This window comes from Hemitrygon akajei, chromosome 12 (assembly GCF_048418815.1).
Source record: "Hemitrygon akajei chromosome 12, sHemAka1.3, whole genome shotgun sequence".
Lineage (NCBI taxonomy): Eukaryota > Metazoa > Chordata > Chondrichthyes > Myliobatiformes > Dasyatidae > Hemitrygon > Hemitrygon akajei.
Window position 1 is genome coordinate 26,077,348 of NC_133135.1, and position 144,179 is coordinate 26,221,526.

Genomic DNA, 144,179 nt, shown 5'->3' on the forward strand with positions numbered 1-144,179 from the left:
CACAGATGCTGCCTGGCCTGCTGATCTCCTCCAGCTTTGTGTGTGTTGCTCAGTCTAAATGAGAAGCTAAATAAGTGAATGGAAGAATTTATCGAGCTGAAGGAAAGGGCAGCAGCAATAGACGAACTGGATTGCTTTAACTTGGACACCCCAGGCCGGATGGCCCTTCTCAGTCTTGATACAAAAAACAAGTAATAGATTCTTGGATGGGAAGCACAGAATTAGGGTTTTCTACATGCCCAGCTGAAATTAGTAGTAGGTTGACCTTGATTTTTTTTAACAAGATTCCTGCCAGATAGTAATCAGATTGATAAATCTGTCATCTGTTAACAGTTACTTTCCATAAGCAGTAAGACTGATCAGCACCTCCAATCTCTTACCCATCCCATCACAGCCCCACTCTGCTTTCAAGATGTCGGCTCATCCAGTCACAGCGGCCACTCTGGCTCCAATGAATGGTGTAATTGCTTCCCTTTATTCCTTTATGCTTTCTTATGATCACGAGGCACTGCTGGATATTAAGAACACCAGTTACTGTAGGCCTACCTCACTAGTGTGTTGTTGGATTGACGATGAGCCCCACAGCACAAGTTTTTGCGCACTGTGTTGTCGTCTGCTGCAGCCACCCAGGGAAGACGCTGCTGGAAGTGCGGCACAAGGAAACAGAAATGCAGAAAGCACGCTAGTATTTGTGCGAGGCCAAAGGTGGAACACTGCGGGGAACTCTCCCATTGACTCTGCTTTCAAATACAGGATCTCTAAAAAACAAACTAGATTAGCTGCGTTTGAAACCGAAGCAGTGTGAGATGATGGACTGCTACATGCTCATTCTGATGGAAACATGGCTCCAGCATACCACCCCTGAAGTGGCCATCCAGCTAGAGGGCTTCATCTCTATCGGGCCGACAGAATTCCTGATATCTCTGGCAACACCTGGGGTGGAGTTGTACGTACGGTATCTACATTAATAAGAGCTGGTGTGTAAATGTTTCAGTAGTGACGACCCACTGTTCACCTCTGGTAGAGTTCTTAATGGTGAAGTGTAGGCCCTTCTACTTATTGAGGGAGATCACTGCTAGTGTGATTGTGGCTGTATACATCCCACCCTGAGCTAATGCCGGGGAAGCTCTGTGTGAGCTCTACGGCATAGACAGTGACCTTCCAACCAAATACACCAATGGCTTTCTTTATTGTTTCTGACAACTTCAACCATGCTGACTTCAAAATAGTCCCGCCTAAATTCAATCAGCATGGTGACTTGCTACCAATGGTGAGAATACATTAGACCTGGTATGCACCAAAATCCCTGGTACTCACCACCCTCACCTCAGATTCTCTGACCACCACTGATTAAATGAGTCAAACCAGTTCAAATGGAGGTAAAGAGCTGGCTGGAAGGAGCAACCTCAGCATTGCAGGACTGTTTTGAAAACACAGACTGGAATATGTTCAGGGAGGTAGCCACCGGCGTCCACCACATTAACATTGATGAAAATGCAGGATCTGTGATTGGATGCATAGAGAATGCATTGACAACATCTATTTGAGGGTAAATCAGAAGCCACGGCTGTAAGCAGTGGTCTAGACACAGCTGAGAGATCTGGATGGGGTCTGTGACACCAGAGACGTGAAACATGTATGGCAGGCCATTCAGACCATAACAGACTACATAACTGGATATATTTTAAGCTCTGTTTGATGCATGGAATGATGCTCCTTCCCCCAGAGGAGAACATATTCTATTTGATTGCAGGTAACGTGAGGAAGACCCTAGCCAGGGTCAACCTATATAGAACTGCGGAGCCTGATAATGTACCTGGTTGAGTTCTAAGGGACTGTGCAGCTTGTAGCCTCTGCATTTTACTCTTTCCTGTCCCACCTGGAAAACGATGCCTCCATATGCCAGGATGCTGTTTATTGTCTTCTCCTTGGCATTTAATATGATCATCCCTCAGAAGTTGGTGGGTACATGTCCTCATTGGGTCTCAACAACTCTCTCTGTTTCTGGATGCTGAACTTCTTGACAGGAATGCCACAGTCAGTCCTTGTTGCCAGAAACATCTCTAGCATCATCATGCTGAGAACTAGCTCTTCCCAGGGCTATGTGCTCAGCCTGTTGCTATGCACACTGTTGATGCACGACTGCACTGCAAGATTCCGTTCAAACCGAATCATTATGTTCTCTAATGATTTGGTTTGACAACAGTGGTTGGCCTCATCAACATTAACAAGGAGACAACATACAAAGAGGAGGTAGAGTGGCTAGTTTAATAGTGAGAACACAACAACCTGAGACTCAATGTGGACAAGACCAAAGAGATAACTGTGGACGTTAGGAAGGTGCAGGCTGATCAATTCTCACTGCACATACACGGGTCCTCTGTAGAGAGGGTTGTGAGCACCAATTTTATGGAGTTCACATAATGGCCAATCTCATCTGGTCCCTCAGTACCAACTCTTTGGTCATGGATGATAGTGTCTCTCTTCCACCCATTAGAGAAACTTATCAGTAGCTGTGTTCACATGGCCATTAGTGTCATCGATGATCCTTCCCATCCAATCTCCTTGACCCACTATCATCAGGCAGGAGATACTGCAGGGCATTTGAATAAGGGTAAGAACAGTTAGGAAGGGAAACAACTTCTTCTCCCAGGCCAAAAAAGATACTGAACTCCCTGCCACTACCTAGGTCTCATCACGAATGAAGCACCAGGACCATTAGACTATTTACTTTTTAACTTGTTTGTGAAAGTACCTTTTTGTTTGTTAGTTTATTTGTGGTAATATTACTTTATGTGTTTGTGTCAGTTATATGTACTCTGTTGTGCACCTAGGTCTGGAGGACCATTGTTCAATTTGGCGGTATACATGTGTATGGTTGAATTTCAATCTGAACTGAACTTGAACTTGAACACTCCAACTGGATGGTTGTCAAAGGAGTTGGATGAATCAAAAACGGCAATCAGGGGTGCATGTTATGAAGGGGGGGTGGAAAATAGCGTATGGGGCACACAGTAGGGTAGAAGTTGGTGTAATGCTACTACAGCACCAGCCGTAAGATCAGGGTTCAGTTCCCTCTGCTGTCTGTAAGAAGTTTGTACGTTAATCCCGTGATTGTGTTTGTTTCCTCTGGGGGCTCCAGTTTCCTCCCACATGCCAAAGATAGAGTTAGTGAGTTATGGACATGTTATATTGGCACCAGAAGTCCAGCACAATCCTCGCTGATTTGATTTGATTCAAGAAGAGGTACAGTGGCATGCAAGAGTTTGGGCACCCCTAGTCAAAATTTCTGTTACTGTGAATAGTTAAGTGAGTAGAAGATGAACTGATCTCCAAAAGTCATAAAGTTAAAGATGAAATATTCTTTTTAACATTTTAAGCAAGAGTAGTGTATCATTTTTGTTTTGTACAATTTTAGAGTGAAAAAAAGGAAAGGAGCACCATGCAAAAGTTTGGGCAACCCAAGAGATTTGAGGTCTCAGATAATTTTTGCCAAGATCTCAGATCTTAATTAGCTTGTTAGGGTTATGATTGTTCACAGTCATCGTTAGGGAAGGCCAGGTGATGCAAATTTCAAAGCTTTATAAATACCCTGACGCCTCAAACATTGTCCCAACAATCAGCAGTGATCGGCTCCTCTAAGCAGCTGCCTAGCACTCTGAAAATTAAAATAAATTTTAATATAATTTATTTATTAATTTTATATTTATTTATCTAATCTGGAAGACCAACAAAACTTTCCAAGAGAACTGCTCATAGGATTGCTAGAAAGGCAAATCAAAACCCCTGTTTGACTGCAAAAGACCCTCAGGAAGATTTAGCAGACTCTGGAGTGGTGGTACACTGTTCTACTGTGCAGCGATACCTGCACAAATATGACCTTCGTGGAAGAGTCATCAGAAGAAAACCTCTCCTGCATCCTCCTCACAAAATTTAGTGTCTGAAGTTTGCAAAGAAACATCTAAACAAGCCTAATGCGTTTTGGAAACAAGTCCTGTGGACTGATGAAGTTAAAATAGAAGTTTTTGTCCGCAATGAGCAAAGTATGCTTGGAGAAAAAAGGGTGCAGAATTTCATGAAAAGAACACCTCTCCAACTGTTAAGCATAGGGGTGGATCGATCATGCTTTGAGCTTGTGTTACAGCCAGTGGCATGGGAACATTTCACTAGTAGAGGGAAGAATGAATTCAATTAAATACCAGCAAATTCTGAAAGCAAATATCACACCGTCTGTGAAAAAGCTGAAGATGAAAATAGGATGGCTTCTACAACAGGATAATGATCCCAAACACACCTTAAAATCCACAATGGACTACCTCAAGAGGCACAAGCTGAAGGTTTTGCCATGGCCGTCACAGTCCCCCTGACCTAAACATCATCGAAAATCTGTGAATGGACTTCAAAAGAGCAGTGAATGCAAGACAACCCAAGAATCTCACAGAACTAGAAGCTTTTTGCAAGGAAAAATGGGCAAAAATCCCCCAAACAAGAATTGAAAGACTCTTAGCTGGCTACAGAAAGCGTTTACAAGCTGTGATACTTGCCAAAAGGGGGTGTTACTAAGTACTGACAATGCAGGGTGCCCAAACTTTTGCTTTGGACCCTTTTCCTTTTTTGTTATTTTGAAACTCTAAAAGATGGAAATAAAAAAAGTAATCTTGCTTAAAATATTAAAGAAATGTGTCATCTTTAACTTTATGCCTTTTGGAAATCAGGTCACCCTATACTCGCTTAGCTATTCACAGTAACAGAAATTTTGACCAGAAGTGCCCAAACTTTTGCATGCCACTGTATGTCACCAATTGTTTTGATGTATGTATGACAAATGAAGCTAATCTCTATCTATCTTTATTTGAAACTGGGAGTGCGAATAAGTTTTCACTGTATTAAAGTTGGTGTGGACTTCATTCCCACAAAAAAAGAGTATGTGTGTGAGCTTTCTTCACATATATGCAATATAGCCACTAGGAATTTGGTTTATTGAAAAGATTTCCTTGTGATTTCCTTGTCACCTTGTTGCTTTTTTACTGGTCACTGACACTGAATGAATACCTTGAACTAAAGAATGTGCAAACTACAACCTTTTCAACAGTTGTTGATTCTATGTGCTGATACTGTATCATTTTAGTGTCTTCAGTATATCTCTTGTTCTAATCATCTGATTGATGATTGACTTGGATGGTTTTGACTTGAGTCCCAATGTATACTAAAGTGCGTTTTGCACTATAAACTTGGACAACTTCATCATGTCCATCTTTCTGTGACTACTCACCTCCTCAACTGACTTGTGGGTCTAATTCTTCCACTTCATCTAAAAAGTTTTTCTTTGCCTTGAAACATCATGTTTTACTTTAATAATAGTCTTTTCAACTTTTTCCTCTGAGTTAGGCTATACTAAACATAATCACATAAAATGAGAGAATGTGCTAATTGTTTTGCTCGAGTGGAACCAGCAAAAGATGATAATATTTTACAGTATTTATACAAGTGACTGACCCATCAGCAATACCTTGTGAACATTAGTTTCCTTTGGGCTTTTTTAAAAAAGAATCACAGATCTCTCTGATGGTCCTTTGGAAGCAGAGTGTTATGCAGGAATAAATAAATGCTCAATGCCACTTCATAACAAAAAGTCTCTCAACTTGGGTATTTCATGCAGAGCGTAGATCCACTTCAGCTATCATTGAAGTACCGACACATCTCCCTCCGAATCACTTGTTATGGTGCATTTATGAGAACAAAAACTTAACAGTTCCCTTCTGGTCAACGTTAATACTGACTCATTGGAATGCTGAGATCATCATTTCCTAGCCCTTAATGGTATTCTCCAGGCCTTGTTTGGTATTCTCTGCATTGCTACTAAACCAAACATTATCCAAAATCCTTATTGATTTTTGAACAAAATGCAAAACAATATGCTGTGGTTTTCATATTCAGAACATCCATCTAATATGCCCAAGATCTGAACAGGATAATAAAATAATGTAGCAAGATAAAACAACTTGATAGGTTGGTAATTTAAGCTTTCTACTCTAAAATAATGCCAATCTGCATTTGGACACAAGACACCCTGGAGTGTGTGTGCAAAATCACTACAAAAATACATTCTGCTAAAATATAGAATTTTCAGTATAGTCAGCTACAATTATTGGTAATGTGAGACTTCTAAGAGCAGGAAAATGAACTGTTGTTCATTGGTCTCCTTATCCTTAATGAAGCAATTTTTGACTGTGTCAAGCTCAGACATGAAGGTAAGTTAAATTTCTTACTGGTTATGGTTGTATCACTTAACTTGTTGACATAATCCATGTGTATTGACTACATCAGCCAGTATCCTGTAGCAGGTTTAGTTAACCCAATTTCTTCTCATATAACTGCCCTGCCTTCACAGAAATCAGTCTGGCGAATGCTTGCTGCACCCTCTCCATGGATCTTATTGAAATGTACAGAAATCTGACAGAGTTAGACAGACTATGTGGGCAAAGTTGCTTCCCCTGGCTGGGAGATTTAGAGTTGTAGAATCATTGAGTACTACAGCAAGGAAACAGGCTCATCTAGTCTATGCCAACTTGATTTACCGCTTAGTCCCAATGACCTGCCCATGTACCATGGCAATCCATGCCCATCTCAACTTAACTGAATCTGCATCCACCTCTTCTGCTGGCAGCTCATTCTATACTTGCACCACCTCTGAGTGTGGATGTTCCTTTAAATATTTTGTCTTTCACCTTAAAATTATGATGTTTAGCTCTGGTCTCAGCCATCCTCAAGGGAAAAGAGCCTGCATGTGTTTACCCTTTCAGCTCACAAAGTGTGCGCTGGACACAATGCTAAGCTAAATCACCTCAGCCTGTATACGATCCATATCCCTCCACTCCCTGCACATTTGGAGTTCCTGATTGTTTATAATTACTATGGTAATTAGAATTTATGAGCATTCCCAGCCTTGGCAACAGTTCAGCCTCACGTACAGAACAATTGGTGACACGGATCGTATCAGATCCTAACACAATTAGCACAATTAGTTCCTAACCATAACAGCCTCTAAAATACCACTATTGCATCTGGTCCCACCACACTCTGGCAGCTTGTTTCAGGCACTTACCACTCTCTGCGTACCATTCTCCTCCTTGGCCACTTGTTCACTTGCAGGTTTGCATTTGGTGACAGGTGTACAAGGAAACCCAGCTCAGTATCAACATTTCACTATCTATCAATATTTAAATAATAATTTGCCTTTCTGATCTTCCTACCAAAGTGGATACTTACACTCCGATCCAATTTTTAATGCATCAGCCATATGTTCGCTCATTCAGTCATCTTGTCCAGATTAGCCCATTTTCACCACTAATGAAACTACATCGCCAATGACTCAATCCAGTGACTCATGCTCCAGTGTGGAGTTCTGACAATTGGAGTCATTTCTGCTAATTCTGCCTCGTAATCTGAAAGTGATCTCAGAGTCCTGCAAGTGTTTCAAACAGGTGGCAATCATGTGGAGCATTATTTTATTTTTCACCATGAACTTACCCCGCCAGTGCTAATTGTGATAGGATCTGATACGATCCGTGTCACCAATTGTTCTGTACGTGAGGCTGAACTGTTGCCAAGGCTGGGAATGCTCGTAATTTTTAATTACCATAGTAATTATAAACAATCAGGAACTCCAAATCAAGGATATACACTTTAAACTGTCTAAGTAGCAGCAACGGAAATGTACTTGTATTTTATGCATCTTTAGTTCTAATATACATGATTCTTTTAAATGCCCTTTTATTCATATTTCAGGGTCTGGCATCACAGGCCATTTCTAATCATCTTTGAATTGGGTACTCCATTTTAGAGTGAGCCCCACTGATAAACCTAGTGCTGAGCACAGACTAAAGCAGCTGTTGATGCACATTTCCCTTCTGGGGGACATCGCTGAACCAGATGTGTTTCTTTTCCTGACTATCCCATATTTTTGCAATCATCACGTCTGTTGATCACTTTCAAGGGCTCTACAACTCAGCATCAGAATCAGAATCAGGTTACCGTGCCCATGGTCTGTTTTTTTTAAATCAAGTTATGCTATTGTTTGCACTGTTGTAACTATGTGGTTTTGTGCAGGTCTTGTAGCTTTAGTTTTTGGTCTTGTTTTTGTCTGGTGGAGTTGGAGCTCCTTTCTGGGGACGCGCTTAGACGGCAGTGCGATATTAATATGCAGCAGTCTCTCCGGACTCTGGATTGGGGATTGCCAAACATTATGTGGATTTTCTAGTGTAGTCTATTTTGTCATTTGCGTTTGTGATATTATTCTGGAGGAATGTTGTCTCATTTTTTAACTGCATTGCATTTGTGGTTTCTAAATGACAATAAACTGAATCTGAATCTGAATCTGAATATCGCCGGCATATGTTGTGAAATTTATTAACTTCGTGGCAGCAGTACAATGCAATATGTAATAATACAGAAAAATCTGTGGATTACAGTAAATATATATAGTTAAATTAAACAAGTAGTGCAAAAAATAGATATAGACATTCAGAGATTGGATGGCAGAAGGGAAGAAGCAGTTGCAGAATCATTAAGTGTGTGTCTCCTTGATGGTAACAATGAGAAGAGGGCACGTCTGAGAATTATTTATTTGTTTGTTTCTGTTTGTTTGTTTATTTTTTCTCAGCTCAAGCTGGTAAATCCTGACATAAGGGCATGACCAAGTACATTCATTTCTCAATTACTAGCAACTTTTGGACTATTCTAGTGGTATTTAGTACTGAGGCTTTCTGGAGATTTACACAGATATTGCTGGCTGTGCAGGCTTCATTGTTTAATGCTATTGTCTAGTGACTTGGGATGATGCCAGTTGTAGATATTACTGTTGGGACAATGTATACCCTGTTTACGTTCCATTTCCTTTCAATTTCCTCTTTTAATAAACCAGATTTCTATTGTTTGTAGTGTTTTTCTCTTATTGATTTCTGACTGTTATGTGTGGATTGGTGATATCTATTAACTAAGATGTTCTTTCTTTATCCTAATATCCTGGATATTATATCCAGCTGGTTATTACAAATTGTCCTATCTGTAATAATGGACCTGTCATAGCATAATTTGTGGGACTCTGACTCTAAAACTGGATCAGGCTTGTATTTATAGCATGACACAGTCTCTTTTACGAGTTCTTATTTTGCTGAATGATGTTTGCCACTTGATTGGGCCTGTGTACGTAATCAGATTGAGTTAAACTCTGCAGGGTCCTGTAATGCATTGGACTGTTTTTCTTGGCATTTTCTGAATTTATCATCTTAATTTTTTTGGTATTTGATTGAGTATTTTCTGATATTTTTGTGTTAAACACCTGGTACTGCATTGCCACAGGAACCCCTCTGTTTCTGGGAAGAGGTCTGAGCCAAGCGTTCAATGCTTCCTTTTTAACAAATAGTCTGCTCAGATTGTGGGGATGTCTTCCTTGGAGGGTCATGCTCTTCCATTGGTTAACTTTTTCTTCTGTAGTGATAATTTCTTCATTTTTCTGAGTTGTGCTTTTATTTAAGTTTAGTGGTAGGTACTTCTTATCAGAATTGCATATTTTTGGGTGAAGTGCTGAATCCTGTTTTTGGTGATGAAAGTATATCCGTAGAAATTTTTTCAGACTGTTGTGTAATTTTTTTTTCCTCAATTCAAAATGGTAAAGCCTGAGGTATGAGCATAGTCAAGCATGCTCATTTGTCAATTGTTAGGAACTTTCGGACTACTCTTGTGGTGTTTTGTATTGAAGCTTTCTGATGATTTATGTAGCTATTGCTGTGTAGACTTAATTGTTTAATGCTATTGTGTAGTGACTTTGGGATGATACCAGTTGTAGTTATTGCTATTGGGACAATATACACTCTGTTCATGTTCTAAGGTCTTTCAATTTCCTCTTTTAATTCAGCATACTTCTAGCTTTTTTCTTTATTGATTTCTTTAAGTTATGTGTGTTTGGAATGGCTATATCTATTAAGTAAGTTGTTCTTGCTTGTTTATTCTGTACTATTATATCCAGACTTATCATTATTATTGTTGGTGTATTTCAAAAGTTTGTCTTCTTTAGAAGATCGTTCGTTAGTTGTAGTTTTTTGTTGATTCCGTTAATTTTCTTTGTTTTACTGTGAATGCCTGCAAGAAAACAAACCTCAAGTAGTATATAGTAATGTGAAAAAGTCTTAGGCATATATACATATACATAGCAAGGGAGTCTAAGACTATAATGACAATACACCAATTGTTTGGTATCAAATGATTTTGCCTGATGACTCAGGGCTAAATATATCTACACCCACACCACCCCTCAACCCTGGCACGCTTTCTTGCCACCTGCCCAACACCCCTCCTGCAGCACTCTACCCTCACCATTCCCAAAATCCTTTATTCCCACCAGATTTACAAACTCGCTCTCTGCTCCATGTTGACAAATACAGTCCTGTACAAAGGTCTCCGGCACTCTAGCTATATAAATGTGCTTAAGACCTTTGCACAGGACTGACTGTACTTTGACAACAAACTTACTTTGAACTTTCAAACTCTTGACTAGTAGTAGGCAGCCGTCAATCCCAGGGGATGATGGGTTTGTGCTTCTGGTGGACTGTGTCCTCTTCAGGGCACAAGCCTGGGTGGGAAGATTTGAAGAGCCAGTGGGTTCCCCCTTTCCAGGTCACTGATGTAGTCCAAGGGAAGGGCAAGCGCCGATACAGCTTGGCACCAGTGTCATTGGAGAGGTTGCCAGACTGAAGCTGTAAACAGCATCAAACTGCCTTAGGGACCCCGGCTCCAGATTTCTTCCTCGAGGTTTACTCCTGAAGCCTTTCTCATGGGTAGGTATGGCAGCAAGGCAGCAGAGGTTTAAAATCAGAGTTTTCCTTCTCCGAGGTGGGCTGCTGTCCAAGGCTGACAAGCCCCACCTGCCCGAAGCAATTGGTTTTGAGGTGCCAGTCATCTGCCTTTCCCCCTTCTCTTGTCAGTAGAAACAATTCCACTGGGCCTAGTAGGTAAGCCACATGTGAAGGCCAAGAGTTGGACTTGGTTGTCAGAGGCTGTTAGAGACTTCAGGAGCTTATCCCCACTACCACCCCTGGCTATGACAACCTTAGGAACTGAAATCCTGACTACTGATGCTAATACAAGATAGACCGTTGATGCTGGAAGTCTGCAGCAACACAGAAAATGCTGTTGTTAGGACTGACTATAGATCCTCCCCAGGTTTCTGTACAGTACCAAGAACTAAATTTCCTAGATATATTACCATATTACCAGATTTCCAAGCACATATTCCTATTTATGGACCATATATCAGTTAGATGTTCGTAAGCTGGGCAGGACTTGTAGATTTTTAGATTCTAGATAATTAAATTTTTATTTTTTATTATTGATTTAAATTTAAATTGAATTCCAGGCCATGAGAGGAGTTGAACTATTTTAGTATATTTAACTTGGAAGTAGGTACAGAGGAGATATCCGGGGTAAGTTTTTTACTCAGACAGTGGTGAGTGCATGGAATGGACTGCCGGCAATGGTGGTGGAGGCGGATACGATAGAGTCTTTTAAGAGACTCCTGGACAGGTATATGGAGCTCAGAAATCTAGAGGTAATTTCTCATGTAAGGACATACTGTATTTGGTACAGCTTTGTGGGCCGAAGGGCCTATATTGTGCTGTAGGTTTTCTATGTTTCTATGTTAACCATGGAAAAATTGCAATACGCTGGTATATGAAAAATCATATGTAACCAGTTAATTTACGCTTGGGCATTTAAATTGTGCCCCAGATGTTGGGAAAGATGAAAATTACAGGATGTAGCTGAAATGAATGTTATAGGAAGGCAGAGGCACTGCAACACAGAATGTGAGAATGTCCTGCGGTTCCGTTGCCATGCAGGCAAACTGCTCCTTCTGATCCACAAGCTGCTTTATTATTCAGGTCCTTCTCACTTCCACTCAGCTGCTTGGATTTCCGAGGCCTAGGAATGCTGCCGTAAATAAAGTGGAGCCCAAATGATTCATAAATCCTTCGACATGGGCGGCACCTAGCGTAGCGGTTAGCACAACGCTCTACAGTGCAAGCAACCTGGGTTCAACTCCCGCCGCTGCCTGTAAGGAGTTTGTACGGTTCTCTCTGTGACAGCGCCAGTTTCCTCCAGGTACTCTGGTTTCCTCCCACAGTCCTAAGACGTACCGGTTGGTAGGTTGATTGGTCATTGTAAATTAAAGGATCAAATCTGGGGATTGGTGGGCAGCGTGGCTTGAAGGGCCATAGGGACCTATTCCACATGGTGTCTCAATATATTAAAAAAACATATATTACAGAATAGGAGCAAATTCAAGTAGCTATATTTGAATTAGCTATATTTCAAAGTTTCATATAAATCTACAACATAAATATTCCTATGGTTCTTACTCCTTTGAATAAAAAGGATGAAAAAATTTCAAACACTTGATCAGATTTGGAGTACTCCTAACATAATCTGAAAACATACACTATCCAATTTCATTTCTGTGAAAAAGGCTACTTACTAATTGAAGGAATGCAGATAGTTATTCATCCATTTCTAAATTTAGAAAAGGGGATAGAAATATTTCTGTTGGTAACTCACCCTAAGCAGACTGTTCACTGCACTCTCACACCATTCAGTTCAATTGACTTCAGGACATTCTGATGAACTCATTTTGACAGGTTGAAGCACAGTCATTAAGCTCAAATGTGATGACTATAATCAGTGAATTTGCACAAAACTTAGCTGTTGAGATTGAAGTAAACTGTGACATATCGAAGTCCAGGACTCAGCCAGATTTGGGACCTAATCTCGGATGGATTCTCTAGCGATACACTATTTTGATCCTGTGTCAGGCCAGAACTGAAAGAAGATCCTAAATCCCAGTGTTTTCATTGATTTAGGAGACAAGGGACACATTTCTGACATTACTTTGTTTAGCTCTAATATTTTTTAAATTGCTGTAAGATGTCTTATGTGCTCAAGTTAATTTTTTAATATGTGAAATCTTAATTAATGTTCTCTTTTCAGACCTCAGCTTCACCTTCTGTCAGGCTGACTGAAGAATTTCTGATTATCTTTGTACTTTTTTATCAGCTTGAAGAATTTCACCGCATTAGATGTTTACATTTCCTCAATTTGTACTAATGCAAAGATCGACTTTCTTTACTTACCTCTCTACAAGCTCCAATAAATATTTTCACTTGCTCAGTGAGAATCATACACTAAAACCAATAAATATTTAAATTCATAATATCTTTTCAAATAAGGTAGGTCCAAGGGGATACCGCTGACTGAGTGCGATTTTAACAAAAAAAGACAGAGATGTTTTTAATCAGCACTTACATTACTTTCTCACAGAGTTTTCCCTTCTTAAAATCTCTTTGAATGTAGTCCTAACATTGATGTTTTACAAGACATTCAGTGTCACATCTGCTTGAACTGGTTTGATGTTTAATGATGATGCAGAATATATCCAGGAATGTGTAAATTATCAGACAGGCAATCCTTTGTTGTTCTGTTCGGATTTTATTTGAAGTCCAGCTTTGTTTCAAGATTATTTATCTTCAGAGCTCCTGTGTTATTGAGCAGAATAAGCAATTATGCTATACTTCTAAAAGAGCTCATGAAATCGTGTTGCAAAGATATTTTGGTCACTTAACTTGTTTAGGTTTTCCCATTTTTTTACATTTGGCTGAACCCTTTCTGCATTAAATGTTTGCCATGACTGCAATGACCATAAATGGTAATGTTAAAACAACTGGGCATAAATTCTATTGCAATAAAAACTTACATAGTGCTAGGCACACAGACGGTGAATCTGTGGAATTCATCGGCACAGGTGGCCGTTGGGGCTAAGTTATAGGGTATATTTAAAGCGGATACGTTCTTGATTAGTAAGGGCATCAAGGGTTACAGGGAGAAGGCAGGAGAATGCAGTTGAGAGGGATAATAAATCAGCTACCTTGGAATGGCAGAACAGACTGAATGGGCCAAATGGCCTAACTCTGCTCCTATATCTAATGCATTATACCCTTTACGTCTAGATTAGATGTGGGTTAATATCCAGAGACTCAAGCACAAAATCTAAGTTAACATTTCTCACAGATCTGCCTTTGGAATGAGATGATAATAAAGGCCAAGTTTGTCTCCCTGGTTGAATTTGAAGGAAAGTACAAGAGGGATGTCAGAGGTAAGTTTTTTACACAGCGAGTGGTAAGTGCATGGAATATGTTGCTGGGATAGCAGGGGATGCAGACACGTTAGGGGCATTTATATATTCTTAAAGCAGGCACATGGATGATAGAAACATGGAAGGCTCTGTTGGAGGTAAGGATTAGATCAATCTTGGGGTGATTTAAAGGTTCAGCAAAACATCATGAGCCAAATGGCCTATACTGCGCTGTACTGTTTTATGTCATGTTCTACGTTCTCCTGGTGGCCATGAAGATTACCAAATCTTGCAATTCCACAACCAGGATAATCAAACCAAGATGAATATCCTCTTCTTTGCCAATATTCCCAGCATTGAGGTTTTAATGGACCGCCTGTGTTATTTTCATGCTTGACACTAGACTCTTGAGTCCCATCAATGCAATAGATTACTCAGTGGACAAAGGAATGGTTATGGAAATGTGTTACTTGAGAGAATTCCTAGCCCATGTCTGCTCAGAATGGTGGAACAGGTAAATTGACATTGAGTTCATTCATCATAAGTACACTGAAGCTCAGGATAAACTGGAATAAGAGTATATCACATCACAAGTTATCTTCTACCTGGACTCCTGTAAGTATCATACTGTCTTGAGTTGCACAGAGAAGACAATAAAAGCTAATCATTGAACACAGAGCATAAAGCATTACAGCACAGTATAGGCTCTTCAGCCCATGATGATGTACTGAACTTTAAACCTGCTCTAAGAGCAATATAACCCTTTCCTCCAACATTACACTCCAATTTTCTATCATCCATGTGCCTATCTGAGAGATTGTTAAATAACCCTAATATATCTGCCCCCATCATCACTCATTCTTACTCCAAAATGTCTATTTCATTCTTTACCTGTAGTGAGGCACACACATGTGATGCAGTGGTGTAATGACATAAGCCATTCATGCATTTTTACATACAACCCGTGATGAATTATATAAACAACAAAGAATGGTTCATCAACAATATATCTACAATATTACTCAAATGTTCCTAAAATATTAAACATGTAACACTCCTCCCTGCTTAGCTATAAACTCCAACTCTATATAGAATGCATCTGAACTTATATAAAGTATTTACAGTATGCTATAGAATATAGCTCAACATCAACTGATGAGCTTCACAGACAAACATCATTGTCAGAAACTATGCAGAGCCAACCAGCATGGAGTTCATCGACTACATAGACATCCACAGCATAGTAAATTTTAAATTGGCCCATTTAGCCTAAAGATTTAATCAGTGTGAAGGGTTTCTTCCTCTTGTGGGATAACATCTTCCCTGACAAGAAGGGGTCATTCTGCTTTGCAGGTGAGACTTGTGGCTATGAAATAATTTCAGGTTCTAGGGATTCCTCCGTGGTGACTGCAAGAATTGACTCTGGAACTGCAGGAAGTTGTCTGACAGCTCTGGACAGCTTTCTTAACATAGAACATAAACCATAGAAATTTACAGCACATTACAGGACCTTCAGCCCACAATTTTGTGCTGACCATGTCACCTACTCTAGAAACTGCCTAGAATTTCCCTAGTGCATAGTCCTCTATTCTTCTAAGCTCCATGTACCTATCTAAGAGGCTCGAAGAGGCCGTATTGTATTCTTCTCTAACAATTGGCTCTGTTCAAATGAACAATGTGTCATCTCTCAATGATATCAGATGCAATCTCCACTGTGTAGGAGAGTGGTCCAGTTTTCCTATCATTTCTGTAGTCCCTTGCCAGGACTGCTCCTCCAGGAGTGAAATATCAGACCTCCTTGTTTGAAAAGTGCTCAATTTGTCTCAGCTGTTTGTCCTGCAAACTTCTTCTGAGATTGGGTTTGAGCAGATCCAAATGTAAGTGCAAGGGATGACCCAGAAACAGCACAGCTGGTGAGATGCTGATTGTGGAGCGTGTTGAATTCAAGTCAAGTCAAGTCAAGTCAAGTCACTTTTTATTGTCATTTCGACCATTACTGCTGGTACAGTACACAGTAAAAATGAGACAACATTTTTCAGGACCATGGTGCTACATGAAACAATACAAAAGCTACACTGAACTACATAAAAACAACACAGAAAAAACTACACTAGACTACAGACCTACCCAGGTCTGCATAAAGTGCACAAAACAGTGCAGGCTTTACAATAAATAATAAACAAGACAATAGGCACAGTAGAGGGCAGTAAGTTGGTGTCAGTCCATACTCTGGGTATTGAGTCTGGGTATCTGAGTCTGATGGCTTGGGGGAAGAAACTGGTACATAGTCTGGTTGTGAGAGCCCGAATGCTTCGGAGGCTTTTCCCAGATGGCAGGAGGGAGAAGAGTTTGTATGAGGGGTGCGTGGGGTCCTTCATAATGCTGTTTGCTTTACGGATGCAGTGTGTAGTGTAAATGTCTGTAATGACAGGAAGAGAGACCCCAATGATTTTCTCAGCTGACCTCACTATCCTCTGCAGGGTCTTGCGATCCGAGATGGTACAATTTCTGAACCAGGCAGTGATGCAGCTGCTCAGGATGCTCTCAATACAATCCCTGTAGAATGTGATGAGGATGAGGGGTGGGAGATGGACTTTCCTCAGCCTTTGCAGAAAGTAGAGACGCTGCTGGGATTTCTTGGCTATGGAGCTGGTGTTGAGGGACCAGGTGAGGTTCTCCGCCAGCTGAACACCAAGAAATTTGGTACTCTTAATGATCTCTATCGAGGAATTGCAGTATGTAAGGAAAAGATTGGCGAGCTTCTGATTCAGTGTCAGTGTAGTATGTTCTTCTGACATTGCTTGTAGTGTGCTCTTTAGACTCTGGACAAACCTTTCTGCCAAGTAATATGTAGCTGGGTAGTACAGTGCAGATATAATATGTCTTATTCCTTCCATTATTTCAGGAATGACTGATACTTCTCTATAACAAATTGTGGTTTATTGTCACTGACTAAGTGTTCTGGGACACTCCTCCTTTAGAAGAGGCTTCTTAACACATCAACAAAGTGTTAGACTGTAGTGGAAGCTATTGGGAGCACTTCTAGTCACTTTGTAGCTGCATCCTATACTACCAAGAAATTTGTGTCCATGAATGGCCTGGCAAAATCCACATGGGCAATGCAGGCCCTTCCCGGGGTGGAGGGGTATTACTCTTGCATCCTCTGGATGTCTTAGCATCCCAAACAGCGCAAGGCAAAGTGCTCAATCTGCTGATTTATCCCAGACCACCAGACGAAGCTTCAAGCCAATACTTTCATTTTGACCAAACCTAGATGACTGAAATGTAGCTCCTTCAAAACTGTAGCTCTCAGCTTGGATGGTACAACAACAACCACACATAAAGCAAACTCCATCAAAGTGAAGTTCATCCTGGTGCTGGGAAAAATGGGGAAAGTGGAGTTTCTGCTACACATTCCAGCCATTTTGTGTGGCCATATAGACCCGAGCAGTGTGGGGTCTTTTTCCAGTTGCCCTTGGTTCATCTCTGCCATAATAGGGAGGCTTTTGATTTCCATTAGGGAGAACACATCAAGTGAAGTGCCCTCCTTTGTAAATATTTCAATTATTTCTTTTTCCAAGGTAAACCTGTGACATGAGATCACCTATAACATTCAGCAAAGCATCACAAGCAAGCTTCACTGGGTAGTGTGGATCATAATTGAGTGTCTGACGTCACCATTTCCTTTGTCTTTTGGAAAGCTACCTCTCACTGTGTTGTCCATTGCTATTTCCTCTCGATCTGTAGTCGTGAGCTCAAGGGCTGCAGCACAGTGGCCAGGTTTGGCAGGAACCTATAACGGTAATTGACAAATCCTAAAAAGGACCACAACTGTTACATCTCCTTTGGCCTGGGGGCATCCTCCACTGCTTGAATTTTCTCAGCACACTTGTGTAATATTTATGTTTCAATGGCACTACCAAAGTAAGAGAAGCTTGGTTTACAGAATTTACACTTGTTGCATCATACTCTGAGCCCATGATCTTCATAATATTTTTAACACAGTCTTCAGATATTGGAGATGTTCTTCGTCTTCCTTGCCGGTAACATCCAGGCAACATTGACTCCCTGAGCAGCTTTGCAGCCTCTGCTCCATAGCTTTCTGCCAGGGTGAGGGTGCAGATACTACTCCAAAAATAAGCCTATTATAGCAATAAACCCTTTATGTTTTTATGGTGAGTAACACATTGAACTCTTCTTTGATTTCCATCTATAGTCAGGCATCAGCTAAATCCACTGTGCTGCAATGTTTCCTACCAGAAAGATTTAAAAAGATATCTTTTATCCTGGGAAGAGGGTATTGATCTACTTTCAGCATTGGACTGATGTTCAACTTAAAGTCACCACTAATCCTGACGGACCCATTCTTCTTAGTAACTGAGACCACTGGTGTTGCTCATGGACTCTGCTCACCCTTGGAAAGAAAACCTTGCCATCCAGCTCACTGGCTACTTTATCACAGATGGTGTAAGAATCTGGATGGGTTTTGTAAAACTGAGGTGCAGCATTTTCATTTTGCCCTTGATATCTTTGAGCTTTCCAACGCCATCCTTGAGCACTGCTCTGGCATCATCCACTACCTTTCTTAATTTGCTTTCAGTGCAAATAGTCGATGGATCTTTAATGAAATTGTAGTTGTCTCAGCCAGTCACATCCCCACAATGCTGGTTCTCATGCCTTTAGGGCATACAATCCCAATGTGGCTTGTTGGTGGTTGTATTTCACTATAATGAATGTCATTCCCACATGAGTTTCTTTCTCCAGTATAAGTTCATAGCTGGATATCTGTAGGCCTCAGTTCAGTATCTTTGAAATGTCACTCAAACTTATTTTGTGGAATGGCTGAAACAACTGAGCCAGTGTCCACTTCCATTTTAATTAATTTGCCATTCAATTCTGATGTAAGCCATATTGCTTGTCTATTGTTAGTTTTCACATTTTAAATCTCAAGTCTGCTCAGGTCTGTGTCACTCTCATCATTATCAGAATTTTTTCACCAACAGCATGCAGATTAGTGCTCTTTCTAAACTACAACTTGACTTGATTTTTTTTTCTCTTCCCTGTGCAGCACATTTCCTTTAGCCTGCCAGACATGCTCTTTGTGTGTGTCTTACTTTTTTGCATTTTCTGTGGTTTTGCCTTTGAACCTGCATTGGTCTGGTGTATGTGAGTCCCTGCCACAGTGGTAACACAATTTGTTTGGCCAGGTAGTTTTCCGTTTAGATGTTGAAATTTTCACTTTCATTCCTGACTGCAACTCAATTGTGTCTCAGTCTACTGTTTCTGTTGATACAGCGATTTCAACTGCTCTTTTAAATGTGAGCTGTGTTTTAGTTAAGAGGCATTTTTGAATGCTTTCTTGTCAGATTCCACAACTAAATTATCTCTCAGTGCATCATAAGGCCTATCACTGAACTGGCAATGTTCAGACAATCTCTTCAATTCAGCTACGTAAACTGAAATAGACCCCCGTCCTTTTGATTCTGCCTGTCAAACCTAACGCATTCTGCAATCAACAATGATTTCAGTTCTAAATGTTCCTACATTACTTTCATGATATCAGCAATGCTCATTGTGGCTTGTTTGGTTGGAACAGACAAATTTCTAAGCAAACTGTATGCCTTTCCATCCAATGCGTTTAGCAAAACTGGTACTCGTTTTTCATCGGCTGTTCTAGTTCTTTTAAAATACTGCTCAAATTGATCAGTATACAATATCCAGTTAGCTCTTGTGCAATCAAATGCATCTATCTTTCCAACGTAGCCTGCTATTTCTACTTTTTTTAAAAATGTATGATTATTATCACCCAGTACTCACTGCTTATGTGCAAGTGAATTTCATCAGTTTTATAGCCTTTTTTTCACCACATAATTCTTCTTTTCTGAAGAAACCATGTACTACTTTTTTATTTAACTCAAACATTTTGCTGCGCTTCAACAAGTAGGTAGTTGTAATGGGTTCAATTTCCTCACCATCACTATGTTTTGTAACTCTAAAACATAAAACCAATTAAAAAAAAACACAGCTAGGAATAATGTGTCTACTTTATACTTTACTTCTAGCAGGCTCTGCATGCATGACGTGGCGGTGTAATGCCATTTGTGTACTTTTACATATAAGCCATAATGAATTATGTAAACAATGGATAATGCTAATGAAACAATATATTTACAATATTATTCAAATCTTACTGGAATATTAAATACACAACATCCACCACTCTCTGTGTAAAGAACTTACTTCTGACATGCCCCCTGTACTTGCCTCCAATTGCCTTAAAATTACGTCTCTTGTATTTGCCATTTCCACCATGAGAAATGTCAATCAAGGACAATTAAGAATTTAATCAAGAACAGATGGTCGGTGGATTTAGCATGGCAGTTCTAGTATCTTGCTAATAACCATAAATTGTGCAGATTCAATGAGTTAGAACTACCTATAGTTCAAACAACCATGGGCCCATCTCACTGAAAACAATGAACAGGGGACAGCCAATCAGACACTGTTAAACCTTGATGGCTAACATATTTGAAAATATAATTAAAATGTGGATGTTGGGAGCCTGAAACAAAAATAGAAATGCTGAAAGCACTCAACATGCCTTGCCATATTTGGGAAGAGAAAAAAACAGGGGTTAACATCTGAAATCAGAGACCATTTTTGTTTACTGCTGATGAATCTTGACCTGAAATGTTAACTCTTCTTCTCTTGCCAAAGATGCTATCTGAGCTGATGAATGTTCCCAGTATTTTCCAGAAATTAATCCTATTAATTATTTTTAAATTGTTTATCAAAATGTCATACATTACAGTTGCTACCATAAACATTGTAATCTCTTGTCTAATCTTTTAATTTTAATCATTAAAAAAAATTAAAGTTATCTGAAACTCTTGAAATTTATGTTTGCTGAAGGCAATATTGAATCTTCATTGTTATGGCAATGTAACTTCAAAACTGCTCATTCAGGTGCAGATTATTTGCTTGTGATGATGTTTTGGATTTTATATCTATTTTTCGATAAATCCTCATTGATTTTGTATTTAGATGAGACCACCACTCAATCTTCCTATGAAATGATCCAAAAATGTAATACTACACACACCAAATATGATAATGGTTTATGTTTCCAGAAACTAAACGATTCACAGTTGTATATTAACTATTGAATCAGAAACAGTTTAACAGGATGAACTCAATTCCAGGTGGATGTATCGATACCAGAATATTGAGGTCATTATGTGAATTTTGAACTGAATAAGGTTGGACAAGGAAAATTCTTTCAAGCATATAGAACAGAATTGTCATTTCAATCATACATAAATGTATTCCAGAGCTAATTCTTTTCAAACCTGGTATATTGATGGAGCTTTATTAGTTAATACCTGCTATTTCAGAAACTATTCTTTTTGTCATTATGTCACCAGGATACCTGCACTGCATTTTATTACAGAGGCACAGTAAATAATTTAAGTACAAGTGCCTGTAGGAAACTTCAACAGCTGAATTGCAAGATCAGTGGCATGAAGTCTTAACTCCAAATCAAATGTGGAGTGCAGAAGTACAAGTTCTTAGCTGTGCCATTTTTAAAAAAAAATAGGGATCCAAAAAAAGAACTGTTAATTAAAAATATTAACATAAATATTTGACGTTTCGGCTTCCTGCTGCAAATAATGCTACTTTAAATACTTATGATTTGATACTTTTCATAAATTTGTTATATAACTTAAATTATATGCCAAATGTTATGCATGCATAGACATAATGTATTGTATGTGTTTGGATACATAGTGTATATACTTTCTTATGTACTTCTGAAGATTTGGTTTGTCATAGAGTCATAGGGAAATACAGCACAGAAACAGGCTCTTTGGCCCATCAGGTCCATTCCAAAAACATACAAACTGCCTACTCTATTGTCCTGCACTGGGGTCATAGCCCACCACATCCCTACTATCCATGTACCTATCCAAAGCACTCTTAAATATTGAAATAGAGCTTGCATGCACCACTTGTGTTGGCAGCTCATTCCACACTTCCATGACCCTCTAAGTGAAGAAGTTTCCTTTTCATGTTCTCCTTAAATTTCTCACCTTTCATCCTTAATCCATGACCTCTGGTTGCAGTCCCACCCAATCTCAGTGGGAAAAGCCTGCTTGCAGTTACTGCTGTAATGTCAGTATTATTAAAAGTAATTTAATACTAATCAGGAAGCTGTTGGTAACAAGAGGCGAGTTCCGGGGTTGACGGGGTTTTTACTTCTGGTGTGCATAAAGATAAAGATGTTCTTTTGGCCATGAGATTTTCCAGTGGTCCTTTTTTAAATTAGAAGTTACCACAGTTACCCTTTCTTTACACCTCATAATTTTGTATATCGCTAACAAATCTCCTCGCAATCTTCTACGTTCTAAAGCGTTCTCAATCTTTCCTTATAACTCAGGTCCTCCAGACCCGGCAACATCATTGTCAATTTTCTCTGCACTCTTTCAAACCTGTATACATCTTTCCTCTAGGTAGGTGATCAAAACAGCACACAATACTCCAAATTAGGCTTCACCAATGTTTAATACAACTTCAAATTAACATCTTATCTTCTGTACTCAATATATTGATTTATGAAGGCCAACGTGCCAAAGCTTCCTGTAGGACCCTATCTACTTGTGATGCCACTTTTAATGAATTATAGGCCTGTATTCCCAGATCTACCACACTCCTCAGTGCTCTGCCATTCACTTATAAGACCTACCCTGGCTTGTCCTATCGAAGTGCAAAACCATACACTTGTCTTTGAGGATTCTCTTAAATATCTGTAGATCTGCTACAGAAAGTACCCTGACAGGTTGCGTCTCAGACAAGTATGGTGTCTGCTTTGCTCTGTACTGTCTGAACCTGAAGAGAGTGGTAAGCAATGCTCAGTCCATCACAGACTCTTCACTTCCTTCCATTCAGTCCATCTTCACAGTGCACTGATTCTGAAAAGCTAATTGTATTATTTGACTGCCACGCTGACCATTCCCTTTGCTCTTGTCTACTCTGTTATAGAAGATACAGGGATTTGAGAGTCCAGACAACCAGCTTCAAGAGCAGCTTTCTCCCCACTGCTATCAGACTTCTGAACCAACCATCTCTTTAATGCTGCATTCCCAGTGTTGCTGCAATATTCTCAGACTCTTGTTTCTACCTCTATCATTTTTTCTGAATTTGTCACTTTAATATTTCCTTTTGTGTTTCTTCACAATGACATAATTCCGTTGTTTTATTCTATATTTATTGTTGTATTATGGTAACTATGTATACTGCTTATTCTGTGATTTTAACACGAGAAAGGAATTTCATTACACCCTGGAGGATGAGCAGGAGTTCGACACCATCTACGGACTGGGCTCTTCGGCCAAGAATGGAGCTGTCGCCTGCACTGGGCCAGCAGCACGGCCTGAACTGAACGAAACTGAATGTGACTGAACTCCTGGTTTAATGCGTGATATTCTATGAGCTGTTCACTTGCTTTTTGCCATTTGTGCTGTTTTTTCTTTTTTTCACGTGTTAGGAGTTTGATGTTTTCTTGAACGGGTTCCATGGTGTTCCTTTATTTTGTGGCTGACTGCGGGATGATGAATTTCAAAGTTACATTATGCGTATACATACTTTTATAATAAATGTACTTTGAAACTTTGACTCTTTGAATATATGACAATAAACTAATCTGACCTGATTATATGTCATGAATCATGTAGCCATTATCCTTATCTGAGTATTTGTAATGTAACTACAGCAACACGTAAGAACTTAATTGTAGTTACAGAGACAAGTAGAACTAGTAGTTCAAGATAGTTTAGGTTCCTCAGCACTGCAATATGATTGTTTACTGTATGTTATTAAATGAGTCCCCATTTGAGTTGCCTTGATAGTAATTTAAAATTGGTGTAAGAAATCTTACTTCTTGTTTATTACAAAGTTCAAACACGCATTGCATGTGTGCGGCCCATGTAGGTAGTTCTCCAGTTCTGCAGCAGAGCAATGGAAACTGTGAGCAGTTTCAAACTCCTTGGAGTGCATACCTCATACAGCCTTTGATGGTCCCAGAGCACATCCTCAACAGTCAAGAAAGCACATCAATGCCTTTACTTACTGTGAAGGCTGAAGAGAGCTGGACTATGCACATACGATAGTCATAGGAGATTTCAATATACAGGTAGATTGGGAAAATCCCGTGGTTGCTGGATCCCAAAAAGGGGGAATGTGCAGAATGCAACAAGGTGGCTTTTTAGAGCAGCTCATGTTTGAATCCACTAGGGGATCAGCTATTCTGAATTGGGTGTTGTGCAACGATTAGAGTGCTCAAGGTAAAGGAACCCTTTGGAGGTAGAATTCACTTTGCAACTTGAGTCGAAGAAGCTAAAGTCAGATGTATTAGTATTACAGTGGAGTAAAGGGAATTACAGAGGCATGAGAGAGCAGATGGCCAAAGGTGATTAGAAGGAGATGCTAGCAGGGATGATATCAGAGCAGCAATCGCTGGAATTTCTGGGAGCAATTCAGATGGTGCAGGATAGATATATCCCAAAGATGAAGTATTCTCACAAGAGGGTGAGGCAACCATGGCTGCCAAGGGAAGGCAAAGCCAACAAGAGGACATATAATAGAGCAAAAATTAGTGGGAAGTTAGAGGATTGAAAAGCTTTTAAAAGCCAACAGGAGGCAACTAAAAAAGTCATAAAGATGGAAAAGATGAAATACGAAGGTAAGTTTGCCAAAAATACCCGAGGATATCAAAAGTTTCTTCAGATATATAAAGAGTAAAAGAGAAACAAGAGCATTGGAAAGTGATGAAGTAGAGGTAGTAATGAGGGACAAGGAAATGGAAAACAAACTGAATAAGTATTTTGCGTCAGTCTTCATTACGGAGGACATTAGTAGAATGCCAGAAGTTTGAGAGTGTTGGTGACAGATGAGGGAAGCTGCCATGATTAGGGAGAAGGTGCTAGGGAAATTGAAAGCTCTGAAAGTAGATAAATCACCTGAACCAGATGGTGTATACCCCAGGGTTCTGAAAGAGGCGGCTGAAGAGATTGTGGAGGTATTAGTAATGATCTTTCAAGAATCATTAGATTCTGGCTCATGGGCCTCTGGTTTCCCTCTCCTGAAATCTACAATCAGTTCCTTGGTTTTATTGACATTGAGTGAGAGGTTGTTGTTTTTATACCTCTCAGCCAAGTTTCCAATCGCCCTCCTGTATGCTGATTCATCACCCCCTTTGATGTAGCCCACAGCAGTGGTGACATCAGCAAACTTGTATATGGTGTTGGAGCTGTACTTAGCCACATAGTCATGGGTGTAAAGCGAGTAGAGCGGAGGGCTAAGCACACATCCCAGTGGTACTCCTGTGCTGATGGAGGCTGTGGAGATGTTTTTGCCAATCCAAACTAACTGGGGTCTACAAGTGAGGAAATCCAGGATGCAATTGCACAAGAGGATATTGAAGCCCAGGCCTTAGAGTTTACAGCAACTCACACAAAGTGCTGGTGGAACACAGCAGGCCAGGCAGCATCTATAGGGAGAAGCACTGTCGACGTTTCAGGCCGAGACCCTTCATCAGGACTCATCAGTCATAGTCCTGACGGAGGGTCTCAGCCCAAAACGTCGACAGTGGTTCTCCCTATAGATGCTGCCTGGCCTGCTGTGTTCCACCGGCATTTTGTGTGTGTTGCTTGAATTTCCAGCATCTGCAGATTTCCTCGTGTTTGCTTAGAGTTTACAGATTAGTTTTGAGCGGATGATGGTGTTAAATGCTGAGCTATAATCGATAAAGAACATCCTGATATAAGCACCTTTGCTGTCTAGATGTTTGAGGGTTGTGTGAAAAGCCAATGAGATAGCAACTGCTATAGGCCTCAAAGTACACTGTAGATGCTGTGTCAAATCAAGACAAACAAAGAAGCTGGATGAGCTCAGCAGGTCGGGCAGCATCTGTTGAAAGAAGCAGTCAATGTTTCGGGTCGAGACCCTTCATCAGGACTAAAGAAGGAGGGGGCAGGGGCCCTATAAAGAAGGTGGGGGAAGGGTGGAAAACCAATCAGAGGAAAGATCAAGGGGTGGGGGAGGGGAAGCAGGGAGGGGATAGGCAGGAGAGGTGAAGAAGGAATCTAAGAGGAAAGCACTATGGGTAGTAGAAGAAGGCAGAGTCTTGAGAGGTGATATGCAGCTAGAAGAGGAGACAGAGTGAAGGTGGGATGGGGGAAGGGAGAGGGAGGGAATTACTGGAAGTTGGAGAATTCGATGTTCATACCAAGGGGCTGGAGACTACCCAGACGGTATATGAGATGTTGTTCCTCCAAACGAAGTTTGGCCTCATCATGGCAGTAGAGGAGGCCATGTATGGACATATCAGATTGGGAATGTGAACAAGAGTTGAAGTGAGTGGCAACCTGGAGATCCTGTCTGTTGTGGTGGACGGAGCGGAGGTGCTCGATGAAGCGGTCCCCCAATCTGCGTCGGGTCTCACCGATGTAGAGGAGGCTGCACCGGGAGCACCGGATGCAATAGACTCACAAGTGAAGTGTTGCCTCACCTGGAAGGACTGTTGAGATGTTGCATCACTGTGTGGTACGGAAACTGCACTGTGGCAGACACGAGGGCTCTACAACAGGTAGCTATAACAACCCAAGCACCAGCAGCCATCAAGGAATACTGTACGTATACTCAGAATGGTGCCAAATAAGAAGGCCAGCAATATCATGAAGGTTCTCGCCCTGCTTCTGGACTGTTTGTCCCACTCCCATCAGGGATGAGACTCTTGCACATCCACACCAGGACCACTAAACCCAAAAATAATTACGTCCCGCAGGCCATCAGGCTGATAAAACTTCTCCACCCATTAACACGTCTCACCACCATTACAAGCACATTTCCTGTCTGTCACCTTACGTTCAGACACTCTTGCACTTAGTATTACTTTATGTGCGTGCATAAGCTAATCTGATGTATATACAGCCACGCTCAACAGTTACTTGCACACTATGTCTATAGGATTGCTTTGATATTGAGTGGTGCAGTGGCCTCCGCACCAGACTTTGAGGTGAGTGGTCCCGGGTCTGAATCTGGCTGGCTCCTTGCACGCTTTTCACCCGTACCGCATTGAGCTTTGAGCTAGCAACCGGGCCCTGTTAAAAACAGAAACAGATGCTAAAGAAGTGGCACAGTTGCCTCCTGATGCACCACAAGCTGCGGAAAGGAATAACACATTTACATCGATATTTATTGTGTTTTTATTCTGCATCAGATCTGGAGTAACAATCATTTTGTTCTCCTTTACACTCGTGTACTGAAGAATGACAATAAACAATCTTAAATCTTGAATCTTGAATCCCCAGTGGTAGTTAAATCCACTTTCAACACTCATTTGACTCTTACCCTGTCCTACTTGATTGCTTTTATGGAAATGTACACATACGAATTTCCTAGCCTACTGTGCCCACTGATGTTTCATCAGGTTCTACATGGCTTCCTGGCCCCATGTGTTTGCAGGATTTAAACGTGGGATGACCACTTTAACAAAAAGGCCTCAGACAGCATCTGATAAATAGGGTGCTCTATGCATCCCTATTTTTTATGCTAGTTAAACTACACAGCAGTGTGTTGAACTGGCAGTTTCATTCTAAGAAATGTAGGCTTGAATACAACTGAAACAGCCTATGTTTGTTTGTTTTATAGAACACCTGCTATTACTCTGATATATGGCTTTGTATATATTATATATTTTTATATTGTGGCTTTGTTGTCAAGTTTGCAGATGATACAATGACTGGTGGAGGGACAGGTAGTGTTGAGGAAACAGGTAGGATGCAGTAGGACTTAGATTAGGAGAATGGACAAGAAAGTGGCAAATGAAACACAATGTTGGAAAATGCACCGTCATGCAGTTTAGTAGTAGAAATAAGCATGCGGACTATTTTCTAAACAGGGAGAAAATCCAGGAATCTGAGATGCAAAGGGACTTGTGAGTCCTTGTGCAGAACACCCTGAAGGTTAACTTGCAGGTTGAGTTGGTGGTGAGGAAGGCAAATGCCATGTTAACATTCATTTCAAGAGGTCTAGAACACAAGAGCAAGGATGTGATGCTGAGTTTTTATAAGGCACTGGTGAGGCCTCACCTTGAGCATTGTTCACAGTTTTGGGCCCCTCACCTTAGAAAAGATGTGCTGGCATTAGAGAGGGTTTGGAGGAGGCTCACAAGGATAATTCCAGGAATGAAAGGGTTATCATATAAGGAACGTTTGATAGCTCTGGGTCTGTACTTGCTGGAATTCAGAAGGATGAGGGGGGATATCAATGAAACATTTTGAATGTTGAAAAGCCTAGATAGGGTAGATGTGGTAAGGATGTTTCCATGGTGGGAGAGTCTAGGACAAGAGGGCACAGCCTCAGGATAGAAAGATGCCCTTTCAAAACAGAGATGCAGAGAAATTTCTTCAGCCAAAGGGTGGTAAATTTGTGGAATTTGTTGCCACATGCAGCTGTGCAGGCCAGGTCATTAGGTCTATTCAAGGCAGAGATTGATAGGTTTTTGATTGGATATGGCATCGAGGGCTATGGAGAGAAGACTGGGAACTGGGGTTGAAGAGGAGTAGAATAAAGGATCAGCCATGAATGAATGGCGGAGCAGACTCGATGGGCCAGATGGCCTAATTCTGCTCCTATGTCTTATGGTCTTATGGTCTTACATGAGCTTGCAAAGTAAAACACCATAATTGCCATTGTACTAGCATGGCCAGAGTATTGGCAAAGAGTGGGAATAAAAAGGCCTTTTCTGGTTGGTGACTAGTGGTCTCCTTCAGGAGTCAGTGTGGGGATCACTTCTTTCATGTTTTATGTCAATGATTTAGATGATGGAATTGATAGCTTTGTGGCCAAGTTTGCAGACAAGACAAAGACAGGTGGAGGAGCAGGTAGTGTTGACAAAGCAGGGTGTCTGAAGAAGGACTTGGACAGAGTAGTAGAATGGACAAAGAAGTACAGATAGAATAAATTGTAGGAAAGTGCTTGGTTAAAGGAGTAATGGTATAGACTATTTTCTAAAACAGGAATCTAATTCAGGCATCGGAGATATAAATAAACTTGGGAGCCCTAGTACAGGATTCCCTACAGGTTAACTTGCAGTTTGACTTGGTAGTAAGGAAGGCAAATGCAATGTTAGCATTCATTTTGAGAGGACTAGAATATAAGAGCAAGGGTGCAATGCTGAGGCTTTGTAATTCATTGGTCAGACCACACTTCTAGTATTGGAAGCAGTTTTGTGCCCCTATCTAAGAAAGGATGTCTTGGCTTTGGAAAGGTTTGACAGGAAGTTCACGAGAATGATGCCGATAATGAAAAGGGTAATGTATGAGGAGTGTTTGATGGCCCTGGGCCTGCACTTGCTGAGGTTTAGGAAAATGAGGTGGGGGAAACTCACTGAAACCCAACAAATATGGAAGGAATTTGAGTGAATGTGGAGAGTATTTTTTTAAAAGTGAGGGAGTCTAGGACCAGAGGGCACAACCTCAGTATAAAGTCGAGGATAATAGGTTCTTGATTAGTAAGGGCGTCAAAGGTTATGGATGAAGGCCAGTGAACAGTTTAGAGAAAGATCAACTCCTTGATCAAATGGCAGAGAAGACTTAATGGGCCATTGACCTAGTTCTGCTACTATTTCTTAACTTGTGTGAAAGGCAGTATACAGAAGATATACTTGATGTTTACCTTTCTCTCTGAATGAAAGTTTGGGAAACTCATTATTCCAGTTACTGTGGAACTCTTGGTGGTAAAGCTAATTTATGAAAATTGATCCTGTCAGACATTTTGCATTTTGATATAAGGTGATCTAGTCTCTTCCCATCTGACTGCTGTGTTCATGTTAAATGCTGCACAAGTTCACCATAATTTGAAATTTTGCAGCTATGTGCCAAATGATAGGCTGATATATTGAAGGAATGATCAAATTGGTTCTAGGTTTATTAAAAAAATCTTCTCTCTATGCATAATCTCTCTATCAGCCGTAGTACATGTCATGATTTTGACACTCTTTAAATAAGGAACAGACACTAGAGTGGACTGTCTGTTATTGCCATTATTATTTATCTCAGTATGTGAGCCTCTTGCAGTTGCCATAATGACAGATCAGGCTAGATGAGGCCTTCATTCTGCACACTAGTATGTAAGATTGTCTGCATATTGACAAAATTCAAGCAATATTTAACCTAGTATAATGTGCACATTTAGAATGTGAGTTTGAATTGTGGTTACTTAAACACCTTGATTTTTATTATGTACACATCTCTGTCAATTTGAGATCAGCACATAACTGCCTCTAACTCTGTCAATTTACATTCCAAAGAAGGCATTAGATGTAAAAAAAACTCAATAATCACAAACATTTATACGTGTGTATAAATAAAAATGATTATGATTGTTCCATTGATCTTCTCATGACCAAATAAAGTGTTGACATAAATTGAATATTATCTCTGTTCCTCTTTGCATTGCTCTGTATTTCTTCATGTGATCTCTTCTTAATACTTGAATTTCTGCCCAATCGTTTAGCTTCAATGTACCTTTTAACCAGAACTCAAGTAATTTAAATTTATTGTATGCTTGCAAGGTGCTTCAATCTTGGAAATTCCATAGGTTTCCAAGACGGTGCTGGTGAACCACGGTGATGTCCTGCAGGCTACGTACAACACTTTTAAATATATCTCTTTTGTATTACTCACGCAGAAATCTGAGTCATGTACTTTCCCTTTAAGCAATGTACTTTTAAATCAACTTAATGATTTGCGGATTTCACAAACTTATGAAGGACTCGGTGGACTTAGTTCTTATGCAAACAGGTACAGCACCTTTAAGCAGACAAAGGTTCATTGCCATGACCGGAAGTGAGGCAGGAGGAGGTGGGGACTCCAAGCCAGGCTGAAACACAGAGCAATAAAATCCCTTCAACCCAGCACCTTGTTAGCAAATGTGCAGTTGCTGGAGAACAAAATTGAGAACTTGAGGGCAAGGTTGCTGTATTGGACGGAAATGAGAGATTGTTGTGTTCAGTGTTTGAACGAGATGTGGCTAGCTGCCAGCATGCCAGATACAACGATCAGACCCGAAGCCTTTTTGATGCACAGGATGGACCAAACCGCCGATTTGGAAAAGGCAAAAGATGGAGGTGTGCATTTCATGATATACTTTCGGTGATGATCCAGTGATTTTGTTGATCTTGTGTTCCCCTGATTTTGAACACTTAATGGTCAACTTCCATCTGTTCTACTTACCTAGGGAGTTTTCCTTCATAAACCTGACTATTAGCTACATATCACTAGTGGCCGACCATAATGAAATACTTGTGATACTTCGTAATGTCTCCAAACAAGAAATAGTCCATCCCGATGCATTTCAAATCATTGTCAGGGACTTCAACCTGGCTTGTTTGCAGAAAATCCTGCAAATGATCATCAGCATATAACATGTAGCACCAGAGGTCCAAATAGACTAGACCATTTTTATACAAAGATAAGGAAAGCCTACAGTTCCATGCCCAGACTGCATTTCCATATTAGGACAACAAAAAGGTGGTCTCGGGAGGCAGAGGAATGGCTCCTTGATTGCTTTAAGTCAGTGGACTGGACCATTTTGTAGGACTCTCCTGTGGATCTAAATGAATACACCACGGTTGTCACAGACTTTATTAAAATAATTGTAGAGAAGCGTGTCCCCACAAAATCAAAGTCTTCCCCAACCAGAAGTCCTAGATGACCCATGATATCAGCGATCCACTGAGGGCCAGGTCAGAGGCATTCAAGTCTTCTGACAAGGAAGTTCCCAGCGGTCCAGGTACGATCTCCGGGAAAACATCTCATGGGTGAAGTGGAAATTCCGGACTAAACTTAAATCAACAAAGGATACTTGACAGTTGTGAAAGGGCTTGAATAATATCACCTTGTATAAAGGTAAATCAAGAACCGTAAGTAACAACAGGACTTTGCTTCCAGATGAGCTCAGTGCCTTCTATACTTGCTTTGACCATCGAGACATGGAGGAACCATCATAAATTCCCACAGCCCCCAATGATACTATGATTTCTTCTCTGAGACCAAAGTGTTCAAGAGAGTGAACTCACGAATAGCATCCAGCCCAGATGGGGTACATGACCAAGTTCTAAAGACCTGTGCTGATCAACTAGCTGCAGATCACTTAGATCTTAAACCTCTCACTTCAGCAGTCTTTAGTGATGAATTGTTTTGAGAGGTTGGTGATTGAACATATCAACTCCTGCCTGAGAAGTGACTTTGATCCTCTCAATTTCCTATCGGTGCAACAGATCCACAGCAGATGCCACCTCATTGGCTCTTCACTCAACTCTGAAACATCTGGACAGCAAAGGTGCATACATCAGGATGTTTTTTATCGACTTCAGCTCAGAATTCAATGCCATCATCCCCTCAAAAGTAATCAACACGCTTCAAGACCTTGGCCTCAATACCTCCTTTGTACAATTGAATCCTCTGTTTCCTCACTTGTAGACTTCAGTCAGTTTGGATTGGTAACAACATCTCCATGATCTCCATCAGCTCAGGTGCACCACAAGGCCGTGTGCTTTGCTCCCTGCTCTGCTTGCTTCTCACTTATGACTATGTGGCTAAGCACAGTACCAAAGCCATATTCCAGTTTGTTGATGATATCATATTTGTAGGCTGAATCAAAGGTGGTGATGATTCAGCATTTAGGAGGGAGATTGAAAATCTGCCATAGTAACAACATTTTGCTGAATGTCAGCCATACCAAAGAGCTGATTATTGACTTCAGGAGGAGGGAGCCAAAGGTCCATAAGTCAGCCCTCATTGGAGGATAAGAGGTGGCAACTTTAAATTCTTCACAGTTATTATTTCCAAGGATCTGTCCAGGCACAGCACATAAGCACAATTATGAAGAAAGCATGGCAGAGCCTCTAACTCCTTCAGAGTTTGTGAAGATTGGGCACGACATCTGAAATTTTGACAGACTTCTATGGGTGTATGGTGAAGAGTATATTGACTGGCTGCATCACAGCTTGGTATTGAAACACCGATGCCCTTGAACAGAAAATCTTATAAAAAGTAGTGGATGTGGCCCAGTCCCTCCCCATCATTGAGCCTATCTACATGCATGAAGCATTGTCGCAGGGAAACAACATCCATCATCAGGGACCCCCTCTATGCTCTCTTCTTGCTGCTGCCATCAAGAAGAAGGTATAGGAGCATCACAACTCACACCACCAAGTTCAGGAACGGTTATTACCCCTCAACCATCAGGCTCTTGAAGCAAAGGGGTAACTTCACTCAACTTCACTTGCCACATTACTGAACTGTTCCCAAAACCAATGAACTCACTTTCAAGGTTTCGTGTTCTCAATATTTATTGTTTATTTATTTATTATTATTTCTTTCTTTTTGATTTTGCAGTTGGGTGTCTTTTGCACATTGGTTGAATGCCCAAGTTGGTACGGTCTTTCATTGATTCTATTACGGTTATTATTCTATTATGCATTTATTGAGTGTCCCCACAAGAAAATATACCTTAGGGTTGTATGTGGTGACATATATGTAATTTGATAGTAAATTTACTTTGAACTTTGAACTTTAGATTGTCTACTTTTCAACCTTAGATGTTGTCTAAGAAATGTCTAATATATAAAATATGTAATATTGATGATGGCAGAACCAGATCTTGAGTGGTTGAGTGTAAATGTGTAAGGAACAGAAATGAAAAAGGGAAACGCTATGGAACAGATCACTTGTTTTCTTTTCTGCAGGTACTATTTATATTGAACTTTTGCGACCAATGATTTATTTTCAATTAGAGGTTATATTTGCACCAAAATAAATGTTACTATAAATTGATCAATATATAGGTCTAATATATTGTGAACAACAGTTCAAATAACTACAGCACCATTACAAATATGACCTGTTTCAAATTCTGAGCATATAAACATATCAAGTATTGCATTAACTTGCAAAGGATTTTAAACTACTGTAGCTGAATGGTTTGATTTCTACCCCAGGGTTATGGACTTCCATACTATATTAAATAAAACTTCAACTTATTTGACTTTTGTGAGTATGATAATCCAAATGGCACTGAATCATAGACTAAATTGGCATAGTCTCTAATTAAAAGTTTGAATCAGAAAGAAATTCTCTTGGCCAAAACATGAGTCATTCTTTCTTTGACCTCCATAACTATTTTCATGTTAAGTAGATTGTATGTCCAGTTACCTAGGGTAGTCATTATTTAGTTCTGTGGACTAAATTACCAGTACCTCTTTCTCTAAGTGCTTTACTTCCCAAGTTCAAGTCATGGTAAACAAATATGGTTAGTTCAATTTAATTTCCAGTATGTTTGTTTGTGTGAATTGGGCAATTGAGAATGGATTTCTACCCTTTTTCTCTGCCATAAAATCAGAAAATGCTGGAAATACTTGGAAATCTGTATCCATGCAGAGAAAAACTGAGCTAATGTTATGTCCAATTGAAGGTTTTTAATTCAAATGTTAATCGCCTGTTTCCCCTCACGGATGCTGCCTGACCTACTGAGTTTCCCTAGCACTTTGACCATTGCTAACTTTTAAATGCAATTACTTTTCATCAGTATTTTTATCAATAATGCCATTGTAAAGCTACTTGAAAGCAGAATGAGAAAAGTTGGGTATTCAACTCTCTACATTGTGACTCACCCAGATAAAGTTTGTTCTTAAGTTGCATTAAAATTAAAAGTCCATCATGTAGGTAATGAGAAAATTCTGAGACTTCTACAGTGCTTTTTATGTAATATTTTGGACCTTTCTTTTAAAGGAATTTTCTTTTAACTTTTAGTGCTGCAAGGTGAGATTTGGCTTGCCAAATAGTTTTAAACCCCAGAAATTCAGAAACCATTTCAAGCGTTGTATTTTTTTTTAGCTGAGTTTAAAGAAGGACTGTCAGTTGGAGTATGCAGTATCAGTTTTGAGACAGTGGAGAATCCATTCCAAAGTTGTTCATGTCCACTTTAGTCATCGTACGTGGCAGAGGCTTGGCCGAAGCAGCCACACAAGCTACCATTAGGATTCCATCAACTTGAGCTCCTGACTTTGATTGGCAGTTTGGCAAACCAAACCCTGACAGACAGAGTTGTGGGAGGGATCAAAAGGGCAGTCTTTGTTTTACTCCCTCTTCCTCTGGAGAGGCAGTCAGTGACAGTGAGTGACACATTGCAGTCTCTCTTTCTCTAGAAGGTGAAACTGGAAGATCAAGTACTGGGTGTATAACCTGTAAACCATAACAATAGGCATTAGATTAAGGAAGATATTTTTAACTGGGTGTTGCCCAGAATTTTAATTCCTGTGTCTTTATTGTGTTTATTTTACCAAAAAAAACACCAATAAAACATCCATCTATCTCATTAGAAAGTTTTATTCCATTATCATCATTCTGTTTGTAAAATAAAAAAATTTAACATGCACTATCTCATCTTTCTCATGAGAAAAAAAGAAAACAAATGCACCCACCCTATTGCAGACATTATTCTGAGCACAGTTTTGCACAGTGCTCTTAGCTGAATGATTGATGACAATAAAATAAAGTGAAGCAGATAGAGAAACCACTACTGTTCCACTTGGAAAGCACGGCTATTTGCCCAGAAACTGTTTAAGACTAGAATTCCCAGATTTACCGCATGTCCTAACTAGCTCTCACTTCAAGTAGCACCGCTACTGAAGCTCTTAAGTTTTCTAAATGGAACCATGCAGGGAAGTCACTGGCGATGTTCTCACACGTTTAGTGCCTAGCTGAGTTGATCTTTGTGCAGCCGAAAAGAAGTTTCTGGTATCTTCCATCAGCATGGCAAAAGTTGAATTCAACACAAATCAGCTCATTAGAGAAAACTTGAAGATTAGCCCCCATCACTCTGAGGTCAAATTCCTTTCCACTCAACTGTGACTAGGATATACCTGGAATTCTATGCATGACTGGATAGAGAGGCAGTTGTTGAAATTGCTATTCGCAATTGAATAGATTTAATTGGGTCTAACCAACTCAACCTGGCTTTAAAATTTGGAGAGAAAATTCCTAATACATTTAAATGTATACAGTAAATAAAGCTGACCCTTGACATAACCTGTTACTCTTCTCGTACATTAAGAATTAGCCTTGTGAGGGCAAGGACCTCACACCAACGATGCCTAAACCCTTCAGATGCAAGGAAGTCATAAACATAAGACATCCTTGTGATGCTGGAAATCCAGAGCAACAAGCATAAAATGCTGGAGGAACTCAGCAGAGCGGGCAGCATCTATGGAAATGAATAACATTTCCATATCGACATTTTTTGGCTGAGATTCTTCATCAGATATAAGGAAGTGCCTGCTTTTCTTTGGGACAAATATTTACTTTTTTTTTACGGGGCCAATAGAAGTTCTTTCTCTATTAGGTTCCACTTTAGTTTGAATTTTCTGAAACTGTCGTATATCGAATGGACAGAGTGAAATAAAGGATCAGTAAATTATCTTTGTTCATATTGTAATTTTATAGAAATAGTATGGAAGTAACAGTATGCACAGTACTAAAGCTGACACAAAAAGGTTTAAATCAAGATAGATATAAATAGTTTTCAAGGTTATAAGATTATTGGGAGATAAAAATCATGTATATTATTTTATTGAAGCAACAAGACAAAATATAGAATAATTTGAATATATATCTCATCTGTTCTTTTTATTTACTATCGTTTCAAATTATTTTCTTCTATTTTCATGTAACGGTTTGATTAATAGTTTTGGTATTTATTGATGAAGCTAATTAGAATGTGTATGCTTTATGTTGGGTTGCCTCCAGAGAATGATATTTACACATCGTTTTTTTGAAAGTATTACGTAGAAAGATGATGGCTGTGCCATCTTCAAAATTGTGGTTCCTGTCATCATCAGGCTGGTGATCAGCCCCTGAAACTGTCTCTACACATGCTACACCCAAGCCCCAATTCACAGTGCTCTGTTCAAGCAGGGGAGAAGTTTCTTACCTATTTTGCTGGGAGTTGGTCAAGTTGGAGATGGGGAAGATGGTGAGTCTGGGCTTCAAAATTCAAGGCCAAGTTCCACTTGAAGTTCATTGATAGTTTTGCCATAGGTATGTATACCGTCAAAATAAAACAACATTCCTCTGGACCGAGGTTCACTTACAATACTTGTGACTCACACACAAAATGTAAAAGTGATATTACCACAAATAAATTAACAAACAATACAGTGCATTTATGATACAAGTTAGAAAGTAAACCGTATAACGCTACTCTCGCTTCATATGTCGTGAGACCTGGTTGGAGGCAGGGAATTACCCCTGTCTCACGGCCTGGGGTAAGAAGCTGTTCCCTGTCCTAGCAGTTGCTCTCCAAATGCAATGGTGCCACCTGCCTGATGGTAGTGTGTTAAAGTGATTCCTGAACAGATTGGAGGTATCATTGACAATGCTAAGAGCCCTCAGATGGGTGGAAGAGACCCCGGTGATCCTCCCAGGAGTCTTTGCAATCCTTTGTAAGGTCTTGTGGTCAGATGCCTTGCAATTCTCGTACTGGAGGGTGATGCAGCTGGTCAGATCACACTCAATGGTGCTCCTGTAAAAATTGGCAAATTTGGTTCTGACTGTGTTGGCATTCAGTTGCGTGCAACTAAAGACCACTGTGCTTGTTAACATACTAGCAATGATACACCAGGTCCCCTCAGAGCCCAGCATGAATAACGCCAACAATCAGCTCAATATCACCAAGGCAACATCATGTTCCTTGCAAAGGTTTTCTGAGGTGCAATTCCAAGTGCTTCACTCGGTGCTGATGCTCTGAAAAATTGAGCAAAGGTCATCTTTTTGTTATGATGCTTTCTCGAGAAGAGAGTGTAAGCAAAAGAGGAAGATTGGTATTTAAAAGACATATGTAAAATTCTGGGATGTCCCAAAGCACATTATCATCAATTTAATGCTTTTACGGGGTTGTCTCTGATGTAGGAGCAGTTAATTTTCGCATACGCATTTACAAAATTGATTTTTTTTTAAAAGAAACATGTAATACCTTTCAGTTGAAAAGATATTTTGCCCAGAACACAGGAGTAATCCTCTATTTCAGATTCAGATTCAGTTTATTGTCATTTAGAAACCACAAGTGCAATGCAGTTACAAAATGAGACAACGCTCCTCCAGAATGATATCACAAAAGCAAATGACAAAACAGACTACACTAGAAAATCCACATAACATTTGGCAATCCCCAATCCAGAGTCCGGAGAGGCTGCTGCGTATTAATATCGCGCTACCGTCTTAGCGCATTCCCCGGAAAGGAGCTCCAAATCCACCAGACAAACAAGACCAAAAACTAAAGCTACAAGACCTGCACAAAACCGCATAATTACAACATATAATTACAACAGTGCAAACAATAGCATAATTGATAAAAAAAAAACAGACTATGGGCACAGTAAAGGTAGTCCAAGATGTTAAAGGGCTATAAGTTCAAAAGAAATTTGTTGTTGAATACAACCACAACGTATTTATATGTTCAACTGCACTCTTTTGAAAGATGCAAGTCCTACAGTATATCATCCTTTCAATGTTACATTGGTCTATCAGATTCATCTTTGTGCACTAATCCCCAAAGTAAGATGTGAATGCATAACCTTGTTGCTAGATAATCTAATGCAGACCTTAGAAGAGAGTTTTAAAAAAAGTAATGGCCTTTATTCTTGATGTTATTTTCAATTATCTGTCTTCTTTTTACTACCATCAGAGAGGAGGTACAGGAACCTGAAGACTCACAGTCAACATTTTAGCAACAGTTTCTTCCCCTGTGCCATCAGATTTCTGAATGAACAATGAATCAATCCGTGAACACTACCTCACTATTTTTGCCCTTTTTGCACTAATTATTTATTTAAATTTTCATATATTTCTTATTGTAATTTGTTATATTTTTATGTATTACGTTGTACTGCTGCCACAAAGCGACAAATTTCATGACATACATCAGGGATATTAAATCTGATTCTGAATTTGATTTCTGTCAAGGCTGTTACCTTATTGCGAAGCAGGTGATATTGTAGTGGTCACATTGTTCAATGTTCAAAGTTGATGGCCACATTTGCCCAGCCCCAGGACTTTCTCTAGCCCACCTCCCTCCCTATTTCCCTTTGGCCTTGAATCGCTAGTCATCATTGGCCCCATTGCAACTACAACCCTAGACATCCAGCCAACCATGCCTGTACTTCCCAACAGAGAACTAAATCCGTATTTGCCCTTTCCCCCCAGCTCAGGTTTTGTTCCTCTGATTGGCCAAACGCTCTTCTCTCCTTGGAATGCCCCAATCAGACCTCCGGTCACCGATCCTCTTTCCCTGCAAGCCTGAAGGCCATGTGATGATGAATGAATAGCACCCAACATCAGTATCCCATGAGAAAAATAGTCATTCTGGCCCATGCTTGACCACAGGCAACACTGATGATTTTATGTCATAGTTTCCAGACCACCATCTGTGTACAGCTACTGCCTAAGATGAGTTGTAACTCCAATATCACTACTTCATGTGGAATGTATATTTCAACTTCATATGTGAGTTTTGTAAGATATGACCTGCAGTAAAATTATTCTCGTTACTGTACCTCTCTCCAAGTTCGGATTCCAAATTTAATTCAAACAATAAAGCACTGAATCACATTTCAGCATTTTAAAGGACCACTTGAAATTAGTCCCTGTAGCTATTGTTGTAGACAAATGTCAGTGAATGCTTAAATTATATAATGCCAGAGAAAACTTCCCATAAATTTGTATTTTATTTAAATTCTCAAATATTATTATTAAATTATAAATAATCTTAGAAAATGGAGAAAGCAGTTTAATACACACGATTACTTCTTTTGATTTCTTTATGATACATGTATACTGTTATTATATTCATATTATGTTGGTCAAATGATTTCTTTTATAATTGGCAGAATATAAATTAGGAATTCATACGAATTACCAAATAAAAAATCAACACACATCTGCAGAATTAGCATTAGATTCCTGAGATAATTTTTATCTTGACAGTGTCATCATTGAATGTCAATCGAAGTGTTATTATAGTATGCAGACATATATTTTTATTAGCTTGTGTTTTCTGAGAGTATTATTGTTTTATATGTGTGAAATCTTTAAAGGTGATAACAAAAACTGATTTCTTTAATCTCTAGAATTTTTCTTCAATTACTCTCCCAAAGTTATCATAATTATTTAATTATACTCCAGAGATAAATACACTCCATGCCTCTTTAATTGTGTTATCATTAGCAAGCCTTCACAACTTTGTAAAATGTATTGTTCTTCTTTTTCTTCCATGAACAAACAAATGAGATGGCCTATCCCAAATGAATACAACTGAATAAATATTTTATATTAATAATTCAACAAGTTTCAATAATATATTAATAGTTTCAAAAATAAGTATGTGGAAATTTTATTAAAACATGTCATTAATAGTTTTTCATTGGTTCATCTTGAAGAATCACAGGGCAGATATTGAAAAGCAGCTGTTTAGCAAAGCAAACCTATACAACAGCACCATCTAGTGGATAGAGGATGATATGGAGGCAATGGATGATAATTAACTGGAGATATTTCAAGGCACATTAAAAGCATTCTTTCATTATATCCTGTTAAAATATTTACTATATTTACATATGCCATTGAGCTATGCCAATAAATGTGTAACCTATTAAGTTCAAACACCTGTGGAACATCAAAGGAAATTGACGTAGCGATATTTTCAAAAAAAGAAAATCATGACTGACCTGATTAGAATAAATTTAGAATAAAGTCATGTGCATGTTATATACAAATTTATTAGCTAATAAGTATAATCCCATCTATTAATATTCACACACAATTCTGGCAATGCTTATTTCCAGGTAGGTAGGAATAATTGTTAGCGTTAATATTGATGAATGTCCCCTATTAAACTATTAAGTTTACAATTTCCACACAGACCAGATGGGGCAAATGGCCTGTTTCTGCACTGTAGTGATCTATGACACTATGACTTTTAGGACATAAACCAACTTGTGTTACTTTCCATGAATATTTGTACACAATGCATATTAATCCAAGCTCTCTTCATATGTCAACTCATTCATCCCAGAAATCAGGATGCTGATTTCTTTATGGAAATCAAAACTGTGTACAGTGCCCCAGGTGTAGTTTAAGCAGCATCCTGTAAATATGCTACTATTCCCTACTTTTACTACTACAATAAAGGCTAACATACCATTAGACTTTCTGCCAACTTGCTGTACACACGCAGATCTTTTGTATTTCACACACATTTCATTTTACCTCAGTGTTTTTGTAGTCTCACTCAATTTAAATAATAATTTGCTTTTTAAACATGCGAAGTTCTGCGGTGCTGGAAATCCAAAGCAACATACACAAAATGCTGGAGGAATTCAGCAGGTCAGGAAATGAATAAACAGTTGATGATTTCTGCCGAGACCCTTCTTCAGGACTGGAAAGGAAGGGGTTAGTTGCTAGAATTTTAAAAAAATGGTGGGAGGGAGGGGAATTTACTTTTTCATTTCTTCTTTCACAAGTGGATAACCTGCAGTACATTGGGATTCCTTATCCAGGTTGTTATTAGAGATAGTAACAATTGAGGCCCAAATACCAACCCCTACAAATACTACCTTTTCCACTGGTTACTGATTGCTGACCCAAAAATGAACCATTTATCCTAGTTGTCTGTTAGCCTGTCCCCTAGTTACACCAATCTGTAACCTCAACTCCTGCGGGCTCTGCATCCTATTTCAACTTTTTTAAGGTTAATGCGTCACAAGGCAATCAGATTCTGTAGGACTATGCATTATAAGAGCAAAGAATTTAACATAAGATTTAATAAAATGCTTAATATGATATTTGAGTATAGTATTCTGATTACTGTCCTATAGGAAATACTTGTTTCCACTGGAAATGATATTTATGAGTTTGCTGCCAGGACTAGAATAAAATTATGGAAAATGTAGCCACGAGGAAAGGTTGGTCGTAGTGAAGTTGTATTTTTGGTAGAAAGGAGCTTGAAGGGAAACTTACATGAAATGTATGAAGTCATGAGACACCAGGATAAACAGGAAATTTTCTGCCCTTGGCTCAATCAACTTCAGTTCCTCTAGTGGTTCACTAATATCTCAACTTATTCAGTGTGATTTTTATTTTTTGGTAGCTCCCATGGTTGTTGTCAATCTAAGAGTGCATTATAAACTCAGGCTGCTATGCCTTAGTGGTCTTCCTTGTAATACGGGAAATGGGGGTGTTCACTGACAATTGTTTCACATTCAGATCCACTTACAATGAAGCTACCTTTTCCAAATTATTTTGTTTTCATAGTAGCAGGGTAAAATTACAATAGTTAAAAGACATTTGGACAGGTTCGTCATTAGGATATGGGCCAAAAGAAGACAAATCAGATGATTTCATAAAGCCACCTTGGTCAGCATGGTTGAGTTGGACCAAAGGGTCTGTTTTTGTGCTGTGTAACTCTAAGGCGCTGTCCTGCATAACAGGTCTGAAGAAGACTTCCAATGTATCCTGAAAGCTTTTGCCAAGGCATATAGGCTCCTGGCTCTTATCTTGAATTTCAAAAGGTCACATGTCCTATCACCCAACCAGCCAACTCCAATGGATAGATCATGTCATTTAGATGCCTAACTCATGTCTCCCCAAACAGATCTTTTACTCCCAGCTGAAAGAAGGTCAACAAGCCTCTGGGGGGCAAAAGAAATGCTACAATGATAATATCAAAATTAGTTTGAAGTTCAATATTACATCTAAAAACTGGGAAGACATTGCACTCGATAGCTGTGCCTAGAGAAAATCTGTTCAAGAGGGAGCTGTGGTGTGGGTGACCTCCACTGTGTGTTGCAGAGAGCGAGCACTGACTGTGAAAGGAGAGCCTGAGCATCCAAAAGGTCCAACCACTAACCACAGCTACAGCTTACTTCTTGTGTCCACACTGGCCCAGGATATGAGGATCCTAGATCGACCTCTACAGCCAATAGACAACCGCTTAATATCTTACTTAAGTGATTGCACTACCACGTAACCTTATAACTCTAATTGCATGTGGGTGAGCTAAATGCTTCTAACATTTTATTAATTTTTTTGACGTTTCGTTTCCAACAAATACTATTTTTATTCACTTTGGATATTTGGGTTCCAACAACCACCAGTTAAAAGAACGATTTCGATGTACACGTGATAAATGAATTAATCGGAATCTAAACAGCATGATTTGTTTTTTTGTTTTGCCTCTTGAACATGTTTTAGGAAACATGCACTGTGATTGGAGTCGCTCCGCAAAGACATCCTCCTCAACTAACATGTGGGCTGAGGATGAGCAGGTGCGCATGCGCGCTCCAGGCAGCCAGCGTGCTGCCTCAATCTCCGTCTTTTGGTGGAGGGAGAGACGTCACTTCCGGTTGAGTGGCAGCCGATCTGCGCTTGCGCAGGAGGACACGCCGAACGGGTCGCGCTCCTCCTCCCCGCGCCCCTCCCCCTCGGCGGTCGGGATGATGGACGACAGCGCGGCGAGTGTCAAAATCCCCCGGCTGGCTCCGCACTCGCTCTCCAAGGGCGTGCTGGGCTTCGCCGACGACGAGGAGGATGACGACGACCTGGAGGTGTTCAGTAAGGTGAGGTGGGTGGGGTGGAAAGCTGCTGTTACCCCCCCCCCAACCCTGGGGAGCCTCTGCCCCACAGCGGGGAGCCCTGGGCTGACCGCCGGTCCTCTCAGTCAGGTCGCCGCAGCGCCCAGGCAACCTGCCACAACTTCCCCAGGAGCGAGCAAAGTTTGCGGGGGACGCTGTTGAACTCTGATTGCCGCAATCGCTATGCTTGTTCGAACTGATTCCGGCGCTGTGGTTCATGTCGCGGTTGTTCAGATTACTTGTATCGATGCTGCTGCTTTATATTCGAAACGCAGGCGATTCTAGACGCCGGGGTCTGCTGCAGGTCGTACAGCAAGCAGTCTGTGTCGGGGTGTGCAGGAAAGGACGTGTCGATGATTTGGCTCTAAATCAGAATCACTTGCAGAGTGGCCTGACCTACGTCCTGCGGTTGTCAAGGGTGTTGCAAAGCAGAGTGAGATTGCATCTATTGTGGCGGAGGGCGAATTGCACCGGGTCCAGGTCCTGTTCGGGCAGGGGTTAATCTTAGCCATGATCAACCTCCGGAAGCACTTCATTACTGTAGTTATGAGTGCTACTGGGCAATAGTCATGGAGGCAGCTCGTCCTGTTCTTCCTGAATACGAGAACGATGCCCTTTTTGAAACGGGTGGGACTCTTGGAGTGCGGCAGTGAGAGGTTGAAGATGCCCTTGAATATTCCAGCCAGTTGATGGTCACTGGTTTCCCGTACCGAAATCTCTACAGTTTACACACACACACACCCCCTTGCCGAATTCGTTCACCAGATTATTTGTTGTACTATATATACTTGGAATTAAAAACAAACTTCTGTGTTTGTACATCTGAAATTAAAGCAAAGTATTGGAGATATTCAGAAGGCTGGCAGAATTCAGGGGAGAGAGCCCGTTATGGCTTCAACTCTGTTTCAGTAATGTTAAAATTGTTTCTGTGTTGCTTTTACTGTTTTCATGACTGATAATTTAGCCAAGTTCATTAGTTTTTCCTGGTATTCTGTTGCATATCTAGGGTGCAGTTGGTGAAGATAAAGGTGGGGACTGGAGGAAAACATTTATGAATGTTTGAAATGTCATATTAAAGTAAAACACTTAGGGATATAAGAGGATATATCTGTGTAAGGATGTAGATAGCTGGTATATTTTTCCCAACATAGAAATGTCTAATACTAGAGGATACTTGTTTAAGGTGAGAGGGAGAAAATTCAAATGAGATGTTAAGTTTTAACTTACAAAGACTAGTGGATGCCTGGAATGAGTTGCGGGGCATGGTGGTTGAGGCAGATACAATAGGGGTGTTTAATGGCTCTCAATACCTGAATGTGCAGAGAGTGGAGGAATATAGACCATGTGCTGGCAGAAAGCATTAGATATCATTAGTTCAATTGGTTCAACAAATGTAGGCTGAGAGGCCTGTGCCGTACTGTTCTACGATATACAGTATGCAGAAATTCAAACAACTACAGAGAAAGACTTAATAACTCAGTGTATTTATCACAACACTGGAGAGTTGGCCGTAAGACTTAATTCGGGGGGGGGGGGGGCGCAGTTAATTTGATATAATGCCCAGTGCTTAATTGCACTGCATTGTAGTAAAATGCCCTGATAACCTGATGTGTGCATTTTAACCACGTCTGGGAAACTGTCTCAAGGGTTGCTTTGAGTCAAAAGTTCTGAGAGAATGGAGAAGTTGTACTGAATTCATATATGGTCAGACTGCCCCTGGTCAAGTTCACAGGTTTGCCTCAGATGGCAGTAGAGGCCAATTCTCTGGATGCTTTCAAGAAAGAGTTAGCTAGAGCTCTTAAAGATAGCGGAGTCAAGGGATATGGGGAGAAGGCAGGAGCGGGGTACTGATTGTGGATGATCAACAATGATCACAGTGAAGGTGGTGCTGGCTTGAATGGCCTACTCCTGCACCTATTGTCTATTGTCAATACATATTTTGTTGAAAATATTTGCAAGTTTTTTAAGCTGTTTAAAGGGAGGGTGTGGTTGTCCATTTGTGAAATTTGTGCCGAATTCCTATGTAGTCTGCCTGCCTCTGGTGAAGTTTACCGGTTTGGTGAGTTGGTGGTATTTTAAAAGAAACATTGGAAGATACTTCAGCTGTTTCAAGGGAGGGTGTGATGGCAGAATGTAGAAAAAATGTAATTTACCTAAAGTCAGAGAATTTGCTGTTGCTGTTTGTAAACATGCTTATATTTACATTATTTGTAAAGCTGTAATAGATAAATTTCAATGTCATAGGTTTATCTTCATTCTTAATAAATTCTATGGTAAATAACTTGGGGCATATCAAGTCAAATCAAGTTTATTGTCATTTCGACTATAAACTGTTGGTACAGTACACAGTAAAAATGAAACAACGTTCCTCCAGGACCCTGGTGCTACATGAAACAACACAAAACTACACTGGACTATGTGAGACAGCACAAGGCTACACTAGACTACATAAAACAACATAAAAACTGCACTAGACTACAGACCTGCACAGGACTACATAAAGTGCACAAAACAGGGCAATGCAATAATTAATAAACAAGACAATAGGCACAGTAGAGTATAAATTACAGTATAATAAATGATGTAGACGTCAGTCTAGACTCTGAATATATGCTGATAGATGTAGCTTCACTGTGCAATCCCAGTGTGATGTGACGGCTGAAGTTTTAGTTTTCTCATCCCAGTGTTGTTATACATGCTCATGTCCCTTCAGTCTCAAATGAGTAGTCCGATTTTTAATTCTGTATAGCAGTCACCCAATTCCCATTGTACTTAAAGCTACTCTTCATATTTATTTCAAACAATTCATTACTTGTGTTTTGGCAGATAATTTTATATTCTCTGTAAAAGAGATTTAGTTAAATTGTCCTTTTTCATATATCACTAACTAATAGGAGCAATGTATTTATTGTCACCTTGCTGTGATCCTTAAATATTTGATCACTGGAGTTCTGGTCATCACAGTCCACAAAATATGTTCAAGATACATTTACTATCAAAATTTGTATACATTATACAACCTTGAGATTCATCTCCTTCCAGGCAGCCACAAAATAAAGAAACACAAAAGAACCCATTTAGAAAAAAGACTGTCAAACACCCAAAGCACAGAGGGAGAAAAAAACACAAGCCATGCAAACAATAAAAGCAAACGGTATTCCAAGCTGAAGTTTTACTAAAGGCATGAAGCCTGGCATCACTGGAGCTAGAGCAGCCTACAGCCTCAGTTCAGTGCAGAGCTGAATAAACCTTGTGGAGCAGCAGGCAAAGCCGGCACCCTGACCCGTTGGCATGCAATGTAAGTTGAGACTATGCAGGAATCGGAGTTCAAGGAGAATAATTTCACAGGATTGTATGGCTGAAAAATGTTTAAGAATGCAAATCCAGTCAGGTAGCTGACAAGTTTTACCTTCCAGATCTGGAACCAACGTTGACCAATAAGTGCGGAAAGCACCTTGATTGGAAGTAAATGGAGTTACGATATGGACAGCAATGTTTCCTTTTGAGCTTGGGTATGCATTTCATCCAGTGGGCACTACATCAGCAGTGCAGAACTTACCTAGATCTCTAAGTATCAGTATAAATTATTTATATTTTGGAATGGAGCTAGAAAGTCTGAATGTCTGATTGATAAATAAGAAAATTCTTGCCAAGGCAAACCTGTTAGAGAGAGCTGCAGAAAATCAGAAGCCAGTAAGTAAGGGATAAGTTCTTTCTGTTCATTGCAACAGTTTATTGGGTCCACTCCAGTTTTAAAATTGATTAAGTAACTGCTTGATCGAAAACTCACAAAGCTGAAATTGATTGTGCAGAGATGTGAATTTAGCAGTCATCATTTTTCTGCTTTTCTCTTGAGGTTTCTGTTTATTTTTGTAATTGCCCTTGTTTCCCTTTAGCACCCATATCCTTTAAGAGTTACTTTTCCTTTTTAAAAGTCTTGTTCCCTGTATTTCTCCTTTCAGTTTATTTCCCAAAAGTGATTTTTAATATTTACTTTTTGCACAACTTTTCAGCCAAGCTGTAGACGTTTCTTTCTAAATTATACATGAACAGTGCATATAAAAAGTGACCATTTAAGCATCATGCAAATGTTGGCTCTTTGTAAGAGTTATTCAAACCAGATGGCAGAGGAGAAGAAGCTGTTCCTAAATTGTTGATTGTGGGTCTTCAGTCTCCTGTACCTACTCCCTCATAGAGGGCATGTCCTGGATGGTGAGAGTCCTTTATAATGGATCTCACCTTCTTGAGGTACCACCTCTTCAAGATGTCCTCTGACTGTGAGGGTTGTGCTAATGATGGAGCCGGCTGAGTGCACAGCCCTCTGCAGCCTCTTGCGATCTCAGGCTCTGCATTGGAGGTTCCATACCAAACTGTGATGCAACCAGCAGAAATTTGTGAGACTCTTTGGTGACATGTCAAGTCTCATCAAATTCCTAACAAAGTAGATCCACTGGTGTGCCTGCTTCATGACTGTGTTAGTGTACTGGACCCAGGATAAATCCTCTGGTATGTTGACACGCAGGAACTTGAAGCTGCTTACCCTTTCCGCTGTTGATTCTCAATAAGAACTAGTATGTATTCTCCCGATTTCCCCTTCCTGAAATCCATAATCATTTCAGTAATCTTGCTGATCTTGAATGGGAAGTTGTTGTGACACCACTCACTCTGTTGATATATTTCACTCCTGTCAGCCTCCTCACCATAGCAGTGGTATCATCTGTAAGTTTATAATGTTCAACCTGTGTTACGATATATAGTCATGAGTGTAGTGTGAGTAGAGCAGTAGGCTTGGGGTGCATATCTGTTGATAGTCAACGAGAAGATGTTGTTACTGATTCACACTGACTGTGTTCTCCCAATAAGGAAGTGGAGAATCCATTTGGAGGAGATAGAGCCTCGGTTTTGAAACTTGGTAATAGTACTGAGGGAATGATGGTGTTGAACTCAAAACTGTAATCTGTAAACAGTAACTTGATGTGTAATTTGCAGTTGTCTGGGTGCTTCAAAGTAGTGACGAGCCAGTGAGATTGCTACGGAACTGTTGCACCAGTAGGCAAATTGCAGTGGGTCTAGGTCCTTGCAGGTGTTAATTCTAGCTATAACTTACCTCTTGAAGTACCTCATCACAGTTGAACTGAGTGCTGCTGGATGGTAGTCATTGTTTTGCTGCTCTTTTTAAAGCAAATTGGAACCTTGAATCCAGCAGTGGGAGATCGAAAATGAACATAAGAATCTCTTAACATAAGAAATAGGGACAGGAGTAGGCCATCTAGCCTGTTGAACCTGCTCCACCATTCAACAAGATCATGGCTGATTTGGCCATGGACTCATATCCACCTACCTGCCTTTTCCCCATAACCCTCAATTCCCCAACTGTGCAAAAATCTATCCAACCTTGTCTTCAATATATTTGCTAAGGTAGCCTCCACCGTTTCATTGGGCAGATAATTCCACAGATTCACTACACTCTGGGGGGAGAAACAGTTCCTCCTCATCTCCATCCTAAATCTATTTTCTTGAATCTTGAGGCTATGTCTCCTATTTCACCTGTGTCTCACCTACCAGTGAAAACAACTTCCCTGCCTCTTATCCTTTTCATAAATGTTTATGTTTTTATAAGATCTCCTCTCATTCTTCTAAATGTCCTTGAATACTTCCGCCAGTGGGTGTCACAGGCTTTCAGTACCTGGCCCGGTACACCATCAGGGCCTGATTCCTTACAAGAATTCACCCTTTTAAAGGATGTTTGAGACAAAGATTTACAGGGTTGTTGGATGCTGTGGGAATTTGCACAGATGTGGTGTTACTTTTCCTTTCAAATAGTAGTCTATGAAAGGTGTTGAGCTTGTCAGGGTGTGAAGCATCACTGCCATTTTTGCTGTTAGGTTTTGCCTTTTAGGAAGTAATGAATGGCATATGAACCCTGCCACAGCTGTCATATATCTGATTCTAACTGTACCTTTGCTCAGAATTGCCTCTAATCTCTCTCAATGGCCCAGTGAGATTCTGGCAGTATGGTAGCATAGCAGTTAGAGCACTGCTTTACAGCACCAGGGATCAACAATGGGGAATCATTTTTCTCTGCTGCCTGTAAGGTTCTACCCATGATGGCATAGGTTTCCTCCGGGTGCTCCTGTTTCCTCCCACATTTCAAGATGTATGGTTAGAGGTGTTGAGCTTTGAACGTACCATGTTGGCACCAGAAGCATGGTGACATTTGTGGGCTGCCCGACACGATCCTCGCTGATTTGATTTGTTGAAAATGATGAATTCCACTATGTTTCGATGTACATGTGACAAATTAAGGTAATTAATCTAATCACCAGTTTTGAATGTCACAAATCTAGCCCTCGGCAGCTTGTGAATCTCCTGGTTCATCCATGGCTGCTTGTTTGGGAAGGCTTACTATGTTCTTGAAATCACACAATTGTCCGCATGCATCTTGATGAAGTCAGTGACCGCCATAGCATATTCATTTAGATCAAAGATGAATCCCTGAATGTAGTCCAGTCCACTGATTCAAAGCAATCCTGGAAATGGTTTTCTACCTCCCTTGACCAAACCTTCACCCTCCTCACCACTGGTACTGCGGTTTTAGTGCAAAATAATTAATCTTGCCATGCGTAGAATAGATTTATTGGATGGAGTTAAATGACTCCTGAATGTTCAATGATTTTGCAGATACAGTAGTATTAACATTTGTGTCACTTCTAGACCACGAGGATTAGCTACAGATCATAAGACATAGGAGCAGAATTAGGCTATTCAGCACACCCAGTCTGCTCTGCCATTCTATCATAGCTGATTTATTTCCTTCTTAACCCCATTCTCCTGCCTTCTCCTCATAACCTTTGATTCCCTGACTAATCAAGGACTTTTACTTTAAATATACCCAATGCCAAGGCCTCCAAAACTGTCTGTGCCAATGAATTCAACAGATTCACCACCCTCTGGCTAAAGAAATTCCTCCTCCAAAGAGAAGTGTTTCTATTCTGCATTGTGCCCTCTGGTCCATTATGAAGGATCTCCAGCATCCAGGGCAAGCCCTTTTCTTGCTCTTGCCATCAGGTAGGAGGTACAAAAGCCTGAAGGCACACACTCAGTGATTTCAGGACCAGCTTCTTCCCTTCTGCCATCTGATTCCTAAATGGACATTGAACCCATGAACATTGCCTTAGATAGATAGATAGATAGATAACTTTATTCATCCCCATGGGGAAATTCAACTTTTTTCCAATGTCCCATACTTTTTAATACATATTATTTCTGTATTTGCACAATTTTTAATCTATTGAATATGCATATACTCTAATTGATTTATTTATTTATATATTATTTTTTCTTCCATATTTATTGCATTGAATTGCTGCTTCTAAGTTAACAAATTTCATGACACATGCTGGTGATAATAAGCCTGATTCTGATTCTGAATGCAGTCATTAATGAGGAGACCATCCTTAATTTTATGTGAAGGTGATTAGTCACCTTTTTTGAACTTCTGCAATGTTCAAGACGTTGATTCAGTTATAATGAAGAAGTGCCAATAGAGTTCCAAATCTGTGCATGAGTTAATGGTGCTTTTGTGCATTTTGCCCTTGTCCCAGTATGTAATAGTTGTAGTTTGGAAAATGTTCAAGGAATTCTGCAAGTTGATGCAGTGTAGGGTCTTGATTGTGCACGGTGCTTTAGAAATGGAGCAAATGTATATTTTGATAGTTTGACGAAAGGTTGTCGGTCAAATGAACTGCTTATTATGTGTGTTGTTGCATTGTTTCAGTATAATTGGACTTGCCCTTAAGGTGGGGAAATGGGATGAGTTATTAGCCACAAAATACCAGAAATTAGCCTCTAATTTGTTCCAGTAAATGCTGCAGTTATATAACTGGTCTGGTTTTGACAAGCTGTATTTTGATAGTTAAGTCATTAAATTATTGAGGGAAGATTATCTCATTCCATATAGTTATAGTCTGTCACTGAATGTTGTTTTTCATGTTCAAGTCTAAAATGGAATATTGACAGTCTTGCAGTATGCTGGCATACAATGCTTTGTTAGATGAGAAATTAGGAATGGAACTGATCACTGCTTTTATCAGTGAGCTTTCTCACTTTGTTTTGTATTGGAGGAAAGTTATTGCTGAATTTGCTGGAGATAGCTCAATTTGGAATGCTTTGAGGGACTGCCTGTTGTTCTGGGGATGAGGTAATTGGCATCTTTCTTTGAGTGTGAACTAACTCCAATTCATGTAGGATTCATTTGATTCCTTTGAACTTAAATTTTGAGTTCTTGATACCACAGTAAAAATCTGTGTTATGTTTATTACTTAATAAAATCACGGTTGAATATAAGTTGATCATGTGCTAATTTCTCAGTGTCTTCCCATGCTACTTGATCATGCACTTGTCTGTCCATCTCTTCATTGAATATATGCAGTGACCCTGCTCCTGCAGCATTTTGTAATAGAGCATTCCAAAGGGTCAAAACACTTTGAAGGAAGAAATCTTTAACTGACTTAAATATAAGAAACCTTATTCTGAAACTGATAAGTTCATTTTCTCTGCCTGTCAGGCCATCTGAGAGTATCACAGTTTATACTGGGGTAATCAATCATCTTGTACTGCTGTATAATTGTGCTTCTGTAATCTATCTTTGGTGTAGGCCTATCTACTGGAGTAACACCCTACAATTAGTGATAAATTTGATGAACTTTTGCTCTGCCTCTTTTACCTCTAGTGTTTCAGGGAGACCGGAACTGTACACGGGGCTGGTGCAGTCTCATAGGGCATGATAGATTTGGGCTACAATCCTGCTACAATCATGCTATATACAGCTGCAAGAAAAAATCTGTGAACCCCTTACAATTACCTGGTATTCTGCATTAATTTGACTACATTTTATGAGTATTCTTCTAATCGACAAGCATCATCTGCCTAAACTAATAACACAAACATTTGTATTTTTCATGTTTTATTGAACTCTTTGTTTAATCTTTCACAGTCCAGGCTGGAAATAGTATGTGAATAGAACCTCTTTTAGCAGGAATAACTTCCACCAAATGTTTTCCTGTAGCTGCTGATGAGACTTGCACAACGCAAGGAGGAATGTTAGACCATTCCTCCATACCAAACTGTTTCAGTTCATCATTGTCTCTGGGGTACCTTGCTTGAACAGCCCTCTTCAGGTTATGCCACAGCATCTCAATTGGGTAATGGTCTGGACTCTGATTTGGCCATTCCAAAACATGAATTTTCTTCTTTTGAAACCATTCTGTTGATTTACTCTTGTGTTTTGGATCATTATCTTGCTGTCTATTAAGCTTCAGGTGATGCACCGCTACCCGGACATTCTCCTGTAAGATGCAAGCTGTCCAGGCCCTGAAGCAGCGAAGCAGCCCCAAACCATAATGCTCCTTCCACTTCACAGTTGGGATGAGGCTTCAGAGTTGGTGTGCAGTGCCCTTTTTCCTCCAAGCATAGTACATTCCATTGTGCATTTCTGCCAAAAAAGTTCACCTTTTGTCTCATCTGTCCACAAAACATTGTCCCAAAAGTGTTGTGGAACATCCAAGTGGTCTTCTGCAAACTTGAGATGTGCAGCAATATTTTTTTGGAGAGTAGTGGTTTCCTCTGTTGTGTCCTTCTATGAACACCGTTCTTGTTTTTTATATAGTGGACATATGAACAGAGACCTTGGCAAGTTCTAGATATTTCTGCAGGTCTTTTGCTGTTACCCTTGGGCTCTTTTTCACCTTTCACAAGAGCACAGTGTGAAAGGAAAATAGCAACAACACTGAATTTCCATCATTTGTAGACATTTTCTCTTACTGTGGACTGATGAGCATTCTGGTTCCTAGAACTGCTTTTGTAGCCTTTTCTAGCTTCATGTGTCTCTACAGTTCTTAATCTAAGGTCCTCTGAAAGTTGTTTTGATTGAGGCTTGATATGCATAAATAGATTTTTCTTGAAGAGTGGGCTCTGTCAGAAAACTGACTTTTTTTTAGGATAGGGCACCTTTACAACCCACACCTCCAATCTTATCTCATTGATTGGAACACCTGACTCCAAGTAGCTTTTGTAGAAGGCATTAACCCAGAGGTTCACTGACTTTTTTGAACCTAAACCGTAATTGATAAGAAATAGTACAATTGTTCGTGTTTTATTAATTAGGCAGATTGTGTTTGTCTATGACTGTGTCTTAGTTGAAGATCAGACCACATTTTATGAATAATTTTAATGCAGAAAGCCAGGTAATTCCAAAGGGTTCGCAAACTTTTTCTTGCAACTGTATATGAATATTTCAACATTCCCTGTAACTTGTTAGACCATCTTGTTTATAGTTTACAGCTTTATGTCTACCTCCAATAAATGCATTATGTTTGTTTTCCAAGATTTTGAAAACTCTCCAGAATTCAGGGTGACTTGGTAGCAGACATTCATCTCATCCACCATCTCTTCAGGCAATTCCTTTAAAATCCTAGAATGCAGGCCATCTGATACAGGGAACTTATTGGCCTTGAAGCCAATGGTTGAGGGATAATGATAGAGTCTGGGATACTAATTGGAAATTATCATTCTGTAAACTGTTATTTGACTAGTCATTGTGACATCTTTTCCAATTTCACAATGTGACCCAAGCAAGCTCGTGATTTATTATCTTGGTGTCTGCTTGACCATTCATGCAGTTTTCCTTGCTTTCAATTGAATTTTACATGCCTTCCAGTGCACTCATAGAAAATACAGCTATGGTAGCACCCTTGTCTCAGTTTGGAACCAGAATCCTGGAGGCTCTTAAAAAACATCAATACACATTAAGGAATTCTGGTGACCATTTTGCCTTTGTTCCAAATTGGTTTACTGCACTAAGTTTCAGCCACAGTGCACATCTTTGTTAGTAGAGGAAATTAAAGCTGCTTTTATAAAATGGGAGGTAAATACAGACCAAATTATTTAACCCAGCAACCGATAGTTTAAAAAAATTAAACCCATTTCATTGACATAATACTTCAGCCTTTTTAACCCAGTTCTCTGATATGTAAATAATTTTCATTTGCTAATGATTCTTAATCAAATTATATTCTATTTTAAATCATCTCTTGTGAGATTAAGTTTTTATGTATTAAACATGTATTCAGACGTGAGTCAGGATAAATAAAAGCTTTCAGTCAGTTCTTATTGTAGGTTAAGTTATTATTTTGTGCTACTATTTTAATTCTCTTAAACTCAGTGAAATAACAGGGCTGTTTTTTAAATATAGTCTTAAACTTTACAATTTTGTCCCCTTTCCTCTAACCCCCTCCAGCTGTGGAAGCAATCGAGGCTTCTTCACTAAATATATTTAAGATACAGTTAGTTATATTTTTACATAGTAAGGGAATTAAGTGTTATGGGGAAAAGGCAGGTAGATGGAGCTGAGTTTACGGACAAATCAGCCATGATCTTATTAAATGGTGGGGCAGGCTCAATGGGCCGGATGGCTTACTTCTGCTCTTATTTCTTATGTTCTTATGTTTTCTAAACATCCATGCCCTTTCTAAACTCAAATCCACCATCTGTTTTTGGTCTTTCAGTTGTCTGGGCTTCAATTAATTATATCTCAATGCTGCAGCTTCCACCCTTCTCAAAAGAACCTCTTTTAAAAACTTGCTTCTTAGCAATGACCTGTTCAAAATTATTGGAATTTCATTACTGGATATCCCGGATATTTTTTCCTATCCTAAAGTCTAAGGTGCTATGAAAAGTAATTCATGACTGTTGTCTCAACAAAAAATTAGTTGATGATGCTGTTGTGAATTATTTTATTGTGGTTAGCATTTGTGGTTTGAATCTGGTGGTTCTTGTGTACGCAGAGCCTGGTTCAAGTGTGGACTTTGAATAAGGGGGTTAAATTTTGTTCAAATTAATTAGTTTAATTATTTTAAAGCTGGAGAACTAAGATGTAACTTTCAGCTTTTTTTTGCATTTAGTAAACAAGTTGGTGTGGATTAGAACTGTTGCTATTAGTTGACTGGTAGTCATGCTAATTAGTCAGGTGACTAATTCCTGGTCTGGTATATGGGGATTGAAGTGAAAGTGAACTTCAGTGAGATGGAGGAGCTGGTGTGATGAGGGGGTACACAAGAGTGACTCAACACTGGCATTGGCTTGAAATCGTGACACCACACTTCAAAAATGATTCTAGTGCAATGTAGATAGCTGATTATTTGGAGGTGGTGAGTATTTTCTCACTTTTCTACTTCATAAATTATTCATAAAAGTGAGCTATGGGGGGCATATGCATTCTGTCATGTGAAAAGCCACTTATGTTTCTTGAGAAAGTTATTGGAGGGGATTCTCAGTGACATGATACTTTTTTTTGAAAGGCAAGGACTGATTAGTGATATTGCCATAGCTTTGTATGTGGAAAATCATGTCTTAAAAGCATTATTCCTTTTTTGAAGAGGTGACCAAGAGGATTGTAGATGTAATTACATAAACTTCGGCAAATCGTTTAACGACCACCTGCAAGGCAGGCTGGTCCAAAAATTGGATCATATGAGATGCAGGGTGAGCTAGCTAATTGGATGCAAAGTTGGCTGGTGAAGGAAAAGCTGATAGTGAGGAGTTGTGTTGTTTTCAGGTTGGAGTAACATGACGAATGGTGTGCTGCAAGGTTCAATTCTGGGGCCACTTTGCTTGTCAGATATTAACAACTGGGATCAAAATGCAGATGGTGTAATTAGTTTGCAGATAACGCCAGTATTTGTGGTGTGATAGGCAGTTATAAAGGATTTCATACATTATAGCAAAATCTAGAACAATTGCAAAAATTGGGCTAAGAAATGGCAGGTGGAATTTAACTTGGATTAGGGTTGCATTTTTTGTAGTTAAACCGGGGCTCCACATATAATATGATTGACAGAGTCCAGCGAAATAATGTTGATCGAAAGCTAAGGGGTAAAAGTACATAGTTTCCTGAAAGTGATTATATGGAAGACACAGAGGTAAAGAGATATTTACCACATTTCTTTGGGTGGGATATTAAATACAAGTGTTGAGATGCTATATTACAGTTGAGACCACATCTAAAATATTGTGCCATTCTGGTCACATATTATAAGATGGATAGAGAGGATGTGGAAAAGATTCACAAGGATGCTGCCAGGACTGGAGGCCTTGAGTTCCATAGAGTGATGGAATAGGCTGGGACTGTTTTCCCTGGAACAAAGGAGGAACTTGGTTCAAATGTAGGTAAATTGGACTGGCTCAAAGCACCTTGATTGGCATGGGAAAATTAGTCCAGAGAACCTGTTTCCATGCTGTATAACTCTTGACTCTAAGTAGATAGATAGATCCTTTATTCATCCCCATGGGGATCTACAGGAAGCATTATCTGTTAGCAGATATGAATGCAGCAGGGTATATTGCCTCATGAGTACAGGTTTCCCCTGCTATCCGAAGGTAAAACGTTCCTATGAAACCATTTGTAAGCGGAAACGTCGTAAAGTGAAGAAGCAATTACCATTAATTTATATGGGAAAAATGTTTGAGCATCCCGAGACCCAAAAGTAACCTACCAAATACACACAAAACCTAAAATAACACGAACATTTAGTAAAAGCAGGAATGATATGATAAATATACAGCCTATATAAAGTAGAAATATTGTATGTATGGTGTAGTTTCACTTATCAAAATCGGGAAGATTTATCCAAAACCGATTTTGAAGAAAGAAAGTCAGCATGTACATGCCTGCTCACACAACTGCCCGCACAAGGCTTCACGGTCATGGTAGTCTTGGGGTAAACACACGGGCGACTTTTTTCGTAAAAGTGAAAATCCTCTTTGGTTAGCGAAAACAGGTACTTATGTAGGTCTTTAGTAACAGCGAGCTGTCGTAAAACAAACGTTCGAAAAACAGGGTATCAAAGTCAAGGTTGTCACTTGATAACATCCTTTAAGTGGATGAAGGATGAGAAGTTGTTATCCACATTGTTAGCTATGACCTTGTTAGAGTGAGGTCTTGCATGCCGATTTCTGCAGTTGAAGAAAGTGCCATTAAATTATAATGTCAGGGTTTAGGTCAGCTTTCAGAAATAGGATGGAGCTCATGGATGTGTGGTTGAGAAAACAGTGCAAGAGGGAAAGCTTTAGATTTCCGAAATGTTGTTGTCTTACTGGAGCAATTGGGATCAGTGTAAATCAGATCAGCTCAACAGCACCATCATCAAGATCCTTACACTGGTATTTGCTCAACAACACACACAAAATGCTGGTGGAACACAGCAGGCCAGGCAGCATCTATAGGGAGAAGCGCTGTTGTATTTGCTACTGCTTTTGGGGGTGGGGGGAGAGGAGTGATTTAAACTAGCTTAGTAGTTGATAGATCTGGAGGAAAGTAGCAAAGTTGGAAGTAGATGATGCAGGTTGGCAAGCAAAATAAATTGGCAATTAGCAGAAGGGGCCAAAGTCCAGATTAGAATTGCAAAAGAGCAAATATAAATGCACTCACCCTAATTGCATAATACATTCATGGCAAGTTAGGTGACCTAAAGACAAATATAGTTTTGAATGAGTATGATTTAATTCAAGGTTCAAGGGTTCATTTTATTATCAAAGTATGTATGCAGAGTACATGTCTGAGATTTGTCTTCTCCAGATACTCCAGTAGTTGAAAGAAAGACATAATCCCCCCTCCCACTCTAGTTGTAATTCTCCCCCATATGAAAAGAAACAAAAACTCCCTCCTCCCCCCCCAGTAACCCTCCCTTGCACAGTTGTAGAATACACCTTCTGTTGCTACTTGGACATGTCTTCAGTGATGAACCTGGGGTCGTAGGATGTTTCGGGTCTTTAATCATCAGACACCCTCGCCTGGGTGACCCAGCCAGGGGTGATCGGCCCCCGACTTGTGTCCAAGTGGCGCACTAATCCACGGATCCCCCCTCCGGATCCACAGTCACCGCGAGGCCTTTTCAGCAGCCTCCAGAATGTTCTTGGTGGCTCTTCTGCACTACAGTCCTTCGACTCCAAAGAGTTTAAGAGTCCACTGTAATGAATGGCCAGCAAAGCCCCATCACCCAGCTTCGACAGGCTCACAGCGAGCTCTCCAGCCATCGCTTCAACATTCTGCAACAAGATCTGTGTATTTAGCCCTCTTGCGCTCATTGGCTTCATTAATCTGGTCTTCCTAGGGCACAGTAAGTTCCAGCAGGACCATTTGCTTTGTAGACTCCAATATTAACACCATGTCTGGGCGGAGCTGAGTAGCTGCGATGATCTCCGGGAACTTGAGCTGCCTCCCTGGGTCAATTTGGAGCTGCCAGTCTCGCGCAGTGGCACGAAACCCTCCCAAGGTGCTAGGCCGATGTTGAGCCCTCTCCCCTGATCTAATAAAGGTGATGGACTGTTTGGGAGCATGCTGATCATGCTGAAAGGCAGGCTGTTCACCGCGTTCACGGACCACAAACCATTGACCTTCGTGTTCACGAAGGTGTCTGATCCCTGGTCGGCCTGCCAGCAGCGACATCTGTCCTACATCTCCGAGTACATGATGGACATCCAGCATGTCTCAGGAAAGGACAACGTTGTGGCGGGCGCAATCTCCAGACCAGCTATCCAGGCTCTTTCCCTGGGGGTGGACTATGCAGCACTGCAGAGGCGCAGCAAGCAGACGACAAGATGCCCAGCTACAGGACCGCAGTCTCAGGTTTGCAGCTGCGAGACTTCCTCGTAGGCCCAGGTGAGATGACCCTCTTGTGCGACGTGGCTACTGACCAACCTCGCCCCATCGTCCTGGCAGCCTGGTGGCGGCGAGTTTTCAACTCCATACGTGGCTTGGCACACCATCAGGACAACCGTCCGAATGGTCTCCAGCAAGTTCGTGTGGCACGGACTTCACAAACAGGTCAGTGAATGGGCCAGAACGTGCACGCGGTGCCAAACAGCCAAGGTGCAGTGGCACACTAAAGCCCTGCCGCAGCAGTTTGAACCCACCCACCAGAGGTTCGACCACATTTGTGTGGATATCTCAGGGCCCCTGCCAGTGTCACGAGGAGCGTGGTACCTCCTAACTATGTTGGACTGGTTCACGAGATGGCCAGAGGTGGTTCTGCTCACCGACATTACCGCCGATTCCTGCGCTTGAGTGCCGATTGCAACCTGGGTAGCACGCTTCGGGGGTACCGACCCACATTACCTCCGACAGAGGCGCCCAGTTCACCTCCAGCCTGTGGTCGGCTGTGGCTAGCCTGTTGGGAACGCAGCTACACCACACAACTGCCTACCACCCACAGTCGAACGGACCGGTGGAACGCTTCCACCGTCACTTGAAGTCGGCTCTCGTGGCCTGCCTGAAAGGGCCTAACTGGGTGGACGAGCTTCCCTGGGTCCTGCTCAGAATCTGCACAATGCCCAAAGAGGATCTGCACACCTTGTTGGCCGAGCTGGTGTATGGCGCGTCCTTGGTCGTCCCAGGAGAGTTCATACCAGCCCCAAGGGGGCAAGAGGAAGAACCCGCTGCAGTCCTGGACAGACTATGTGAAAGGCTTAGCAACCTGGCCTCCGTACTGACTTCACAGCACGGACAGATCCTGACCTGCATACCCAAAGACCTGCAGAACTGTAAGTTTGTATTTGTACGAAGGGGTGCACACCGGGCACCACTGCAGCAGCTGTACGAGGGGCCCTTCAAGGTGATCAGGAACAACGGGTCCACGTACGTTCTGGACATTGGGGGGAAAGAGGAAGTTTTCATGGTGGACCAACTCAAACTGGCCCATGTGGACTTGGCGCAGCCGGTCGAGGTTCAGGCACTGTAGCGCAGAGGCAGACTGCCCAAACAGAGACTGATCCAGACTGTGGACATTGGGGGGTGTATCGCCTGTTCTGAGGGGGAGGGGTTTATGTGGTGACCCACTTTCTATGCAGGCGAACCAGCTCACAAAATGGTGCGTGCATCGGCAGAGAGGCCAGCCCCACAATGGTGCTGGGCCGCCTTCTTCACCAGCAAGGGGAGAAAGCCCACGTGCGGGAAGAGACTTTTGTAATGCACCTCTGACGTCACGTCTGCCCGGAGAGGGTGGTAATGGAACTGCGTAAAAGCCAGTGCCGCGAAGTTTGAATAAACTAGTCTGGAGTGCAACTTACAGACTGTGTGTCGTTATTTCTAGCTCTGTGTGTAGCAAGTCGCTACATTACCATATTTGAGAAAAGATAATGCATTTGAAATTGTACAGAGAAACTTCATTAGACTAATAATTCGAATGCGTGAAGTGCCTTGTGAGACAGAAAGAAAGAAAGAAATTTGTATCTGTTGGAGTGTAGTTGAATCAGATTGGTCTTGTTTGAAGCATGGTTTTTTCATCGGAGGATGCTGAATGCTGAGAATCTAGAGTGGTGGTCACCAACCTTTTTAAACCGAAGATCCCCTCCCTCGGCCTTAGTGAAAGGCGAGATCGACCCCAGATCAATTAGTTACAGGCATGCGCACCGGGGCAGAAAAGACCAGAAGTAAAGCCCCACAACCCGGAAGTAGAAATAATGCATAAATACCAGGGGTACCCACGCTTCTTTTCATCACGGACCAGCTGACGGGGGGGGGGGGGGGTGTTAAACACAACCGGAATATAGCGATACTCGAAGCATGTTCCTTATGTTCAGTCTATTCCGCAGTTTAGTTTTCGCAGCTCTCAGCGCTTAGCTTCTGTCTTGCTTGCTCACATTTTTTCCGCTGGAATAAAACTCAGTGGGTTCGTCTATAAGTGCAGGGTGCTTGGACTCAAGGTACCGAAGCAGTTTTAAGGGCTTCATTGCCTCATTAGACAGCCTCCGGGCCCGAGCTCTAGCCTCCCGCCCACCCACCGCCTTGGCCAGGTACAACTGGTCGGAGAGGTCCCTGTGCCGGGGTCGCGGCGGTTGCAGTCCAGAGAGAGCGAGCGAGGAGTGCAACAGGACGCGCGCCCACCCCCCCTTGTAGGATCTATCAGCCGACAAAAGTTTGTTTCAGTAGATCGCATCGAGGTAGCTGCTCTGCTACTTACGAAACCCGAATTAGGTCATCTGCAGATATTTTAGCACTGGGTTCCCCACGAACATTTGGTGTGGTAAACATTTGGTGTCCGCGACCCAGGCCAGTAGCATTGGCACTTCCCGCTGGCCAGTTACCCGAGGCCAACCAGTGATCCCTGGCATGAGTGTGTCACTGCGTTTAGGCAGCTGATGACCTCACATGGGTTCAAGTTTAACAGTGGGTGTGATAGGGAATGAGGAAAGGTGCAGCTGACTCATATCGTTTCCTCGCAGCCCGGTGGTTGGGGACCAATGAATTACACTGTGTAGTGCAGGGGAGCTATACGCATGTGCACTGGGCAGAAAAAACGGAATGAAAAACCAGCAACCCGGAAACAATCTCCCAACAGTATTTGTGTATTTATTTTTCTTTTTTTTCGGGATCTACTGGGAAAGTCTCAAAGATCGACCAGTCGATCGTGATGGACGGGTTGGCGACCACTAATCTAGAGCAATGGGTCACTGTTTAAAACTAGTGAAAGAGTATTTAATAAAAAGTTTAAATATTTCTATAGTTTTGATTTTTAAGTAGCCAGCAATATGAACACGTACAAAGATAGGAGATTTATAATGAGGAAGAAAATGGCTGAGGAATTAAATACTGTACTTCATGGAGAAGGCATACAAAGCTCTGGGAGGTATTAGAGAACTAAGAATCCAGATAGAAGAGAGGAGTAATCATTACTAGTAAAACAAAATGCTAGATGAATTAAATGATTCTCAAACCTGCTAAATCACAAGGACTTGCTGATCTGCATCCCAGGGTTTTGAAAGATGTGGCTGATGCTCTAGTTATCACTGTATAGAATTCTATAAATTCAGAAATGGTCTCTGTTCAAAGTTCAAATTTATTATCAAAGTGTGTATATCATTTACAACCTTGAGATTCATCTTGCAGGCATACACAAAACAAGGAAACAGAATAAAATCCACAAAAAATCAAAGACTGACAAACTTCTAATATGCAAAAGAGGACAAGTCATGCAAATAGGAAAAAATAAGGAAACAACATAGCGCATAAGCTGCAGAGTCCCTGAAAGTGAATAAGCAGCAGCGAAGTCATTTCAGCACTGAGGTGAGTGAAGATGGTTCAGGAGACAAATGGCTGCAGTACAGCAACTCTCCTGCGTGACTACTGTTAAGAGGATAGCAAATGTGTCTCCACGATGTAGAAACAAGGGTGAGATTTACCTGTTAGACTTTCATCTTAATTGCAAACATATCATTGATAAAAGGATTTTCCATCACAGTTTGCTGACTCAGCTTAGATTTGCAAACAGGGAATCATATTTGACTAATCAGTCAGACATCTTAGAAGATGTACACAGGATGTTGGTGAATATATTTAGGGCACATGAATTTGGGGGTTATATGTTTGTTTGAGAATTGGTTGACAAAACAGTGGGAATAAATGGCTCCTGCTCAGGTCGACAGATTGAAAGCAGCAGAGTGTCATGATGTTCAGTACTTGGGCCCTAAGTGTTGACATTTTATTTAGAGATAAAGTGCGAAACAGGCCTACTGACCCATTGATCTGTGCTGCCCAGCAACCCGCCTATTTAACACTAGTCTAATTGCAGAACAGTTTACAATGACTGATTAACCTCCTAACTGTTACTTCTTTGGAAACTGAAGCACCAGGAGGAGATGTGTGGTAATGGGAAGAATATGCAAACTCCTTCCAAGACCAGAATTGAACTTTGAGCTATAATAGCGTCGCACTAACCGCTACACTACAGTGACACCCCTATATCGACTATTTGGCTGAGTACAGCAAATAATATTTGCAGATCTGGTGATGACTTAAGTGAGTGGGATTCTAAGTAATCCAAACGAGAAAATCTGCAGATACTGGAAATCCAAGTAACGCACACAAAATGCTAGAGGAACTCAATAGGCCAGGCAGCATCTGTGGAAAAGAATACAGTCAATGTTTTGGGCCAAGATCCTTCAGCAGGACTAGAGAAAAAAGATGAGTCTAAGTAAGAGGATGGGGCAAGAGCAGAGAGATACATGAGGTGATAGGTGAAACCTATCTGTCCTCTCCTATTAGATTCCCCCTTCTCCAGCCCTGTATCTCTTTCACCAATCAACTTCCCGACCCTTTACTTGTCTCCTTCACCGTTCCATCTATCACCTTGTGTTTTTATTCCTCCCTTCCCTCCCCCACACTTTCTCTGACTCCATCATGGCAGATGGTGTAAAGTGCTGAAAATGTGAGCTTTGACAGAAATGTTTTTAATGGTAGTGCAACAGAGCGGTTAGAAAAGCAAATGGTAGTGGGCATTTAGTGAAAGAGAATTTGACTACAGTAGAAAATTCCATACTGCAATTGAGTCAGATATTATGAAGCCATATCCGGTGATTTACATTTAAATTTGGTCTCATCACGTGTAGTTGAAGAAAGCAAAGATTCTCTAGATAGGTGTCTGGAATGGCAGAATGAGAATGAGAAGGTACTCAGTAGACTAGACCTCTATTTTCTAGAGCAGAGAGATGACAGGAGAGAATCTTCGATAATGGGATTTTAAAAAAATGCAAAGATATCTGAAATAAAATGGAAATGCTGGAAACTTAAGCATTTCAGACAGCATCTGTGAAAAACGAAAGAGTTAACTTTTTAAGTTACTGTATTCAAAAGAAAAGACATTACTCGCTTGAAAGAATAGCCTATTGATTGCATGTTGAAAAGACTTGCATTAATTCTTGGGATTTCTGAATCCAGTGCTTTCGGAATTTTGAAGAGAGAATCTTGAAGGTGTTTTAGGAGGGGGAAGAAAGAACTTGAATAGAAAGCTGTGAAAGTAATGCTAGTATTGATTCAGCACTGCCTGTGTTTAATCATAGCTCAGAAAAAAAATCTTTTCAAACTGATGATCATGCCAAGAAATTCAGAGTGGAAACCATTACAGCTTCAACTGAATTCCTGTGCTTGGCATTCTCAGCCAAGTTCTCCACATGGAATCTATTGCTAACTTTGAGACTGAAATCTTATATTTGTCCTTCTGAATCACCTGCTGAATTTGCTAAGGTTCAATCTCATTATTTAATGATTGCTGCTACAAAAGCTGGGCAACAATATTATATAGAATTTAATTTAAATCATTTGCAGAAATTAAAGGTGGTTTGCAAGTCAGAAAACTCAAAAATAGAATTGAGAGTGAAACATGCAGAAGTTTAATTGTAAAATGGTATATACGTTGAGAAGCTGCTCTGAAGAATTCTGTTTTATTTATTAATTGAGATACAGTGTGAAACAGGCTCTTCAAGCCACACCACCTAGCTATCCCTCACCTCCCGTTTAACCTTGGCCTAATCTTGGGACAATTTACAATAATCAGTTAACCTACCAACTGGTATGTCTATGAATTGTGGGAGGAAACCCACACAGTCACGGGGAGTACGTACAAACTTCTTCGAGTCAGTGCCGGGAATTGAACTCAGTCGCTGGTACTGTAAAGCGTTGTGCTAAGCACTACGCTGCCCTAAGAGATACAGCCCACGACCTCTTACTCCCTAATTACACCCATGTGACTAATTAACCGACTAACCCACATGTCTTTGGAATGTGGGGGAAACTGGATTGCCTGGAGTAAAACTCAGTCACAGGGAGAATGTACAAACTCCTTGTAAACAGCAGCAGAATCAAACCCAGGTCACTGGCACTGTAATAGTGCTATGCTACTGTCCCTTTCCTGAGTCTGCATTAGATAAAGTTTGACCTTTGCTTTGAGATGTGTCTTTGATATTTGCAGGGATAACAATTGATACAGAAGTATCAATTACTTTGGTAAAATAGAAGTTACAGACAATGCAAATAGAGTAGAAAATAATCAGACATTTTGCCTGAAGACTGACAACGTAACCCTTCAGGGTCCCGAAGGTTCAGGCACAATAGGGAATATAAAAGAGGAGGAGGTGTTCATTATTGGTTAGTGAGATCATCACTGCCATAAGGATATCTTTGAAGGTTCTACAAATGAGGCCATGTGGACGGAGCTCAGAAATGGGGGCAATTGCTTTGCATGGATTATAATACAGGCCTCCCAAGTCAGTAGGTGACGGAGAAGGCAACCTATAGAGCAGTTCAGAATAAATCTTTATAATAGCATGGAGATTTTAGCTTCTTCAGTATTTACTTTGTGAAAAAATGAGACTGGGTGGAGTTTTTATAAGACCTCCAGGAGACTTTTTTTGAGCTGGTCCTACAGGGAAGCTGACAATAATGGAATGTTTTAATTATATGTTGAGAGAAGACAGAAAGGGCTGTATTTGCTTCACTGGAGCAGAACAGGCTGAAGGGTGACCTGATCAACATGTATAATCAGAGACTCTTTTCAATGGTAGTGTTGTTTTAAGACCAGAGGGTATGGGTTTATGGTGAGTGTGCACAGGGGATCTGAGGAAGAATCTTTACAACCAAAGAATGGTTACAATCTGGAACACACTACCTGCGAGGTGATGAAAGGAAGTATTTAGTCAACGTTTAGGTAACATCTCAATGGCCAGTTGAATTGCCAAATATAGACTGAGAACCAAGTTCAGGTAAATGAGATTAGTATAAGTATTGGCATTGATGTAATGGGCCAAAAGGTCTATTTCCATGCTGTAAGACTTTATGACAGGTAGATGATTTCCTCCACGTTTTGTGAATCACCTATTGACATAATAAGCCAGCTGGTGATGTAGTGGCATCTGCACCAGACTTTGAGGCAAGTGGTCCTGGGTTCGAACCCGGCCGACTCCTTACACACTTTCCATCCGTGCTGGGTTGAACGTTGAGCTAACAATTCGGCCATGTAAAAAACCAATAAACGCTAAAGAGACAGCAAGGTTGCCTCACGATGTGCCTCAAGGTGCTGGGAGGAGCTAATTAACCATTGTGATGAAATTTTTGAGGTTCTGTACTGGAAACTGTTAAAGTTGATTAATGATACAATTTTTTTAAATGCATAGATTTCAGAAACGAGGATTTCTTTGCATTGAGCCATTTTTTGTAATGAAATGTGCCACGTGCAGCCATTTATAAGTTGAGGTATTCATATTTATTAGATACATATTTTAACCAGAAGGTGGTTGGTGAGGACCAGTAACTATGATCTTTGCTTTTAAAAATTTTGAGAAATTTTTCAGACTTTTAAGAATTCCTTTTTTTTATCATAAGCACTGTAAGTTTGCATGTTCACTGCAATTCAATACATGCTGGGTTAATAAATCCAGGAACTCCTGAGACTTGAGATTTATGTAACCAAATTCGTGGAATTTTTCACTAACATGGACTCTTACTAAAAAATCAACTGCCATATGCCTACTTTCTTCAACTATGATAGTGATGTACGTACACCCAAATAATTAGTGAGGTGATTTATTCTGCAGTTTTTAATGATACAAATAAAATAATAGTTTTAATTGAAACTTAAGAGTTTTGGAAAAGTAAGTTATCAGGATAGTCGTATGTTGTTACATATGTTATTACAAGTAAGCAAAGAATTGGGCAGGAATAAAATGGGTAATAAAACAAACCAAAAATTTCAAAACTATACTACAAGAAAATGTTTTTTTTAAACTTTGTGTACTGTTAACACCTTGACAAATAGTAGTGTTCTGGAGAGGTGGGCAAAATTGGTATTTTCTCCATAGGTAGGATTGTTCCATCTTTAGGCTTTTGCATAATCTGCAGTGCACTGATGCTTGTTTTATGTATTCAAAGGTACAGTGCAGAACAGACCCTTCTGGCCCAATGAGCCATGTCACCCAGCAACCCACCTATTTAACCTCAGTCTAATCACTGGACAGTTTATAATGACCAATTAACCTGGTAACTGGTATGTCTTTGGACTATAGGAAGAAAGCGACTTGGTCACGGGGAGAAAGTCATAAGGTCACAGGTGACACTAGAATTGAACTCTGAACTTCACCCCTAGCGGTAATAAGTTTGAGCTTACCGCTACGCTGCGATGGCGTTATGTTCCTGAATTACATCTTTTTCAAGCTGTATGTGACAATAAAGCAACTTTATCATTGTGAATAGGAAAGGGGAAGATGTTGCTGCAAGGGTTTCAAGAAGGAGCAAATTATTGCATTTATAATTCTCATCATTTTCCTAAGTTTTCTCACTTAACAGTTAATGAACTACTTTTGAAATGTAGCATTATTATAATGAGCACAGAACGGTTTGTGTACAGCAATTTCCTACAAATTACTAAAAAAAGTCCATAAGATATGGGAGCAAGATTAGGCTTTTTGGCCCATCAAGTCTACTCTGCCATTCAGTCATAGCTGATCTTTTCCTTCCCCTCCTCAGCCCCACTCCCTGCCTTCACACTGTAACCTTTGATGTCGTGTCCAATCAAGGACCGATCAAGCTTTGCCTTAAATATACCCAATGACCTAGCCTCCACAACTGCCTGTGGTAATAAAGTCCACAAATTCATTACTCTCTGGCTAAAGAAATTTATCTGTTTTAAATGGATGCCCCTTTATCCTGAGGCTGTGCCTTGTCCTAGATCCTTTCCACATCTGCTCTGTCCAGGCCTTTCAACATTCGAAAGGTTTCAATGAGATTCCCCCTCATGCTTCTAAATTTTAGCGAGTACAGAGCCATTAAACGTTCCTCGTATGATAACCCTTTTATTCCTGGAATCATCCTTGTGAATGTCCTCTGAACCCTGTCCAATGCCAGCACATCTTTTCTTAGATGAAGAGCCCAAAACTGTTCACAATACTCATGGTGAGGCCTCAGCAGTGCCCTATAAAGCCTCAGCATCACATCTCTGCTCTTGTATTCAAAACCTCTTGAAATGAATGCTAACATTGCATTTGCCTTCCTCACCACCGACTCAACCTGCAAGTTAAACTTTAGGTGTTCTGCACAAGGACTCCCAAGTCCCTTTGCATCTCAGATTTTTGGATTTTCTCCCCATTTAGAAAATAGTCTACACATTCATTTCTACTACCAAAGTGCATGACTATGCATTTTCTAGCATTGTACTTCATTTGCCACTCCCTTTCCCATTCTCTTAATTTGTTAATAAGTCCTTCTGCAGCCTACCTGTTTCCTCATTATCTATATATACAAAATGCTGGCAGAACTTAGCGGGTCAGGTAGCGTCTGTGAAGGGAATGACCAGATGATGTTTTGGGCAGAATAAAAGAGTAGGGGGGAAAAGCAAGAGCTAGTAAGTGACGGGTGAATCCAGGTGAGAAGAGAGCATACAGAAATGTGTGGCGGTTGTGGGAGGGAAGGGAATACCGTGAGAAGCTGAGAGGTTATAGGAAAGGAAGGCAGAGGGCTGAATGAAAAATCTGATAGAGGATAAGAGACCATGATCACATTCTATTGTGAAAATGAAGTACTAAAATAAATTTGTTCTTCTGAGTATAATTGGACTAAGTATCCCTCCCACAACATACATAACTTCTCAAGACATGAGTAACTGCATTGAATAATAATTAAAAAGAGAAGTTTCAGTTGTAAAACTAAATTCAAAATGCATAACCAAAAATAGCTTATTATATGAATGTTGAAGAATAATATTTGATAAGATATGACTGGATTGAAAACAGTTCTGCATGTGGCTTGGTCCATGTAAAAGCTGCTTATGTTTTTTCACGGCAATGGGTCTTTTGAAAATGCGGTAACTATTGTGATTTGTCTTCCAACAGGATCCTACTTCCAGTGATGCCAGTTCTTTCAATATCTCCATGCCCACTTCGCCTTCCTCCATGATTAATCAGCACACTTTGGAAGATGAACCAGACAACAAAGATCTTTTTGTCACAGTTGATGATCCAGAGATTCATTCCACTTCATTTGATAATTTTTATACTTACAGAGTTATTACGAAGGTAAAATTAATTACAAGTGTTTGTGGTTCCAGTATTGAATTTAGTAAACTGACAATTTACTCATGTTAATATTTTGTTCTAAAATGAAGATGCAAGGGAGAGAGAGAACCTGTGGTATGTTGAATACTGGGTGAATACGTAGTCTTTGGGGTACTGCAAGTCTGTGTCTTTGCTGTTGCTTTGCTCACCCTCGAGTGCTCGGTGGCGGGTACTGATTGTTTTTTTTGCTGGTGGGGGAAGAGGAGATTATTGCTTGCTGCCACTTAGGCATGGGAGGGAGGGGAGCTGGGGGGGCACTTTTGGGGTTCTAACATTTAAATGTCATTCATTCTTTGGGGCACTCCTGTGTTTTCGTGGATGGTTGCGAAGAAACAGCGTTTCAGGAGGTATATTGTATACATTTCTCTGACATTAAATGTACCTTTGAAACCTTTGATGTAAGTAATTTGTGAGCAATATGTTGAATGAGGAGATACCTTATAAATACAGGCAGTCCCCGGGTTATGTACGAGTTCCATTCCTGAGTCCGTCTTTAAGTCAGATTTGTACGTAAATTGGAACAAGTACATCCGGTATTATTTAGTGTCAATTAGTCAAATGTTTGTCTTAGTATATAGTATATATTTTACCTTTCTATGCATATAAAACACTTAAGGAAACGTACGTATTCCAATAATTAAGCCACTGCGTTGCTGAGTAATAATTGTAGCTTTCATTGGGGCAGGGCCATTCACACGCTCCATTATTCTCACTTTATCCTTTAAAATTGTTCTGATTGTTGACCGACTGTAGCCTAACTCTTTTCTAATGACCAATGGTGTTTCACCTCTTTCCAAACACTTTATTATTTCCAATCGCGATCGCTTCCCGTCAGTGGAGCAGAAACACTGCAGGCAGCGGGTCCCGACCTCTGCCGGCTCCCGAGGTCCGCTGGGTCCTAAGGACCACTGCACTGAGATAAGCTAAATGGGACAAGTGGGGGCTTTGCTGGGTTTGGGTATTTGATCATCCACAATATTCCGCGTGGGAATTTAAACTGGAGGTGGCAGTGTTTTTTTTTTAAACGAGGTCGAGTTGCGAACTCGACATCAACCCAGCACGGGAGCGGTTTGTCATTGGATCGAACTCGGAAACCTCCGTTCTCCAGCCCGGCGCTGATCTCACTGCACCACCAGCCGACCACAATGGGGGGTGGGGGGGGGGGGGGGTCAGGGTGAATCTTACTAAGAAAAATTTAAGCCAAATACAAAGTTAAACACTCAACACAGTGTCAACGGCAACGGCTTAAAATGGCGGATGGCGTTGCGATCCGACTTAAAATGGCGGACGGTGTCGTGATCTGTTTTATAATGGTGGACAGCGTTCTTCTTCCTCTGTTCATAAGTACGAGTTGTCCCTAAGTCGGACGTTCGTAACTCGGGGACTACCTGTAATGACAGAACATACAGTTCCAAAGCTCAGCACATGTTTCAGTATTCCATGGTGTTTTTGTTCAGGGATGTACCACTACCAAACGTGAATTCTCATAGTCAAATTTTAATTCTTCATAATTTTTGTCATGGGATGTGTTGGGCAATTTTCATAACAGCCAGTTGTTAGTGATTGTAATCAGGACTTTTCTTTAGCATGCTTTTGCTATAACCCAGGTTAGTCGTTAAGTTGTTATAACTGAACGCTTTTCATTGGTATAATTGGCCTATTAGGTACAATACTTTAGTAGATATTGAATGTGTAAAATCTCTAGGTTACTAAATCTTTACATAATGTTGCTTAAATATTTACTTAAAAATAACTTTAAATGATAGAGCAGTTTAGGAGTGATTCTGTTTAGATTCCCTGGCTCTCCATTGCTCATTGATATTAGTTTATTATTGTCACATGTGTGGAGACACAGTGACAAGCTTGTTTTGCATACTGATTAAACAGATCAAGTTCTTATAGCTTGCATTGAGCTAGAATTAAGTTTGCCAATAACAATGCAGAATGAAAAATGCAGTGCAGGTAAATGAAGTGTAAGATGTGCTTCATTTAGGTGAAATGGTATCATAAAATTGATATAAATTTAAGACTGTTGGTTAATTGGTCATTGTAAATTATCCCATGATTAGACTAGGATTAAATTGGGGGATTGTTAAACGATGCAGCCTGGAAGGGCTGACTTCATGCTGTATCTCAATAAATGAATTGTACTAATGTGCAATTTTGTTTAAAAATTATATCGTAATTTGTAAATATTTAAATTAGTAATATTTAATCTAAAAGCTAAATTAATATTTTCAACTTTTAAAATTAACTTAATCTAACAAAATTTCAGATGAAATTTTTGTGTAGCATGTATTTTAATATACCTTTTGCTATGGGGTAGGAATAGACAACTAAGTATACCAATTTGGTTCACAATCTGATGGAAGTCTATTACTTTTATGACTCCAGTCCTATTTCAATTTTTTTTTCTTGTCAAGTAGAGTATCTTAGATAGTCTGATTTATAGAAATTTATGTAATGACTCCATTATACGCATTCAATTTGCAAATTAAATTCCTCACTCCCTTTTAACTACTAAAAGATTCAGAATAATAAAACTCTAAATTTTGTCTAGTTGAGTCTTGATGAAAATTGAGCAACAGGCTGCTCTATTTGGTGTCTGAGATCAGTGTTATTAATCATAATGAAAATAGTTTTGCACAAGTAATGTATTCTTTCCTGTATTATAAGAACTTTTCATGCAATTTGCAATCAATTGAGGCTATTGGTACTTGTCTTTTTATAATGGAAGAAATCTGGCAGCATCTTGTGGTATATGCACTCATACAGCTAAGATGTAAATATTGGGTTGCTGTTGATGGTTTCCTGCTTTGCAGGGTGTGCTGTTATAATCATCTCTTGAAATTTGCAGAAATCAGTGAACTGAGGAGAACCTGAGGTATTTACAAACTAATTCACTGTTTCTGAAGCACAATCCCTGAAAATGTTATGCTTTGTTACATGAAATGTAACTGGATTTTAATGCTTGATGTTCTCTGGGAATTGAGAGATTTGAAAGATGGTATTATTAGATTGCTGACATGATGATCGAGCCAGATCTAAGTAGATGGGGAGCTACTCAATGCTGAATTTTTGAAAGAAAAGCAAAAACTGACACCTACTCAGTAGGTCAGGCAGCGTTGACGGGAAGAAAGATTTAATGTTGCAGATTACCCCTCAGCAGAACCTGTTTCTAACATTTTCTGGCTTTATTCTAAATGGGAATTTGAAAGAATTACAGATAGTTTTTTTTAAGATCCAGAGGTAGACTGGTTGGAAGAAATATATTTTGGCGATGACTATGGGTGGTGTAAAAGAATGAAAGAAAATTCTTTCAGTAATGAAAATAGCAAGCCCAAGTGGAGTGTTGATCAGGATGTTGGCTTTGAACATAGATAGACTTCATATGTAGTGTGAGGTTAGGGAGGAACTGCTGAGAGAGAGAGAGGGAAAGAGAGAAAGTCGACACCAGTTGAAATTAACCAAGGATACAAGTTACTGCACAGAGATCTTGGAACAAAATCTTAGAGGAAATTTAATTGAGAACTTGGTGTGTTGGTTGGGTGGAAAGAAAGAACAAGGATTTCAGATGACCTATCAATTTAAAGTAGGTCAGAGGCACAGAAGTAATGCAAAGGATGAAACATAGTTCAAAAACAGAATGGGGGGGGTGTAGAATGGGGAGTAAGGAGAAGATGCTTATTATGTAGCAGTAAGGTTGCTCTGAAATTTGCTATGACTTAACTCCAAAAACAGACAACAAGCTTTCAAAAGGGATTTGGATAAACATTTTAAATAGTAAAGGAAGAATGGGCTGCAGACCAAGGAGATGGTGGTGGACTTTAGGAGATCTAGGCCTCATATGGAGCCAGTGATCATTAATGGAGAATGTGTGGAGCAGGTTAAGACCTACAAGTATCTGGGAGTACAGTTAGACGAGAAGCTAGACTGGACTGCCAACACAGATGCCTTGTGCAGGAAGGCACAGAGTCGACTGTACTTCCTTAGAAGGTTGGCGTCATTCAATGTCTGTAGTGAGATGCTGAAGATGTTCTATAGGTCAGTTGTGGAGAGCGCCCTCTTCTTTGTGGTGGCGTGTTGGGGAGGAAGCATTAAGAAGAGGGACGCCTCACGTCTTAATAAGCTGGTAAGGAAGGCGGGCTCTGTCGTGGGCAAAGTACTGGAGAGTTTAACATCGGTAGCTGAGCGAAGGGTGCTGAGTAGGCTACGGTCAATTATGGATAACTCTGAACATCCTCTACATAGCACCATCCAGAGACAGAGAAGCAGTTTCAGCGACAGGTTACTATCGATGCAATGCTCCTCAGACAGGATGAAGAGGTCAATACTCCCCAATGCCATTAGGCTTTACAATTCTACCGCCAGGACTTAAGAACTTTTTAAAAGCTATTATTAATGCTTTTTGAGATAGTGATTTAGATGCATATCATATTTTTTACTGAGTTAAGTATTGTATGTAATTAGTTTTGCTACAACAAGTGTATGGGACATTGGAAAAAAGTTGAATTTCCCCATGGGGATGAATAAAGTATCTATCTATCTATCTATCTAGGATGTTAAAATGCTCTTGATGGACTTGATGTCCTATGCCATGACATTTCTACTATTCTCTCTGTCCTGGAAAACTGAATTTTACACATTATCATTCCCTTAGATTTGAATTTCATACACAATTTAAAATACTAAGTTTGTCTGGTATTTCATCTTAACATTCATTTTACTCTATTTATTTCCATATACTCATTTATGAGCAATTTTGAAAGTCTAGCAATACATCATTTTGATAAAAAGTTTGTCTCAAATACAGTTTATAAATGAACTTGTTTGGTGAATGTATGAATTTGTACACTTAAAGCTAATATAGAAACAATATCTGATTTGAGACAATAATGTCTTTAGAATAAATAATAATGTTAGGAAGAAGTACAATTACTTCTGATATGGCTACCATCAAGTTCTTTAAGCGTTTGGTAAAAAAAACTTGCTGGTTTCATATCCATATTTATTGCTTATTTATGATTTTTTTTTCTCTTTTGTACTTCGATGATTTGTTGTCTTTTGCCTATTGGTTGCTCGTCCACCTGATGGGTACAGTTTTTCAGTGATTCTGTAATGGTTTGTGGATTTACTGAGTATGCCCTCAAGAAAGTGAATCTCAGGGTTGTGTATGGTGACATGTACAATACTGTGCAAAAGTCGTGGGTGTGTGTATATATATATAGAGCTAAGGTGCCCAGGACTTTTACACAATTCTATATTTGTCAATGTGGAATGGAGAGCGAATTTGTAAATCAGGTGAGATTAAAGGATGTTTTGAAAGGTGAGGGTGGAGTGCAGGAGGGGTATGGGACAGGTGGCAAAGGAAGATTGCCAGGATGGTGTGGATGCAGACATATCCAGCCCTGAGACACAGGGCAAGGTCATTTGATTTCAAACAATTGGTTTATTGATCATTACAGAATGCCTCTCTGGTGTTTTCTCCTCCCTTCTCACTCTCAGTCCATAATAAAGACACACATCAGAATCAGGTTTATTATCACTGAGAAATGTTATGACTTTTTTTGTGGTCACATTATAGTGCAATACATAAAATTACTAAAGAACAGTGCAGAAGTCTTAGGCACCCTAGCTATATATACATTTTATGCGTGTATGTATATATATGTATGTTTGTATTTTGATAATAAATTTACTTTGAACTTTGGCTAAATGAAAATGTGTACAATTATCTTTGCAAGTTTATGTGAATAAAATTTAAGTTTAATTATTTTTACTGAAGGGATGACAAACATTGAAAAATGCCTTGTGTCAAGACCTGGAAAGATATGCAGTAACCCCACTGTTTTGGAAGTATAGAATATAAGTAATTACAGAACACTACAGGACTTTGGCCCACAATGTTGTACTGATCTTACAGCCTACTCTATGCTCAGTCGAACTCTTCCCTCCTACATAGCCCTCTATTTTTCTATCATTCATGTGCCTATCTAAGAGTTTCTTAAATGTCCCTAATGTATCTGCTACTACCACCACCCGTGGCAGGGCATTCTGCACATTCACCTCTGTGTGAAAAACTTGCATCTGACATTCCCCTATACTTTCTTCCAATCACCTTAAAATTATGGCCTCTTATATGAGCCATTTCTGCCCTAGGCAAAAGTCTCTAGCTATCCACTTGATCTACGCCACTGATATAGAATCTTCATGAAAATTCTATATTCTCAAAAGTAGATATTTTCCACTTGATAAAGAACATGAACCAACTGCATTACAGTTGAGACTCCTGAAAGCAATTAAAAGCTGTTACATGTAAATATTAAATATAGTTTGAAAATTGCTAGTAAGGTGTTGTGGAATTCAAATACTGAAATCAAACTCTGGGAAAGAATTGTCAAATAAAATAGTTATTCTAGCTAAATGATTTTATTGCATATCAAAATGGAGAGAGTATCTGTGATTTAAGTTTTTGGTCACATTGTCCTGAGCAACCCAGAGCTTTGTCTTTATAGTGAAAATCTGCAATTGAAATTTATTTTCAGAGTCTGATTGTGGAATAAAAATGAATTGAGCAATCTGGTTGAGTAAAACAATGGAATTTTAATACTGATTTTTTTTTCCTGATTTATAGGATAGAACTGTCAAAACAGTAGGCAAAATAAACAAAATGAAAGTTGTCATTGAGATATGCCAACTAGAAATTTTGATCAAAAATGGGAATTAGGTTGTAAGAATGAAGATAAATGCAAAGAGTTTAATATTTCATTGCTGAATAAAGATGAGGTAATCTGGTGCTGTTGATCTAGATGGTGGAGAAATGAGTCAGCCTGTAATGGTATTTAGAGCATGGCAATATCTTCATGGACTCTAGCTGTTCAAGAAACAGTGACTATCAACAACTTTCAAATATAGTTTCAAAGTTCAAATTTCAGTCTTAATGATGGAGTGAATGAAGTTGCTGAGGATAATTTTTTTTATTAATCTAGTTTGCTGGGGTAACTACAAGTGCAAGAATATTCTGAGAATCTTCATTGTAACAAATTATGGATTATATTTATCATTTTGAATTGAAGGATTGTTTGAGAAATAGTAAATTCATCTGAATCACCAAAAATGTTTTACTCAATTCATAATTAGATTATTACACAGCGATCTAGAAAAACATAGTAACAAAGGGCCTGCAGCTGAAATTAAGAGGGGTATACATAATAAAAGGATTTCAGTGAAGGTTCACCAGTTTGTTTACTGGGATGGAATGAAATGTTTGTTGATTATCCTGGGACAGGAGTGCCGAGCGGGTGTCCTAATTGGCAATGACTTTCTGAAACATTCTCTCACAGTCTTGGTAATTTTGAACAGAGATTATCATTAATTAATGAATTGGTAACAATAATTATGGACTTTCGAAAGAAAAGGATGAGTCCTGTTAGTTATTTATGTGTAACAGACATTGAAATAAATGAAGCATTTTAGAAATCCTGACCAAAAGTGTTTATTAATCTTTTGAAAAGACAATTGAAGATAACATCATTTATAAATAGTATTTTAATGTACCTCATAACATTTGAAATATCAATGTTTGGTGCATATTTATGAAAGATCAGGGAAAGGAAAATAAACACTTTGCCCTTCGTGAAGCTCTTGTTGTTGCACTAACGATGACAAATATTTTGTATCTGGCTTGTATTTGATTGAGAGTTATGCACATTTCATTAGTTACTCTACTCCTATAATTAGACTTGACCAAGTTCATCACTGAAAACAATGACTCACGTGAATATTCATAGAGGAGCTATACTGCATACGGTATTTACTGTTATTATCACTGAATATCCAGTGTTCACTCACAAACAACAAGAAAAAATATAAGCAGAGTGAAGCCAATGCCAACTGGCCCGACTGTTTTCTATCAAAATACTGATGCTGTATGCCAGCACTGAGGATTTCACAACATATCAACTAATGTCATGCGTTATTGCAACTGTCTAGCTGTCGATAAGCCAGCATGAGATACTTCCTGTGAAAACATCTCACTGATCTCGGGTTGTTTTAAAAAATCATTTGCTGCTTTATTTGATAGTAAACAGAATCATTACATAATTTTAAGGGGGAAAGGATCGAGAGACAGTACAGCTGTGTGCCAACAAAATTTTTGCGGGTGTCATAGGCTTGCCATTCCTGTCCTGGTAGGAGAGATTAAACGGGTTGCGTCTAGAGCTTTTTAGAGTTTAGAAGAATGAGCGGTCATATTGAAGCATAGAAATATTGATAGCGTTTCACGGGGTAGACTCAGAGGTGATATATCTCAGGTCTGGTGTTGGGCTTTGGTCCAAAAGTAAAGGATCAGCAACTTAGAGCTGTAATTATAAAAAAAACAACAAATGAATTTAAGTTTTTGCATTTATCAGCTTGAGGGCTCAGAGTTGTTGACAATGTGCAAAATGTGTTGATAATTGAATTTTGAAAGGATACGCGATTGATAAATGTTTGAGATCTTAATGAAGAGGTGTGAGAGTACTACTTTTCACCACATAATGAAGCGCCAGTAACATTATACTGTTCACTTTTTAACTTGTGATGTAACGGCATCTATTATTAATTTATTTGTAATATTACTTTGTGTTGTGTGAGTTATGCACACTGTGTTTTGCACCTTAACCTGGAGAAATGTTGTTTTATGTGGCGGTATACATGTCTGCGGTTGAAATGACAATGAATTTCAACTTGATCAAAATCAGGTTTGTTATCACCAGCATGTGTCATGAAATTTCTTAACTTAGCAGCAGTATAATATAATACATGATAATATAGAAATAAAAAATAACTAAGTTAATCAATTACATTAAGTATATATGTATATTAAATATATTAAAATAGTGCAAAATGAAATATTTTTTTTAAAGTGAGTTAGTGTTCATGGGTTCAATGTCCATTTAGGAATTGGATGGCAGAAGAGAAGAAGCTGTCCTGAATCACTGAGTGTGTGCTTTCAGGTTTCTGTACCTCCTACCTGATGGTACCAGTGAGAAAGTTGTTGAGAGCGCCCTCTTCTTTGTGGTGGCGTGTTGGGGAGGAAGCATTAAGAAGAAGGACGCCTCACGTCTTAATAAGCTGATAAGGAAGGCGGGCTCTGTCGTGGGCAAAGTACTGGAGAGTTTAACATCGGTAGCTGAGCGAAGGGCGCTGAGTAGGCTACGGTCAATTATGGAAAACCCTGAACATCCTCTACATAGCACCATCCAGAGACAGAGAAGCAGTTTCAGCGACAGGTTACTGTCGATGCAATGCTCCTCAGACAGGATGAAGAGGTCAATACTCCCCAATGCCATTAGGCTTTACAATTCAACTGCCAGGACTTAAGAACTTTTTTTTTTAAAGCTATTATTAATGCTTTTTGAGTTAGTGATTTAGATGCATATCATATTATTACTGAGTTAAGTATTGTATGTACAACAAGTGTATGGGACATTGGAAAAAATGTTGAATTTCCCCATGGGGATGAATAAAGTATCTATCTATCTATCTATCTATCTATGTCCTGCGTAATGGAGGTCCTCAATAATGGATGCTGTCCTTCTGAGGCACCACTCCTTCAAGATGTCTTGGATACTACTGAGGCTAGTACTCAAGATGGAGCTGATTCATTTTACAACTTTCTGTAGCTTCTTTCGGTCCTGTGCAGTAGGGCCCCCCCCCCCACCCCCATACTAGACAGTGATGCAGTCTGTCAGAATGTTTTCCATGTTACATCTATAGAAGTTTTCAAATGTTTTAGATGACAAACCACATCTCCACAAACTCCTAATGAAATATAGCTGCTGTCTTGATTTCTGTATGGCTGCATCAATATGTTGGAACCATGTTAGATCCTCAGAGATCTTGATACACAGGAACCTGAAATTGCTCACTCACTTCACTTCTGATTCCTCTGGGAATTAGTTCATGTTCTGTTGTCTTACCCTCCATGAAGTCTATAGTCAGCTCTTTTACCTTACTGTCACTGTGCGAGGTTGTTGCTGTGACACCACTCAACTAGCTGGTATATCTCGCTCCTGTACGCTTTCTCATCTCCAGCTGAGATCTTACCAGCAATGGTTGTATCATCAGCAAATTTAGTGATGGTATTTAATCCATACCTAGCCACACAGTCATGGGTATAGAGGGAGGAGAGTAGTTGGCTAAGCACACACTCCTGAGGTGTGCTCGAGTCAGTGAGGATGAGATATAAGCAATCCGCATGAATTGTTGTCTTCTGGTTAGGAAGTTGAGGATCCAATTGCAGAGGGAGGTACAGAGGCCCAGGTTCTGTAGTTTATCAATCAGGGCTGTGGGAATGATTGCGTTGAATGCTGAGCTATAACCAGCATCCTGACATAGGTGTTTATAATGCGGCAGTAGGCAAATTGCAGTGGATCCAGGTCCTTGCTGAGGCAAAAGTTGATTCTAGCCATAACCAACCTCTCAAATCATTACATCACCATAGATATGAGTGCTACTGGGCGATAGTCATTAAGGTACTGGTATAATTGTTGTCTTTTTGAACCAGGTGGGAACTTCCGACCCCAGCAGTTAGCATTGAAAATATCCTTGAATACTCCCATCAGTTGGTTGGCACAAGTTTTCAGAGCCTTACCAGGTACTCCATTGAGGCCTCCCGCCTTGCAAGGGTTTATCCTCCTTAAAGACAGCCTGACATCAGCCTCCGAGATAGCGATCACAGGGACACTTGGGAGCAGCAGGGATATTCAGAGCTGTAGTTATGTTTTCTCTTTCAAAGCAGGCTTAGAAGGCATTTAGCTCATCTGGTAGTGAAGCATCTCTGCAATCCATGCTAACGGGTTTAGCTTTGTAGAAAGTAATGTCCTGCAAACCCTATCATGCATCCGATGTCACCTCCAACTTCATTCGATGTTGTTTCTTTGCTGTTGAAATAGCCTTCCAAGCCATACCTGTTTTTCTTGTATAGATCTGGGTCACGAGACTTAAGTGCCACAAATCTGGCCCTCAGCAGATGGTGAACTTCCTCGTTCATCCACGGCTTTTGGTTTGAGAATGTACATCAAGATTTTGTAGGCAAACACTCATCCGCACAGGTTTTAATGAAGTTGGTAATAACTGTAGCATACTCATCCAGATTTGAAGATGAATCACTGACCAAAGTCCAGTTCACCGATTTAAAGCAGTCCTGTAAGTGCTCCAGTGCTTCCCTTGTCTATACCTCCTTGTTCCTCGCTATTGATCCTGCGGTTTTCAGTCTCTGCCGATACTCAGAGAGTAGAACTACAGCCAGATGATCAGTCTTTGTGAACTGTGGGCGTGGAATAGCATGGTAAGCACTGTTGATCTTAGTGTAACAGGAGTCCAGTGTGTTGTTCCCTCTGGTACTACAAGTGATTTGTTGATGGTAATTAGTGACTTTTTCAAACCGGACTGGTTAAACCACCCCCCCCCCCCCCCCACCAAAGCGATGATGAAGGCGTCAGGCTGTGCTGCTTCGTGCATGTTGATCCCATTGTTTAGATCATCCAGAGCCTGTATGACTTTGGCCTGAGGTGGAATGTGCACCGCTACCAAAATGATCATAGAAATCTCCCGCGGCAGGTAAAATAGATGGTACTTAATTGTGAGATATTCCAGGTCTGGTGAGCAGAAATGGGGCATCTCTGATATATTAGTGCACCAAAACGAGTTGATCATGAGGCATATACCTCCACCTCTGTTTTTGAGAGACTCGACAGTCTTATCCTGATGTTGTGTAGTAAACGTGAATCTGAATTGTTGCGTCTGGTATAGAAGTGGTTAACCAGGATTCTGTGAAACAAGGGACAAGTGGTCCTAATGTCCCTCTGATACAGCACACCCTGGCTCTGAGATCTTCAATTTTATTTACTGGAGACTGTATGTTTGTTAGTAAGATATCAGTATTGAAGTCGAAAACCCCATTTCTTAAACGTACCTGATCGGCAGCCACGTTTTCTCCAAGGAGTCTGACGAGAAATACGGCCGCATTTGACATTGTTTCTGTCGGTTTTAAACAGCAATACATTGTTCAGTTTCATTAAGACATTTTTGTTAATTGTAAAGACCTTGGAAGCAGTTGTAATTCTCAGCTGTATCAGGAGGAACCAGGAATATTTAATCGTATCCATTGAGCTGCGCTACTCAAGGTTGCCATTCCCAAGGTGCTCCTGGAAGTAGTAGGATTTTCTAGAATCACCCAGAAGTGATTTCTTAATAGCTGCTTTGCAGAAAGAAAGCGAGAAGAAAAGCTTGGTCTCCTTGGAATCTAGTTCTAAGATAAGCATTTATGCGCATATTGGCCGGCATAGATTGTTAGGGGATCTGATTACAGGAGTAAAGAAGTCAAATGAGACAACTTTATAGGTCCTTGTTGTGATATAGTATTGTGCACATTTTGGCTTCTTAGTTAAGGAAGAATGTAATCCCAGTAGAGGCACTGTAATGAAGATTCTCTAGCGAGGTACTAGCTACGTATGAACAGAGAATGGATGGACTTGATCTGCATTCCGAAGAGTTGAGAAGAATTAGAAGAGTTCTCACGGAAAATGTTAAAGGCCTTGTAACATGGTAGAGACAGCAAAGGTGGTATCCCTTTACCTAGGGAAACTAATAAGTATACGTATTCTCACTAATGCTTTGTATAATTGAATACATCTATTCATTTCCTCTAGCAATAAATAATTATATTGTTAGCTTTCTTAATTGTTTTGCCTGGACACTAGCCTTTTATAAATTAAGCAGTAGGGGCACAGATCTTGTTCCATTTCTAGGCTCAGCAATCTCTCGCCGTTAGAATAATGTATTTTGAATTTTCTGCCAAAGTGGGCAATTTTACTATTTTCCTTGGCCAGTTTAACCCATCCATATATTTGGCAGATAATAAGTTGTGAATATATAAAAAGGTTGCTAACTTTGAAATTGGCAAATACCTTTAATTCTGCCAATACTGACACCACACGCATATCCTTCATTAAATCTTGTCAACCAGAAAATAAATTCATTAATGTCTACTTTCCATTTCCTGTTAACTAAACATCTATCCACATTAAAATCTTATCCTCCAACATGGTATTTATCTTGGTATTTTAAATCCCAACTGGAATTCACACTGAATTCCATGCACATGCTTAATTTACATTTCATTTCACAGGATACTCTAAACTCTTCTCTGTAGTTGGTACAACCTACAAAAACAACAGGGATAGGCCAGCCAGTTCATGAAGATTTTGGTTGGTCATTCACTTCAGCACTATCACCACCTTCCTTGATTCTATTAGCATGTTGAATGAATGGCGTATCTATGCCAAGGTAGAGAATATCAATAAATGTTTGCATTTATTGCCCTCTAACTTAGGAAGTCAGTTCCACCATTTATCCTGAAAACAATGCATCCTTCAATCTTATCTTACTCTTCATCTGGTTCATTGATTTAATGACACCAGTAGATACTATCTCATTAGTATTAACAAGAATCCTAGTCATATATTGTATATCATATATCTAAAATGAAATATATAACGATTTTGAGTCAGTAGAGTTCTAAGCTAAAGCGACTTTAATGGAATTTCCTGATTTATCATTCATTTTTGGGTGCTTAGCATTTTGATAGGCATGATGTTATTATCTTAGACCATGACTGTCCCTTCACAATAGATGCACCTGTTAAAACTAAAATAAATGTGGATATCTGTTATATCACCCAACAATTATATTCTACAATGTATAGTGTTTGTATTTTACTGCTTCAAGATGACCTGTACTGATGCTCTATGTATTTAACCCTGTTTGTTTATAGACCACACGCAGTGAATTTGACTCCAGTGAGTATGAGGTTCGTAGACGTTACCAAGATTTCTTTTGGCTAAAAGACCAACTTGAACAAGCACATTCGACTTTGATTCTTCCTGTAAGTGAATCATTTTTGAGAACTTTTCTGTAGTATTTTAGTCTATATTTAAATGACTTCCAAAATATTTCCTTAATATTAAAGTCTTACCTTTGAATACATGTTGGTATGGTTTATTTTTTGTCTATATCAGTTGAGCTATGTGTATTGAACATGAGAGCAATTGGATTGATTTACAGCCTAGTTTCTTCAATCAGATCCATGGAGTCACTTCCATATTTACAATAGGTATGCTTTGTTGTGGTTATGTCCTAGAATCAAATCTCTGGTGTCAAATTTGATCTATACAAATTCTTTGGCATATGATCATGGAACTTTTTTTTTAAAGGTAAGCTAATATCTATTACACGTGACATATTTGCCTTCCTACCTTCTAACCACCCTACAAAATCAATAACTTGGCTCCATTTTTTTTAACTCGTCTTGTAGATTGCAGTGCATTATATAGATCCCTGTACTCAAAGATATAACCTAAACTTGCAATGAGTTTGAGGATCAATGTGGACATGCACATCTGTCATGTGCTGGCACTTCCCATGACTGCTTTAGTTTATATCTGTGTTGCACTGCTGGGAGAATGTTTTTAGAGAGAAAAGAGTGAATTGCTAGAAAAACACAGTCATTAAGTGAACACAAATATAGCATGGTTATAGGTAATTATTGGTAGAAGCATAAGTAGCAAATAACTAGGCTAAAGGTAAAGGGGAATCGCAGCAAACAAATTAATGTAACACAAATAACTGAGGTGGAGTAAGATGGCAGCCAATAAAACACTAAATAGTAGAGATACTCACAGTTTCTCCAGAGCATTACTTCCCTCATAGCTCTGAAGTACACGGAGCCTTGGTTGCTATATTAATTTTGATATTTCTGCATTAACATTACATTTCATGTTTCTTCAGCAGTTAAATATAGACTATCTTGTGGATTATGTCTGTGTACAATAGAATTGTCTGTTGAGCTTTTGGTTTTTGATAATAAAACGTGCGAGAATAAGAATTACAGAATGTGCAGTTTTTGGAGCACGGTCCTTAATCCTTGTTCTGTTTTGTCAGAAGTGTAAGGCTCTTTGCATATTTGCTCTGTATTTATCTTTTTGACATTGAAATGTTTTGTGATACTTGAATACAAGCAGGAATTCTGAAGTGGAAAGCCAGCTTAATACCACAGTTGTCACCAGTGGAAGTGCCCAGCAGGTTTGTTGTTGGAAAAAAAGTGCTTAGCATGACAGTTTATTGTGTAGAGCATGAACTTTATTTCTACTCTAGTTGCTTCACTGTTTGAGTCATGTGTCATTTGCACTCCTTGCTGTGGTGGAATCCATCACAAATAACAGTTCTTAACTATGAAAAGTATAATTGTACAATTTTTATGCCTTTCAATCAAGCATAACCCTTTGGTTATTCTTGGAGTTTGCTCATTTCATGATCATGATTGCTATAATAATAATAATAATAATAATAATAATAAAAAATCTATTGGCATGTATGGCAGGTAGATTTTCAGAAAATGTACCCAAATTCTCACTTTCAGGGCATAGAATTAGCTGGTTGTGGTTTATGGAGAATGGTTTAATGGGTGAAAGTGGCCATCATTCATTTGTGCCTTGACAGTCATTATCAGTATGCTATTTGAAATTGGAGTTGAGATCATTGATAATATAAAATGAATAACAGAAATGTCCAGTTATTAATTTTAGAGCTTTTCTGTAGTAAATATACTGTATTTCAGCTCTTTTTATTATTAAGATAGCAGTCATTTCCATAAATTAAAATCATTTACAGAGGTGCTTTTAGTTGTAAGGTTTGCATCAATATTTTAAATTGTTCTATTAGTATGGAGTTAAGTGTTAAAATAGAACTCTTACGGTGTAGCAATTTATTTTTGTTGGGTACTGTTACGCTAATCTAACCATTTTTAATTTTCTCTTTCTACTTAGACATTGCCAGAGAAATTTGCAGTAAGGGGGATGGTGGAACGATTTAATGAAGATTTCATAGCGATGCGCCGGAAGGCACTACATAAGTTTTTAAATAGAATTGCTGACCATCCTACACTGTCTTTTAATGAAGACTTCAAATTATTTCTAACTGTTCAGGCAGGTGCAAAATCTATTCAGTTATCCATTATAATAGCAAAACTAGGAAATGTCCTGTGTGCTTCAACAGATTTATTTATGGATGTAGATTTTTATAAGTTATTATAAATGCAGTTAAGGGCATTTTTTCATCGTGTATTTTGACATATATTTGAATTATAACCTACCAAATGCAATTGTTTCTAAAAATCATTAATTTATTTTTGAGGTCTGTTTGGAATTCATAAATTTCTCTTCTGCAATTAATTTCTCTTCAATGAAATGTTAATAGTTTTTGGATTAGTAAGATGTCCAGTTATACCAGCAACACAACTTAGAATATGAATCTAAAACTTGGAAATTTTTCTGCTCCCTATGAATTCTCAAATAGTTCAGAAAACTGCGGCACTGCTCTTTAGGAATGCACTATGCCACTTTCATCCGAAGTGATTCTGCCATACTCGGTAATTGTTTCTGCTTTCATTTACAGCAGGTATTTGGAAGTCAGAGTTCACTGTACAATCAGTGTGCCTGTCTTCCACATGCACAACTGTGGGTACAGAAACTCTTTAGAAATCTGAACTATTCCCCCAACACCCCCCCACACAATGATCCACATATATAACTTCAGGTTCCCTTCGTGTACAACTGCACTAGTCTTCACTGCCATCATCTAATGCTTTGGTATTTTATAATACTTTGAATAACCACAACATTGCCTAGATTTTCACCTTTGGACCTATTTTAGTAACTGAGATTTATTAAGTGAAATTCATTTCTGGCTTTCCTGTGATCCTTTCAAATGCTAGAGTTGTCATCTGAGGTAGACACGTTGACACATTGCTCTAAGGCTAAAGTTCTTCTGCATGGTCAAAAATGGTAAAAATGATTTGCCTTATAGTTTAATATCCCACATGGTTCAGGTGCCCTTAATTTTTCTGTTGCTTTATTTATTCTTTACATATTGAGTATATAATTATTTCCTGTTGGTTTATTCAATTGTTTTTATTTTTTTTAATGCAGGACCTGGCCTCTGAAAAGAAGATTAGTTCAGCATTCATCAGTAAAATGGAAGAAACATTTCGGGCTGTTGCTAGCTCAGTTAAGAGTATTAAGAATAGACCTGATGAATTCACTGCAATGTATGAGTATGCTGACGTTTTCCATCAGAAAATAGGAAGATTGGATAGAATCAACCAAAGAATTGTAAAGGAATTGAAAGGTAAGTTCATTGCCGTTTCCTGGAAATTAAATGAAGAAAATTAATTATATCACAGAACTTTAATACTTCCTCCTTATTAGTATGACATAATTACCTGCATAGATCAGGTTGACTATGTACTTTTTCATGCAAGTTACATTTTTTGCATGATCAGCCCAAATAAGCCATCAAGCACCCATTGACACTAATACCACTTTTGTTCTTCTCCATTCCCATTAACTCCCCTTAAATTACACTGTGTGGCCTCCGTCGGTCGTGGTCGACCATGGGTACTGCGCCTCTGGTAGTCACTGGGAGTGGCTTCTCCGGAGCGCAAGCCAGGACAGAGTTGATATGGAGATCCATCTGTTGCCCCCCTCTCCATGCCGATGACAGGTCCAAAGGAACGATGAAAGTCGATACAGTTTGGTGCCAGCAGCAACACAGGAGTTGCCGTGCCCGTGCTGGGTACAGCAGTCAGCTGCCTTCGGGACTCCAACTCTGGATTTTTCCTCAGGGTTTGCTTCCAAAGCCTTTCCCGTGAAAGGCAGCGGAGGTTTGAAATCGGAGTTTTCCCTCTCCTAGATGAGCTACTATCCGTGGTTAACAAGCCCCATCTGCCCGGAGCAACTGGTTTTAAGGTACCAGTAGCCTGCCTTTGCCCTTCTCCGGTCAGTGAGAAGAGCTCTGCCGGGCATAAGAACTCTGCCACACATGAAGGCCAGGAGTTGGACTTGGTTGTCAGAGGTTGTTTGAGATGCATGCCGTGAAGAGCATTTGTTTAGCAGTGGGAGCTTGTCCCCACTACCACCCTTCAGCTTGACTACCCTTGGAGCCAAATGCTATGTATCAGGTGCAGTTTCAATGGACAATTATCAATCCACACGTCTTGGGTGTAAATTGATTTATCATTGTCACATTTGCCAAGGTACAGTGAAAATATCATTTATACAGATTAATTAATTACAGCAATGCATTGAGGTAGTTCTAATGAAAACAGCAGAATAATGTGTGACAGTGACAGAGAAAGGCAGTGCAGATTTATAGTAAGGTACAAGGTCACAACAAAGATTGAGGTCAACAGTCCATTTTTATCATACTAGGAAATCATTCAGTAGTCTCATAAAAGCAGGATCTTGTTATAAGAAGCTGTCCTTGAACCTGGTGCTGGGTTTTTCAGGCCTTTGTATCTTCTGCCTAATGGGGGGGGGGGGGGGGGGAGAGGGAATTTCCAGGGTTGTTGGATTCTTTGATTGCTGGTTGCTTTTCTAAGGCAACGAGAAGTGTAGACAGAGTTCATGGAGGATATGCTAGTTTCTCTGCTTGTGTTGAGTTGTGCCCACAACTCCTCACAATTCATTGTGATCACAGACAGAGCATTTGCCAAACCAAACTGTGATGCATCCAAACAAAATGCCCTCCGTGGTGGATTGAATACAAATTGGTGAATGTCAGAGGGGGATGTTTTAAATTCCTTTAATCCCCTGAGGAGGTCGTGATGCTGATTAACATCCTTGGCTATGGTGACTACATCGTCCAGGGCATTAATTGGTAATCATTCCTAGGAACTTGAAGCTGTCAGACTCAGTAATGTTGATATAGACAGGAGCATGCCTAATGCCCCTTTCCTGAAGTCAATGACCATCTCTTGTTTTGCTGACTTTGAAGGAAAAGTAGTTTCTATGACACCATGTCTCTTGCTCTCTATCTTTTGACTCATTATTTGAAATACAGTCCAATGTGGTGGTACCATCTGCAAACTGTAGATGGAGTTAGAGCAGAATTTGGCCACAAAGTCATGAATGTATAGGGAGCTGAGAACACAGCGTTGTGGGGCACCAATGCTGAAAATAATCACTGAAGGTGTTGCTGCCCATCCTTACTGATTGCAGTTTGTTGTTCAGGAAGTATAAGATCCAGATGCCCTTTCCTTTCCAGAACTGGTGAAGGGTCTCAACCCAAAACGTCAGCTCTCCATGATGCTACCTGACTTGCTGAGATACACAAGCATTTTGTATGTGTTCATTATCATTTATTGCCCTCTTATTGAAATATTAACTTATTTTAAATTTAGTCCCTTCTGTTTTCTGAGTGTGGTGTTTTTCTGAAGTCATTGCATTTGGCTCACTGCTATAAAACCTTAAGATGTAACAGCATAATTAGACCATTTGGCCCATCGAGTCTGCTATACCATTCTATCATGGCTAATTTATTATTCCTCTCAATTCCATTCTCCTGCCTTCTCCCTGTAACCTTTGACGCTCTGACTAATCAAGAACCTACCAACCTTCACTTTATATAATTAATACTTGCCTCCACAACTCTCCATGGCAATAACTTCCATTGAATTTCTACCCTCTGTCAAAAGAAATTCCTCTTCATCTCTTTTCTAAATGGATGTCCCTCTCTTCTGAGGCTGTGCCCTCTGGTCCCAAGACTCGCCCACTATAGGAAACATCTTCTCCATTGTTTGAAGTAGCGAGTAAGAGTGAGATCGTGCAGGGTGGAAGTCATCTGAAACCTGCAGGTCTCGTCGGGAGTGAGTCATTGAGCCAATAAAAAGAAAGGAGGTGTAAACAGAGTGGGGTAGTGGTCTGTCTTAGACATGGGTAAACACAGATGCAGTTTCTAGTAAGTTTTTTTTTCTGGTGTTACATAGCTAGTGCACTGAGAATAGGTGCAGAGTTAGTGCTGTGTTCTTTGTGTGAGATGTGGGAACTTTGGGAGGCATCCAGTCTCTGCACCAAGTTGCAGCTCCTTAGAGACCATATTAAGAAACTGGAGCTGCAGCATGATGAGCTATGGCTCATTCTGGGGAATGTCGAGATGATAAATGGAGGTAGGTACCCCAAAGTTGTAGGAGGCAGGTGCCTTGATGACCGTCAGGAGAGGGAAAGGTAATAGGCAGCCAGTACAGAGTACCCCTATGGCTGTTCCCCTCAATAATAAGTATACTGCTTTGGATGCTGTTGGGATGGACAACTTACGGGGGGAAGCAGCAATGAGCAAGTCTCTGGCACTGAACCAGGCTCTGTGGCTCAGAAGGGAAGGGGGGAGAGGAAGCCAATTGCAGTGATAGGGGATTCATTGATCAGAAAGAAGGGCTGTGAATGAGAACAAGATTCCCACGTCCCATTCCCATTCTGATATGTCAATCTGTGGCCTCCTCTACTGTGGAGATGAATCCTCACCCAGGTTGGAGGAACAACACTTTATATTCCATCTGGGTAACCTCCAACTTGAGGGCACGAACAATGATTTCTCTAACTTCTGTTAATGCCCCTCCTCCCCTTCTTACCCCATCCCTAATTTTTAATTTTTTTTCTCTCCTTTCCTCTGTCAATATCTCCTTGCCTGTTCTCCATATTCCTCTGGTGCTCTCCTCCCCCTTTCTTTCTTCCAAGGCCTTCCGTCCTATGATACTTCCCCTTCTCCAGCATTGTATCCCTTTTGCCAATCAACTTCCCAGCTGTTAGCTTCATCCCTCCCCCTCCCACTTTCAAATCTCTTATTATCTCTTTTTTCCATTAGTCCTGATGAAGGGTCTCGACCCGAAACGTTGACTGTACTTCTTTCTATAGATGCTACCTGGCCTGCTGCGTTCCACCAGCATTTTGTGTTTCTTGCTTGAATTTCCAGCATCTGGGGATTTTCTCGTGTTCGCGTTTTTAAGATTCCCAGATGGTTTTTTGCCTATCAGGAGCCAGGGTCAGGGACGTCTCACATCAAGTCCACAGCATTTTTAAATGCGAGGGAAAGCTTGTGGTCCAGTGATGTGTAGAATTGGTGACAAGGTTGTGCATAGTGAGGTACAGCACAGAAACAGGCCCTCCGGCACATCTAGTCAATGCCGAAACCATTTAATCTGCCTGCACCCTTTGACTTGCGCCAAGACCATAACCCTCCATACCTCTACTATCCATGTAACTATCCAATCATACGTTAAAATTGAGCTCGTATGCACCACTCGTGCTGGCAGTTCATTCCACACTCTCTTGACCCTCTGAGTAAAGAAGTTTCCCCTCATGTTTCCCTTGAACTTCTCACCTTTCACCTGTAAGCCATGACCTCTGGTAGTCCCGCCGATCCTCAGTGGAAAAAGCCTGCTTGCATTTACCCTATCTGTACTCTTCATAATTTTGTATACCTTATCAACTCCCCTCTCAAATCTTCTACATTTTAAGCTATATAGTCGTACCCTGTTCAATCTTTCGTCATAACTCGGGTTCTCCAAACCCGGCAACATCATTGAAAATTTTCTTTGTACTCTTTCAACCTCGTTTACATCTTTCCTGTAGGCAGGTGACCAAAACAGCACACAATCTTCCAAATTAGGCCTCACCAACATCTTGTATAACTTCAGCATAACATCCCATCTCCTGTACTCAGTGCATTGACTTTTGAAGGCCAATGTGCCAAAAGCTTCCTTTACGAACCGATCTACATGTAACATCACTTTCAATGAATTCTGTGCTTGTGTTCCTAGATCCCTTTGTTCTCCTCAGTGCCCCACTGATCACTGTGCAAGACCTACCCTGGCTGATCCTACCGAAGTGCAAAACCTCGCACATGTGGGCGTTAAGTTCGGCCATTTTTCGTGCTGGTGGAGATCCCTCTGCAAGCCATAGTTGCCTTCGTCACTGTCCACTACACCCTCAATTTTGGTATCATCCGCAAATTTGCTGATCCAGTTAATCATGTTATCATCCAGATCATTGATATAGGTGACAAACAACAAAGGACACAGAACCAATTCCTGTGGCACACCACTAGTCACAGGCCTCCAGTCAGAAAGGCAACCTTCCACTAGCACTCTCTGACTACACCCACAAAGCTTGTAGCTAATTCAATTTAATACATCATCCTGAATGCAGAATGACTGAACTTTCTTGACCAGCCTCCCATGTGGGACCTTGTCAAATGCCTTACTAAAGTCCATGTAGACAACAGTTCCTGTCTACCCAAATACTTATATTTCAGGTCTGTAAGAATACCTTCCAATAACTTTCCCACAACTGAAGTCAGACTCACTAGCCTATGACTTTGTGGTTTCTGTTTAGAACCTTTTTTAAACAGTTGAATAATAGTGGCTTTCTCCAATCCCCTGGTACCCCTCACGTCACTAAGGAATTTAGAGGTAGTTAGGTGTTAAGTTAAAGGACAGGACCTCCAGGATTGTGATCTCAGGATTGCTACCTCTGCCACATGCTAGTGAGGCCAGAAACAGGAAAATCATAAAGTTTAACACATGGCTAAGCATTTGCTGTAGGAGAGAGGGCTTCAGATTTTTGGATCATTATAGGGAAGGTGCTCCTGTACAGAAGGGACAGTTTGCATCTGAACTGGAGGGGGACTGCATGGAGGGATTTAAACTAGAGTAGCAGGGGGTTGGGAACCAGATAGTGGAGTAGTTGTGGAGAATGATTTTGTCAAGCCTACTTACAAGGTCAGGAACCAAAAGATTTAGCATGATGAGACTAATGTTCTGAGTTGTGTACATTTCAATGCAAAGAGTATTGTAGGAAGGTTGGATGAGCTTAGGACATGGATCGGCACATGGAATTATGACATTGTAGCCATTAGTGAGACTTAGTTGCAGTAATGGCAGGACTGGTAGCTCAATGTTCTAGGCGGGGGGGGGGAGGATGGTGGAGGCGGTCCATTATTTTCAGCATGACAGTGACAGGGATTAGAGAGGGAGTGGTGGCATTGCTAGTCAGGGAAAATGTCACAGCAGTGCTCAGACTGAAGAACTTATCTAGTGAGGCTTTTGGGGGGGAACTGAGGAATAAGAAAGGTATGGCCACATTAATGAGATTATATTATAGACCACCCAAAAGTCTGCATGATTTAGAGGAGCAAATTTGTAGAGACATCACAGACCATTGCAAGAAACTTAAGCTTCTGTCAGAGGTGATTTTAACTTTCAACATATTGACTGAGACTACCATACTGTAAAAGGGTCAAGTGGGCAAGGGTTTGTCAGTTTGTCAAGGAAGTTTCTTTAATCAACACCTAGAAGTCCCAACTAGAGAGAATGTCCCAACTAGAGAGACCTCCTATCAGGACAGGTGACAGTAGGTTGTGTAGGGGAACACTTTGCATCTGGTGATCAAGATGCCATTAGTTTCAAGGTAAAAGGATGGGTCTGGTAGTCGGGTTGAGTTTCTAAGTTGGAGAAAGGCCAATTTTGATGGTATCAGAAAGGATCTGCAAGTGTGGATTGAGATAGGTTGTTTTCTGGCAAAAGTTTACTTGATAAATGGGAGGCTTTCAGAGGTGAAATTTTGAGATTACAGAGTTTGCATGTTCCTCTCAGAATAAAAGGCAAGGATAACAGGCTTAGGCAACCTTGGTTTTCGAGAGATATCGAAGCCCTGGTTGGAAAAAAAGGAGGTGCATAGCAAGAATTGGCAGGTGGAACAAATGACGTACTTGAGTATAAGAAATGCAAGAGAACCCTTATGAAAGAAATCCGGAGGGATAAAAGAAGGCACAGGTTTACTCTGGCAGACAAGGTGAAAGGACTACAGCAAGTTCGTGTACTCTACAGATGACAGAGGGGGAGGTGTTTGCTGTTGTGATAAATCTCCAGGCTGTTGCAAGGTATTCCCTCAGACCCTGTGGGAGGCTAGTGCAGAAGTTTCAGGAACCCTAGCAAAGATATTTAAAACATCCTGAGCTATAGATGAGGTGCTGGAGAATTGGAGGACAGCTAATGTTATTCTGTTGTTTAAGAAAGGCTTTAAGAATAAGCCAATGAGCCTGACATCAGTAGGGGGTAAGTTATTGAAAGCTATTCCAAGTGACCGGTTAGAGTTGGTATTTGAATTATAAGTATGATGGACAGGTACTGATTAGGGATAGTAACATGGATTTCTGCATTAGCCTATGAAATGGTATGTCCTTTTTTTTAAAATCAAAGGTGAATGGAAAGATGACAAGTTTCTAAATCAAATGCCAAATTGACACATTTACCTGTTAACTATTTTAACTGCCAATGGTATCATTGAATTATTAGTTGTATTTGTTCCTCAATCTTCTATCTAATGTAATTTTGATTTTGCATATTTATTTCTCTATGATAATCATGTCAGATGAAATATAAGATTGAATTAACAATTGCTTTCTAATTTTATTGGATGTAAAGAATATTCAGCTGCGATGAAAGAATATAGTCCAGTTTATACTCTGTGGTCCGGATATGAAAAGGAGCTAGCTGAGCCTCTAACTGGAATAGCCAGTTCCATTGACAGCTGTTGCAAAGCTACTGAAGGTCTTACTGTGGGCATCTCAGAGAATTTTCTTCCTGCTGTGCATGAATATATTTTATGTGATGAAACTCTGAAGGTGAGTTTTTAAAATAGAAGAAATTGGTGGGGAAAGCTGTGGTTGAAATTAAGTTCACTAAGTTTTATTTCAGTCAATAGTTGAAGCTAGAGCATGTTTAACATTTTAGAACAAATGGCAAATTGAGTTATTGCAAAAATGGACAGTTTCTCATCTGTACAAATGTAACAAAAACTTTAATTTTACATCTGTACAAATTATATAAAATAAGTTGCCTCAGTTTGTTGTTATCTAGAGGAAAAGTTTGTAATTATGGTAACATGAGAGAGTTTATGTGCAAACTTTTGTTACAAATATTACCCTTATTGTCACATTCAACACTATATAATATGCAATATAATATACAGATAGTCCCCAAGTTATGAACGCGCGGACAACTCGTACTTACGAACCGAGGAAGGAGAATGCCGTCCGCCATTTTAAGTCGGATCTCGACGCTGTCTGCCATTTTAAGTCGTTGCCGTTGACACTGTTGAGTGCTTAACTTTGTATTTGGCTTAAAATTTTCTTAGTAAGGTTCACCCTGACCCCGCCCCCCCCCCCCCCCCCCCCCCCCCCCGTTCCGGTCGGCTGGTGACGCAGTGAGATCAGCGCCGGGCTGGAGAATGGAGGTTTCCGTGCTGGGTTGATGTCGATCCAGTGACTCCTGTACCATACGTGCCAGGTTGATATCGAGCTCGCAACTCGACCTCGTAAAAAAAAACACTGCCTCCTCCAGTTTAAATTCCCACGCGGAATATTGTGGATGATCAAATACACAAACCCAGCACAGCCCTCGCTTGTCCCATTCAGCCTATCTCAGTGCGGTGGTCCTTAGGACCCAGCAGACCTCGGGAGCCGGCGGAGGTCGGGACCCGACGCCCGCAGTGTTTCTGTTCCATTGACGGGAAGCGTTCATGATTGAACATAAAGTGGAAATAATAAAGCGTTTGGAAAGAGGTAAAACGCCATCGGTCATTAGAAAAGCGTTAGGCTACAGTTGGTCAACGATTGGAACAATTTTAAAGGATAACGGATAAAGTGAGAATAATGGAGCATTTGAAAGGCCCTGCCCCAATGAAAGCTACAGTTATTACTAAGCAACACAGTGGTTTAATTATTGGAATATATAAGTTTCTTAAGTGTTTTATATGCATAGAAAGGTAAAATATATACTATATACTAAGACAAACGTTTGACTGATGCTAAATAATACTGGATGTACTTGTTCCGACGTACGTACAGATCCGACTTAAATACGGACTCAGGAACAGAACTCCTACGTAACCCGGGGACTGTCTGTACTTAAAAATAAGAGTATTTCAGTGTGGTAACTGAATTTAATACTTAAGAGATTTTATAACTTGGCTGTATATGATCAAAAAAAGAACAATTTTTTGTATAAATCTGGACTGGATACAAATGTTAATAATATATGGCTTTGTTTAAGTTTTTAAGTTACAACGGTTTTAAGTTGTATTACGCACATCAGATTGTGAACCTAGTTAAGTATTTGTGGCATTTACAATATTCTAAATAGATTTATGCTCGTGTTTTTCTTAGTCAGTACTGAAGAGGAGGGATTTAATTCAGGCAGATTATGATTCTCAAATTGATGCTTTGACTAATAAAAAAACTGAAAAAGATATGGTGAGTATCAGATTTTCTGTTTCTTTTAGATTGGGAAGTTAGCTTGTATTATTTGCATGAATACAATGTGATTTCAGGTAGATCAACTGAATAAATGTAATTTTTAATACTGCTGAGAAATATGCACATACCATTTGCTTGATAATCTTGATACATGATATATTTATGTGTCAGTAAACTATTGTATTCTGTCCCTTGATATGATCTCTTGATTTAAGTTTATTTAAATTCATTTTAATCAGCTGGATGACTCTGATCTAAGCTTTAAGTTTGGTGCCCTTCTGGGTAAAAGCACGGAGGAAATGAAGCAACAGAAGCAGCAGAAAATTGACCGTGAAATTGAAGAGGTATGACAAGATATATCTCAGCTAACCTGCATTCATTTTTCTCTGAAGTATCAGCATTTTATTCACTATGGAGAATTTTCCTTGGTTATAGTTACAAATCTACAGCCAGCCACTCTGCCTGTAAGAAAGTTGCCTCTTAAGTCTCTTTCTCCTTTTCAATCTCTGCCTTAGTTTTTATGATTTTATAAACCAACAAGGTCATACCTCAATCTGCTAGACTCCGGAGTTTAAAAAAAAAGTCCCACCCTACATCCTTGTGAATCTTTTCTGTAAGGTTTCCATCTTAATGACGTCCTTCCTATAACCTAGTGACAAAATCTGTACGTATACTCAAGTGCACTGTCTTGTACAGCTGTGGCATACATCCCAACTCCTGTATTCATTATCCTGAATGATGAAGTGTGCCAAACATTACCTTCATTACCCTGCCTCACTGTGTCATCACTTTCATGGAGCCATGTACTTATGTCTCTCAGCATCTCTGTTCTGCAACACACTCTAGGGTCGTGCCATTTACCACATAAGTTCTGCCTTGATTTAACTTCCCAAAATGCAACATTTTCATCCCCACTAAATTAAATACCTTCTGCTGTTCTTTGATCCACCTTCCCACTGATCTAAATCCTCTTGTAATCTTGCATAGTTGTCTTCACTATCCACCATATCACCAGTTTTGGCAAATCTGCATTCTCATTAACTGTGCCGAATTGTTAAGATGATGAACAACAGGGGACCCAGCATTGATTTCATGGTCTCCAATCTGAAAAACATCTCCACTTTTGACTCTCACCACCAAGCCTGTTTTGTATCCAATTGACTCACTCATCCTAGATACCATGCAAGCTAATCACTTGGACCCACCTGCCATTCAGGGCTTGTCAAAAGCCTTGCTAAAGTCCCTGTTGACTACATCCAAAGCACTGCCCTCATCAATTATCTTGGTAATTTATTTAAAAAAATCAAATTTTGTTTGACACTATTTCCATACACAAAGCTGTGCTAATTTTCTCTAATCAGTCCTTACCTTAAGTGCAAGTTGATCCTGTATCCCAATCTCTAGGATCTTTTCCACCACTGAAGTTATACTCACCAGCTTCTAGATCCTGGCTTGTCCTTGAAGCCCTTCTGAAATAAAGATACAACATTAACTGCCCTGCATTCTTCCAGTACCTACGGCTAACAATGATATCTACCAGGGTCCCAGCAATTTCTTTTCAGGCTTCCTGAGGTGCTCTAGGACACAGTTAGACCCAAAGGATTTCTCCAATCTTATGTACTTTAAGACTGCCATCAGCTCTTTTGCACTGTGAACAAGGCATCACTATTGTTTTCCTGAATTGCTTCCATGATAAATACCTAAGAAATGATCACTTAGGACTTCACCCCTTTCCTGTAGCTCTGCACATAGATGATCACATTGATCATTAAGAGGACCTATTCTCTGCCTGGTTATTGTTTTGCTCTGTATTTATTTATTGAAGCTTTTAGGATTCTCTTTACTTATCTGCCAAAGCTATGCCGTGACCTCATTTTACCCTCCTGATTTTTATTAAGGAAGCAGTAACAGGTTACCTAGAATATATGATTGGATAAAGTTAGAATAGATTTAGGAAAGGAAAACTGTTTGACAATTTTGTTGGAATCTTGAGGTGGTATTGAACCAGTCAGAGTGGACTAGTTGATGTGTACTTGAGGTTTGTGAAAGGTAATTACTAACATTAGAACATGTGGGATTGGGATAATATATTGGTGTGGTAAAAGGGCTGGGTCCTGATGGGATCCATCCCAGTCTGTTGAGAGAGGTAAGAAGAGATTACTGCAACCTTGACAGAGATCTTTGCATCCACTTTAGCAATAATTGAGGTCTCATATGCAAGGACTCCTCTGATTAAGAACAGTGGGGAAAATTATAGCTGCAGGCCTTGCTTCTGTGAGTGGGAAGCTAATGGAGAAGATCCTTCAAAGATTCAATTTAATGTCAGAGAAATGTACGTCCTGAAATGCTTTTCCTTTGCAAAACATCTACGAAAGCAGAGAAGTGCCTCAAAGAATGAACAACAGTTAAATGTGAGAACCCCAAAGTTCCCCAGCGTAAGCGGCGGCGAGCAACAAACCCCCTCCCCGCCACAAGGAAAACAAAAAGCACACTTGCTACCGAGCACAAGTGTGACCTAAGCAATAGCAAAGACACAGACCTTGCAGTTACCCCAAAGACTATCACAATTCATCCGGTATTCAGCAACCCACAGGTTCTCTGTCTCCCTAATAAGGGAGAGGGAGGTGTCTCACATTTTCACAGCGAGCAGGAGACTTAACAACAACCCGCTGGCTTATGATGTTAAAAAGTCCGTTTTATCGCCTTTTTATGAGCTCTGTGCCCAAAGATCGCAAAGATCTCGGGTCTTCGGGTCCACAATGAAAGATTTTCCGGACTCCCCGACAACACACGAGTCTCCTGCTGTGACACCAACCCTCGGTCTGCCTGTCTCCAGAGCCCCAAGATCTTAGGCTTCCAAGCACGAGGCCGTCTGTCAGGCCGACCCGTTGGCGTGCCGAACATCAACCGGTCCTGAAACCCAGAGAACGGGTCCTATTCCCGCAAAGAACCAAAGTCAGCAAGTAACTCCAGGTCAGGGTCTTCAAAAGAACTGTGAATGAGGAAAATAAAGATATTAAAGATGGAAATAGAGCTGTTTCTGAAGATGCAAGCAAAGGAGTCACCATTTAGTGCCATCTTAACTATGCCTCCGCCTCCTTAGTAGGATTTACTGGAAAAACCTTGTCTTTTATTGGAAAAACGGTCAGAATGGCTTTGTGCAGGGGAAGGTCAATACTTGCTAACATAATTGAGTTTTTTTTTGAGGAGAAGATGAAGAAGATTAATTGAGACTGGGACAGTGGATGTTATATACGTGGTCTTTCATAAAGCATTCAACCTGGTTCCTAGTGGTAAGCAAAACCAGAAGATTAAGGCACATGGGATCCATGGAGATACAGTAAATTGTAAAATTTGTTTAGACATAAGAGAGAGGGTAGTAGTTGGAGAGAATTAATTCTGACTGGTGTCCACTGGTGGTCTGTTGGGATTTCTGCTGGGGCCTTTGTAATACATTTAAAAGATTTGGACAAAATTGTAAGCTGCCTGATAATTGCAAATGACAAAAATTGTTTGGGGTTTTCACAAAGGTCCCAGCAGAATGTATTGTCAGGGAAAGTGGTGGAGGCAGTTACAATAGAAATGTTTAAGGAGTATTTAGACTCTCCTTAGTATTAAGGAGTGATCTAGACCAAGTACAGGCATGTGCAGTTTAAATTGATATTGTGGTCAGCAAAGACATATTGGACTGAGGATCCTTTCCTGTGCTGTTCTCTGAAATAGCAATAGTTTCTGATTGACAGTTTTATCAGCATCTCTCTAAACTACTACAGACAATCAATAGATGGCACTCTAAGCAAAATGTCAAATACTGGATTTCAGAGGGAAAAATAAGGATATAAATTTATTACAGTATGCATGTCTTTTGAAAAGGGCCACATCTCCAGATAATGTTTCTTCCTCTTGTAGTTAAAAGTTGGGTTTCCTGCCCAACATGCAAGTTGTAGAGGTGAATCTTTCTGCCATTCATTGATTTAATTAAGGGCTTAGAGACAACATAGCATATTGCTTTCGGATTTTGTTTCTTGTTTTTTTAACTGGAATGCATATGGCGTGAATTCGTTATCCCTATGGGATTGAATGATTGAATTCACCAATGCAGATGAGTTACTTGTTAATGTTCCATTTCTTTGTTGTACATATTGTTTACTTGTATATAGTTGTTTGAAGCTTTAGAACGTATTGCATTATTAACTCTAGTTGACTCTTGGTGAATTAACAGATTTTTAAAACCCTTATAAATATTCGTATATCCATTTCTCTTCAATGAATGAAAGATAAGCAAATTGAACCTGTGATTTATTCAATGGAAACTTGCCCGAAACCCTTTTTGAAATATAAAGAGACCGGTAGCTTTGACTTAAGCACAAAATATTTAACTGCCAGTGATTTTTGAACTGCAGTCACTGTTATAATATGGGAAGCATTTATAATGAGCAAACTCAATATTAAATGCTGTATTTAACTCCATGAAAATCATCTGCAAGCCTTTTTTTGAAACTGACCTCAGCAGTTCCATTTTTGAAATGCTGGTCATGCTTCATACTAATTACTAGTTGGCAAATGCTGTGCAGGATCAGTCCATTGATATTTCAAAATTGCATTAAGCTCTTAATGTTGTCAGAGAAACTGAACAAGATGCCTGAGCTGGGCTGTCCAATACAATCACCCCATCATATCAGTAGCAAGTAGTGCAAAAACAGCAATGGTTCATAATTTCTCTATCTCATCGTGTGCTGCAGTAATTCCCATCCAGCAGTGAGAACTAAAATGGTTTCAGTACTTGTTTGCAATTAGAAGCTTTTATTTACTCATACTGTCTACTTGGAATTCAGAATAAAATATCTTTCTGACAAAGTGACACACCTACCAATAGAAAATCAGCCAGAAGAAAGATAAAAATGCAGTTTTACCCTTCATACTAGGTAGTTATAGAATTTGAGCTAGAATCAGAATCAGGTTTAATATCACTAACGTGTCATGAAATTTGTCGTTTTGCAGCAGCAGTACAGTGCAATATATACTTTAAATTACAATAAGATATATATTTAAAAAGTATTAAGTAATGCAAAAAGAGAGCAAAAGTGGTAAGATAGTGTTCATAGTTGGTTCATTGTCCGTTCAGAAATCTGATTGTGGAGGGGAAGAAGCTGTTTCAAAAGCGGCTCCTGTACCTTCTTCCTGATGGTAGCGCTGAGAAGAGGGCATATCCTGGGTCCTTAATGATGGATACCACTTTATTGGAGGCATCACCTGTTTAAGGTGTTCTTGTTGCTAGGGAGGCTAGTGCCAACGATGGAGCTGGCTGAGTTTGCCATCCTCTGCAGCTGTTTTCGATTCTGTGTGGTGACATACCATATTTTCTCAATTACATTTTCAGTTTTCATTCTGAATTGTTAAGATTTTCAGTTTTCTGAACATGTCTGAACCTAAAAAGTATACTAGAAAGACTTATTGATTACTCTGTTGAGGTTAAGGTGATTTGGTTTCTCCAGCCTACAAAGTTGAGCCTTGAACAGTACTTTAATCTTCCACTGCTCTGTTCACTGAACACAACTTGTGTTTTCAGTGTTTCTGGGTGAAGTTACCCAAGTGGTGCACTGTTGGAAGAGTGCCTAAAATAGGTGTGAGTGTTTTCTTCTCCTCCTGGTTTGCCTAGGCAAATACAGTGGAAGCAGGACATTTAGAAAATAAGATCATGCACCTGTCAGTATGGGTGAAATGAAAAAGGTAAATTTTTGACAGATTTGAGGATAGAGCTTGGGGAATAGAAATGGGGAAACCTGCAGGTTGGGTGGCACGATAGCACAGCGAATGTGTATATTCGTTATTGCTCTATCTACCCACATTTAACCAAGGTTGAACTTCATTCAGCACAACCTGAGAGAAATAAGATGTGAACAGAGAGGGTAGAATTCATGAATTTACTTCAGTACATTGATGTTTTGCCACAAGTCTTGCTAAAGAACTCAGATGAAATCTTAGACGATACTTAATTTTTGTTCTGAGTAAAGGATTCTGCTTCAAAGCTAATACTTGTGACACTTTAAATATTCCCAATAAAACATCCAAAAATTTTGATGAACAAATTAGTTTACAAGTAGAAAAGTATATTATTAAAATGATAAAAAGCTACTTTGTCTTGATACTTGGTGATGCAATAATTTTAAACTGCTTTGATGATAGCAATGGTCATGAGGCCAGAACATCTCCTCAAAGTTTCTTATTTGATGATCCTTCCCCCCTGATTTCCTCAACTGATTTCATCTATCACCCTCTAGCTCAGGCATGGGCAAACTACGGCCCACGGGCCATATGCGGCCCGTTAAGCTTTTTAATCCGGCCCGCAGAACTTGATGAAATTATATTAATAAACCTTGTTAACACCTCAGATCCATCCTGAGAATCGCCACAACAAAACTAAATCCAGACTTTGATGCGCTGGCTAAAAAGGGAGACCAACAACACTGTTCCCACTGAAATTAAAAATAAGTTTCTTCGTTGTGTTATGTAAAAAATGCATTTGAAAATATTTTTTTCAATAAGCCTTACATGTTACATGTCATTTCTGTTAAGTGATGGACATGAGTAGTGCGCAGGTGCACGTACGTTCTCAAAATAAAAAATGCGCTCCAGATCAAATAACGCGCTCCGCATACTGGCGTGCTGTCACTGTTCTGTCCTTCTGCTGGTCGTTGTTGAGTTTTGGCACAGGGGACAATTGAATAAGAAGGAGCAGGACAAGTAGACCTGCATCTCCTACCGTTTTTGAAATAAAGACAGTCAGGAGGAGAGTGATGATGATAATATCTTGAAGGATAACAGAATTTTCAGTGCTTTAAAATAATAACTTACTATTTAAAAAAGCTGTATTTTATTCATTTAATTTTCAGTGTTTTAAAAGTCATTTCAATAAATAGCTAAATACCATGGGACTTCAAAGACAGATATTTTGTTGTAATGCATTTGTTCATTTTCAATTGAAATTAAAGCACGTTTTCTACATATCCCATGATATTTTATTTTCTCTTATGAGGTGTATTACCAAAACACTCCGTCCATCTGCTCCTGGTCTGGCCCCCCTGTCAAATTTTAGAACCCTTTGTGGCCCACAAGTCAAAAAGTTTGCCCACCCCTGCTCTAGCTTGTACTCCGCCACTTTATTCTAGCTTCTGCCTCTTTCCATTCCAGTCCTGATAGAGGGTCTTGGCCTGAAACATTAACTGTTTATTCTGCTTTAGGAATGCTGCCTGACTTGCTGTGTTCCTCCAGCATTTTGTCTGTGTTGCTCAAGATTTCCAACATCTGAAGAAGCATCCCCCAACAGGAAGGCCTCAAAGCTGTCAGCTTCTTTCTGGACACCAGACCAGCCAGTTCCTCTCCACCACCGCTCTTCTCTGTCTAGTGGAACTTGTCCTCACTCTAAATAATTTCTCCTTTGGGTCCTCCCACTTCCTTCAAACAAAAGGGTAGCCATGGGCACTCACATAGGTCCCAGTTATGCCTGCCTGTTTGTTGGCTACAAGGAACAAACAAGCCTACACTGGTGACCGTCCCGCACTTTTCCTATGCTACATCGACGACTGCATTGGTGCTGTTTGCTGCACCCATGCTGAATTTGTTGATTTCATTAACTTTGGCTCCAATTTCCACCTTGCTCTCAAATTCACCTGGTCCATTTCTGACAATTCCCTTCCCTTTCTCTGTGTCACTGTCTCTATCTCCAGGGGCAGCTTATCCACCGATGTCTATTATAAACCGACGGACTCTTACAGCTACCTGGACTGTACTTTGTCCTACCCTGCTGCTTGTAAAAATGCCATCCTCTTCTCTCAATTTCTCCATCTCTGCCGCATCTGCTCTCAGGATGAGGTTTTTCATTCTAGAATGAAGGAGATGTCCTCTTTCAAAGAAAGGGACCTCCCTTCCTCCACTATCAATGCTGCCCTCGACCGCATCTCTTCCATTTTACGCATGTCTGCTCTTACCCCATCCTCCTGCTGAACTTCCAAGAATATACGGTGTATCGGAAAGATAGCTTAGTAGGCAGAGGGGGTGGTGCGGCCCTGTGTATAAGAAATAATATTAAATCATTAGAAATGGGTGACAGGATCGGAAGGTGTAGTCTGTATGGGTTGAGTTAAGAAATGGCAAGGGTAAAAGGACCCTAAAGAGAAGGTATACATGCCTCCAAACAAGAGCCGGGGTGTGGATTACAAAATACGGCAGGAGATAGAAAAGGCATGTCAGAAGGGCAATGTCATGATAATCGTTGGGGATTTTAACATGAAAGTGGATTGGGAAAACCAGACCAATACTGGACCTCGAGAGAGAATTTGTAGAATATCTAAAGGATGGCTTTTTAGAACAGCTTCTAGTTGATCCCACGTGGGGATTGGGTGTTGTGCAGTGTTCTGGAGGTGATGAGAGAGTTTAAGGTTAACAGTTTAAGAGAGTTTGAGGTAGGGAACAGTTATCACAATATCATCGAGTTCACTTTGAAATTTGAGAAGGCGAAACTAAATTCCAATGTGTCGGTATTTCAGTGGAATAAAGGAAATTACAATGGCATGAGAGGGGAACTGGCCAAAGTTGACTGGAAAGGGACACTAGCAGGAAGAACAGCAGAGCAGCAATGGCTGGAATTTCTGTGAAAAACAAGGGAAGTTTATTCCAATAAGGAATTTTTGAATGGAAGGAGGACACTACCAAGTGAAACCAGAGCTAAAGGAAAGCAAAAGAGAAGGCATACAAGGAAGCCAAAGCTAGTGGGAAGATAGAGGATTGGGAAGGTTTTAAAAACTTGCAGAAGGAAACTAGGAAGGTCATTAGGAAGGAAAAGATGAATTATGAAAGAAAGCTGGTGATTAATATCAAAAAAGATACTAAAAGCTTTTTTAAATATATTAAGGGTAAAACAGAGTCGAGGGTGGATATAGGACCAATAGAAAACGATGCTGGTGATATTGCAATGAGAGATGCAGAGATGGCAAAGGAACTGAATGCGTATTTTGCATCAGTCTTCACAGTGGAAGACATCTGCAGCATACCGGACATTCAAGAGTGTCGGAAGTGTAGTTTGTGCAGTGAAAACTACGACTGAGAAGGTGCTCAGGCAGCTTAATGGTGTGAGGGTGGATAAATCTCTTGTCCCTGATGGAATGTACCCTCAGGTTCTGAAGGAAGTAGCTGGACAGATTGCGGAGGCATTAACAATGTTCTTTCAAGAATCAATTTAGTCCATTTAGAACAGAGATGCAGAGAAATTACTTTAGTCAGAGGGTGGTAAAACTGTGGAATTTGTTGCTACGAGCAGCTGTGGAGGCCCAGTCATTAGGCACATTTAAACCAGGGCATCAAAGGATATGGGGAGAAGGCAGGAGAGTGGAGATGACTGGAAGAATTGGATCAGCCCATGATTGAATGATGGAGCAGATTCAGTGGGCCAAATGACCTACTTCTGCTCCTTATATCTCGTGGTCTTATGGCCATATCCAACTGGATCCCACCACCAAGCACATCTTTCCCACCCCCCCACCCCCCACTTTCTGCTTTCCGCAGAGACCGCTTGCTACACAACTAACTTGTCCCATTCGTCCCTCCCCACTGATCTCCCTCCTGGCACTTGTCCTTGCAAGCGGAACAAGTGCTACACCTGCCCCTGCACCTCCTCCCTCACTACCATTCAGAGCCCCAAATAGTCCTTCCAGGTGAAGCGACACTTCACCTATGAGTCTGTTGGAGTCATATACTGTGTTTAGTGCTCCCAGTGTGGCCTCTTGTTTATTGGTGAGTCCCGACATAGATTGGGAAACCACTTTGCCGAGCATCTATGCTCTGGCAGTCAGAACAAATGGGATCTCCCAGTGGCCACCAATTTTAATTCCCATTCCCTTTCCAATATGTCCATCCATGGCCTCCTTCACTGTTGGGATAAGGCCACACTTAGGTTGGAGGAACAACACTTTATATTCCGCTTGGGTAGCCTCCAACCTGATGGCATGAGCGTTGATTTCTCAAACTTTCAGTAATGCCTCCATCTTTTCCTCCCACTTCACCATTTCCCATCCCCTTTCCCCCTCTCATGTTATCTCCTTGCCCACTCATCACTTCCCTCCAGTGATCCTCCCCCTCCCCTTTCTTCCATGGCCTTCTGTCTCTTCCACCATTCAACTTCCTAGCTCTTAGCTTCATGCCTCCACCTCCAAGTTTCACCTATCACCTGGCATTTCAGTCTTCCATTCCCCCCATCTTTCAAATATACTTCAGTCCTGCCAAAGGGTTTCAGCCCAAAATGTCGACTGTACTTTTTTCCATAGGTGCTTCCTGGCCTGCTGAGTTCCTCCAGCATTTTGTGTGTGTTTTGCTCTGAAGAAACTCTTGTGTTATTAGTATTGGATTTTAGATTTTGATTACTTCACTGGAGCTCTTCTGTTATAGATATTATTTTGAATAATAGTTATCATAATGTTACTGAAAATTGTATATCTTGCCTAGATCAGTACATTCTTATAGTGCTGTTTATTATGTTTTTATAGCTATAACTTCCAATCTTTTTAAAATTGCTAGTTGATAGTGGATGAAAAATATAATTCTGCACAAGTAATGTGTACATTTCTTAAGTTTTTTTCAATTCGTATTATATAAAAATAACTCAATTGCATTTTAGTGTGAATAATTTCATTGTAGCTTCAGACAGGTATTGCCCATCTTGAGGATGAAGTAGAATATGCCAATAAAAATTTGAAAGCAGATTGGAAGAGGTGGAGTTTGAACATGCAAAGTGATATGAAATCAGCTCTTTGCAACATGGCTGAAAATAATGTTCATTATTTTGAAGAGGTAAGAAAGGTTAAAAAATACTATAATCATTAAATACCTTTGTTAATGCATATATGTTGATCAGCTAAACTTGTATATTATCTGTGTAATCTTATAAATGAAGTATATTTGTACAGAAAATGCTGGATTGAACAAATACTTCAAAAATTACTATTCCAATACAGAATAATTTGCAGGCATTTCTGTGATCTAATGAAGGTACTATTGTGTTTAAAATAGAGGAAACAGCTTATTCTAACTATTACATTAATAAACAAGATTAAAATGGCCTCTCCTGTGACTCAAACCTGGGATGTGAAAGTCTGATTTAAAACAAAAATAAGATTCTCAGTTCTTTTTCGTTCTGGTTTCACAATTTCTTAATTCTGTATTGTTACTGTGCACATCAGTATGTTCTTACAGAATTTTTGCTCAATAAGGTACAAAGCTTATTACCATTGGATTTATAAATGTAAACCCAAAGGTATAACAATAGATCTAGTCAATTTGATTGGTTAAGAAAATAAACTTGATGTTGCCTGTCTTGTATTCATTCAGGATCTGCCATTTATATTGATAGATGATGCCTTTTTCACTCAACCTTTGGGGTAGTGCTTTGTGTCACTGCTCTCTTCCATTTTGCTTTCACCAGCAGTAGATGACTGTTCTACCCAAAGCTAATGTGGGGTCAGTTGAATGTTAAGGATGTGCCCAGAAATGCTGTATTTGATATTTAATATTTAAGTTTCTTGAATAAAGTTAACTCTTCAAAATTAGCTGCCACCATATCAGGTTATCAATAAACTTCAAACCGTTAAGTTCTAATTTTTCAATTCTTTGTAGCAAAGTGTTATCAAGCTTTGTTTAGTGGACTGATGTTATTAAATAATGCATTGATTGTGGACTATATTTTCCCTTTTTTGAGGTTGCTTTGGCAGTATGAGCTTCATTAGGTTTCAAAGTTTTCTTACAGAAAGTTTTTTTTTAAAGTTTTCCCTACAGAATTTCAAAGCTGTAGCCCCCTGGCTCGCCTCAGGCTCGCTCAGCTCGCTTCCGTCTAGGGGGAGCAGCCTTAGGCCCTGCCAAACTGGGTAATCAGTTTGTGTGGATGCTGTGTGATGTCCCCACCCCGCCAAATAACAGACAGTACACTGTATGTGATTAAATGATTACACTTTATAGATCTTACTAGAACTAAGTGATTAATAACGATACAGTATATATGAAGGAAAAGAAAATAAAGAAAATGCGCCAAAACTTATCAAAGTCCAAACCACTTTGTGCACAACCGTTGGAGCTCAATTAACGAAGTCTTCTGGCCACCATTCGATCCCTTCAAACTCCTCGACTCGTAGCTGAGGACCACCCGAAGTGATCAACCAAGCACGTCCATCCTCGTCTCCTCTCCTCGTTGAACCTCCTGCCCTCGGACCCCCCGCTCGGGGTCTGTTCTGTCGCCCAGCTTACAACATCGCGTCCTCTCTCCCACCCTCTCGCGCCGACTCCCCAAAGTGCCCGCCCACAATAGTTTACAGACCCAGAAGAAAGAATAAAATTAATCCCAATTGGTTAACAAACGAATAGAATTCTCGTTATCAGTAATTTTAAGCCAAACAAACTGCGAGAGAAGGCACTTATCATAACAAAGAAGCATTCCTACTTTTAACAAAACAAAGAAACCCTCTTTCAAAGCCATTTCACCTTTCTCTTGTTTAGCCTGTTTAGTCTCACAGTTTATTTGAAACAAGGGCTGTGGTTTACTGAACTAAGCTTAAATTTGACATATCACCCTTTTTAATTTTGAGTAGTGGATGTTTCTGTATTGTCTTTTAATTTGTTACTCTTCATTATGGATGATGTCTAAAATGATAATAGATTATTTACCTCAGTCTGAGCAGAGCCTGTGAGTGAAATCTAACCTGGGAAAGACAAAAGAATGAGCAAAGCAGAGAAGTGCTAAATTATCCTCACTGCTCTGGAGCTCTAGATTTGGAAGTGAAGCGCATCCAGTATCTGGAGGAGGTTCTCCAAACAAGCTGACAAAGCAGTGGAAGGAGATAGCTATGACAATACCAGGCATCCACATCGAGGATCTGGATGCATTTTTACAACATTTAATGCTCTCACACGGTTGCTGAATCCAAGTTCAGATGTCATCTATCAATTACTTTTTTTCATCATATGCATATTTATCTCAAGGCTTGTATGCACAGTCAGTATTCAGCTATGAACACACAGTATACCACACAGTGTGAGTGTTGTGCTGCTTGTTTCCATACATCTATTTGACATAGAGAAACTGGAGTCCCTTTCACTTCCAGTATTGGATAGCACTCACTCACTCAGTTGGTCAGAGTGCTAAATAAGGCATGTAGCATACCTCCCTTTGTAGGTCAGGTCCTTGAAACAAAACTTCAAATGTTTGGTTGCAACTTTCCAAGTGTGTCCTGATCAGTGTTTTTCAGTATTGTGTGCATCTCTGCTTACCAAACAATAGAAAGGGTGTGGTTGTGCTGAAGAAAGTGCAGAGGAAATTCACCAGATGCGTGGATTTAGACCATAAGATATAGGAGCAGAAGTAGGCCATTCGGCCAGTCGAGTCTGCTCCGCCATTCAATCATGGGTGATCCAATTCTTCCAGTCATCCCACCTCCTTGGCTTTCTCCCCTGCCTTTAATGGCCTGGCTAATCAAGAACTTATCTATCTCTGCCTTAAATGCACTCAGTGATTTGGCCTCCACAGCCGCTCTTGGTAACAAATTCCATAGATTTACCACCCTCTGACTAAAGTAATTTTTCCACATCTCTGTTCTAAATTGGCATCCTTCAATCCTAAAGTCGTGCCCTCTTGTCCTGGACTTCGCTACCATGTGTAATAGCTTTGCCGTATCTAATCTGTTCAGGCCTTTTAACATTTGGAATGTTTCTATGAGATCCCCCTTCATTCTCTTGAACTCCAGGGAATACAGCCCAAGAGCTGCCAAATGTTCGTCATATGGTAACCCTTTCATTCCATTTGAGATCTTTGGATATGGGGAGAGAGACGGGAAAGGATGGGATGAAAGAGTTTGATAGTTTACATGATTGAGAGCCATAGGGTAGACAGCAAGAATATTTTTCCCATGGGAGGGATATTAGGAACAAGAAGTGCACATGTTTAAAGTGAGAAGATATTGGAAAGGAACCTGTGGGGAAAGTTAATTTCACATGAAATGGTTGACGTCAGGAGAGCACTGCCAGAGGAGGTGGAGATACAATTACTACATTAGAGACATGTAGACAGGCTCTAGAATGGGTAAGGCATTGAAGGATACGTGTATAATGGGATTAGTATTGGACAAAATGGTCATTGTGGACGTATTGGTTGAAGAGCCCATTTTTGTGCTGTATGAATTTGAATGCATGACTCTATAAAATAGCAATTGCACAGTGTTTCTATTCTACATATCTATTCTCTAGTCTGCAAAAAAAATTAGAGAAGAAAACAATAATTGTTTCCTTCAGTAACTAGTAATTTTGGGTAAACTTTAATACGGTAAGAGAATGTATATTATCAGAGATCAATTACACTGATGTAATTTGTTTTCTGGTTATGGAGCTGCTTTACTTGAGCAAAGCTGGTCAGATTCTCTTCAGAAGTTCATCAACTGATCTTGACCATAATTTTCCTCATCTTGAAGCCATTTCCTTTTTCAAAAACTGATTATACTTGATTTAGTAGGTCTGAAAAGAGAAAAAGTATAGTTATGTTGATAATTATCATTTGGAATATTAACTTACTGGATCTCTTCACAGATTTTGAAGGATCTAAAGTATGTCCAGCTTGTTTTTGATTTTTTGTACTAACAGTAGCTATATTTGAGGTTATCAATTCTCTGTTGGCTTTTTTTTTGTCTTTCAGTGTTTAGCTACATGGGAGTCTTTTCTTTCCATGCAACAGACTGAAATCAAGATGGATGAGAATAATAAAAACAGCGGATAGAAGCAAAGCTGGATTTTGTTTCATGCACTTATTACTTTCTCTGACCAAATGTGCTGTTCGTATTTTAGATATATGCTGCGGTCCAGTTGGATCCTTTTAACCTTCCAATGCAAGAACATTGCTGTACTCAGTTTGCGATATTTAATTGTTTTGATGACTTGAACATTCTGCAGCCCCAAGGATGGAGCAGATCAATTAAATTATTACATTTAAACCTCAGGTCATGCTCAGTTAATGCCTTTGCAAAATTAGCTCTCCACACCGATGGATGATTTTGTGATCAATTGCTGCAAAATGGAAAATGTTTTCTGAATTTAACTGTCTTAATTGAATCATGTCTTAGTAAAATTGCAATCACAATGTATTTTCCTCCATCTTTTTTTCTAGTTGGGGAATTCTGTGGATGATTTTGGATACCCATAGCTGGTTTTCACATCAGTACATTAATATGTCAATAAATTCTAGCTTAAGGCTTATTATTTTATTCATGTTTTATTGTTGGGTCATATATGGAATGAATTTGATCTCTGATAGCACAAAGCAGGGACTAAGTGGTAGATGTTTTAAACCTGACCCATTTTACATTCCCCACAATCCCCTACCTGCTGCCTCTGTTACCTTCAGCTCTATTTCGTAAGAATGTTAAAGAACATTTTTTACCTGAAGTGATAGTGCTCCCTAGTTTTGGAGCTGTCTTGTTACAGCTCGGTCTTACTCTTGTTGGGACGCAGTAAGATTGATGTTACAAACAATTAAAATAGAGGCATTCTTATTTCCAATATGGACATGAGTTTGGGTGTTATAATGGTCATGCCCTCATGCTGACACACATGGAAGTTTGTTCTTATAGTCCTTAACATCATGAACATGTTAAAATCAGAAGTAATCATTTTCTTTTGTCTCGAGATTTCACTATTGTAATACATGAAAGTTTGCCTGTGCTATTTTATTATAAAACAAGATTTTCCTGGCTTTGCTCATTATTTTAAGACCTATATGATTATTTACCCATATCATTAAAAACTATCTTTTATTTGTACTCTAACAAATGTACTATAATTTGAAAATCCACATGTTATACAAATAAAAATTTTCTGAAAGCTATATATTTAAGGTTGTTAAAAGAAATTGTATTTTATCACAGCTTTATCAGTGATAGAATGTGCCTTTAAAGGTTATATCCATTATCTGATAATGTATTAATTCTTTCATATTTAAGCCATTGTTTAGAAAGTACAACTTTTGAAGAACACTACTTCATAGTTTATAAAGAAAATTTGGACTAAATGTGCATCTTGTACAATGTTTCTTAGAAATGAAACAATTTTGTTCTGTACTGTAGGTGTTTTGGAAAAAGCTAGAACCAAGTGTACTAAACCGAAGTATCCGCACCTAGATAAACACCAAAATGAACTGCAAGATGCTTAAATGATTTTAAAAAACATCTCCAAAACAATTTTGAGATTTAATGTAAACTTAACATTTTAAATTACTTTGCAGACTATTAAACCTACAATGTACAATTTGATATTTTACCAATTAATGAAAGATTTGTTTATGTCGAAATTGGTACTGTATATTTATTACGTAAGTTATAAAATATAAACTTTTTCCAGTGAGATATGCAAATAGTTAATTTGGATTCAAACATTCACAAGGTAAGTACATGACTCAATGTATTTTAATGACTTTTGTTGAAGTGAAGTATTTAATTCTGTTGAAAGCATCTTTCAGTAATTTAAACATTAAAGATACAATTTATAATGTAGAGAAATAGTAACTGACAAATAAAAATGGCAGTCAAACAAATAAGGCAGTCAAAATGTTAATTATTTCACTGTTACATGTTTTAAACAGACTGAGCCTCTTTTAACAGTATTGACATCTAAAGAAGGTAATGAGAGTGTGTAAAGGACTCAGTGGGCTTCCGCTTGACCTTTAGCAGAATTTATGATTATGATCATAGGAAAGAGTAGGCATAATTGGGTCTTTTTCTAGTTGGCAAACTGTAACTAGAAGTGTGCTTCAGGGATTGGTTCTGGTGCCATTGACAAATCTTTAGACAATTAAATTAAAGGAATGATGTCTAAATTTGATGATAAAAGAAGGTAAGAAAGTAAATTTTGAAGAGGACATCAAGAGACTGTCTGGTAATATAATTAGTTTGAGACTGGGGTATGATCACTCAATATAATTCAGGGAGTCTCCATTTTGGCGAGAAAAACAATATTTAAATAGAAACTGAAAAGCTCAAATACAGACAGATCTGCTGAAGGTGTCCAAGTGCATGATTTGGAAAAGTCTTGATAGAGATGTATGAGCTGATGAAGCATAGATAGTGGACAGCCAGTGCCTTTTCCCCAGGGTAGAAATAGCTAATACAAGAGGGCATAATTTTAGATAGATAGATAGATAGATACTTTATTCATCCCCATGGGGAAATTCAACTTTTTTCCAATGTCCCATACACTTGTTGTAGCAAAACTGATTACATACAATACTTAACTCAGTAAAAAATATGATATGCATCTAAATCACTATCTCAAAAAGCATTAATAATAGCTTTTAAAAAGTTCTTAAGTCCTGGCGGTAGAATTGTAAAGCCTAATGGCATTGGGGAGTATTGACCTCTTCATCCTGTCTGAGGAGCATTGCATCGATAGTAACCTGTCGCTGAAACTGCTTCTCTGTCTCTGGATGGTGCTATGTAGAGGATGTTCAGAGTTATCCATAATTGACCGTAGCCTACTCAGCGCCCTTCGCTCAGCTACCGATGTTAAACTCTCCAGTAGTTTGCCCACGACAGAGCCCGCCTTCCTTACCAGCTTATTAAGACGTGAGGCATCCCTCTTCTTAATGCTTCCTCCCCAACACGCCACCACAAAGAAGAGGGCGCTCTCCACAACTGACCTATAGAACATCTTCGGCATCTCACTACAGACATTGAATGACGCCAACCTTCTTAGGAAGTACAGTCGACTCTGTGCCTTCCTGCACAAGGCATCTGTGTTGGCAGTCCAGTCTAGCTTCTCGTCTAACTGTACTCCCAGATACTTGTAGGTCTTAACCTGCTCCACACATTGTCCATTAATGATCACTGGCTCCATATGAGGCCTAGATCTCCTAAAGTCCACCACCATCTCCTTGGTCTTGGTTAATTGGAAGAAAGTATAAGGGAAGGGTTAGGGGTGGAGTTTTTTATTTGCATGGTGAGTGTGCAGAAGGCTTCCAGGATTGGTGGTAGAATCAGATATCTTTGGGACATTTAAGAAATTGTGAGGTAGGTGCATGGATAAAAGAGAATTGGGGGGCTGTATGGGAGGAAAGCGATTGAGCTTGGAGAAGGTGAAAAGATCAGTGTAACATCATGGGCTGAAGGGCCTGTACCATCCTTTACTGTTCTGTTTTATGTTCTATATGGTGTAAATACCATGCTAGAGTACAGAAGTAAGGAGGTTGGACACCACTTAAAAGCAGTACTGAAACCACTTGCAGAGTATTGTGTCATTACTTGAGGTGGTGACACTCGTTTAGATTCATTGTTGGGTTTAAGCACTGAAATATAAACTGCAGAAATAATATTAAATTGGCAGTAATGTTCTCTAAATTGGCTTTGAATCCTTGCCATTTGCTAAGGTGTATTTAGCAAATCCCATACAACTTTTTTTCCTTGCTATCAAACCTGCTTGTCTGATTATAAACACAAGAGATTCTACAGATGCTGAAAATCTTGAGCAACACACGCAAAATGCTGGAGGAACTCAGCAAGTCAGGCAGTATCTAACACTTTCGTCCCACATAGCTGCCTGGCTTGATGAGTTCCTCTAGCATTTTGTGTGTCTTGCTGCTTGTCTGATCGTTTAGCTCCTGCTGCTTGTGAAGGTTTGCTGTTAAGTAACTGGAACCCTATTTACTTAAGTACAAAGCTCTTTAAAAGTAACACATCGTGCTACTCCACATTATGGTCATTTTCCACTAACTCTCAATCGGATGGTAAGTTCCAAGAAAAAGTTATTGAATGAGCATTATTAACTCATCGTAAAGATACTGTATGACTTCATGATTACAGGCAAATTTTAGAAAGCTTAGTTCACCACCCAGACTTAAGTGGAATTTGTTCCAGGATTAATATCGGAATTGAACGAAGAATGTAATAATGGCATTTAGGAAAAGATAACGAGCAGAGAACCGAGGTTTGAAAGAGAAACCTTGTTTGGTTAATTGATTAGACTTTGAGTATGGGATAGAAGGAAGGTCATTGACTTCAGATGTTTCATGTTTCTCTATCCTCAGAATATGACTGACCTGTAAAATCTTGTCAGCATCTTTTATTTCAGGTTTTGTGCATTTGCAGCATTTTGCTTTGAACTGTCATCTATACTGATGTTGGACTGTAGTCAGTATCCTAACATTGAGGCAGATTGATGATCTTCCAGGAGAAGCAGGGCCACTGCTTATGCACAGAGTGCAGGATGCCCTGCTCCTTCATGTCCTCTTCAAACATAAAGCTGTATCTTTAATCTTATCATGAGGCTAAACAATCAACTTCAATTTCCTTACCCCATATCTGCAATCTTTTTAACAACACCTCCACTTGAGTTTTGAAGGGTTTGGGGAAATGTGACAATGTCAGGAAGGTAGGAACAGCCACTGCCTTTAGAGCACTACCTGTTCTCCAGAGCTGAGAAGCTAACCCTATGCCAGCTGAGCACTCATCAGTCTGCTGCTTTCCCCCATGCTTAGTGCTTACCTTGAATGATATTCTGCCACTATTATAACCAGCTTCTCCCCTTCCTACTAATCCTCCATCTCACCTATCTGATAATTCTCTTTGGTTTCCAACCCACACCACTAGATAGCTAACAACAGTCTTAGTTCCTGCTGCTACTGCCTTTTTGTGTAGGCAATCTCACAAGTTAGAGTGATTGATAAGCAGGCCCAGATCTCCCACTGAGTGTTGCCATTGATAACTAATGGATAATAAATTAATAAAGAAGTGCTAAGTAGTGCTTGACTCTTAATTTTCATACATTTATTATGCTTCTGCTTTCCCCTAGCCTGGAGCTTTGACCAGTGACCAATCTGGACATCGGAAGTTTTGAGAGAAGGGGATTTCACTCAGGTCCACTGCCTGAGTAGGAAAAGGTAGCAGCAGGTCACGGGCGTGTAATAGAGCTCTGACCAGCGACCAAAGCGCTTCTTGCGGGATGCGGGAAGACAAGGAGACCTCCAGTGTCCCTAATGACTACAACTGCAAGAAGTACATCTTATAACAATCTGTGTTAAGGCAGTGAAGCTGGAACTGGATGAACTGCAGTTCATTTGTGAGGCTGAAGGGGTGATAGGACATATAGACAGGTAGTTAACCCAAAGTGCAGGACACAGGAAACTGGGTGACAATCAGGAAGGGAAAAGGGGATAAGGAGCCAGTGCAGAGTACCCCTGTGGCCACCCCTCAACAACAGGTACATCACTTTTGATACTGCTGGGGGATGACCTAACAGAGGGTAGTCACAGTGGTCAGGTCTCTGGCACTGAGTCTGGCTCTGTAACTCAGAACGGAAAGGGGAGAAGAAGCATGCTGTTGTGATAGGGGAATGGATAGGAGGTTTTGTGGGGGTTGGGAACAGCCTGAGTGTGTGGTCTATGTAGGTACCAATGACATGGGTAGGACCAATGATGAGGTTCTGCATTGGGAGTTCAAGGAGTTAGGTGCAAACTTAAAGGATGGAACCTCCAGGGTTATGATCTCATGTCACATGCTAGTAAGGCCAAAACTAGGAGGATTATACAGTGGCTAAGGAGATGGTGTGGGAGGGAGGGCATAAGATTTTTGAATCGAGTTATCTTCCAGGGAAGGTGGGACCTGTACAGAAGGAATGGTTTACACCTGAATTGGAGAGGACTAATATCTTACTAGGAAGGTTTGTTAATGCTGCACGGTGGAATTTAAAGTAGAGTTGCTGAGAGATGGGAACCAGAGTGCCAGAACAATTGGTGGAGAGGGTGTGGAGTGACATGCTGGTAAGACCTTACACAAAGTCAGGAATCAAAAGTTGAGCATGGTGCAGCTAGTGTCCTGAGCTGTGTATATTTCAATGCAGGTAGTACCATGGAAAGGCAGATGAGCTCAAGGCATGAGTCAACTCCTTGAATTATTATGTGGTAGTCATTAGTGAGACTTGGTTGCAGGACAGGCAACTCAGTGTTCTGGGGTTCTGTTGCTTTAGATGTTACAGAGCAGGAGGAATTAAAGTAGAAGGTGTGGTATTGCTGGTCAGGGAAAGTGTCATGGCAGTGCTTCAGACAGACTAGAGAACTCAATTAGTAAGGTGTTACGGGTGAAATTGAGGAATAAGAAAGGTATGACCTCATTAATGGGGCTACATTACAGATTATCCAGCAAACCTAGGGATTTAGAGGAACAAATTTGTACAGAGATCACACACTGTTGCAAGAAACAAGTTTGTTACAGTAGATGATTTTAACTTCCCACATAGTGACTAGGAATCCCATGCTGTAAAAGAACTAGATGGGATAGAGTTTGTCAGATGTGTTCAGGAAAGTTTTCTTCATCAGTACATAGAAGTCCCAATGAGAGAGCGTGTGATACTCAATCCACTATTAGAGAATGAGGCAGGGCAAGTGACAGAGGTTTGTGTAGGGGAACATTTTGCATCCAGTAACCACAATGCCATTACTTTCAAAATAAATAAATGAAAAAATAGCTCTGGTCTGCAGATTGAGATACTAAATTGGAGAAAAGCCGATTTTGATGGTATCAGAAATGATTTAACAATTGTGGATTGGGACAGGGTGTCTCCTGGCAAAGGTGTACTTGGTAAGTGTGAGGCCTTCAAAAGTGAAATTTTGAGTCTACAAAGCTTGTATGTGCCTGTCAGAACAAAAGGCAAAGATAACAAGAGTCCCAATGAAGGGTCTTGGCCTGAAACGTTGACTGTTTGTTTCCATGGATGCTGCCCGACCTGCTGAGTTCCTCCAGCATATTGTGCGTTTTGCTTTGACCCCAGCATCTGCAGTGTATTTTGTGTTTGCAAAGATAACAAGTGTAGGTAACCTTGGTTTTTCAAGAGATATTGGGAAATTGTGCAGACTATTATCTAAATGGGGAGGAAATTCAAACATCAGAGGCGCAAAGGGACTTAAGAGTTCTTGTGCAAGACTCCCAGAAAATAAATTCACAGATTGTGTCTGTGGTAAAGAAGGCAAATGCAATGTTGACACTTATTTCAAAGGGAATAGAATATAAAAACAAGGAGATAATGCTAAAGCTTTATAAGACATTAGTCAGGCCGCATTTGGAGTATTGTCAACAATTATGGGCCCCTTATCTCAGAAAAGAATGTAATGTCATTGGAGAGAGTCCAGAGGAGGTTCACAAGGATTATTCTGGGAATGAAGGGATTAAAATATGAGGATTATTTGGCAGCTTTGGGCCTGTATTCATTAGAATTTAGAAGTATTTTTTGGGGCGGTTCTCATTGAAACCTACCAAATGTTGAAAGGACTAGATAGGTGGATGTGGAGAGCATGTTCCCTTGAGTGAGGGTATCCAGAATTAGAAGGCAAGAGCCTCAACCTTTTAGAACAGAAATGAGGATTTTTTTTTAAGCCAGAATGGTGAATCTGTGGAATGCTTTGCCACAGACTGCGGTGGAGGCCAAGTCTGTGAGCATATTCAAAGCAGAAGTTGGTAGATTCTTAATTTGTCAGGGCATCAAGGGATATGGTGAGACAGCAGGTGTATGGGTTTGAATAAGATCCGGGTTCAGCCATGATGTAATGGCGGAGGGAACTTGGGCTGAATGGCCTAATTCTTCACCTGTATCTTATGGTCTTGTATTGAGGCCCTGCTTAAGAGAAGAAGGTGCATAGCAGCAAGTGTAATGGCTTCTCTGCAATGTTAACTGCTGAGGTAATGGTTTCTCTGTAGCTGCAATGTTTGGGTTATGACGAGAGATAACGGGACTTTGTTATTCAGTGGCTATCCAACAGGGGAAATGTTATTCTTTCTCATGTATCTGGAAGCTTGGTTTTGCGGACTTTTGCCAGAAGGTGCAAGAGGAGTGAAGAGAAGAGACGCGACTTGAGACGGGGGTGACGATGCTCGGAGGAGATGGAATGGTGGAAAGAAGATCTTGCTGAGTGAGCTCCAACAATTTGTGCACAGATTGTTCAATAAAATTGGAGCCTTTTTCTTTTATATTTTGTTTCTCTACTAACCACATAGTCAAAGTAAGAGTTATAAATCTTAATCATTTAACCACATATTGTGTAGTTATTGCAGAGTACTGATTTGAAATGGGACACATCGCGCTGCATCCACCCAAACGAGATTTATTAAGTTTGGCCGGTCATGGGGGTTCTCACCCCCTAGATTAAGCTGCTAGGTGAAGTGAGTGTTACAGTAGGAACAAATGAGGTGCTTATGGTGTGAAAGAAATGCAAGAGAACACATAAGAAAGAAATCAGGAAGGGTAGAAGTAGGCATGAAGTTGCTCTAGCAGACAAGATGAAGAAGAATCCTAAAAGATTCTACGGTTATGTTAAGAGTAAAAGGATTGCTCTGGACAAAACCGGTCCTCTAGAAGACCAGAATGATAATCCATGTGTGGAGCCAAAAGAGATGGAGACCTTAAATGCATTTTTGTATCTATAATAACTCAGGAAATTGTCACAGAGTCTATCGAAGTGATGCAAAGCAGCATCAACTTCGTGGACCCTGTCCAGGTTACAGAGCAGGAGATGTTAGCTACCCTGAGGCAAATCAGGGTGGATAAATTGCTAGTGCCTGACAAGGTGTTCCCTTGGACTCGACCAGAAGAAAATGCAGAAATTGCTGGGGCCCTAGCAGAGATAGTTATATCATCCCTGGCAACAGGAGAGGTAGCAGTGAATTGGAAGATAGCTAATATTGTTCCACTGTTCAAAAAAGGCTCTAAACAGAAACCAGGAAATTTTAGGCTGGTGAGTCTGTCATCAGTTGTGGGAATGTTATTAGAAGGCATTCTTACAGACCGGACATATACATATTTGGCTAGACATGGACTGATTAAGGATAGTCAGCGTGGGTTCGTGTGTGGTAAATTATGTCTAACTGATCTTACAGATTTTTTTTGAGGAAGTTAACCAGGAAAGTGCATAAAGGCAAGGCAATAGATGTTGTCGTGAGGAATTCAGTGAGGCATTTGACAAGATCTTGCGTGGTTTGCTGGTGGTCAAGAAGGTTCAGTCACTTGACATCCAGAATGAGATAGTGAATTGAATTAGATATGGCTTTCTGGGAGAAACGAGAGTGTGTTTCTGGGCGGTTGCCTCTCTGACTGGAGGCCTGTGACTAGTGGTGTGTTGCAGGGATTGGAACTGTGTCCTTTTATATCAATGATCTGGATGATAAAGTAGTTAACTGGATCAGCAAATTTGTGGATGACATTAAAAATGGGGGTGTAGTGGACAGTGAGGAAGGCAATCTTGGCTTGCAGAGGGATCTGATAAGCTGGAACAATGGCAGATGGAATTTAATGCAGACAAGTCCAAGGTTTTGCACTTTGGTAGAACCAACCAGAGTAGGTCTTACATAGTGAATGGTAGGGCACTGAGGAGTGTGGTTGAACAAAGCAATCTAGGAAAATTCGAGGGGTGATTGATATGTTCATGGCCTAAGGTAGAAGGAGTCAATTTTAGAAAACCTAGCACATTTATTTTTCAACATAGTCCCCTCCTACATGTGCACACTTAGTCCAGCGGTCGTAGAGCATACAGATCTTGGACCTCCAGAAAGTGTCCACAGATGGATGATAGATAAGTTTGTGGCCTAAGGTAGAAGAAGATGAGTTATACAGCTCCCTTTACATGCAGGTTAACTCTTTGACTGATTATGCAGAAAGTTTGAAGATAATAACTCATTTCCCTCTACCTAAGGCCACGAACTTATCAATCACCCTGATGCGTTATTAACTTCAAACTTTATGCATAATCACTCAGAGTTGAACTGCATGTGCATGCAAAGAAAGCTGTATAACTCATCTTCTACCTCAGGCCACAAACATCAATTACCCCTGCTATGGATGCTTCCTGGAGGTCAAAATTAAGAGGGGTATAGATGGGGTAAATGCAAGCAGGCTTTTTCCACTGAGGTTAGGTGGGACTACAACCAGAGGTCATGGCTTAAGGGTGAAAAGTTTAAGAGGAACTTGAGGGGAAACTTTACTCAGGAGGTCGTGAGTTTGGAATGATCTGCCAGCACAAGTGGTACATGGGAACTCAGTTTCAGCTTCTAAGAGAAGTTTGGATAGGTGCATGGAGGGCTCTGGTCCCAGTGCAGGTCTTTGGGCATAGGCAGTTGAAATGGTTTTGGCATGGACTGGATGGGCAGAAGGGCCTATTTCTGTGCTGTATTTCTCTTTGACTCTAGCCATACTCAATGACTTCAGTCATCTGATCTAAATTGGCTGACATCCATTTAGTGAATGTGCAAGCAGCTAGATTTTGGACAAATCTCCAGATGGAGCTCAACATATGCTCATGGATTAGCACCTAAACCTCAGAATTACACATTACAGCCTTAGGAACTGAATATCAAATTCTTCTATTGCAGTTTAGTAGAACATAGAAATTAGAATATCACACCACAGTACAGGCCCTTCGGCCCATGATGTTGAGCTGATCTTTTAACTGACTCTAAGATTAATTTAGCCCTTCCCTCCTACATAGCTTTCCATTTTTCTATTGTTATATGCTTCAGAGTTTCTTAAATGCTCCTAATCTATCTGTGTCTACTACTACCCCTGGCAGGGAGTTCTATGCACCCACCACTCTGTGTAAACAAAATATCCCCCCCCCCCAAATACTTGTCCCTGATCTCCTTAAGATGGGGCATAATTTTAATGATACTGGAATTTAGTAGCCCACATTTTCATTCCTATTTTATTTTCTGCTATATTTCAGGTTTCATTTGTTGCCTTTTGTTTATATAACCTCCAAACAACTCTATTGATGTCTTTCTCCTTTCATCATGCTCTTGCAATTGCGTTTGGTCTCCACCCTGTGCCTTATGGTCTTTCTGCCTCTTCCCCGTTTGTAATTTAAAACTTGTAACTTTTTCCAGTACTGACGATAGGTCATTCACCTCAAATGTTAATTCTTATTCTCTCCATAGATGCTGCCTGACCTCCAGAGTATTTTCTACATTTTCTGTTATTGGTATTGAAGGTTAAATTGGAGAATACACTTAAAATAACAACTACAGTATAAAAATGATAGCGCATATAATGTGTACTTTTGAATATCTCGTCCAATACTTCACACCAAATAAGTTTGAGAGATCAGATCTTGGGTTGATCCATAAAGAGTATCTCACTACTCAAAATATCATTGCCAAATTTTCACTTCAAACTCAAGTGCACTAGCAGTATAAAAGAACCAATTGGAGACCAGATTGAACATAACTGAGAAAACTTTCAAAAGTATTCTCATGTTTGCAAATTGTAAAATAACATTAGGTCTAGATACTTGTACAAATATTTGATAAGCAAAAAAAGTATAGATACCAGACTGAAATTAAATGTTGGAGATACAGTGTAGATGGCATCTAGAGAGAAATGGGCAATGCCTTTATGGTAGATATTCACTTCTGTTTCACATTTGCTAAGCCTTCTTTCTAAATAGCAGCTGCCAATTAAAAGATCGCAAACAGATGCTAGTAAGCTTCCAACTAACAGTCTATTTAGTTTCTGGTCATAAAAGGGATTCAATTTTTATTTTTTATGTAAATCAAAAGCAGTAATCAGCTTGAAAATTACTCTCTATAGCATAGCTTTGCAGACGCTCTGTGTAAGACCAGATGCTAGTCAGTGCACCTGCTTTATTACTGATCAAGATGCAGTCTAAGACAATAAGTTGTTTCAAGCAGACAAGCTGACTCTTAAATTACTTAGTTCAAGGAAGCTTACAGAACAGATGGATAATATCAATGGTATATCAATAACTGATGTGTTTACAGTTGCAAGTTTTATGTACTCAGAAATTAGTTTTATAGCATTAATTGTGAACTGTGAACATTAAGCCGAGAGCTTTCAGACTGTTTGTGGTAAAAGGGTATCTGAGATATAATGTGTGTCAAGTGGGAGAAAAGGATAATAAAAAAGAGAGAGCAGCTCAGGCATTTTAGGAATGGAGTAAGGAAAGGCCTGTATTGTGCTGTAGGTTTTCTATGTTTCTATGTTTAACATCAAGAAGTAACATAGAATAGCACAGCACAGTACAGGCCCTTCGGCCCACAATGTTGTGCCAACACTTAAACCCTGCCTCCCATATAATCCCCTACCTTAAATTCCTCCATATACCTGTCTAGTAGTCTCTTAAATTTCACTAGTGTACCTGCCTTCACCACTGACTCAGGCAGTGCATTCCACACACCAACCACTCTTGATTAAAAAAACCCTCCTCTAATATCCCCCTTGAACTTCCCACCCCTTACCTTAAAGCCATGTCCTCTTGCATTGAGCAGTGGTGCCCTGGGAAAGACATGGTGAACTAGTAATCATTCCCCCAGCTTTACTTTCTGCAACAGACAATTTATTGTCTGATTTATGATATGTCTTTATATGCATTATACCTGTGTTTTGAAAATCCTTAATCGTCTGAGAAATCCTTTACGCTTAAAATTGCTTTATGTTTGGGAAATGCTTTGTGTTTTGGAAATGGTTTGTAATTTGGAAATGCTTAAGGTAAAAATCCTCTAAGTTTTACATTTATTTTAAGAGCGTTCTGTGAATCTAAATCTATATTGCTGAAAATCAAAGAACTGTTTTAAACTGTTAGCTGGAAGTGTATTCTCAGTAGGGAGAGGGATCCCACTGCTTGACTAGTGGGTATTGACAGCTAAACCCACCATGGAGAATAAACAAGAAAGTAAACTAGTCTTTGAAGATTGAGTGGTTAAAATATAATCTCCCCTTAGTGAGAGTATTTGTGGCTATTTATATCCAATAGGGCTGAGTTCAATTGAGTTTAGAACATTGCAGTCAGCAAGCCCAGTACCATCACACTCAGATCAATAATGGCTCATAGGAATTGATTGTTCTGATAGAAAGAAAATAACAGGCTCTCTACAAATCAGTTTCCCATGAACAGGTGTGACTCTGTACTTCCAGTAGCTTGTTACATTAATTCTCCATCCCACAATGACTTGAGCAGAACCTCATTTTCCTTCAGGGCACAAGAACACTTACACATTCAAGTTGCCTCCCTTTTCTCTGCTTGTATAGAACTGTCCACTTCTACCATCGGCCGTCCATCTGTATTATTAAGTTTTTTTCTCTCTCTGAGGTCTAAAGATAGCCTGAAGACAAAGGCAAAATTGATTCCCTGTTAAAGGAATGTCAGTTTGTTTCATAGAATAGTATTGAAGCACAGAAGTGTATCACTACAGCCCACCTAGTCTACCATGCTACCTTTACACCTTTTGCTGCACTAGGATTGTATCCTCATGTTCCCTATCCAAATGCCTTTTAAGTGTTGTATCTGCCTCCACCAGTTCCTCTTGCAGCTCATTCCAAATATTCACCACCCCTTGTATGGGGAAAAACTTGCATCTCAGGCTTCAATTTGAAAAATAGTTATTTATTGAGATACAGCTTGGAATAGGCCCTGCTGTCCCTTCGAACCATGCCACCCAGCAACCCCCCGATTTTAATTTGAGCTTAATCACGGGACAATTTACAACGACCAATTAACCTACTAAACAGTATGCCTTTGGACTGTGGAAGGAGATCGGAGCACCGGGAGAAAACCCACGTAGTCACAGGGAGAATTGAACCCAGGTCATCTGTACTGTAAAGCATTGTGCTAACCACTACACTATCATGCCACCCCCAGTACCGCAGTGTAGTGACTTCTGCTGGTTTATTCCCATGCGCTTGGAGTGGGAATGGTTGAGTTGTTAATACTGCTAGTGCACTTAGTGCAATGGACTATTGCTGCAACTCTGTAGATATCTCTGCCCACTCTGGTTATGGAAATTACTAACTGGGGACAGAAATCAACACCAGGGCACTCTGGTTACCAGACATTCTACCCAGTTGCACATCAAACTTCAGAGTGGGGTTTGTAATTGTACAGAATCTGTACCCAAAGAAAGCACCACTTTTTTGTAAGAGAACCTAAGAAAACAAGACATGAATCTTTTCCAAGGAAATTTAGTGCATAAAGTTGATGCTTCACTTGCTCTGATACCCAAATTCTATTTATTGGAGTTGATTTATTGTGCAATGCCAGTCTGGAGAGAACCCAAATGAAACTTCTATGTAACATTTCCCCAGATATAACAATAATCTGCAGTTGTTTGCCTGCCTCATGAATGCAATTGATTCCTTTGTGCTAAAATATGAATATGCTGCAGTTTGCACATTCCTACTGCATGGTGTTGATGAGAAGTGAGGACAATAACTTGTGATTATTACTTCATAAAAGTAATAATCTGCTTTCTAGGTAAAGGGGGCTCTTCAACCCTTTGATCCTCTTTTTCCATCAACTACTAGTAGATCACAGAGAAAATCCAGGATGTGGAGGAGAAAGGAATACCGTCACAAGAAATGCTTATTGCTTACAGGTAGATGCAGTTCTACAGCAATGGACTAAGGTGGGGTTTACATGTTGTGCTTAGATTTTGAGTTCTTTTTAATGATACAGAATTATCCACCACTGTGAGCTTAGTTCAGTAAAATTTACAAAGGTTATTGTTTTTATCTTTTTCCCCAATTATGATGTAATGCATAATTGCCCCATGGTTTCCATTATGAATAACTTCGGTCTGAGGTTCAGATATGCAAGTGTAGCATGATATTTAACAAATCCTGATGTTCATCATAATTGACTTGAATACTAACAGCTTGCATTTATGTTAGACAGCTGGTGACAGTGCCTTACAAAAGCATGTATGGAAGGAAAAGGGACAGGAAAAGATTTGGTCATATTTCAAGGGGACAAGTAAAGGAGGAATAGAAGGTGGTAAGTCAAAGGTTAGGAAAAGATTTTCTGAATGTAGCACCTGGGTACCAGAAAATCAAAACAGGCAATGGCTGGCAAAAAGCTGTCAAAGGCATGAAGAAGAAGAAAGCCCTTAACTCTGAGTGGAGTCATTGGGACACCGTCATGATGGTGTCTTTTTTTTAGCAGGCTTTCTTGTTTTTACAGGGCCAAGTTGCTAGCTCAACACTCAACCCAGCACAGATGAATTCGAATTCGGGAGCCTTCACTCCAAAGTCTAGCGCTGATGCCACTACACCACCAGCTGGGTAAAGGCATGAAGATTACATGGGAAATTGTGGTGCTAAATAGGTCTTGAAAGATGGAGAGCGGGGGGGGGGGGGGGGGGATCAGAAGATGAAGTAATTCATAGAGAAACAGAAAAATCCTTCCAACTTAATTATAGACCATGCAGATTTGCAGTGGTTAAAACCAATTTTTCTCTTCTGGAGAGGGCTGAACAATAAAGCTTATGGTATAAGTCAAATATAATTTAAACATTTTTAAATAAGGATCAAAAATTTGACAGTAATTTCTAATAAGAATTATTATCATAGACTCCGAATCTGATTAGTTGCCAATGCCTTAGAAAACTTGTTATGGCAGATGTGGGAGCAGATTTTTGTTCTTTGTTGCCATGGCAACTTATCTTTATTGTTGTGTTAGAAGTTTTATCCATGTACTGAGGCTTGCAGCAATCAATGGCACATTTTATTCCACCGTGACTAAGGATTTCTTATGAATTTTCAATGTTATTTGGGGTACCTAACAGCCACCATTTTGTTAATGCAAGAAATATTTTCTTTTATTCTCACACTGTGTATTTAAAACAATTTATATGATCAATTCAACTGCTTTTGTGTTGATTTGTTTTCATGCCAAACTGATGACGATGAATAATATCAGTTAATAATTATATATAATTTAACCCAAAGACTTGTTTTAAGTGAATGTACTTTGATAATAAATTTACTTTGAACTTTGAGTCAGCAGTAATCTGAAAGAGAAATAACTCATTCCAGAGTATTCAAAAGTTTTTGAAAATTGTGAATAAAAACATATACATATTAATAAATGCTGCCTTTAAATGTATTTTATAATTCTAACTTTATAAGATAAATTTGTGGAAGAATTGGAAGAGAACAAATTAGTTAATGCAAGTGAGAATGCTGGTGGCTGAGAGGATAGTCAAAGCAGTAAATTTGAAACATTATTTAAATAGATTTTGTCAGGTATTGAAACAGTAAGAAACTGGACTGCAACATGATTTTAAGTTTTAAATTGAACTTAACTCAGACAGATTTTGATGCCACCAGTTTCCCATACACCCCACAATATTTTAAAACTACAGTCAGCTATGAGTTGAACCTGTTCTTTCATTGGGGTTGGTCTGTTTCTCAATTCCATGCAGCAGTTTTGAAAGGGACTCAGTTTAAAAACAACATTGGAGGCAGAAGTCCCTTGGATTAATAAAAATGGTGCCAAACAGACAGATCCCCTGGTTGTGGACTCATGTATATTCTTTGAGTAATGATGCTGGACGAGGGTGAATTTATTCCATGAGCCAGGAAATTGCGTGTCAGGACCCACACTCAATTACAGAACACCAAGAGTTTGCAATCTGCCAACATCATGCAGAGCTGGCTGGGTGGCTGAAGATTCTCCTAAGATACTGTGGGAGAGGTCAGAGAGCTCTGGGCCAGGCTGTATGTTTTAGGCTTTGTGGACCAAGAGATGGAACAGAATGGAAGCAAATGAGTTTTGACTATGAAAAGGACAAGAGCAGTGGGTGGTGAGCAAGCATGCTCTTGGAGTGAGCGTGCAGCTGGTGTGTGTGCGGGGGGTGGGGAGAGAGAACATTTGAGAGAGGAAGGGGCTTAGAACAATGAAAAGGAGCTAAGTGGGAATGATGGAGATGGAAGGAGGGATCAGGATGAGATGTTATGATGGAGAAAAATGCACACAAGGCCAATTTTCCATTGAGCATGTGGTTATTGTTTTTAAAGTCTGCAACATCTTGTACCTCCTTACTCTTAGATTAGGACTTTGCTCTGTCAAGTCCATGGAGATGGTCAGTGTGCTATTTTGAAAGAATTCTTCCACTGGCCTTTTCCAAAGCTCAGATCTCTGGGGACTCCAGTGGATATTCAACAAAGTACCTTTATCCAACAATTGGAAACTTAAAGCACAGAAGTATACTATTCAATGTAGCAACTCCTGAGGTTGTTCCACTTCCCAAGACCTTCTCAGAGTTGAATCAAATTGTTCCCAAAATTTTCTCCTTCATGCATTTATATAATTCACTTCATCCACCTCTCCCACGGTTATGAGAAGTTCTCAGGAATGGAACTGTCGTAACCTGGGTGTTGCCTGTATTCCTTTCCAACAGCTCTTGTAATGAATTCTAAACGTGTTTATAAAACAAACTGCAAGAGGAACTTGAGTCAGGCAGCATCTGTGAGGGTAAATGGGCAGTTAATGTTTCAGGTAGGGACCCTCCATCTAAACAGAGTTCTTCCAGCAGTTTGCTTTTTGCTCAATATTCCTGCATCTGCAGTGTTGCCATTTTTGTTCTATGATCTCTCTGCTGTGTACCTTATTAAATTTATTTATTCATTATATTTATAGACCCTGGTATTTGATTTCCAAAAAAGTGAAAAAGGAAATTGGAAGAATGAATGTCAGGTTTCCACTAGTGATGTGATTTCATTCCGAAATGACTTGGCTCTGATGCTAGAACTATTCTGCTGCATTCCCAGGTTGTATTCTTAAGATGAATGAATGGAAGCACATGTATATTTTTCTTGAGTTATTCCCTTTCCTGATGTTATTGTGCTTTGTACTTGGAGTTCCTATTACACACTAACTTGAAGGCTGAGGAGGTTTGGTGGTGCTAATTCATGACATTGAAGGATTACATTGAGGCATTTTGACAGTATCATTTTCACACTGTCAGAAAATTAAAATTACTTTGGAGTCCTAGAACTAGCACTTTCAAGACGGGGGCCTTCACATTATGTACAAGTGAAGAAAAGGGGGAAAAAAGTATTTAGAAGAATGTTTAATGTTACATAAAAGCATTGGAGTTTTATTCCAATGGAAGTATTGGGAAAAAGTATTATGAATATTATCTCTGCAAAACTTGCTTAGTTCCCCAGATGTATCTTTTTTCTCTGGACAATGGCCCCAAGTGGAGACCCTGGTTACATTCAGTTGTATGAGTTAGCACTGGACTCTGGAAACATCTCAGTCACAGAAAGAGATTGCCTGGTAGACAGGGGAAAAGATCCAAGGATACACTCAAAGCATCCTTGGGAGAAAAGGGCATCCCACAGTGTCTGTGGAGACTCTGGCTCAGGAGTGCTCAAAATGGAGAAGCATTTGTGATGGTATTGGGAAACAAGGCTTTGCATTAGCAGTAGTGGGAAGACTTGAGTACAAGGCAGAAGGAAAACATTACCTCAAAATACACACGGATCTTTCCAATCAATTACCTCCCGCAGTTCCCAAAGGAAGCAGTTCTCCAGACTGAAGGGCTGCCCAGGAGGAGTCCAGTCGATGGGGCACAGTGAATGACAGAGCCAGCAGAGAAACCTCTAACACTGATGACTTAAAGTCAAATCAGATAATGAAAGGAAAATAAGTCTAACCAAGGGCTAAAATCAGGGAGGGACAGGAGGGAAATGAAAATTTTAATTTCTGGAAACTTCTGCTTGTGGTATTGCGGTAGGGTTGAAGATAACCTGAATTTATTACCGGCATCGTTATATAATTAGCGTTGCTGATTGAACACCGACTGAGTCCACCACTTCCTGGAACAGTACTCCGTGCCTGCCCACGTTGCCTCACTTTCAACTCTGCGCTGCAATAACGCAAATTTTACAAATGAAAAGATGTTAAGGCACTAGTTCCCGCAAGTGTTTAATTCGTTTATATGTACAAATGCGATATCTTCCAGCCCACGAGCAAATTAAAAGTTTATTCGCGGGGCTGAAGCAATCTGTGGCGATTCGCCACGGCTCTCTCTTTGCTGGAACTACAGTACTTCATTCTTATAGACCAGAGATGGAATGAGCCTTTGTCTCAAATTCTGGCGCAATATGAAGAGAGGCTTAGTGAGGCCGCATATAAGGAACGAAGCGTTCAATAGCGGTTCTAACATGTGTTTGAACATGCCTGGGAAACAGTCGGTGATCCATACTAATTAGAAACAATGGCCGGGGCACAGGACACAGTTCCCTCCAGTGCTCTTTTCTTCAAGTTGGTCAAGATGGACGTTTATTACCATTGCTCTGCAAAACAGCATAAAAACAATGACTACATTTAAAATAACGACTGAGTTGTTTAGAACTCACGTCTAAGTTACAACTGGATTAAAAAGAACTCCAAAATGGGGTATTAATCAGTTGCACGCCATCCTGGGGGGAAAGGCTGTTTTTATTTTCCCGTCGGGATGTCCATGCAGAGATGTTTCTGTATTTCCTGCCAGATGGTAGGAGATTGAACAGGTGATTACTGGGGTGGGTTGAGTCTGTCATGATTTTGCGAGCCCGCCGTGGACTTCGTGAGTTGAAGACGGTTTCCTTATCTGGTAGCTGTGTCCCAATAATGTTCTGCGCAGTCCAGATCGCTTTTTGGTCGACCTTGTTGCAGCTAGTGTACCATTCTGTCATGCAGTAAGTCAGTATGCTCTCAGTTATACATCAATAAAGGTTTACCAGCAGCTTTGGGGGCGGATTTGCTGTCTTTAAACCCCTAAGCCTTCCCTACTATCAAGGTGGTCCAAGAGAGCTCCTCTGTGAGGTTAACTCAGCAGGTCGGGCAGCATCCGTTGAAATGAGCAGTCAACGTTTCACGGGTCTCCGCCCGAAACGTTGACTGTTCATTTCAACGGATGCTGCCCGACGTGCTGAGTTCACCCAGCTTGTTTGTACCTGTTGCTTTGACCCCAGCATCTGCAGTGTACTTTGTGTTGTCCTCTGTGAGGTTCACTCCCAAGAACTTAAAACTGGAGACCCTTTCCACTGCTTCACCCTTGAGTAGTGAAGCTCCTTGATTTCCTGAAATCGGTTTTTATATATATTTTTAAAATGTTGAATGAAAGGTTGAGGTTATTTTGCAACATTCAAATAATTTCTCTGTTATTTGTAATTAACCCAACCGCTGTGGTGTTGTCTGCATGTCTAATGATGAAGTTGGTGGCATAGGCTGGGGCACAATCATGGGTGAAAAGAGAGTGTCAAACGAGTGGGCTCAGTACGTATCCCTGCGGGGCACCAGTGTTCAAAGAGGCTGGTGTGTACTTGTCTGATCCTCTAGGTGCGATTGTTAAAATATTCAGAATCCGGTTACAAATGGATTCTTATTTTGTTTCATATAATACCCGTGCATAAATATTTACATATTTCATTTAGTTCGGATATTTTAAATTATTTTGTTAATAATTAACTGAAAGAAAACAACCAGCTAAAACGCTGGAAGTGGTCTGAAAGTTAAGCTTAATATACGGGAGTAAAGCAATTATTCCGGAAGCAGTTCTGCTGAAGGGTCTCGGCCTGAAACGTCCACTGTACTGTTTTCTATAGATGTTGCCTGGCCTGCTGAGTTCCTCTAGCATTTTGTGTGTGTTGTTCAGGTTTAATTCCTGTTCTCCGGTAATTTGTCAGAATTGCGGGGTCTTTCCAGGTCATGGGCTCGGCCTTCAGTCTGTCTCCAAAATTATTCCCCATGCAGTTATGGCCCGAGCAATTTCAGGGTCAGTTTCCACGTGTTGTTGGGGTTAATGACCAATCAGGTGCCGAGAAATAAACGAAGAATGAACTGCTGTTCTTCAGATTAGAGGCCGTGAACCTGAAACGTTAGCTCGGTACCCTCTCAGCCGGATAGTGTCCAGAACTTTACACACAAAGTGGAAAGGTAAATCGATTGGAACAGATGATGAGTAATTTCTTGGGTCTGAGGGTGATGAATCGATGGAATTTCATTGCCATAGACGGCTGTGGAGGATAAATCATTGGGTATATTTAAAGTGGAGATTGATAGGCTCTTAATTAGTAAGGGCGTGAAAGGTTACGGGGAAAACTGAAGTTGAAAGGGATAATAAATCAGCCAAGATGGAATGGCCAATTCAGCTCCTATTGTTTATGGTTCCTACTCAAAGTTCTAGGCCAATGCAAGTCCATCTTCTCTTTGAGGTACGCTGCTAAAGCTTCGTCACTCTGAATCTTATTTGATTTAGCATCCAAATAAATGTATGCTCCTGCTTCTAACACCCTGAGCCCGTTTCCTGAAGGTGGGGCTGCTCCGCAGGGCCAGCGTCCTCGACACTTTATGCTCCCGTCAATCAGCCTTTGTGGTTAGTGAAAGGGCAGGAACATGCCTTTCGGCGTCACCTTTTGTGTCTTTCCCTTCGGCGAGGCAACGGGAAACGTTGATCACTGCCGCATGCAATCTCACCCGCAGGGAAACGCGCTGGGAAAGACGGGAGGCAATGAGGGGGAATCGGCTGCAAGTTAATGCAAAAACAGCAAGCGGCAGGTAAAGCCGGAGCGGATAGTAATGGGGAAGTTGGTGCATCGATCTGAACTCTCATTGGATGGGGCGATTGTTCAAACGCAGTACATTGGCCGGCAAACTTGGAATATAGGCTAACATTTTATTGTGCCGACAGTCATTTATATTGTATCTCAATTTGATGTGGAGGTATTGAATATAAAGCTAAATTATTGGGAATATGCTGGTTTACTACGTTTCATAAGTTTTGCTTGGATATCGTGAGCAGGGTGTGAGCACCCCTTCTCGTTTATACCAGTAAGAATGACAGTGAAAGTCTTAGTTCAGTAACTATATTGTGATTTCAAAGCAAGCGCAAATATACCTAAAATGATCATAATATTCTGCATTTAGTTTTACTATTCCATTGTAATTATGTATGGCATCATCTGCATTGGTGCAAACAGATGCTTTTCACTGCATCTTGGTATAATCATCTTTCTGAATAAGTTCTTAAATGGTATGGGAAAAAATGTTATGAAAACATAGAATTATTGACAGATTGTCTAGAAAATTAATTTCCTTAAAAGTTATTTACTGAAGATTAACACAGCAGATGGAAGAATTAGAGGGGTTTTGAGAACAATTCAACAATTGACTGCCATAGAATCATAGAACACTTCAGTGCAGAAACAGGCCATTTGGCCCACCTAGTCTGTGCTGAGCCTTTAATCTTCCCAGTTCCATCAAATTGCACCTTGTCTATAGCCATACACTTCCCATGCATGTACGTATCCAAAGATCTCATAAATGTTGAAATCAAACCTGCATCCACCACGTGCACTGGCAGCTTGTTCCACACTATTTACTCTCTGAGAGAAGTTCTCCCTCATGTTCCCTTAAACATTCCACATTTCACCCTTAACCCATCATCTCTAGTTGTAGTCTCACCCAACCTCAGTGGAAAAAGCCTGCTTCCATTTACCCATGTAAACCCCTCATTGTTTTGTATGCCTCAATCAAATCCCTCCTCAGTCTTCTACAATGAATTACACTGGATAGCAATTTTTTTCAAAAGTTTTGCTTCATCATAATTTTGTTTATGATGCACGGCTTGAAGCTGAAGACAAATCTAATTTCAGACTACATGGATCATGTAGGAATTTGGAGAAATAGGGTATTAACTTTTATTGAATATAATGTGTTTAATTGCATAACGGTGCTGATGCTGCAATAGTTCCCCTAAGCTAAAAACGTTTTGTTTCTGATTTTCATTTGTACTCAGTGTTTGAGGCTTCTCTCTTAAGTGTCCAACAATAATCAGCCAGCAAGGGTGGATTCCAGTTGCCTAGATACCATTTCTCCACGACTGCAATGTCCTGGTGAAACTTTTCACCATGCTCGTTACTGACAGTGGCAAGATTTGCAAGGAAGAAGTCCAAATGGGAATGCAGAAAATGAATCTTTAGTGATATGCTGTAGTTAATAGTTTTGTATGCTTGAAGCATTTTACCAACCAGCTGTACATAGTTGTGGTGCTCTATGGTTGCCAAGAAGATTTTCAACATCCTTGAATGCCTTCCATGAGATTTTCTCCAGTCCCACTATAAGTTATTCAAATTGCCTGTTTGATTTGTGGACCAACAAAAATGCCTTCCTTAATCTTGGTATCAATTATTCTGAGAAATGTCTGTCTCAACTATCAAAATCCTTCATGGAAACGTAACCTTTCTAAAACCTGTCTTGCATCTACCCTGCCTAAGCATGCCTGGACAAGATAGAAAACTTTTCAGCTTATATTATGGGCAACGCTTGAATTATGAATCGAAATAAGAAATATAGATATTTCTTAAGAAAATGGGGAAATCTCTATGGTGATATTTATGATCAGCATGTGATACACCCAAAAGAATTCAGGAATCAAAATCTTTGTTGTCCAGTGTTATGTACCTGTATTCCATGATCTCTTTGTTCTACCACACTACTTAGTGCCCTACCACTTGCTGTGTAAGTCAAGTCAAGTCACTTTTATTGTCATTTCGACCATAACTGCTGGTACAGTGCATAGTAAAAATGAGACAATGTTTTTTCAGGACCACGGTGTTACATGACACAGTACAAAAACTAGACTGAACTACGTAAAAAAAAAGCACAGAAAAAAACAATAAGCTACAGACCTACCAGGACTGACAAGTGCACAAAACAGTGCAGGCATTACAATAAATAATAAACAGGACAATAGGGCAGTAAGGTGTCAGTCCAGGCTCTGGGTATTGAGGAGTCTGATAGCTTGGGGGAAGAAACTGTAAAATAGCCTGGTTGTGAGAGCCTGAATGCTACGGTGCCTTTTCCCAGAAGGCAGGAGGGAGAAGAGTTTGTATGAGGGGTGCATGGGGTTCTTCATAATGCTGTTTGCTTGGTGGATGCAGCGTGTAGTGTAAATGTCTGTAATGGTGGGAAAAGAGATCCCGATGATCTTCTCAGCTGACCTCACTATCCGCTGCAGGGTCTTGCGATCCGAGATGGTGCAATTTCCGAACTAGGCAGTGATGCAGCTGCTCAGGATGCTCTCAATACAACCCCTGTAGAATGTGATGAGGATGCAGGTGGGGGATGGACTTTCCTCAGCCTTTGCAGAAAGTAGAGACGCAGTTGGGCTTTCTTTACTATGGAGCTGGTGTTGAGGGACCAGGTGAGATTCTCCACCAGGTGAACACCAAGAAATTTGGTGCTCTTAACGATCTCTACCGAGGAGCCGTCGATGTTCAGCGGGGAGTGGTCGCTCTGTGCCCTCCTGAAGTCAACGACCATCTCATTTGTTTTGTTCATATTCAGAGACAGGTTGTTGGCTCTGTATCAGTCCGTTAGCCGCTGCACCTCCTCTCTGTATGCTGACTCGTCGTTCTTGCTGATGAGACCCACCATGGTCATGTCATTGGTGAACTTGATGATGTGGTTCGAGCTGTGTGTTGCAGCACCGTTGTGGGGCAGCAGAGTGAACAGAGTAAGACCTACTCTGGTTGGTCCTCCCAAAGTCCAATACCTCATGCTTGTGTGCATTAAATTCCATCTGTCATTTATCAGCCTATTTTTCCATCTGATGCAGATCCCACTGAAAGCTTTGATAGTCTTCCTCACTTTCCACTACATCCCCAATTTTGGTGTCAGACAGATAGACATTCTTTATTGATCCTGAGGGAAATTGGGTTTCATTACAGTTGCACCAACCAAGAATAGTGTAGAACTATAGGAATACAAGACCATAAATAATTAAATAATAATAAGTAAATAATGCTAAGTGGAAATTAGTCCAGGACTAGCCTATTGACTCAGGGTGTCTGACACTCCGAGGGAGGAGTTGTAAAGTTTGATGGCCACAGGCAGGAATGACTTCCTATGACGCTCAGTGTTGCATCTTGGTGGAATGAATCTCTGGCTGAATGTACTCCATAATGTACTGGTTAGGCACAGGAGTGGATGGGAGACATTGTCCAAGATGGCATGCAACTTGGACAGCATCATCTTTTCAGACACCACCATCAGAGAGTCCAATTCCACCCCCACGACATCACTGGCCTTATGAATGAGTTTGTTGATTCTGTTGGTGTCTGCTACCCTGAGCCTGCTGCCCCAGCACACAACAGCAAGCATGATAGCACTGGCCACCACAGACTCGTAGAACATCCTCAGCATCGTCCGGCAGATGTTAAAGGACCTCAGTCTCCTCAGGAAATAGAGACGGCTCTGGCCTTTCTTGTAGACAGCCTCAGTGTTCTTTGACCAGTCCAGTTTATTGTCAATTCGTATCCCCAGGTATTTGTAATCCTCCACCATGTCCACACAGACCCCCTTGGATGGAAACAGAGGTCACCGGTGCCTTAGCCCTCAGGTCCACCACCAGCTCCTTAGTCTTTTTCACATTAAGCTGCAGATGATTCTGCTCACACCATGTGACAAAGTTTCCCACCGTAGCCCTGTACTCAGCCTCATCTCCCTTTCTGATGCATCCAACTATGTCAGAGTCATCCGAAAACTTCTGAAGATGTTTTGAAAATGAACATCCACACATTTGCTGATCCAGTTTAGCACATTATAATCCAGATTATTGATATAGATGACAAACAACAATGGACCCAGCACTGATTCCATTTGGCACAGCAACAGTCACAAGCCTCCATTGAGTGAGGCATCCATCTACTACCACTCTCTGGCTTCTCTATCGAAGCCTATACCTGATCCAATTCCAATTCACTCCTCATCATGAATGCCAAGCATCTGAACCTTCTTGACCAACCTCCTATGTGAGACCTTATCAAAGGCTTTGCTAAAGTCCAGGTAGCCAACATCCATTGCCTTGTCTTCATCAACTTTCCTGGTAACTTCCTTGAAAAATTCTAAGATTGGTTAGACATGATTTACCGTGCACAAAGGCATGTTGTCTATCCCTATCAGTCCCTAACTAATCAAAGACACTAATCTGGTTCCTCAGAATACCTTGCAATAATTTTCCCACTACTACTATCAGGCTTATTCTCAGAGCTTTTCTGAAACAATGGAACAACTTTAGCTATCCTTCAATCCTCCAGCACTTCACCAGTGGCTAAGAATGCTTTAAATATCTCTGCTAGGGTCCTTACTATCTACACGAGCCTCCCATAGGGTCCAAGGAACACCTTGTCTGACCCTGGAGATTTATCCACCCTAATTTGCTGCAAGACAGCATACACCTCCTCCTCTGTAATCTATATAGACACCATGATGTCTCTGATGCTTGCCCCTCTTCTATAGTCTCTGTGTCTTTCTCTTGCTATCCCTTTGCTATTAACATATCTCAGCCCCTCTCCACATCCACTGTATAAAGGCCTTTCACTATTCAATAGGTTCCAATGAGGTCACCTCTCATTCATCTGAATTCCAGTGAATACAGCCCAGTGCTATTAAACATTCATCTTATGACAGGCCAGTTTAAGCACACTCTTTCTAAGGGGCCCAAAACTGGTTGAAATACTCCAAGTGAGGCCTCACCAGTGCTTTATTAAGTCTCAACATTACATCCTTGCACTTATATTCTAGTCCTCTTGAAATGAATGCTAACATTGCATTTGCTTTCCTCACCATAGACTCAACCTGGAAATTAACCTTGAGGGAATCCTGTACAAGGACTCCCAAGTCCTTTTGCACCTATTTATTTGTATTTTCTCCATTTAGAAAATAGTCTACGCTTTTACTTCTACCAAAGTGCATGACCCCATATACTTACCAACACTGTATGCCACCTACAACTTCTTTGCAATTCTCCTAATCTAAGTTCTTCTGTAGCCTCCCTATTTTCTCAAACTACCTCCCCCTCCACCTATCTTCATATCATCTGCAAACTTTGCAACATAGCCATAAATTCCATCATCTAAATTGTTGATAAATAAGATAAAAATAATCAGTCCCAACACAGACCCCTCTGGAACATCACTAGTCACCAGCAGCCAACCAGAATAGGCTCCTTTTATTCCCACTGTTTGTCTCCTGCCAATCAGCCACTGCTTTATCCATGCTAGAATCTTTACTGTAATATCATGGGCTCATAGCTTGTTAAGCATCCTCGTGTGTTACACCTTGACAAAGGCCTCCTGAAAATCCAAGTACACAACATCAACCAATTCCTCTTTCTCTATCCTGCTTCAAAGAATTCTAAGAGATTTGTTTGGCAAGATTTTCCCCTGAGGAAACCATGCAGACTATGGCCTGTTTTATCATGTGCCTCCAAGTACCCTGAAATCACATCCTTAACAATCAACTCCAACATCTTTCCAACCACTGAAGTCAGACTAATCAGCCTATAACATCCTTTCTTCTGCCTCTCGCCCTTCTTGAAGAGTGGAGTGACAGTACAATTTTCCAGTCTTCTGAAACCATTTCAGAGTTTAGTGATTTATGAAAGATAATTACCAATGCCTCCACAATCTCTTCAACCACCTCTTGCAGAACCTTGGGGTGTACATCATCTGGACCAAGTGACTTACCTACCTTCAGACATTCCAGTTTCTCAAGAATTTTCCTTCTAGTAACATTTGTGTACAAAGTCGTAAGGAGTAGTAGGAGACTGGAGGATTGGGGAAAACTTTAAAAAGCAACAAAGAACAACTAAGCAAGAAATAAGGAAAGGGAAGAAAGAGTATGAAAGTAAATTAGCACAAGATATAAAAACAGATAGCAAAAGTTTTTATAAATATATAATGCAGAAGTGAGTGACTAAAGTCAATGTACGTTCCTTGGAAGACAAGGAGGGGAAATTGATATTGGGTGATAAGGAAATGGCTGAGGCATTGAATGACTATTTTGTGGTGGAATTCATGGTGGAAGACGCGTCTAATATGCCAAAGAAAGATGTTATGGATGAAATAGGAGGTGAGGACCTTGATAACATCACTGTCACTAAAGAGATAGTGATGAGCAAACTAGAGGGCCTGAAGGTAGATAAGTCCCTTGGTCCTGATGGGATGCATCCCAGGGTGCTGAGGGAATTAGCGGAAGTTATAGTAGACATGTTGGTAATCATTTATCAAAACTCTCTAGACTCTGGGCAGGTCCAGGCAGATTGGAAGACAGCAAATGTCACGCCACTTTTTAAAAAAAGGATGTAGGCAAAAGACGGGCAACTATAGGCCAGTTAGCTTAACATCTTTTGTCGGGAATATGCTTAAAGTTGTCATTAAGGAAGAAATAGCGAAACATTTAGAAAGCAGTGGTTCCATTAGACAGACGCAGCATGGATTCAGAAAGGGCAGGTCCTGTTTGACAAACGTACTGGAGTTCTTTGAGGACATAATGAGTGCAGTGGAGAACAGGTGGATGTTGTATACTTGGATTTCCAGAAGGCGTTCGATAAGGTGCTGCATAAGAGTCTTATAAATAAGATACTGATGCATGGAATCACAGAAAGTGTATTGGCATGAATAGTGGATTGATTAACCAATAGAAGGCAGAGAGTTGGTATAAATGGGTGTTTCTCCGGTTGGCAGTCAGTGGTGAGTGGGGTGCCGCAGGGGTCAGTGCTGGGCCCGCAGCTGTTTACCATTTACAATGATGATTTGGAAGAGGGGATTGAGTGTAGCGTAGCAAAATCTGCTGATGACACTAAACTGAGTGGAAAAGCAAATTGTACAGAGGATGTGGAGAATCTGCAGAGGAATGTAGATAGGTCAAGTGAGTGGGCCAAGGTCTGGCAGATGGAATACAACATTGGTAAAGCGAGGTCATCCACTTTGGAAGGAATTATAGAAGAGGAGATTATTATTTAAATGGTGAAAGATTGCAGCATGCTGTTGTGCAGAGGGATTTGGGAGTGCTTGTTCATGAATCACAATAAGTTGGCTTGCAGGTACAACAGGTTATTAAGGAGGCAAACAGTATGTTAGCCTTCATTGCTAGAGGGATTGAATTCAAGAGCAGGGAGGTCATGCTGCAACTATACAGGGTACTGGTGAGGCCGCACCTGGAGTACTGTGTGCAGTTTTGGTCTCCATACTTGAGGAAGGATATACTGGCTTTGGAGGCAGTGCAGAGGGGGTTCACCAGGTTGATTCCAGGGATGCAGGAGTTAACCTATGAGGAGAGATTGAGTCCCCTGGGTCTATACTTTCTGGAATTCAGAAGAATGAGAGAGGATATCTTATAGAAACATACAAAAATTTGAAAGGGATAGATAAGATAGAAGTAGGAAAGTTGTTTCCATTGGTAGGTGAGACTAGAACTAGGGGACAATGCCTCAAGATTCAGGGGAGAAGATTTAGGACGGAGATAAGGAAAAACTGTTTTTGCCAGAGAGTGGTGAATCTGTGGAATTCTCTGCCCAGGGAAGCAGTTGACGCTTCTTCACTAAATATATTTAAGATACAGTTAGATAGGTTTTTACATAGTAAGGGAGGGAATTAAGGGTTATGGGGAAAAGGCAGGTAGATGGAGCTGAGTTTATGGACAGATCAGCCATGATCTTATTGAATGGCAGGGCAGGCTCAGTGGGCCAGATGGCCTACTCCTGCTCCTATTTCTTATGTTCTTGTGTTATCTTCACACACTTCATGACCCCTGACATCTGGAACTTCCACCATACTGCTAGTGTCTTCCACAGTGAAGGCTGATGCAAGTGATTATTCAGTTCATCTGCCATTTTCTTGCCCCTGCTCCCCCATTATTACCTCTCCAGCATAGTTTTTCAGCTGTTCGATATCTGCTCTCGCCTCTCTTTTTGTGTATCTGAAAAAACTTTTTATATCCTCTTTTTATATTATTGACCAGTATACTTTCATATTCCATCTTTACCTTCTTAATGAGTTTTTTTGTTTGTTTCTGTTGTATTTAAAAGCTTCTTAATCCTCTAGCTCCTCACTAATTTTTGCTCTATTACATGCCCTCCCTTTGGCTTTGACTTCCCTTGTTAGCCATGGTTATCTCATCTTACTTTTAGAATACTACTACTTCTTCAGAATGTATATATCCTGTGCCTTTCGAATTGCTTCCAGAAATCCCAGCCATTGCTGTTCTGGCATCATTCCTGCCAGTGTTCTTTTCCAATCAATTCTGGCCAACTCCTTTCTCAGGCTTTTGCAATTTCCTTTACTCCACTGTAATAATGAATCATCTGACTTTAGCTTCTCCTTGTACTGTATGATCTCCTATTTCTGACCTCACTAGAACGTAGCGTGGGTTGCAATCCTGAGATTACAACCCTGGAGGTCCTGTCCTTTAACTTAGCACCTAACTCCCTGAACTCACTTTTCAGGACCTTGTCACCCCTCCTACCCATGTCATTCGTACCAGCATGGCTGCTCACCCTGATACTTAAGAATACTGTGGATTTGATCTGAGATATCCCTGATCCTGGCACCCAACAGGCAATATACCATCCAGAAACCTCCTTTCTGTTCCTCTAGCCAATGAATCCCCTACCACTACCGCTCACAATTTCTCCCCTCTTCTCTTCTGAGCCGTAGAGCAAGATTCTGAGCCAGAGACCTGACTGCTGTGGCTTTCTTCTGTTTGGTCTTCCCCTCCCACAGTATCCAAAGCAGTATGTCTGCTGTTGAGGGGAATGTCCACAGGGGTACTCTGCACTGACTGCCTTTCCCCTATCTCTCTGCTGACAGTCACCCAGTTACCTGTGTCCTGCACCTTGAGTGTAACTACCTCCCTGTATGTCCTGTCCATCAACTGCTCAGCCTCTCGAATCATCCAGAGTTCGGCTAGTTTCAGCTCCAACTCCGTAACACGGAAGCTGCAGCTGGATGCAGTTTTTTGTAGGTGTAGTTGTCAGGGAGGCAGGAGGTCTCTCAGTCTTTCTACATCCCGCAAGAGGAACATTCCACTATCCTGCATGTCATTTCTACTGCTCTGAATGTGCAATAAGAGAGAATGAAAGAATAAATAATGAAATAAAATCTACCTACAGCCTGCACCTCTCCCCACCAAAGCCTCAGTTCCCCACTCTAACACTGGTCCACTCATGTAATCGCTGCTCTGCTTAAACCTAATTTATGTTTATTGGATATTTCCAAGTGGCTAATCATATGCAATTTGGTGTCTCCTCCAGACTGTGGCATGTAAAAAGTTCTGACTGTCCTCGCTTGCTTCTTTTAAACTCTGGCTCCCACTACACAAACTGATGTCTCCTTGGGAGCTGTGGCATGCACAATGTAGCAACTATCATAGAAACATAGAAAACCTACAGCACAATACAAGCCCTTTGGCCCGCAAAGTTGTGCCGAACATGTCCCTACCTTAGAAATTACCTAGGGTTACCCATAGCCCTCTATTTTTCTAAGCTCCATGTACCTATCTAAAAGTCTCTTAAAAGACCCTATCGTATCCGCGTCCACCACTGTTGCCGGCAGCCCATTCCACGCACTCACCACTCTCTGACCCCAATGATCAGCTGAGAAGATCATCGGGGTCTCTCTTCCCACCATTACAGACATTTACACTATACGCTGCATCCACAAAGCAAACAGCATTATGAAGGAACCCACGCACCCATCATACAAACTCTTCTCCCTCCTGCCATCTGGGAAAAGGCACCAAAGCATTCCGGCTCTTACGACCAGACTATGTAACAGTTTCTTTCCCCAAGCCATCAGACTCCTCAATACCCTGAGCCTAGACTGACACCAACCTACTGCCCTCTACTGTGCCTGTTGTCTTGTTTATTATTTAGTGTAATGCCTGCACTGTTTTGTGCACTTTATGCAGTCCTGGGTAGGTCTGTAGTCTAGTGTAGTTTTTTCTGTGTTGTTTTTACGTAGTTCAGTGTAGTTTTTGTACTGTTTCATGTAGCACCATGGTCCTGAAAAACATTGTCTCGTTTGTACTGTGTACTGTACCAGCAGTTATGGTCGAAATGACAATAAAAAGTGACTTGACTTGACTCTGCGTTTTTAAAAAAAAAGACTTACCCTTGGCACCTCATCTGTATCTACTCCCAAGCACCTTAAACCTGTGTCCTCTTGTGGCAGCTGTTTCAGCCCTAGGAAAAAACCTCTGACTATCCACATGATCAATGCCGCTCATCGTCTTATACACTTCTATCAGGTCACCTCTTCATCCTCTATCGCTGCAGGGAGAAAAGGCTGAGTTCACTCAACCTGTTTTCATGAAGTTTAAATGTCAGCAAAGCAATGTTAAATGCCTTTTTAATATAAAGTGGCTTGTGAATTTTAGATGGTACTGATAGTAAACTTAATTGGACATTGTAAAATTTTAATTTCTGGATGATCGGATTGTGGAAAGCTAGAGCCTGATATCACCTACAACTCCAGTTCAGAAAGAAGTCTTTTTGCCTGTAGCCTGAGTTCATGTTAATATGCCTTCTGAGTTCATTCTTGTTTTATCTGCTTCATTTTAAGCTTTTTCTTGTTATCTAACCTACTTGGCTGAAAGATTTCTTGGGATTCTGAATTCCACATTCTAAGCACTCTCTCTGAGTTAAAAATTGTCTTCTTACCATCCTGCATTTACATCTTAGTTTTTTTTTGCATTCTCCCCTAAGCAGAAGTATTCTGTTGAATCTGTCCATAGCTTAAAGACCATTTACTGGTAACACCCATTATCCTTTAAACAATGGTCCTTTCATTGGCACTGGCGCAAGCATTCAGTGCAAAATGTACCTCTTGATTTTGCAAAGTAAACAGTTCACATGAAGCTAATTTGGTTGCTTTGTTAATTCCATTTTATCAGATGGAATCCTAAGGCATAAGGCTACATTTTCCTACAAAGCCAAGAGGACTAAAGTTGGTCACTGTGGTTGCTAGGAAACTAAATGATTGTGAATTACTAGGTGCACTATTTCCTTATCTGCAATTATATTGAGTACTATATCTTACAGATGGGAAGGCATACATTTTCACTTTGGTCATTGGGAAGTTATTGATGGTTGCGATGATGGAGGTAAGATGGAAAATAATGATGTTTCCATTTTATTTGTGTCTCTGTAAATACTTGCTTTTTGTTTTGTGATAGTATTATGTTTGTCGTCCATGAAATTCTGAGCAAAAACAAAGATCTTAAACCCTATCTGATATAAATAGCTCCAGAGACTCTCACTAAAGGGGAGGGGGGGGGGGTTATATTGTAGCCACCTACTCTTTGAAGGCTAAGTCAATTCCCTGTTTATCTTCCACAGTCAGTTTAGCTGCCAGTTCTCGCTATTTGAGTGGTTGGTGCCCCCCACACTACCAAGGATGAGATGCTTTCAGCTAAAAAAGTAGCTCACGGTTGATTTTTAATGATACACATTGAAGTTCAGA

General features: G+C 40.2%; 1 protein-coding gene across 1 annotated transcript; it reads left to right on the top strand.

Moving 5' to 3' along the window:
• The first annotated feature begins 43,707 nt into the window (after window positions 1-43,707).
• On the top strand, window positions 43,708-111,953 carry snx7 (sorting nexin 7). The gene is made up of 10 exons (XM_073062743.1): window positions 43,708-43,910; window positions 69,633-69,815; window positions 83,674-83,784; window positions 85,724-85,882; window positions 86,885-87,083; window positions 94,213-94,412; window positions 95,955-96,041; window positions 96,284-96,388; window positions 106,734-106,886; window positions 110,767-111,953. The coding sequence occupies exons 1-10, from the start codon at window positions 43,788-43,790 to the stop codon at window positions 110,845-110,847; spliced, it is 1,401 nt and encodes a 466-aa protein (XP_072918844.1). The 5' UTR covers window positions 43,708-43,787; the 3' UTR covers window positions 110,848-111,953.
• Window positions 111,954-144,179: the final 32,226 nt, after the last annotated feature.

Bases quoted from the DNA above. Each gene is read 5' to 3' on its own strand.
- snx7 (XM_073062743.1), top strand. From the start codon at position 43,788: ATGATGGACGACAGCGCGGCGAGTGTCAAAATCCCCCGGCTGGCTCCG. The intron at 85,883-86,884 runs GCAGGTGCAAAA...TTTTTAATGCAG, and splicing joins AATTATTTCTAACTGTTCAG to GACCTGGCCTCTGAAAAGAA. The intron at 96,389-106,733 runs GTATGACAAGAT...ATTTCATTGTAG, and splicing joins TTGACCGTGAAATTGAAGAG to CTTCAGACAGGTATTGCCCA.